The 144,179-nt window shown below is 43.8% G+C and overlaps 1 protein-coding gene across 1 annotated transcript; it reads right to left on the bottom strand.

Moving 5' to 3' along the window:
• Window positions 1–81,429: 81,429 nt before the first annotated feature.
• Window positions 81,430–129,934, bottom strand: CDH17 (cadherin 17). The gene is made up of 17 exons (XM_074985703.1): window positions 129,884–129,934; window positions 123,206–123,307; window positions 118,009–118,143; window positions 117,121–117,259; window positions 113,438–113,596; window positions 109,373–109,572; window positions 104,855–104,986; window positions 100,644–100,794; window positions 99,339–99,554; window positions 97,881–97,957; window positions 95,388–95,579; window positions 91,321–91,565; window positions 88,787–88,917; window positions 86,564–86,800; window positions 85,081–85,197; window positions 84,849–84,965; window positions 81,430–82,964 (listed from the first exon to the last, which is right to left on the bottom strand). The coding sequence occupies exons 1-17, from the start codon at window positions 129,932–129,934 to the stop codon at window positions 82,864–82,866; spliced, it is 2,502 nt and encodes an 833-aa protein (XP_074841804.1). The 3' UTR covers window positions 81,430–82,863.
• Window positions 129,935–144,179: the final 14,245 nt, after the last annotated feature.

Raw genomic sequence — 144,179 nt, 5'->3', positions numbered from 1 at the left:
TACAAACCCACCTGCACCCTGTGGGTACGTATTCAGCACCGCTGAGCTGTGCCTTTAACTGTCCCTGTTCAGCACAACTGCGGCTACACCGTTAGCACAAGTGTATGCGAGACCAGACCTGCACCCTTAGTTCATCATGCAGACGTAGCCTGTAATGCTTGGAAACATCCGGAGCACCATGGGGATCAGAAACAAGGGGGAAAAAGGCAGACCAAGGGTGCAACATGATCTGCAAGCTGGAGGCATCAGCTGGGCCCTTACCTGCCCAGGACAGGCTAAGTAGCAGCAAAATAAATATCAAAGGGGTAGCCATGTTAGTCTGTATCCACAAACACAGCAAGGAGTCCTGTGACACCTTATAGACTAACGAATCATTTGGAGCATAAGCTTTCGTGGGCAAAGACCTGCTTTGGAAGATGCCTCTAACAAAGCGTGTCTTTGCCTGCAAAAGCTTATGCTCCAAACGAGCCCTTAGTCTGCAATATACACGTCGGCCACCAGTAGAATTGAGAAATGGATATGTTCTTCAGAGTCTGTGTCCTAAGCATGGATAAGATACAGGTTTTACCAAAGGAAGGAAAAAGCAAGTTTCTTCCAGATGACGGAAGGCTCCAGAGACCAAACAGCAGGTCAGTCTGACTTGAGGATCAAAACAATGAGTCTTGGGAAATATGAGAAAAAGCAAGAAACCACTTCCCTGAGGAACACCCTGGGGCAGGGTGGGGTGGAGTGATTTGAAATGTTTTGGATCCTGGTTTGACTGAAAACTAGCTAGCTTTTCAGAAATGGCTTAGGTGAGAAAACGGCCAGGTCTACACTACAGATCTATGTTGGTATAACTACACTGCTCAGGGATGTGAAAAATCTGCCCCCCCAACCCCCCGAGCAATGCAGTTATACTGACCTACTCCTCACCTCCCTGGTGTAGACAGCACTATGTGGGTGGAAGAGCTTTTCCTGGCTGTGTCTACACTACAAGATAAACTCACCTTTAAGGCAGTTAGCTTGATATTACCACTTGACTGTCTTCTCTGAAAATACCATTAACTTGATTTAGGGAGCACTAATCTCGAGATTACAAACTCACAGTTACCTGATGGGTACAGCGCCAAGCTTGAATTGAGAAGTTTGATTAAAGACCAGTGTGGAAGCGCCGCATCCTAAAATCTAATTTATTAACCTCCACAGGTGTCCCCTGTCTATCCCACAAAGCTGTGCATGCTGCACCTGGTTCCCAGCTCCCCGCTACTAGTGGGGGCAGGAAACTGACCAGGTGGCTGCACTCTTCCTGGGGGAGCCAGGCACCCCATAGCTGGGCAGCTTGAGCTCTGCGTGGGGGCCAGGCACCCCACCATCGGGCTGCTGGAGCTGCGTATGAGACCAGACACCCATGGGCAGGCACCCGCCCTGCAGGTGCCCTTGGCCACCTGTGGCCAGGCACCCCCAGCCAGCGGGATCCAGCAACTTTTCCACCAGAGCCAGTGAGTTGCAGGGGTTTGGTTTTTTTAAGAGGGTTTTCTGGGGGGGTTGCTTTCGGATGGTTGTTTTTTTGGAGGAAGTTGGTGTGGGACTGGGGTTGGGGGAGCCTGTAGGGAGGGAGAGTAAACCCTCACATTTAGTGGACTATGGGGAAGAATAGACAGCCCTATTAGTCCAGTAAATGGGAGGGTTTACTGTACTAGTGGGAGCCAGGAAATTGACCAGGGCTGCTGTGCGGTCAGTTTCCCGTGTCTAGCAGCTTGGACCCAGGAAACTGACATCGCTGCTGCTCCTGGCTCAGAATGTGGGGCTGAGGGAACTGTGGGATAGGTTCCCACAATGCATTGCTGCAACAGTCCATGTTTGGTGATTTCAGTATGGAAGCAACGTGTCGAATTTTTTGGGAGCCTGTGGGAAGTGAGGATCCTCAAAATGGAATTTAGAAAAACCAGATCAATTCAGTCAGGTTTCTCCTCTCTTGGGCTCTGTCTACTTTTGGCCAAAATTTCCAAAGGGCCAGCCAAATCGAAGAATGCTAATGAGGTGCTGAAATGAATATTCAGCACCTCATTAGCATGCTTCCAAAGTGCCACTTTTCGATCACACACAGCTCATCTACATGGGACCCTTTTCGAAAGGACCCTGCAAATGTCGAAATCCCCTTATTCCTCTGCATCATATGTGGAAGTGGGCATTAGTCCAGATCTAGTGGACAAGTCCTCCCATGATAATTGCTACCAATTCATTCCTTTGTTAAGAGTCCATGCACAGAAGATCATAGTAAATGGGCCCGTAGACCAAACTGTCCTCTTACTGCTTCCCACTTACAATAGGTATCACAAAAACAGCGAGAGCTGAATAGAACCTCGAGTTAGTTGCGAGAGCATCCTTTGATTCTATGCTTGTGAGTTTTCTAAATTGAACTGTTGCCTTTTCTCCTCTTTTCCATTTTGACACTCTAAAGGGCTTCCAGGTCACTGTGAGATGCAACCCAACTTCCCCCAACCCATTCTGTCCTTCAGATTTATCTCTCGTCAGGGGCATCCCAACAGTCAAATTACTGGACTGTGTAGCTCAGGCTCTCCGGCACAACATCATATTAGCTGCACAGATGAATAGTTCCAACAACTAAACAAAGCAGAGCTCACTGACTATTCTTTTTTCAGAACGTTAATCTATATAGTTTCTCATACCGTCCTCATCACCATAGTGTCTAACTGCCTTTCAGGAGTGCAGTAAGTGATGCAACTAACATTGGTAATGGGCAGTTTGCTTTTTCTCTCATCGTCACCTCAGAAGGAGAATTGTGTGTGCAGTGGAATGTTCTGTGCTGGTAGAGTTGTTGGGTTTTTTTGGTGGTTTGATTGGCTGGCTTTTAATATTTGTTTGTGTGTTTGTTAGAGAAAGCAAGATCAAAGAACTGAGCCTACCATGTGGGATGAAGGGTGGTCAGGCGGGTAATGGTCCTTAGTTCCTGGTGGAAATCAGTCCACAATCTCAGCTCTGTCTCCTGCACAGATCTGTTTTTTTCTTGTGGCAGAGAGTTCCACTGGGCTGGAAGAACAGGTCTGTGGCCCACAGTCTTCTTCCTTGAACTTCCAATATTCATTTAGATAGCCTGAGCCCAGGCCCTGGGAAGCCAGTATAGGGAACAGAGGACAGAACTGATGTGCTTGAAGAAGTTCATGTTCCTGAGCTTTCACAGCCCAGGGTACAGCAGGCTCAAATACATCACTGGGGTAAGCCCGGCCAAAGTCAGTGGGCTCCCACCAGGTTTGAACAAGCCTAGTATCACCATCCAGCCTTTCCCCTCCAACATTTGTCTCTAGCTGTCAGCTTCTTTATGCTTGTTAGCTACTTTTCTCTGAATCTCACTAAATTAAATCATAAGAATTAACATGTAAAAAAATGCTGTCGCTCTCCAATTGTCAACGTACTTAAACTATATATTTTTGTAGGAAGCAAAAAAGGTGTATTATATCAGTAAGAGTACTCAAAGATTTGCAACCTCGTCCTTCAAACCTCCATTTTTATCAGCGTTGGAACACTCCTTCTATTCCCAACCCTCTACCAACCTGTCCCCATAAAAGCCAGTCCAACCAGGCGAAATTTTGACACCCTCTCCCAAAAGTGACATGTTCCCAACACTCGATGGATTTCTGTAGGGACTTCACTATTGCTATTGACATTTTATGGAAGGAACTCAAGAGACAGCAGACAGGCCCACTAGTGCGGGTGGAGTGGGGAGAAAAGGGGCAGTTGCCCCCAGGTCCAGTGTTTCAAAAGGGCCTGGAGCTCGGTCAACCGCTGTTGCTGCTTTGGCAGCAGCAGCAGCCAGAGCTCCAGCTCCCTTTGAATTGCCACAGCAACACTGCTGCACGTGGCTTGGAGGGGAGGGGAGAAGAGCCAAGGTCCTGGTGACGGTGAGGGTCAAATGCTCCAGGCCCCACCCCTTCTGCCCTTGGCCCAACCCCTTTATGGCACAGAGCTGGGCCTAGCTCCCAGGCCTGTGACAATTGTTAACATCCCTGTGGGCAGCAGCATAAAATCAATAGATAAATAAACAGTCTCGTAGATTACTCAGATGGTTAAGGATTTGCAGGACTGAGCCCCTGTATCAGAGTTCACTAATGCAATCAAATTCAAAGAACTCCATTCATTTTGGGTATGATCATTTCTTCAATTTCAGCAAACTCCATTTCTTCAATATCAAGTGGACCATATTAACAGAAAGCATCAGCTCAGAAACCCCACTGCTATTTTCATAGCATATTACAAGTATTTCTATTCTCTCATCCAATTTTAATTACAACTTGACAGCTTCAGGGGCACATTTTAACAAGCTCTCTTTATTTGTTTTTCCATGGAAACTTTCGTTGGTTATACTCATGGAAAAAAAAAACCATTATGCAGATGTCCTCCTCAAAAACAAAAGCTGCCTATGATACATCCTGCAGCAAAGAGAAAAACTGAATTCATTCAGAGAAATGCTGCATTTTCAAAATGTAATGTTGGAGTTACAGACAGAAACCTCCAAATTAGCGTGTGTGTAAATTAACAATTGGAGCGCAATTTCTTGTAGCACCTTTTTTTGCAGCGCAAGAAATACTGTCTCCCTCAAACTCATAGTCTGTGAGCACAGTGATTTTACTACAACCCTGGTGTACAATGGGGAAATACACAGCACTCTACCTAGGGAACCCTAGTCAGCTACTAGGGGCGCACTGTGTCTTGTAGTCACCACCCTGCCATGTACTCTCCCAGAGGTGTGCTGTATCTAGTGCTGCAGGTAGAACACCGTCAGCTGCTGCTCAACATAACACTCATTTGAAAAGCTAGAACTTCCATCCATCTGCATTTCTAATGTGCCCACCACTGACGTGTGTGGATGCTCACCAGGGAGTTTACAACAGCGGGAACAGTTCAAATGTGACTGAGGGCCTGTCTATACTTACCAGTCAATCTTCTGGGGTTTGCTTTAGCGGGTCTAGTAAGGATTGCTAAATCAAACACTGAAGGGCTACGTCTACACGTCCTCCAGGGCCGGCAACGTCGATGTTCAACTTCGACGTTGCTCAGCCCAACATCGAAATAGGCGCAGCGAGGGAACGTCTACACGTCAAAGTAGCACACATCGAAATAGGGATGCCAGGCACAGCTGCAGACAGGGTCACAGGGCGGACTCAACAGCCAGCCGCTCCCTTAAAGGGCCCCTCCCAGACACAGTTGCACTAAACAACACAAGATCCACAGAGCTGACAACTGGTTGCAGACCCTGTGCCTGCAGCATAGATCCCCAGCTGCCGCAGAAGCAGCCAGAAGCCCTGGGCTAAGGGCTGCTGCCCACGGTGACCATAGAGCCCCGCAGGGGCTGGAGAGAGAGCATCTCTCAACCCCCCAGCTGATGGCCGCCATGGAGGACCCAGCAATTTCGACGCTGCGGGACGCGGATCGTCTACACGGTCCCTACTTCGATGTTGAACGTCGAAGTAGGGCGCTATTCCTATCTCCTCATGAGGTTAGCGACTTCGACATCTCGCCGCCTAACATCGAAGTTAACTTCGAAATAGCGCCCGACGCGTGTAGACGCGACGGGCGCTATTTCGAAGTTGGTGCCGCTACTTCGAAGTAGCGTGCACGTGTAGACGCAGCTAAGGTGTCACCAAGGACCCCTGTACTGCTTACAGTCATGAGGAGTGAGCAAAGTTAACAGTCAAGTTCTGCGGGGACGGAGTAGAAAATCGATGTCATGTACAACAACGCCAGCTACACAATTCCCATAACTGGAATTGCGTGGCTGATGCTGATTTTATCCCCTAGTGTAGCCCTGGCCCTAGTGTAGCCATTGACACCCATTTCCAAGTGTGGTGCCAGACTGTCTTCTGCGTTCACCCTTTAGGGTAGGCTTTTTTGCAGAGAAAGCTTTTACAGTTAGAAAGTTGTTACCCCCATCTCCAGGCTTTACCTGCTTCAGCCCCCAAATCAGCCCCCTATCCCAAAGCTTTACCCCTCCACCCCATAAACCTGCCCCCCATACGCAGACAATCCTGCTGAGCCCCAGCGTCCTCCCATATCAAGGCCCCAACCTAACACCCATCCCCAGGCTTAACCCTTCTCAGCCCCAATCCCCTTCATTCAAGGCTTAATATCTCTGAGCTCCAAACCCACCCACCCCCATCCCCAGGATTAACTCACCTCAGAGTTCACAGCTCCTCCTCAGCTGCCGCCACCCCCCACTACTCCCCATCACCTCTCCTTCCTTCTCAGCGTGGCTGCATGGCTCTGGCAGGGGCAGGCTCAGCCACCCCTCCCCCCAGCTCTTCTGTTGGCTTAAACTTCCCCCACTTGGGGTGGTTCCCTGCCCTGCCGGCTTTCTCTTCCAGGGCTCCCTGCTGCAACCGATTGCTCAGCGGCTCCTGGCTCTCAGTGTTCTGTGCTATTATTTAGCTGTAATTTAACCCTAAATGTCTTCTACGAGCCCAGTAAGCAGTGGAAATATTGATAATGTTACTAGACAATATTGACCTCCTGTGGTTTGGCAAATTCTCTGGTTTGGCACCAGTCCGTTCCTGAGGTGAGGGACTAGAGAGGTTCAGCCTGTACATACACAAAGCTCTTCCTGTTGTGTTATGAAATTTTACGTCACCAAATTTATCCTGTGTTTACAACTGGTACACATCCAATATGGATTTTTTTCTTTACACTGAGTATCAACCTCCGAAACACCTTTGGGAATTCCTCTTCTGTGTCACAAGGTTTCCAAGTACCCAGGGCGATCATACACGTGTTACTTTTTGGTCACAACGAAACTTTGGAGAGGCAGATTATAAACCTGCACCAGAAGATTTGCATTCTTTTAATTTATTTAGATCAGACCCTTAGTGAAGTTATTTTATAGATCTCGCCTACCTCCAAATACTCTTACAATAGCCACAGATTGTCTGACTCATTAGGTCAGTGGCTCCCAAACTTTTTGACATGACACCCCCACTTTTGGTTTTCCTTAAATCCTCATGCCCTCCATTTTTTGATTGAAATACATTTAACCTTTTGCACTAGTACTTCATGATCAACTAACCTGTAATTATTTTACCCATTTATCTGGTACATATGGGGAAGATAGAAAAATATGCATAAACATTAAATATTATTTTATTTTACTGAAAATTGCCAAATGAACAAAAACAATGTCAGCATTCATATTTTAATCAACACTTACAATGTAGTATATCACAAAAACACTTCAAATTCAAACCACTTCAAAACTAAAGCTTGACTAAACTGCAGTGAACAGAAAGAGACAGTGACATACTGGTAGTTAACAGAATGACTTTTTTCCCAGTCATTTACTTTTGAAGATAAAACAGAAATTTAAGCAAATAAAAGCAATTTGAATCAAAATAATTTTATGAGACAAATTATATTATTTTTTCCACTCCAGCTCAAAAATTCTGGGTTTGGAGGATGAAAGAGCACAACGCAAGTCACTTTCCACTTCTTTGTGCTGCTTTTTCTTTTTAATACAAGAGAGTTAAAAAATCAGCTTCACAAAGGGCTTGTCTACACTACCAACTTCCTTTGAAGGAAGGATTGTAATTAGGGTGTTGGGAGTTTACTAATGAAGTGCTGCGGTGCATGAGCAGCACTTCATTAAGCAAATTCTTGCCTCCCCCCGCGGCAACTTCGAAGTACCAGCATGCGTCTAACCGCGGCTCACCCGCCGGTACTTTGAAGTGCCCAGGGTACTTCGAAGCCCCTTTGCTCTGCCGCAGCACTTCATTAGTAAACTCCCCAAAACCTAATTACCATCCTTCCTTCAAAGGAAGGTGGTAGTGTAGACAAGCCCAAAGATAAGTAGAAGAAAAGGAAATGATAATATGCAGTGTATCTTCTCCAACTTTGCGGTAAATGGGGAGGTATTTTACCCAAAACTCTTTCAGACTCGTGATTTCAAAATTATCTTTGCACTTGAATCACGTTTCAGTTCAATGGCTTGTTCTTGCAAAGGGTCTGGCAACAAATCACATCACTGTTGAATGGATGTTGCACCCTTTTCCAAACAGGATTATCCAAAGTAGCATCTGGAAAATAGTGCATGAACTCCTCAGCAAATCAATTGAGATTGCACATAATTTTGTTCTTTTGATCCAGGTAAAGCTGATCAAGATCTTCCTTTTCATCTAGGACTTTGCTGAGATGTGGGAACAACGAAAAGCTTCCAGTCTGAAGTCAGTGCTTCCAAAGCTGAATTTTCTCCATGAAAGCTTTGATTGCATTATATTGGGCAAGGTTGTATTTCTTCCTTACAGCTTGAAATTGAGGTAGTTGATAGCCTCGAAAACATCCACAAGATATGTTAGTGAAAATGGAAATGTTTCATCTATAACAGCCCCATACAGTTCTTCTTCTTCTTTCAGACCTTGGATTAAAATTTCCAGTTCATGCTTGAGTTTGTAGAGTCAACTCAGCATATTTCCTTTCAAGAGCCAGTGGACTTGCATGTGAAACATGTGAACTTCATGATTAGCTCTCAAATCGGTGCCAAGACCTGCAAAAAATGCTCCTCTTTCCAAATTTGACACCTTTGATTGCCAAATTTAGCTAATTGCACAGGTTACCTGGAAGAGTCTTAGCAGCCAAGGCTTGTCTGTGGATGATGCAGTGAGTCCCAGTTATGACTGGATTCTTTTCTTTGACTAATGTCATGAATCCAGAATGAGGTTCAAAAATCACTGGGGCACCATCAGTGGTAACGTTGGTTAGCTTTTGCCATGAAAGACCATTTTCTTGAAAAAAGTCAGAAACTGTTGCCAAAACATTGGAAGCTTTCGAGGTAGTCTCCAGTGCTTTAAGAAAAACATTTCTTCTTTCACAGCTCCATCATCCACATATCAAGAACAGACGAGAACGGACAGCATTGAGCTTCTTCGGTGGCATTGTCGCACTGATTTGCAATCCTTCTCCCCGATGCCTTTCTTTTTCCAAAACTTGCTTTTTTATGCCTTCTGCGACTTTATCAATGCAATGCTGCACTGCATTATCAAAGAGTGAATTTTTTGATAACTTTTTCTGGCTTTTGGCACAAAGCACAATATTTGCAGCACTCAAGCCTGGTTTCATAAGTGTCTCTCCAATCATGTGAGCTTTCTTTGTTTTGCTAATGAGCAGTGACAGCTTGTAAGATGCTTCCACCAGTTTGGCTGTCTCCTGATGAAAAGCTCCGGTAGTATCCAACTTCGTGTGTTTCAAGTACTGAAGTTTGGCAGCAAAACACTCTTGTGGCTTGCCTTTCAATGCATTGTGGTATGTCTTCAAATGTCGCTCCAGATGGCCAGATCTCAGAACTGCATGGCATACGATACACTGAGGGAAAAAAGTCCCATTTTTTTCACTGATGGTGAAGCCAAACTTGATATGCTATTCATCATACTTCCTTTCTTTGTCATGGACATTTCTACAAAAAATGAAAAAAAAAATATTTGTACCTTGAATATATCAGAAAAATTTCAGACTCACAGAATTTGAATAAAATACCATGAAAATTGCTTTAAAAATTCTTCAATTAACAAGGCACATTTATACAGAAAGAATTAATAGTAATTTTTGGTGAACTTAAGTGCTGAATTTAATGAATATCTGTGTTTAATTGAAAGGGTTATAAACTATTGAAAAGCATTACACACACAAAGACAGACACAGAGAACAATTACAGGCCTATAATTGGTATTTACAATTTTAAAAGAATAGAATTTACCTTCTGCTGGAGGAAATAGCAAATAACACAGACACTACCCTAACAGTGCACATCAGCAAATTGAGCAGAATACGTGGCTTGAAGAGGATGTGAATGATTTTCCAAGAAAGCAATTGAAAGGCGGAGAATGTTGGCATTCATAGAAATGTCTGTGATACAAAGAAGATAGCCTTACATGCCTGAGCCGCCCATTTGTTAAAAATAATACTCTTACTCTTTTTTTTGGGAAAAAGGGGCCTCTGGAAGGAGGGCTTCCTTCAGGAAGCCCACCCCCAGGGCCACACTTCTACACAGCGTTTTGGAGTCCAGAAGAATGGTCTTCCAGACTCCAAATCACATGACATTATGCTAATGAGGTGTGGGGAATTTGCATCTGTGCCTCATTAGCATCTTTCGCTCCCTGTATTAGCATGCCACTTCCAAAGGAAGTGGCCTGTGAAGAAACGTCCATAGAGTTTTGTAAACGTCCATAGAGTTTTGTAGCATATGAGGCTGTTGGAATTTGTATGACTTCTAGCTTGTCACAGATGGATTGTTTTGCACCTCCTAGGCTGTGTCTACACTACAAAAATAACTTCGAAGTTGCTTACTTTGATGTACAACTTAGAAGTAATCAAATTCGAAGTAGAGCATCTACACACACCCTACTTCATAGTTAAATTTTGAAGTAGGGCACTGCTCCATTCCTGGGAATGGAGTAAGGACTTCAAAGTTAGGTTCCCTACTTCGACGTTAACTTTGAAGGAAGGGAAAATATGTGAAAAAGTGCTGGCTACTTCAATGTAGTGCTTAACTTCAAAGTTAACTTGGAATTTAGTCCTAGTGTAGACACACCCTGAATGTCCCAGAGCTCGATACTGTGAGAAGCGGGAAGGTAATAGGTTCGCTCACCTCCCATTGAAGTCAGTAGGACTTGAGGGACTTCAGCAGCAGCAGAACTGGGTTCTTACTTTTGAAACATGAGAGTAATTAAGATTTCTGTTTCAGAATTATCAGTTTCTATATTGGATCAAACTGAAGTTTTATACTTTAAGTAAGGGATGAATTTAGCTGCCAGTTATGTAGGTAAATCCTGCATTGACTTCAACAGACTTACTCCAGATTTGCATTAATATGTTCAAGAGAAAAATTTGGCTCTTAATCTTGTACATTCTTTAGAAAAAATGTTGGGGGTATTTTCTCTTTATTTTTGGGGTTGGCTTGTCTGAAGCAGCACTGAGCTGCTTTAAGTTGTGTTTGTTGAACACCATTGTTTAATTTTTCTATAAATATTTTAACCAAAAATGCATGACATATATTTTATTTTTAGTAACCTCAAAATCCTCCCATCTCAATGCTCTTAAGGGTGGGTACAATGCTCCATTGTGTGCTGGGTTTCAGTTTCCACTACGCTTTGGGCCACAGCCCCTTAGTGTTGTTGTGGTGATTCCAGCATTAGGGTGTTCCCCAGCCTGTCCAGAGGTGGTGCCATGGTTCTGTGCAGTCCATTTTGTCCTCACCTAAGGCGTAGGTTCGGGGAGGGAAAGAACAGGCTAGTGCAGTGCCTCTGGCTATTTTGTTTCAGTGTGATGACTCAAGAGAAGCTATATAATTATGAGCTGGCCTGAGGTGCAAGAATTAAGAAGGAACATGAAGAATGTGAGATCTTAACAAGTGTTTACTACAAAGGTGCTGGAATGTTGTCCTTGTGCATGCTTTGAGTAGCCAAATATGCCTCTGTTTTGTTGGCAAGATTTTTTCCTATCAAAGCTCCACAAGGAAGGCAAAAAGAACTCTTTGGAAAGAAGTCCTCCTCCTCATCATCAATAACCGTGGGCTCAGCGCCCATTGGTGTCTGATGCCTCTCTCACTATTTCCTTCCATCTTTCCCTGTCCAGTGCAGAGTGGCTTAGTTTCTGTAGACTAGTTCCGCACCAATCTACTACATCATCTATCCATTCTGTGTGGGGTCTGCCTCTCCTATTCGAACCATCCATTATGCCCAATACTAGAGTCTTGATTTTTCATTCATTGTTCATTCTGCAAATACGTCCAAATATTTCTAACTTCTGTTTTATAACCTTCTGCAGCAGGTTCTCTTTCAGCTGTATTTTCCTATATAATTCCTCATTGGTGACCTTCTGCATCCATCCCATTCTCAGAATCTTTCTATAACAACTCCTTTTGAATGCCAATATTCTTCTTTTCGAATCTTTTGTTATCACCCATGTCTCACATCCATATAACGTGCTGCTGAATGCACACATTTTGAAGACACCCAGCTTCATTCTTAAGCTGATTGCTGTGCTTTTCCAGATCTTATCCATCGCCTTCAAACTCGCTCATGCTTTCGCTATTCTAGTCGCTATTTCCTTCTTACAGTCTAGATCATACATTATGTTGCTCCCCAGATATGTGAACTTCTCTACATTTTCTAGTTCAATACCATCCACACTGATCTTCCTTCCTATTTCCTTATCTCCAAATACCATTGTTTTTGTTTTATTAATGTTCATAATCAGTCCATACCGCTTCCCTTCTTTGTTTAACACCCACACCATTTTCGCTAGCTTCTCCTCATCTTCCTCAATGATAACTATATCATCCGCAAACCTCAAGTCGTTAATTCTTTTCCCATGCACAGATATCCCTTCTACCTCTTCCTTGATCTTGTCCATCACTCTCTCCAGATGTGCGATGAAGATACTTGGCAATATTGGACCTCCTTGTGTTGTACCTCTAGTTGTTTTAAATCAACTTCCCAACTCCCCACAAGCAAGCATATACATTTTTGTGCTTTCATCGAGCTTTCTCCACTATCAGTCTTAGTGCCCATATCTGCTGAACGGTACTTCTATCTTTTCTGAACCCTGCTTGCTTGTCTGATATACATTCTTCTATCTGTGATCTTAATCTCTCAGTCAGTATCATCATCAGCACCTTACCTAGATGACTCGTTAGGGCAACCATTCTGTAGTTCTTGCACTCCAATGTAGTTCCTCTTTTGGGTATTGTCACGAGCACAGATCTTGTCCATTCCTTAGGTGCCTTCCCTTCTTTCCATGCTATATTACATAGTCAGTGTATTTCCTGAATCATGCTTTCTCCGCCGTATTTGATCATCTCTCTGGTGATCTTATCACTTACAGGGCTCTTGTTGTTCTTTAGTCATTTCACTGCTTTTTCTACTTCCTCCTTTGAAATATCGGTCTCACTGTCAATGCTCGGGAGAGATATTTCTTTCAATTCTTCAATCAGTCTCTCTGAGACACTCGGGTCCAACTGTACTTTGTATAGATCAGTGCAATATCTCATCCATCGCTGCACAATCTTCTCCCTGTTCATGAGCACTTCTTCGTTCTCATCTTTGATCACCATCTGTTTCAGTTGCCATTTCCTATTAATATTCCTAATTGTCTTATACACCTCCCTGGTCTTACATTCACTGTAATACCTCTCGATATCTTCACATCGCTCCTCTCTCCATTTTTCCTTATCTTTTCTGGCTGCTTTCCTTACCTCATTGCATTTCATCCTATATTGCTGTTGTGCCATCTCAGAAACATCTTTTCTGATCTTAAACACTCTTTTCTGTTGAACCAACTTCAGTGTCTTCTGGGTAATTCACTTCTTATTGATCTTTTCTTCTTCTGGAACAGTCTGCTCAATTGCCTCTTCTGTAGTGATAGCTATCCTTGTGACTCTCTTATCTGGGTCTTTCTCTGTGGCGATATTCTTAATCTTCTCTTCGAGCGCTGTTCTGTATGCATTCCCTGTTCCTTCCTCACATAGCCTCGTCACATCTCTTCTTTTCTTAAACTGCATCTTACATTTTCTTTTGAGTTTTATCTTGATGTTTGCGATCACTAGACTGTGGTCCGAGTCTATATCTGCTCCTTGGAAAGTTCTGCACTGCTGTACTGATGTTATCCATCTTCTTATCAAAATCATAGCTATCATGTTCTTGGACTTCCTGTCATTCAATCTCCATGTCCACTTCCTACAGTCCTTTGTTGGAATCTCGTGTTGCAAATCACCATCTCATGCTCTGTAGCAAACTCTAACAGTTTCTCACCTCGTTTGTTTCTTTCTCCATACCCAAACCTTCCCACGACTCTCTCCCAACCTTCATTATCTGTTCCAGCCTTCGCATTCCAATCTCTTCCAATGATCAACACATCTTTCTTTGGTATCTCCTCCACCGTCTTTGCCAAGTCTTTATAAAATAGCTCAATCTCTTCCTCCGTACTGTCTGACGTGGGTGCATACACCTGAATGACTGAGATGTTGAAAGGTTTTGCTTCGAATCGTGCAGCCATCATTCTTGCTCTCACCGGTTTGTATCCTAAAAATGCTCGTCTAGCTGTTCTGCTGAGAAGGAATCCAACTCCTGCTTCATGCTTCCTTTCGTTTCCTGACCAAATGACTTCACAACCACATATCTCTCCTGATCCTGTCCAACGCATCTCTGCCAGTCCAAGTATATCACATTTTCTTTTGGTAGCCAACTTATCAACCCAACCCCGATCACTCGATTGGTATCATGGACCTTGTTTATCTGGGCAACATCCAAGATGGCATCTTTCAACATTTGTTTGTACTGGCATCAGATTTCATTCGTATTGTTGTTTGACGGTCTGTGCATCGACACACATCTGACCACCCTCTTCCTTCATCCAGGCTTGGGACTGGCATGGAGCTCTCAGTGGCTTCATGGTGGAGTTAAAGAAGTCCTCACCCTACAAGAACTACTTGGGATCAAAACAAAAAAGCAGTCATGTAGCACTTTAAAGACTAACAAAATAATTTATTAGGTGATGAGCTTTCGTGGGACAAACCCAATTCTTTGGATCTAATAAATTATTTTGTTAGTCTTTGAAGTGCTACATGACTGCTTTTTTATTTTGATAGAATACACACTAACACAGCTATCTCTCTGTCACTACTTGGTATCAACAAATGAATTAAAAGTGTGTTTACACCGAGCTGCCACTGGGTGAATTTTGATGTGTTACCATTGCTTATCCTGCTGAAGTATGGGTTTAATTTGTGAAGGCTCAGTGTTTACAGCAAGGAAAGTAATCTGGATAAAATGAAAGGAAGGAGTTAGTCTTTGTCAGCTAAGTACCTTTGAAAAGAAAGATAATATGCAAGTCTTAGTAAGGCAGCTTAGATAATAGCTTAATTTAGGGGATCTATTGTTTTCATTAAAATGACAAATTACATTTTTCTGCACAAGGAGATCATTTTACTTATAACATTTGGAATAGAAACTAAAGCCAAAGGAGCAACTGGCTTTTTTCATGAAGATATAAAGGCTGGTCTGGTATTTTACAGAATGAGATCTTAGAGGCACAGCAGAGTGGTCCATTGCGTGGATGCGCTGAGCTCGCCTCCTCAGTAGTGACTGTACCAGATCTTGGGTGAGACTGCAGTCCCACAAGCTATAGAAATAGCAGCAGAGCAAGGGCATAGTTGTTCTGCACTTAGTTGCTGAGCTGACTGAAAGGATGCCTTCCTTCAACTCCTCTGAGACTCCTTATGCGTACCCCATCTCCTCTGGCTTTGTGTGGAGTGGAAGCCAGGCATTACCAGGGAGTTGAGAAAATAGGCGTGAAATGCACTTTTTAACATATAAAACTTCTACTGCATCTCTCTCCATTTTGGACTGTTGATTTTTTTCCCCCTTCACATTCTGCAAACAGATACAGCATCCCAAGCAACCAGCAGAAATCTACCCATGCGTCTAGTCACAGCACATGGAGCCAGTGGTAGTGCAGTGGTTGATAGATGTTAAAATGGAAAAAACAGCTGTACTGTGCCCAGCATTAAATAAAAACATGCAGTGCTGGGAGTGTTTACATCATGTAAAAGAAAAACTGCGTTGAATATACCTGAAGTTCATGAAACAACCTAAACCAGCGTTTCCCATGGAACCCTTTGAAACTCAAAAGAATTTTAGGGAACTCCATTCCCAGGGTCTAACCCCCCAGCTTCCATACCCACCCCCAATCTACAGGCTCTATCCACCTCAGCCCACAAATCCACCCCCTTATACCCAAGCTTTACACCCACATCCCCAGGCTTAACCCCTCTCAGCTTCAAACCTGCCCCCCTCCCATTCCCCAGGATTAATCTCTCTCTGCCCCAAACCAGCCCCCAGGACTAACCCATCCATGGTGCTGGCCACATGCGCCCAGCAGAGAGAAGGCTGGAGTGGACGTGTTCAGCTGGTGGGGGGAGCCAAGCCACACCCACCGGAGGGTTGTGGCCACTTGGGTAGCGGGGTGAGTGAGGGGCTCTCTGCAGCTCCCTGCCCTGCCACTGCCGCTGCTACATAGAACTAAATTCAGTTGGTTTAATGACTGGATCCCTCCCCCTAACCTGACGGCTGTTAAATCAATTAAATTTCGTTCTGCTGTTTCAGCAGTGGCAGGGCAGGGAGCTGCAGAGGAGTCAGTTATTGTAATGGAATTTTCTTGCAGAACCCTTGTTTTCACTTCCGCCGAACACCATCTGGGAAACACTGACCTAAATAACTGTTGTAAAACACAGAGGCCATAGCCACACTAGCTCCACGATATGGCACTTTGGAATATGCTAATGAGGCACTTCTAGGAATATGCAGTGCCTCATTAGCATAATGGCTGCCATGTGTGCTTGAAACTGCCAGGTTCAAAATGCACACCGCCTGTATAGCCAGGGTTCCTTTTGAAATGGTCCCCTGATTTCGAAAGCCCCGTCTTCCCATCTGGTTTTAGGAAGGGGCTTTTGAAATCAGGGGTCCATTTCAAAAGGCCCCCAGCTACACAGGCGGCGTGCGTTTTGAAACCGGCAGTTTCGAAGCGCGCGCAGCCACCATTATGCTAATGAGGCACTGCATATTCATATCAGCGCCTCATTAGCATATTCTGAAGTGCCACATTACCATAGTATATAGCCAGAAATCTGCCATATCAAAACATCCAAATGGATGCGCTGCACAGTTCTTGCAGGTGGTTCTGTGCATGAGAAACACATAATAATAACCAATGGACTATTGCATAAGACAGCCAGCCCTGTTCTGGCTTTCAGTTTATAGCACTGAGTGAGTCATACACTATAAAGAAATTCCAGTCCAGTGCATGACATTTTAGCCAGGTCTCTCTGTTTTCCTTTTAGCATCTGGTTCTGTTCATTTCTTTGGTTTTAAAATTGTTGGTTCGGATAGGGAAAGATGAGAACAAAGACAACTAAAAGAACAAAAATAAAAAAGACACCTGGCTGAGAATTTATGGTCAATCTTAATTCCACCACGTTGGGGGCGGTTTCATGCTCTTTCACCCTCTCCTTGTCCAGGAACGATCTATGTGTTCCTGCATCTCTTTTCCAGTAACTTATTCCAGACGATCAGATTTGTGTAAAACAGTTCTCTTTTAGCTTTCCATTTACTCCTGGTTTCATTTTACATTATGTTTTTAACCCCTCTGCGCTATCATCTTTGGCAGTATCTAAACAGCACATGCACAATTTCAAAATAAATTCAGAGTAGTGGATGTGTTATTCCGATTCTGGTAAGCCTTGTTTCCTGAGGAACAGTGCCTATTTCAAAATAGGCCATAATGGGTTCCAATGGCACTAGTTTGAAATAGTGCTATGAACACAGAAATGCTATTTTGGAAAGGCTGGGTGATATCTCAAAGTGCATTTTGTGTGTGGTTGTGTTATTCGAAATAAGACATTTTGAAATATTTTATTTCGAAAGAGGGCTGTCGTGTAGATATAGCCACACAAAGCCAATGGGGCTCCCTAGTTTTTAAACGGAGACAGGGCTAGAGTGCTGAGTGGGGGTTCAGAGAGAGTTTTCTGGGTGGGTAAGCAGTTGGAAGTCAGCGTTATTGCCAATAGCAGTATTCAGGATGATGTTTTTCTTGTTAGTGATAAAAGGGAAAACAGAAGGTTTGAAGTAAAATGTTTCAGCTATTCTGCACATAGATTTGTTTATTACTGACCACATGGAATGCTGTGGATCTTGGTAAAATTTCACAGACCCACCCACACTTTCTGAGTTCTGACTTTTCCTTGAATCTCTTAGAATGCTGTCAGCCTTGCCTTTGCAGCCATGTGAGGGGCGGACCATCCCAGTACAGTGAGAGACATATGAGGATAAGGTGAAGTGAAGTGAGAGCCCAACTGCAATATTTTGAGCCTTGTTTTGATTAGGATTGCAATATACAAAAGAGCAAGAAGTCCTGTGGCACCTTATTGATGTTTGTGAAGATACAGACTAACTCGGCTACCCCTCTGATATATAAAAGAAGACACCCTGAGGGGAAGCAACAGACAGATAGCTGTGTTAGTCTATATACTATCAAAAAAATAAAGCAGTCCAGTAGCACTTTAAAGACGAACAAAATAATTTATTAGATGATGAGCTGTTGTGGGATAGACCCGCTTTCTCAGACCATAGCCATACCAGAACAGACTCAATATTTAAGGCACAGAGAACCAAAAATAGTAATTAAGGTTGACAAATCAGAAGAATTGTAATCAAGGTGGGCAAATCAGAAGAGCAGAGAGGTGGTGGAGGGGGGAGTAAAGAGTCAGATAAAACAAAGTATGTAAAAGAGTCCATATAATGACCCACGTAATCAGCATCCTGGTTCAAACCACATGTTAATGTGTCGAATTTGAATATAAAAGAGAGTTCGGCACTCTCTCTTTGCAGGCAATTCTTTTCAGTAAAACACAGACTTTCAGGTCATTAACTGTATCAGTATCTACCAAATCACATAATACTATAACACAATAATACAACGTGGCTGTGTCTACACTAACCCAAAACTTCAAAATGGCCGTGCAAATGGCCATTCTGAAGTTTACTAATGAAGCGCTGAAATACATATTCAGTGCCTCATTAGAATGCCAGCAGCCGCGGCACTTCAAAATTGACGCGGCTCGCCTCCCTCGTCCAAATGGGGCTCCTTTTTGAAAGGATCCCGGCTACTTCAAAATCCCCTTATTCCTATCTGCTGTTACGAATAAGGGGACTTCGAAGTTGCCGTGGTCCTTTTGAAACGGAGCCCCATGTGGACCAGCTGCGTGGCGGCGAGCCACGTCAATTTCGAAGTGCCGCGGCCGCCGAAATTCTAATGAGACGCTGAATATCTATTTCAGCACTTCATTAGTAAACTTCGAAATGGCCATTTGTACGGCCATTTCGAAGTTTTGGGCTAATGTAGACATAGCCCATGAGTGGGTAGAAACTGATACAGATATAGTGTCTCTCAGGGGTGCCCTCTTTTTTGAAACGTCAGATATGGTAACCTTAGTTGTGAATGACTTTATGGCAAGGAAGGTAATTGATATGTTGCTTGGGCTTGGCAAAGCAAAGTATTGTGCTGTGATAAGCAACTCCACTCCCAACATTAGTCACAGTGAAAAGATATCGTTTATAGGCTTGTGTATGATGAGGCTGGCTGTATCCAAGTAAAGGAACACTTATCTGTTTCCAGTTTGTGGATGACTCTTCTAACAACGGTCTAGAAGAGCTGTTTATGAACATTTTGAATTAGGATAAAATAAAGCTTCAGGACTAACCTGGCCACAGCTATGTCAATGGTGTGAAAATGTAGAGGAAGAAACAGTGGAATCCTGGCAAGGGATCTTTGCACCGAATCCAAGATCTGTCTATACACCTTTTGGCTGCCATTGCCTCAGCCTGGCTGTGTCAGAGGCAACAACATCTTTAGATTCAGTATCTCTCTTCAGAGTATTGCAAAAGATGTACATCCTGTTTTCACCATCAATGGCCAGATCCCTAGGGACAATGTTACAGCTCTGACTGAGAAGCCACTAAGTGATATTTGCAGGGAATGCTACACTGGCAGCACAAGGCCAATGAGGTACTCAGGGACTTAGGTTTCTGATACGCTTGTGGCACTGCTGCAGTTGCGTAAAGGTGAGGCTGGATTCTGACATGAGGCACGAAGCCTGGAAAACCAGAACACCTGACTTCAAATTACTGGTCTCAGCTGAGGTTTGGTAAAATATCCTGTTCCAAGCACATGTTGTAAGATAGGTGTTACAAAGGCAGTTGATGAACATCGCAATGACTACCACTTTGATGGGAAGCTGCCTTGCTTTCATTGTTGCCTGAAAAGATAATGGATTACTGATGCTGAAAAATGGCAGAAAACTTAGGAGTTGAGCCTGTCTTCAAGGAAATTCATGTTCATTGCAAAAAGAAACAGTTTGGTCATAAGGCCAGAAATGAGGTGGTGGAAAGCTTGGAATCAAAAAAATCAAGAGGAGATTTGTTTACTCACTCGATTACATCGTTCAAGTGTCCATCAGAAAAAGGTTCAAACAGACGGAGCACCATGAAAAGCTCTGGGGGTTTTGTATGACCTTGGTAAGCTGTGGCAGACTAGAAGAGACTTTTGCACAATTGTACAGACATTCCCTGATACACGGGGAACATTTAGACATCAGTGATAAAGACCTCAGTGTCAAATTGAACAATACAAGTCACATTTTTGCCCCACAGGTCCACTCTCAAGTTCTCCAGTTCTTTCATGAAGCAGAACTGAAGGACACTTTTCCTAGTGTGGGGATAGTGTTGCGAATTCTGCTTAGGCTACCAATCACAGTTGTGATTGGAGAGCGTAGCTTTTCAAAGGCTCGTGAAGCTCTATGTCAAGCAAAAGGGGCTGACAAGAGTTTAACTTTGCTTACTATGTTATCATTTGAAAATGCCACTGGCTAGTCTTTGGATCTCTCTCTGAGGGTGCTTGAATTTCTGGGGGCAAAGGTCAGAAAAGTGACCATTTGAACTAAAGGACTAGGATGAACATTCTAAAGCTGTCACCTACTGTAACACTGCTTAATACTGGTCCATCCAAGGTTGGTGTGCAGTTCAATTTCCTGATGTTAGTACACTTCAGTTAGTCTTAAAAATCGAAAAGTTTCTATAAGCAGAGAGGAAACAAACAATGTGCTTATATAAGGGCATGAATAAATATAGATTTACAGATCCTAGGCTATCTCTACATTAGAGGGGTTTGTTGATTGACAAAATTGGGGTTTTGTCGACAAAACCTGTGGAGCCTCCAGCTCTGAAGGCATTCTGTCACCAGTAACTCAACAGAATGCAGCACTTTTGTTGACAGCCTTATCCCAGAGATCTGTCAATAGCCATCTGGTCCGGACATTCTAGGGGGCATTCTGTCAAGAGAAAAGGCCTCCAGGGTGCCATGCAGGTGTCCTGGGGACACCTTGTTCACAGCGATCAGCACTCTATGGTTTCTGCCACTGGCCGCTCTTAAAGCTGCAGGGAACCCAGGAAATCCTGTGGCAGGAAGCTGAGAGTGTGGAAGCAGCAGGCCTGCAGGCTGCAGTCCCCCACGCCCTCACAGCCACACTGGAGCTGAGATCCCCACAGATGGCAGGCAGACAGCCACCCTGAGACCCCCTTGGGCCCTTGAGGGGGCAGACCAAGGGGTCCCAGGAGGCACCCCAAGGGAGCAAGCGGTGGGACCCACTCCTGGACTGGGCCAAAGCTGCAGGCCCTCCTGGACCTGTGGGGTGAGGAGGAGACCCTCCTTGACCCCAAGGCCAAGCACTGCAATGCCCCTGCCTGCACCCAGATGGACACCACCATTGCAAAATGGGGCCACCCACCCACAGCATGGAGCAGGTCTGGGTGAAGGTAAAAGAAATTTGCCAGGGCTATTCCTGGGCCTGGGATGCAGCCCAACACTCCAGAGCAGGACCCACACTTGCCCCTACTACAAGGAGCTTGGTAACATCCTGGCAGGGGGGCACATCATCTCCCACATGCCCCGTCAGCATGGCAATGGTGGTCCCCCACCACTGCAGCCAGAGCCCCCAGGGAAGGAGAAGGACTGGGTCTCCAAGTCCCAGCCGGTGCAGCTGGAGGCAGACACAGCCTCAGAGGAATGCAGAAGCCTGGTGATTGTTGTGGAGTTGGTCCCCGCCAGCTAGGCCAGGGTCTGAGCATTGTCGGTGCTGGGCAAGGGTCCCTCCAGTAACTACCCCGGGCGTCACACACTCCAAGAGGTGGGTGCAGATGGGGAATGCTGTAAGCATCACCTGTCCAGCTCGGGTGGGACCTCACACTGCGGTTCTGGCACGTGGAATCATGTGCAAGGTAGTGTATGCCACCCAACCTAGCAGGCAGCCCCCAGGCACAAGTACCAGCCTGCTGCCAGCCTCACAGGAGGCACCATGGAGCCTTTATATGGCAGAGCCCTTTGTGCAGGCCACACATGGCTCTGCTCCTGGGACATTCCCATCCCTCGGTCTGGGGGTGTGTTGGTTGCTGTTCACGGTGAGGGGTAGGGCCTCAGGGCTGTGTTGCATAACCCAATATCTCTCCTCCTTGCCTTTCTTACAACTGGACCTGCGCCAACCAAGGTTTGAACCAGCCTCACACCACCATCAGGGCAGGTCTGTAGCCAGAGGGGTCACTGCCAGGTGCAAGAGGACCTCTAGAGGGACCACAATGCCACCCTCTGGAGGATGACGGAGCTCACGGCGGGGCGGCTGCAGGACACCTGGGAGTGGCAGTCACAGGCCTGGGACTAATTAATGTCCTGCTTTGGTGCCACCACCGGCATCTGGTGGAACATGGTGGCCCAGCCACCCTCAGCTGCTGCCCCCACCTCTGCCACCCCCGTGGCCCCACGACCACCTGCCCCTGCCCCTCTGTCACCACCCCTGCTGCTGTGCGCTTGCCAGCCATCCCACAGGGCATCCTAGACCTTCTGCAATGGCTGAGGATCACACACCCCTCTTCCCCAGGTCCCCCTTGCTCCCCCTGCTGGCCCAGGCCCACTGCAGCCCTACCACCTTTGTACCTCCCCCGGTCCCAATCCCAAACCAACCTTGACAGGGGCCCCAGATCCATGGCAGGAGAGGATTCTGAGGCTGACACCACTTAGAGTCACACTCCCACTTGAGCTCATGGCCTCCCCACCCCCTTCATGGAATGAGGACCCCCATCCTATGTCCCAAGCCCCCCATCCAAGTTCAGATACCCCCACCCTATCCCAGGCCCCCCAACACACTGTACATAGTTCTCTGGTTTTGTTCTTTGCTTTATTGTACATCGTTCATTATTACACCATTTCTTTTCCATGTGTTTTTCCTTTGTTTAAGTAAACCAGTTCTTTGAGCCCCACCCCTGCATCTGTGTTTATTGGGCAGGGGTCAGGGAGAGAAGAGACAGTGAAGGGAGGGGTCGTGGTGAGGATGGGATAGGGCAGGAAAGCTCATGCTCTAAACTTTTCTGTTAGTCTATAAGGTGCCACAGGACCCTTCGTTGCTGCTACATTCTATATGATGGACCACCCTTTTCCCATAATATTTTCATGGATATTTTTACCATTTCTCATAAGTTCATGTCTCTCAGATTTAACTTATCCCCAAAACATAATTAAAGTGTCTTTTTGCTTATCATTCATGACATTTTGAACTTTAAATAACGACGCTAACTTTCAATCTAAAATGTCCTCTCTGTCAGTGGAAAATGAGCTGTTTGCTGGCCAAAAGATGGCTTCAGCATTTGAAATTAAACATTTCATATGTGCATGTATATAATGATGGTACCAAAGCTAAAAGCAATGGCATTTCACTCAATGGTATCTTTTATAGAGAACAGTTAGGAGCATTTTATAAACACTCTGGCAGAGGGATAGATTTTCTAGTGAAAAGTTTGCAACCTTGTCTTTCAGGTGCAGACCTTGGCAGGGTTATCCAGGTTTGCCATCTCATAGATAGATTACTGAGTGCACTTGGCATAGGACTGCATTAGAAATCCATTCAGAGGTCGCTGCTAAAGCAAAATGTAGGCTATGAAGCATTACCAGAGATCAGAAAACAGGGAGAGGGGCAGCATTTGCTGAAAATTTGGATTTTTCAACAAAAAGTCAAAAACTGAATATTTTTGACAAAACTGAGAAAATAAATATTTTTATTGTGGAATGCCTCTGCTGTGGTGGCTTATAGGCGTTCGAGTTTGGGATCCTCAGCTCCCATTCTTCTCCATAGACCAGACTTCCTGGTTAGACTACAATCTCCCTCTAGGCTGACTATGCATCCCCACCCAAAAAATCTCAGATACTACCCAGTACATCCTTCCAGCACCCTCCAAAAACCCTTCACAATATACACGCACACATCTTCCCAGTACCACCCCCACAAAAATCCCTCCTGATACACACAAACACACACACATTCCTTCCAAAATAAATACCCTCTAGCACTCCCAGACTCTACATTGCTACAAATTCCCACCCACACGCTGCCCTCTATTTGAGAGCTTGAAATATTGTACCTCTACCCACGATGCACAATGGTCTTCCCTTTTGCTGAGCCATAGTAGTGCATCATTGACATCTCTGGCCATGAAGCACCATGAGACATCATTCTGAGGGAGGAACCAAGGCCAAAGGAAAAAAAATGGAGGCATGACGCAACTGCGCCCAGGTTAAACCAACCAAAAGATTTTTATATTTTGGCCAAACATGAAGGTTTTGAGTTTTGGTTGGTTGGTTGCTGCTGCTTCTTGTTGTTTTTAACAAAAAGAGAAAATCTTCCACAGAAAGAAGTCTTTTTGGAGGAAAAGTTTGTTCAGTCAAAAAAAACCAAATTTCAATCAAAAACATTTTTGAGGGGAAAATTCCCAGCCTGCCCCCATAACAATTTATACTTGTCTGTAGTCCATACTAGCTGCCCACTTATTTGTGGGTGATGGTTAGGGCGCAGTGGCATAACAAGATCCCAGAGAGTCTTGGCCCAAGAACAGGATAGGGAGACCTTTCACAGTTCTAAAATCCTCTCCCCCTTCACTCCACTACAGCCCCAATCCAGCCTCCCCATCCCATAGTTTCTCTCCAGCTCCCCACAAAATACATCTAAGAAGTTGTCCATCTGGGAAAAATATCCTTCCTGGCCCTTGCAGGTAATCTGCTGCAGCCCTACAGCAAGGGATTTATTATAGCCATTGTCATAATACAAAACTACAGGTGCAGTGAGCCTTCTGAAGACAGTGCAGAGCTTTATTTTCTCTATGTGGCCCACAAAAGAAAGGAATTAAGAGGGAAATTAAAACATTTGCATATTCACAGACTGAAAGGATCACATACTATCTGCACTGAGCCCTCCCCCTCCCACAGGCCAAGGAATTTCTCCCAGAAGCTGGATTAAAGCGTATTCTTTTAAATGCTGTGATATCTTATCTTGGTGTACAAAACAAACCAGCAGTCATGTAGAACTTTAAAGACTAACAAAATAATTCATTAGGTGATGAGTTTTCTCATCACTGATGGGCGGATCAATATGTCACTGGACTGGAAACCCACTGATTGCTACATTTACCTACATACCTCCAGCTTCCATCCAGTACACACCATCTGATCCATCATTTATAGTCAAGCCCTTAGATACAATCGCATCTGCTCTGATCATACTGACAGAGACCAAAAACTTCAAGATCTCTATAAGTCATTTGTAAAACTTAATTATCCACCAGGAGAAGTGAAAAAACAGATTGACAGAGCCAAATAATACCCAGAAACCAACTACTTCAAGATAGGCCCAAGAAGGTCAATAACAGAACACCACTTGTCATTACCTATAGCCTCCAGCTCAAACCCCTGCAGCGCATCATTAAAATCCTACAACCTATACTAGAAAATGATGCTACTCTCAGGAAGGCCCTAGGTGACAGGCCTCTTGTCTCCCACAGATAACCTCCTAACCTAATAAAAACACTCACTAGCAACCACAGACCATACCACAGTAATACTAATACTGGAAGTTTTCCTTGCAACAAACCCTGTTGCCAACTTTGTCCATATATTTATTCTGGAAACACCATGACGGGACCTAAGCACATTAATTACAAGATCAGGGGCTCATTCTCCTGTACCTCAACCAACATTATATAGGCCACCATGTGCCAGTAATGCCCCTCTGCTATATACATCAGACAGATGGGCAAATATTTCACCAAAGAATAAAGGGGCACAGAGCAAACATTAGGAATCTGAATACATATAAACCCCTCAGTGAGCATTTCAATGGAATGGGCCATTCTATTAAAGACCCGAGAATATGTGTCCTATCGCAAAGTGACTTTAACAGCAGATTACAAAGGTAGATGTGTGAACTGGGGTTCATACTAAAATTCCATACATTAACACTTGGCCTCAATAGAGACAGCAATTATCTCACACATTACAAGGATTGTTTCCCTTCCTTTGGTATTTGTAATGACCTCAGGCAGGACACTTATTAGTATCTCATACCCGTCACCCACCCCACCCCCCGCCCTACATTTCTATGTATCTGATTTCTCAGTTTTTATTTCAATCTTTTTGGATCTCTGTGTTATATAACTGTCGGTCTATACTGGAAATGCTATATCTTCAGATTTGAAGAAGTGTGTCTATCCGAGGAAAGCTCATTACCTAATAAATTATTTTGTTATTCTTTAAAGTGCTACATGACTTCTGGTTTGTTTTGTTAGAATACAGACTAACACAGCTATCTCTCTGTTATGGGTGTAAAAAAGGCATTTTCTTTCATTGTAAAAACTGCCAGCAATGTTGAATCCATCACTTAGACTGGTAAGCTGTTCCAGTGTTTAATTACTCTTACTGTAAAGCTCATATTCTGGATGTTAATATGCTCTGGAGGATCTACGGAGTTCTGCCTGGGTCTGAAGAATGAATGTGTCATGAGTTCTGTCAATATACTTGTGGGTTTATGCAGCATTCCACTACAATACACCTGAGCTGCGTCTACACGTGCACACTACTTCGAAGTAGCGGCAGTAACTTCGAAATAGCGCCCGTCACGTCTACACGTGTTGGGCGCTATTTCGAAGTTGAAATCGACGTTAGGCGGCGAGACGTCGAAGTCGCTAACCCCATGAGGGGATGGGAATAGCGCCCTACTTCGACGTTCAACATCGAAGTAGGGACGTGTAGACGATCCGCGTCCCGCAACATCGAAATAGCGGGGTCCTCCATGGCGGCCATCAGCTGGGGGGTTGAGAGATACTCTCTCTCCAGCCCTTGCGGGGCTCTGTGGTCACCGTGGGCAGCAGCCCTTAGCCCAGGGCTTCTGGCTGCTGCTGCTGCAGCTGGGGGTCCGTGCTGCATATACAGGGTCTGCAACTAGTTGTTGGCTCTGTGTATCTTGCACTGTTTAATGAAAGTGTGTCTGGGAGGGGCCCTTTAAGGGAGCGACTTGCTGTTGAGTCCGCCCCGTGACCCTGTCTGCAGCTGTGCCTGGCTCCCTTATTTCGATGTGTGCTACTTTGGCGTGTAGACGTTCCCTCGCTGTGACTATTTCGATGTTGGGCTGAGCAACGTCGAAGTTGAACATCGATGTTGCCAGCCCTGGAGGACGTGTAGACGTTATTCATCGAAATAGCCTATTTCGATGTCGCAACATCGAAATAAGCTGTTTCGAAGTTGGGTGCACGTGTAGACGTAGCCCTGGTGAGCAGTGAGCATGGTGGCTGACAGAGAGGGATGATGAGTCAGTGCCCAAGCAGCAGACTGACTAAGTGCCTCTTGTTGGCTACGTCTACACATGAAGCCTACATCGAAGTAGCCTATTTCGATGTGGCGACATCGAAATAGGCTATTTCGATGAATAACGTCTACACGTCCTCCAGGGCTGGCAACGTCGATGTTCAACATCGACGTTGCGCAGCACCACATCGAAATAGGCGCAGCGAGGGAACGTCTACATGCCACAGTAGCACACATGGAAATAAGGGTGCCAGGCACAGCTGCAGACAGGGTCACAGGGCGGACTCAACAGCCAGCCGCTCCCTTAAAGGGCCCCTCCCAGACACACTTGCACTAAACAGCACAAGATACACAGAGCCGACAACGAGTTGCAGACCCTGTGCATGCAGCATGAATCCCCCGCTGCAGCAGCAGCAGCCAGAAGCCCTGGGCTAAGGGCTGCTGCCCATGGTGACCATAGATCCCCGCAGGGGCTGGAGAGAGAGCATCTCTCAACCCCCCAGCTGATGGCTGCCATGGAGGACCCCACAATTTCGACGTTGCGGGACGCGGATCGTCTACACGGTCCCTACTTCGACGTTGAACGTCGAATTAGGGCGCTATTCCGATCCCCTCATGAGGTTAGCGACTTCGACGTCTCGCCGCCTAACGTCGAAGTTAACTTCGAAATAGCGCCCGAAGCGTGTAGCCGCGACGGGCGCTGTTTCGATGTTAGTGCCGCTACTTCGAAGTAGCGTGCACGTGTAGACACAGCTGTTGGGTGGCAGATGAACTCTGCGGATGTACCTCTGAACTCTGGGTCTGCACTGACCAAGAACAGGGACTATGAGTGGGGGGTTGGGGCAGAGTTGGGCCAGGCACGTGAGAAGTGCTTTTGGGTTGTTGGATTTAAGAACCTGAGAGGAAAAGAACACTGTCCAACCTACTTGGGGCTGAGGCTTTTGTTCTTGTTTATGCTTATGAACCTTAGTTATGGTGTCATCCCAAATGAATGCCAAGTTACTTCCCTCCTTTTATTAAAAGTTTATTTTCTACATTGTGACTCTACGCTTGCAAGTAGCAGATGTGGCCAGGATGGTGTAAAATTTCCCCAGGTTCTATGTTAAATAAGTGGAAAGGAACCCTAAGATATTGAATCCAGACCTGATTGCTGTCGACTCCAACTGACAAAAGGGTTACATGTTTTTCTTGATCAACTCTAGGTTATAAAACTGGTATAGTACTTTGGTCAGATTTTATAATGTTCAGTCATGTCCTTTGCAATTGCAAGAGGAAAATCTATTGGCCTTTTCTTCTTAGAAAAGACTTTTACTTATAACTGAAAATAGATCTGTGGGTAATATGTCATTGAAGATGTAGCTTTTACCATCATAGGTAAAGCACAGCACCTGTGAGCTTGTCTTCGCAAATATACTTCCAGTAATCCAAAAATGGTCTGTTTGTTATGTCCTTATCTGAAACATATTGCTCTGAGGTCAGACAAGGAACTGAAACTGCATTCCATTGCCTTATATTTTCCCCTGTGAGATGCTTCTCTCTGTGCAGCACCCAAGAGCTTTTAAGCAGAGTGAATTTATGCTTTCCAGCTCTTACACGTGCATCTGTCAGAAGTTACCCAGTTCATGCTTTTAATCTAAATTTGCAGGGCCTAATGGAAAGTGCACATACATTTTATCATGAACCATTTTTATGGTGCAACTGTGGCCATGTATTTAAATGTGCCCTTGTTTGCAATTGGTTTTACAATGTCATCATGCACAGGGCCACGCTTAGAGCTTATGGGGTCCTATGCAGCACTATTGAACAGGTGCCCTTATCCCCACCAACAGCCTTGGGGGGTGACGATTTTTTAGCTATGTGTTTTTTATAATCGTTAGCAACAAACTTATGAAATAGTTTTAAAACAAATTTTAACCAAAGGTCCTGTGGACTAACACTGCAAATTCAGAAACTGAGAGTATATAGTGGGGGTTGGCAAATGTCTGTTAAATGGCTTCATTACCACTTGAATGGATTTTTCACATCTTTTTAATAATAAGGTTAATAATACACACACACTTCATAGACCTGAAAGGAACCTCAGGAGGGACCTGTGTTCTGTTTATAATTCTGGCCGTCTAACAGTTTTAAGCTAACTGCATTCTCTCTGGAGGAAACAGACCCATAGATCAGGGATAGGAAGAGGTGGGCGGGTGGGTGAACATTAAGACCCAGTGGCTCCCCAAATTTTTGGGTACCCAACGTGGCTGCATATTCTGTGTATAGTTAAGGACAGCCCTGCTCATGTGTATTAATGTCTGTGTGCAGCCTATAGAAAACATCTGTTTTCATGTTTGCATCCAGCAGTAAGATTTTGAAATTTAGCAGATAGGGAAATAAGAAGTTTGCTGATATAAATTTTTCTCTATTTGTTAAACAAATTAGAGCTGGGTGGAATTGATGATTTTTATAGTAATGAGCCCAGCATTTTCCATCAGTTTGTTTTGTATAATTACAAACCCAGAATAGTCCATATTTCCAAAATTCAAACACTCCAAAATGTTTCAAAGTGATGCATGTGGTAGGCTGGCAAAACACTGCCTGAAAATTTTGTAAAGTTCATTGATGTGTGTAACAGGGTTTTTCTGGGCTCTCCTATAAAGGCCAAATCAGGAAAAATTCCTTAAAATGGTGCTACTTGCAGCCCAAAACTGGGGTACCTCCAGTATAAGGCACACCAAACCAGTCACACAAAGCATTTCTGTTGCCACACTGGGCAGAAGGAAATCACACAAGCAATTCCCTTGCATACTCCAGCTTCCCTTGAGCCACAACCAGTACCCTCTTTATGCAGAAGAGGGGTTATGAACGTCAATCTCATCAAACATGAACAGTTTCTTCCTGTCCAATAGGACCACCTACATTCCCAGGTCAGTGTATACCTCAGATCTCATCCAAAAGGGCTATGCCAATCCTTTAGAATCTAAATTCTAAAGGTTTATTAATAAAAAGAAAGAAAAAAATAGGTTGAGAGTAAAATTGTTAAAGCGATCAAATTACATACACAAGTCACAAAGTTCTTGATGCAGGCTTGCAGCTGAAGTGGAGTAGGAGGCTATCTTAAATGTCTCTGGAATACATCGGCTACGTCTACACGTGCCCCAAACTTCGAAATGGCCATGCAAATGGCCATTTCGAAGTTTACTAATGAAGCGCTGAAATGCATATTCAGCGCTTCATTAGCATGCGGGCGGCAGCCGCGCTTCGAAATTGATGCGCCTTGCCGCCGCGCGGCGCGTCCAGACGGGGCTCCTTTTCGAAAGGGCCCCGCCTATTTCGAAGTCCCCTTATTCCCATGAGCTCATGGGAATAAGGGGACTTCGAAGTAGGTGGCTTCCTTTCGAAAAGGAGCCCCGTCTGGACGCGCCGCGCAGCGGCAAGGTGCGTCAATTTCAAAGCGCTGCTGCCGCCCGCATGCTAATGAAGCGCTGAATATGCATTTCAGCGCTTCATTAGTAAACTTCGAAATGGCCATTTGCATGGCCATTTCGAAGTTTGGGGCACATGTAGACACGGCCATCCTGTGTTAGGATGGGTCCTCAATCTTTCCAGGCTCAGGTCATAGCAAAGCTACTCCTGACGTGGTGAGCTGGACTAAAGGCAAATGGAGGAGCTCTCATGGTCCTCTTTATACCCTTGCCCATGTGGCGGGAATTCCAATGTTCTCCCTGGCTGCATCTACACTAGCAAGTTCTTTTGAAAGAGCCCATGCAGGTTCTACACACAAAAAACATTCTTTCAAAAGTAAATCAAAAGAATGTGGCGCTCTCTGTAGTACAGACATAGCCCCTGTGTGGAAGCACATCCAAGATGGAGCCTGTCATATAGGTGGGTCATCAGTCCAAATCCCTTTCAGGCAACCAGCCACTGCCTGTCTGCTGGATGGCATGGTGACAGCCAAATTCCTCAGATGCTGACTGGAAACTGGTAACAGTCTTTGTCTGCCAGGTACTGCTTCACTAGACTCGGAACCCTTTCACAACAGGCTGCCAAGCCTCCCCTTCAGGTCTCCCAGAAACTAAAATTTCAGCTACAAGTACAGAACCAATTCTTATAACTTCAAATCTAAAGATGATATATATATATGAGTAGCAAAAGCAGAATCAGTGAATCATAAGCTTTCATAGACACTCACACGGCCCACTTTGCACAAGGTTTGGTGCCAACATAGAACAGTGGTCTATAATGTTTTGCATATTCATTGCAAAATCCAATAATGTCACATCATGAATTTACATCCAACCTTTCATCCACCATAATCTCTAGGTCCCTTTCCACTGTACTGTTGCTTAGCCAGTCAGTCCTCAGCCTATAACAATGCTTGGGATTCTTCCCCCAGGTGCAGGACTCTACACTTCATGTTGAACTGCATCAGATTTCTTTTGGCCCAATACTCCAATTTATCCAGGTCACTCTAGATCCGATCTCTACTCTCCAATGTATCTACCTCTCTCCTTACCTAGATACAGTCCTATCCTCTACTTGGCTTTTCTCTTGCTTCTAACATATTTGTAGGGTTTTTGGGTTTTTTTGTTAACCTTTATGTCTTTAGCTATTTTGAGCTTTTTCTGTGCTTGCGCCTTTCTAATTTTGCCTCTACATACTTGTGAGGTTTGTTTATAATAATCTTTTATAATTTGACTTAGTTTCTACTTTTTGTAGGACTCCTTTTTGATTTCTAGATCATTAAACATCTCCTGGTTAACTTTGATTAGTGTAGCCTATTTGGCTTGGAAAATGCTCTTTCTATTCACCTGTTCATGGGAATTTCTTTTTGCAAGGTTTCAAATAAAATTGATGAAACTCTTTTTGAAGTATAGAAACTTAAAACATATTGACTAACATTTGAAACTGTGGCTCTAACTCATTATACCTTGTTACGTCCCCCTAAAGCTTTCTTTGGAGTTACATCTCTTTATATCATATAATGCTTAAGCATTACAGTGTTGAAGGAGTATCTCAGAATGATATGGACAGTTTCTATCAAGAGAAGAATTAGGTTTGTAACATTCAGGAGCCTGCTGGGATGAAACCTGTGGTTTTAAAAAATCTCTCTTTTTCAGCTTTCTTTATGATAACAGCATTCAAAATCAAAATTCATGGCTCCCAGAAAGCCTCACTGGGATACAACATGCATAAAATGGAAGATTTCTCAGCTTCTCAGGTGTCTCATTAAAATTTTGTCTGCAGAACTTTCTTTAGGCTATCCAATGTCAGAAGCTAAGTTATGCTGCTCATCAATAATCAAAACCAGCATTAAAAGAGTTGAAATAAGGGCTGCATTTGTCGGATGTGGGAATTAGGGAGAGAATTGTTCATATGACACAAAATCAGGAACTCGCTTTATCGGAAATCACAAGACACTTGGTCTGACTCTCATGTGCTCTAAGAAGCCTTTGTAGTTATTTCAATGGGAGTTATGTGTGATCTTAGATTGCAGATTTGACTGAACTAAATTAGCTTCAGTAAATTCTTGTGAAGGAAATAACCTAGTTAAGCCTAAGTTTCTTGTACACCAAAACGTAAATTCGGTTGATTGAATAAAGAAATACTGACATGGAAGGATCCTAACAAACAAAACAAATTCAATTTATGAAAAATCAGCACAGTTTGGCTATGTCTACACTTGCATTCCTCTTTAGAAAGAGGAATGCAAATGAAGGAAATAAAAAATGCAAATGAAGTGCTGATTTATATATCTTGTACTTCTTTTGCATAATCTTTTTTCAAAAGAGATTCTTTCAAAAGAAAAAAAGCAGTGTAGATGTGACTCTTTTGAAAATAAACCCCATTTTTGAATGAACCCTTCTTCCTATTACTTTATAATAAGAATTTAGGAATAAGAGTACTTTCAAAAACGGGTTTATTTTCAAAAGAGCCACGTCTACACTGTTTTTTTCTTTCAAAAGACTCTCTTCAAAAAGAGATTATGCAAATGAGGTGTGAGATATGTAAATCAGCACTTCCTTTGCATTTTCGATTTCCTTTATTTGCATTCCTCTTTCAAAAGAGGAATACGAGCGTAGACATGTAGCCTTTGAGTTCTAGGAGTAGCTTGGCCTTATCCTTAGAGGAAGGGGGACTCAGGGTTTTTGTACTTCTTACAGATGAACAGCACCAGCTGTGCACTTCCTGGACTAGACAGGCTGTCTGAGGATAACAGTGCTAACCACTTACATGGATGTGGAGGATGGTGGAGGGATAACTTAGGGCATGCCTATGCTGCCTGTCACATCAACAGGTAAAATCGATCCAGCACGGGCGTCAGTTTATTATGTCTAGGATAGACATGATAAATCAATTGCTAGGTGCTCTCCTGTTCACTCTGATACTCCACTGAAATGAGAAGCTTGGGTGGATTCAATAGGAGAGTGTCTGCTCTTGCCTCATCACAGTGAGGATACCACAGTAAGTAGATTTAAGTACATCGACTTCAGCTATGTTATTGATGTTGCTGGAGTTGTATAACTTAGAGCAACGGCTTGAGTAGACTAGACCTAAGGGCCAGATTTGTAAAGGTAACACAATCATACCGCACTGTGAGAATCTTCTGAGTCGGATCTGGGGCAAGATCTCCATCCGCACTGCAAAATGACAGGGCTTGGACCTGATTCACAGTAGGAGTTGTGTTCTGACCCTCTTGCCTAGTAGAGTCCAAGGACCTGACTGCTTTCTGACCCAAGTTAGACTGATTTGTGTGCAGACACAAGAGGGGCTTGGGCTCAAACCTGAGTCAAAGCCCAGGCTTAGTATGTAGTGTAAACATATGCTTTTTGATATGCTGACGTATTAGCTAGTATCACTGAAAGTAAAGAATGGTGCCTAAGTAGCAAGACAAGATGATTATTCTTTGACTTCTGTGGGACAGTGATTTTCTCCCTAACAAGGCTATTTCTTACTTCACAACACCAGATCCACAGAGGGAGTATGAGGATTATGGCAAGAAGCAGCAACAAAAAGCTTTGCAACAATCAACTCCCACACAACCAGGGACGTATTTAGCTTTATGGGAAAATCACCAGAAGCATTTTTGAACAGCACAGCTAATGTGTTTCACAGGTTTCCAAGTGTCAAGATAACAATATTTATTTGTAGTTTATATATAAGAAAAACAAGGGTGAGAAAGAGCTGCTGCTTTTATTCTATTTCTTTTTGCATGTCAAGTAAACTTCCTTGTCAGCAAATTTATGAAAGCGTTATTCATACGTATAAGTTCATGTCTGTAATTCAGTGTAACTAGACAAAAAGTACTCTGTATGTGTAGAGTGGAGTTTATTCCCTAGACGTGTTCATTTACATAATTACATAAATTAAATTAAATAAAAATTGGATGTTTGTAATATATATATAATATAAATGATTTCACATTGGCATAGTTCTGCTAGCCAGACAAGCTTCCTGTCACATTCTCTATCTGACAAGACCCCTCATAGTCATAGTTTATATACTGCACACATTCGTAAGATGATCTTTCAGATTAGTCAAGTAATGGGGACTGAACCTCTATCGGTATATAAAACACTTGCTTTTGTTATTGTGTTTTTCCAGCAGACAGTGCAAACTGGTGGTTAGCAAAAAATATGTCCAAGGACAAGATTTAATGGTGGTGTCTACCCATGTTGTGGTTTTCATCTGAAACATCTATCTCAACACAGGAGTACATCTGGTATTTTTTAGTTATAATGTCAAATTAATTTGCCTGAAGTTGAAGGCAGGCTCTTGTGGTAACTAAGCAACATTTCCAAAACAGTGGTTAACAAGTGATTCCAATGTGTGAAACAGGGTCTAAAAGGCTAAGGCTGGATACATCCTCCCTTTTTTACTCCCTCTCTATGTACACAAGGTCACATGCACCTGAGGGGTTGCGTGACCATCTTTGGACTGGCCTTGGTTTGCTGCTGACTGTTGGGGGTTTTTTTTGTAATTTCCTGCAAGACCCCTTTGTAAGAAAGCAGATGTTAAAGATTGCTCCTTAACATGGAACAGGCCACTGCCTCCAGGAGCCAAGAACGGGGAGTGAGTTCCTGGTAGGCCAACCCCTTTCTGCATACAGTAAACCCTCAGTTTAACGGACCTTGATATAATGGACTTTGGAAATAATAGACACTGTCTGCCAGCCCCCTTTTGCCTCCCCTGCAAAATAAATGCCAGAGACTCACCAAAGCTGCTGCCAGGGCTGGAGGATTGGCTGGAGTGGCTGGGGCCACCAAGGGCTGGAGGGGCCACCATAGCAGCTAAGTCCACCAGGGCTAGAGGAGCTGGGGTGGGGGAGGGGTGCAGAAGCTCTCCTTTCCCCACCCTATGTGTAGGGAACATGTTGGCGCCTGGCCGCTGCTGCCTGTGATGGCGCTGCGCAGCAGCCATGGTGTTAGAGGGTGCTGCCCACTGGCAGGCTGGGGGTGGCTGTGCTCTACCTTCGTGCCAGCAGCTTGGAGCTGGGGGCTGGAGGAACCGCAGAGCTGAGAGCTGCAGGATGGAAGGAACCAGGCTGGCATTCAGCTCCTCTCCTGGTAATTGGGAGAGGGAGAGGGAGTTGTGAGGGGAAGAATGGGGCAGGATGGGGGAAGGGAAGAGGGTGGGCAGAGGACAAGAGTGAGTGGTGGGCTGGGCAGGTCAGTGCATCATCATACTGTATAACCATCCAGATCGAATGGACTTTTCACATTAACAGACACCCCTTTCCACTATTAGTCTATTAAATCAACGGTTTACTGTACACTTTCCCCCGCAGATGTTGCAGCCATTCCAAGCCACTCCTAACTCCAAATAGCCCCAGCGTTACCTATCGGAAGGCTCTGATCCAAAAATTGAACTATTGTCTCAGTAGCCATAAGGGCCAGAAGTCAGAATTTCATCTTCACAGCACTAAAGTGCTGACCTCAGACACACCAAGCACCTTGGAGTCTCACAGCGGCTTCCTAACTTTTACTTCAGCAACACATGCTCTTTCCCACAGCCCCAACTGCTGCTGATCTAGTCAGCACTTGAATTCCACTCCGTCCCGCACATCATCCATCACTCTCTCTTCATCCCTGACTCCCTCCTATAAACGAACACCTCACTCCTAAAGAAACATAAACACATTTTTTATGGTTTTGCAACAGAGGCATTGAATTAGAAATGGGGCTTAAGCAGGCTGATGAATGAGGAGACAGCAGTGACCTGACCTTATCCAGGTATTAATACCAAAATGAAACTGTACGTGTGATTAGTTCAAGCAGGCCAGGTATATAAACAACTCAAAGTGTTATGATACTGGACGAAATAAATGTGAAACGTAGAGCACGACCTTTAAAATGGGGTCATAAGCTACTAGGGGATCAGTCTAAATGGGTGGAATAGACTACATCACTAAAGACTTTCAGATTCATCTACGAAAGGAGCAGCAATGGGAGTGGTTGGCGATAAATGAGGTTTGTTGCTAACGCCAGATACTCCAGAGCAGGGTGATTCTTGAGTGATTCATCCGCTATCATCTAGTCCCAATTTCTGAGAGGCAGAGATTTAGGGTGGCCCAAAGCATGGGGTTGTGTGCCTGGCCTTCTTTGCTAATAGCTACTGATGGCCCTATCCACCATGAGCTTTTCTCTTTCTTTTTTGAATCCAGTTGTACTTTTGGCCTTCCCAACAATCCCTGACAACAAATTCCACAGGGTGTGTGGTGTAAAGAGAAGCCCCTTAGATTTGTTTTAAATCTGCAACCTATTAATTGCATTGGGTGATCCTGGTTCTTGTGTGTTGTGAAGGAGTAAATGACACTTTCCTTCTCACTTTCCCCACAACACCATTCACAATTTTAGCCTATCACCTACTAGTCTTTTTCTTCCTCTCTTTTTTTTTGGAAGTTGAATAGTCCCTACCTTTTTAATTTCTCCTCACATGGAAGCTGTTCTATATGCCTGATCATTCTTGTTGCCCTTGTCCATTTACAGTTCTAATTTTTTATTTATTTATTTATTTATTGGACGGGAGATGACCTGAAATGCAGGCAGTATTTAAGGTGTGGGCATACCACCAATTACCTTCTTATCCCATGACAGCCGTCTTTGTTTAAGAGCTTTTGTTGAGGGAGTTGATCAATGGCTTTTCAAAGTCCAAATATACTATATCCAGTGAAATACACTTGTCCATATATTTGTTGAGCCAGTCAAAGTATCATATATCTTATTTTTGCTGTGTTCGTCCTTCTGTCTGCATGGGCAATGGTCTACCACGTTCTCCCCACCAGATTCTGGAAAAGTCTATGACATTCTTCAAAGTGCCACAGGATTCTCTTAAATCCTATAGTGTTGTAGAACATCCTACATCTCACACCAGGGATAATGAACATGCTGCATCAGAACTTAGCACCACTTGATGGTCTTTGCAATGGCACCTGTCTCTTGGTGAATCAGATGGCAAATGCTCCTGGAGGCAAATATTGCAGGAACAAACCATATCGCACTTGTTCCATGCCTCACATTTCAACCTACCAACCATATGTTTCCATTTGTTGTGGCAGAGACATCAGTTCCAAGTCCAGCTCATATTTGCCATGACCATCAACAAAGCTGAGGGGCAAACACGACAGAGAGTTGGTGTCTATCTACAGGCCCCTGTCTTCATACACTGGCAACCCTAAATTCCTGCTTCCCATGTTGGCAACCCAAACAACATCCACTTTGCTCTGCCTCACAGCAGAGACAATAAGACTCAGAACATAATCTGTTACGAATTTTTGTGAATGCTGCTTTCTAACTTCTGCAAGCATCAGTTTCTTTGCACAGCAATGACAAATAAACTTTGGATGTGTATTGCAACAAACTTCTGTCTGCAATTTTCTTCCAGCCCAGCTTCCACTTTCAAGCAGAGCTACCATGAGCCCTCTAGTTCTAACAGATTGATAAAGCATGATCACCCTTTACAGAAGCCGTGTTGACTCTCTCCAGTGTTCCCTGTAAGCTGAATGCTTAAGCAGCCACCCAAGAGAGATTCAGGTGCTGCTCAGCTGATTAGCAGGGTGCCCACAGCCACCCACAGTGGGCAGCATGTGCTTCTATTGGTACTGCACATCCACACATGCCTTGGTGCACATAACAAAATTTATTCCACCCATGGATAGAAAAAAATTAGAGGGAACGGCGCTCCTCTCCCACATCTTCTGTTTATCTGTGTGTCTGATTTCTTTGCTCTTCACTATCATAACTTATTGGTGTTTAATTTATCAATTTCCACCCAAAATCTCTTCTATTGATGCTTAATCTAGGACAGTTCCTCAGATTTGTCTTCTAAAAAGAATGGCTCAGGTGTGGAAATCTCCTTCACATCCTTTATAATGAAGATCTATGCAAAGAATTAATTTAGCATCTTTTGAAAGAGGAATGCAAATGTAGACATAGACTGTGTGTATAGGTATAATTGAAAACCCCTGCAATTTCTGCCTTACACTAGAGTTCGTACTTTGTTCATGAACTCATTCACCTGGGTTAGTTACACATGCTATAAATCCTAGACTTGTTTTTCTTGTGTATTCTAAATGCTGCTTAGTTTTTTCCCTTTTATAGAGCTGCCACTTGGTTCCCTCTTCCCTTACTGAACAACTTTTTGGGGAGGAGGTGAAGAGAAAGGTGATTTATAGTCACTCTCCAATTTAATTGCAAAAACATTGTCCTAACTGCTTTACTGGAGGTGCTTGAGGGCAAACATGACACCTGATTTAAATGCGCTTTTGAAATGTTTTTCTCCCACTTCTTATAGTTTATGACCTGCCTTATAATTCCCATTCTGAGTTGAAATAGTTATAGTTTCCTTGCAGTTCCCATTCTGTAAATGAAACTGCTGGTGATCCCCTTCATAACCTATCTGCAAAACTGAGTTTTTGAATCTTTTTTGCTTATGAAAATTACAACAAAATACTTGAGTACTTTAAAAAATGTCAGCCAGACTAGGAATCATATTCACATCTTTCTTGCTTTCTCAATATTTTATAATTAAATCCTGCAAACACGTATGCATCAGCTTAACTTTAAGCAAGAGCCATCTCACTGAAGTCATGTGCTTTTAAAACTGGCCCGCAAGACTCAGTAATGAGCAGTAGGTTATTTTTATCTGTCTAAACTTTGTGAAAAAAAAATATTTTCTGTGCTCTTTTCTCTAACCAGCCATTATGTTATCTATTATTTGTTGAACTTTGGCAATATGCTGATTTAACAATCTCTAGCATAGGTTATCAGCCCAGTTAGGATCCAGGACCCTAAGCATCACACTCTATAGACTTCAACTGCCCAACCTGGTAGGAGTAGCAGACTGTTATCCTCCAGTCAAATAGAAAATGACATGATATATGCTGTGCTAGAGTGAGTTAAGACTGATACTCTAAAAGCATGAAGGAAAACACCATGCCTACTCAAAAGATTCACGACTGTTTTATTAGTTTGTTTCCTCTGCTAATTTAAAAGTTGCATTATTTGTCATAAATGTTTTTGTATAAATAGCTATTGCCTTTCATTTTAGAAAACTAATGATTATACACGCATGAGTGATAGCGTTCTGGTTGAAAATGATGTGAATCTATATTTACAAGTGGATTTGTAGTGGTCAGTGAATGGCCAGCATCACCTGTGCTCATCGGACTTCTCTCTCTTATAGGTTCTAGGCTTTTTCTGTGATTTGGGTCAGTTATAATCAGATCACGGACACAGCACATAAAGCAGGAATTCCTCATTTATGCCTTTGACTGAGCCTCTAAGAAGGACTTCAGTTCAGAACCCCTTTTGTCCCTTTCCTCAGAAGCCAAAAAATGGGGCATATCACATTAAATCACACCAAGAACACTCTGAAGTCGAAATAGCTTTAAAACTCCTTTTAAAACTAAAAAGACAAGATAAAACCACACATAGGTCCAAAATTGTACCTGTCCTCACCTAAGTTTGGTCAGCAACTTTAATGTTACAGGAAAGAAATTCAGATGATAAAAAGCTCTCATTTCCAGAAGCCATAAGTTGTTTTTGTTCCTCTGGACTTTTCAAAGTCTGGCTATTATTCTGTCTGGCAAGCTGAGTTTCTTTCTCCGAGGTCAGCATGCCCCGTGTATGAGTGTTCTAGTCCTCATGTATTTTTCCTTAGCATATTGATGATGCAGTTTGGTGAAGTAACATAACTGTCAGGACCTCACACCCCTGGCACAGTATCCATTTTATGTTCCCATTTAATTTTCTAGCAACTGCAGCTGGGGTTTTGGGTTTTTTGTTTTTTGTTTTTTGTTTTCCTGAGTAGACAGGCTGTTCCCATCTCATGTACCTTAAAAGTATTTCAAAAAACTCTTCCGCTGTTGTAGATGTTCGTTTCTCTTTGCCACGGCTGGAATACAATTTAATTAGTTATTTAATGCCCTTCTCCCCTTAGAAAATTGGCTCTTTTTCCCACCATATACAAAACTTTCCTTTAATTCTTGTGATTTATTAGTTATTGGTGCAATGCAAAAATCAGCACTTCCCTTTATGATTTTTTGATCCCTAATAATTCTCTCTAGTATGAGGTTACATTGTATAGGAACATATTTCCCAGGTCTTGGCTCTTTAAATATAACAAAGTCAAACCACCACAGCTTTAAAGTGGCCATATTGAAGTTAATAACTACATGGTTTTTTGTTTTAGTTAGCAAACACCTGTTCTCCTCCCACCCGAGTTTTCCTGTTCTTATTGTTGAGGAGATGGCATGTGCTCAAATTCTAGCTATGTCTACACTAGAGTTTTGTCAACAAATCCAGGGTTTTGTTGGCAAAACTCATGAAGTATCCACACTAAAAATGTGTTCTCTCAACATACCTTTCACAGAACTTGGCACTTTTGTTGACAGCCTTCTGCCTCTCTTGCATGAGGCAGAATGTCTTTCTCAACAGAATCTATCAACAAAAAAACCGTGTGGACGTTCTAGGGGGCCCTCTGTTGACAGACAAGGCTTCTGAGTCACTGAGCAACCCTCTCTGCTGTGCTTCTGGTTGGTTGTTCGGTCAAGAGAGCAGCCAGGCAGTCTGGCCGCTCTCGGTTGACCGAGCAGCTCAACAGAATGATTGGATTTTGTGTGTGGCTGCAATCTGTCGACAGAAGTAACTTCTATCAACAGGTGGCTGTAGTGTAGATGTAGTTTATTAATCTCAAGGTAACACAAAAAGACTATTTGAATTATTCCTTATTTGCAAGTGTTGCTTTTGCAGCAACACATGCATGAGCAGAAATCAGTTCTAATCTCCTAACTTCTTAAATCTGCTTAAATCTGAAAAAAATAACTAAGATTTGTATGTACTTTTTCATTACAAGGAAGAAAAGACACCTTACTGCAAACAGAAGAGAGATAGCCTTCCACTTCTTTGCCCTTTGTGTGGTCATTTGCACCTGTGCAGAACTCGAGGTACACTGATACATTTCTAACCTGATAGCATTTAACACCCAGTTTGCACAGGTGTCAGTGACTGCACAAAGTGTAAAGCAATGGAGAATTAAGCCCAGAGCACAATTGTAGGACTTGTATGTTGCTAGCAGAGATTTGAGCAGAAAATCATTTAAGTTCCTATTAAAACTTTGCATTTTATTCATGAGAAAAACATACTGTAGAAGTGGATGAGTTGAGAATCTCTTCTGCAGAAGGCTTTAAGACCTCTGTTAACAGATTTTCAAGGGCTCCAGAAAAATATCATTGATTATTTTGACTATGAAATCGAAGTCCAGAAAAGTGGGCACAATAGTAAAACCTCTGGATAGATGTGAGAGGAAAATCTTAAGGCAAAGACATGATTGGGTTTTGCAACCAAACTCTGAAATCAAACTAATTTAGGAAATTTGCCTGCATGGAAAGAGCATGGATTTCTTCAGCAGAACTCCAAACAAGGAGATATGCCATGGTATCGCCATAATGAATGCTGAAATTTCAGAATGAGGACAAACATTTATGCTTTGGCTAAGAAGCCAAGGGAACAGCATTCCCTCTGTATAGTTTCAGACATGATATTTACACTTGGTAAAGGAATTCAGAGAGAAAATAAACTTCTGGAAAGAGGTACAAACTGCTGTCTCATTTTCAGCATAGCTCAGGATTCACCATAATGTGCAACAATGTGTTTTCAATGCTGTTTGCTTACTCTGGCTAAGGAATCTTGAGAGTAACAAAAGAGAATTTATGGGATGGCCGTATGTTGTCCACGATCATTTATGAACACCCAGGGAGAATGGCTGGCTGTTTGTCTTATGTTAACATTATAATATAATATAATATATGGAGATCCACATCTCATAGAACTGGAAGGCACTGGGGAGGTCATTGAGTCCAGTCCCCTGCCCTCTTGGTAGGGCCAAGCACTATCTTCCCCCCTCCCTTACTTCCCCCCACATCCCTAAACAGCCCACTCAAGGATTTAACTCATAACTCTGGGCTTAGCAGGCCAATATTCAAACTACGGAGCTATCCCACCCATCCTTCAGATGGGTTGCATACCTCTCTCAGCTCCTTTGCTGGGAGAAAGTAGAGAACACAGGATTCTAATTTAAACTTCCTGAGTTTAGAGTGTTGATCATTATACTACAATTTTCAATTTTTCAGTAAATCCCAGCCATGCTTCATTGACAGCCATGCATAAATAGCTATGTGATTATTTTTTTCATACACTGTTCTCTTCTGTAATTTCACTGGGATTTCCCCCATAGCATGTCTCAGTCTTTATTTAGATTATTACTTATTTTAATTTATATTGTTCAGTGCCTGTGAGCCAATGTCAGGGGCCAGGACCATGGTGATCTAGCTGCCCTACAAATACAAGAAAGAAAGACAATCCTGCCCTCAAAAATTTTGAGAAACAGATGAGGGAGTACAAGGAAACAATATCGATAAGCAGGGGTCTCAGCACACCAGCAGCCTAACTGTACGTTTGTATAGTGGTTTACCATATTTTGGGTGCTATTATAACCTAACAAAGGTTTTTCCTGTGTCTACTCTCCCATGTTCAGCGTTACCTAATGATATGTATTGAACCTCAATGTGTATTAAAAGCACAAAGCTCCAATAATGCAATAGCATTTAGGTGCTATAGTGATGAAGGCCTTATAAGTGCACAGTAATCTATTACGCTACATGCTTAGGGAAAAAAATAGAAACAAAAAAATTGTGACATGTGCACCCTGTTCAATATGCCATGTCTATTGGTACCCTAACATCTCCATTTCTTGATCTTATGTGATTTTAATTGTGCACTATTAACATTGTATTAATAAGGAGTCTACCTCTTGTAACTGTTCCTGCAGCTAGGGAAATTGCCTCAGTATCTCACTCTCTTTGCTTATTCATCCCGCTTTCCTTGAACTCCCAGAATTATCAGCTGAAGTCAATTGGAGTTGTACACATGGGACCCAATTCATCAGAACATGTAATTGTGTGCTTAACATTAAATACATCCTTCAGTGTGTTGCTTAGACAGGTATGTCAGTCCCTTATAGCAATGTATTTAGTGATTTGCTAAATCAGCGGCATAAGGAAAAGTGCATTGTTTGACTCTAAATGTGGCAAAATAATGTAGGAAATTTAGCCAAGCTAGGAACATATCAGTGGTAGGCGATAGAAAATGTTCTCTAAGTTCTGGGAATTTGGTCTGTGGTTGGGTCTCTTTTCAGAAATGTACACTTTTCAATGGCACCTAATGGAGTTGAGAAGGAAACAGTGAGAGCATGTGATTTCATCCCAAATGGGAGTGAAAAGTCAAAATCTCAAAAATATTCACATCAGATTTGGTCAATCAAAATGTTCTTCAATAATTTTAAAACGTTGCATGACCAACAATTTGAAAATATTACAAATTGAGTAAAAACTTTTAAAATAAGTAATTTCAAACTTGAAAATGATACTTTTAATTTTTAAAATATTTTGGCCAGTGTGTTGTTTTTCCCCTTGTTAGAAAAATTGGGAGAGGTGTCAACGGCCATTTTTTCCACAAGATGTTCTGGTTATGACAAACTGATTTTAAAAAAATCTTTAGCTTTTTCTGGTAATCACTACTAGATTGTCTATGCCCTGCTAAGAAGTACTCCTACTGCTGCTGACTTATGCACCTTTTTACTGCTTCAAACAAAATTAAAATTAAAGTAACATTCCGATGACATTAATTTAAGCATATATTCATATTTATTATCTGTTGAACTCTGAACTAATGGAAATGAATATTTTTCTCTTTCTTGTGATCTGTGGTTTTGAGCAGGAAAGGTGGGTTTGAATGCCTCATCATTTTAGGTTCTGATGATCTGAATAGCTTTCTCGCATTGTGAAGTGAGTATCCCAAACATGTTTCCCAATTTGGTGGTTGCTTTTCACTGGAACGAGTTGGGTCTGTGACACCAGAGGAATTGTAAGATCATTTTTGTTATGGCTTGTTGTGCTGTATCTGGGAATCAGGGGAGCCAACAGACTTGCTGGTCCCCTGGGTAACATGGGCGGTGGGAGGCAGCTTAGTGCTCCCAGAAAGGGCAGGGCCTTGGGTGGAAGGGGCGGGGCTGGAGGGCAGCCGGCCCTCAGTGCTGCTTGGAGCATGCTGCCCTGGGCTCCAGAGGTGATTTAAAGACCCCAGGGTGACCACAATAGCCGCAGTGGCAGATGGGAACCCCAGGCAGTATTGAGTCGTCAAGCCTCAGGGCGGTTGCTTCCTTTGTCTCACTTTCTCCCACCTGCTGGGAAGTAGGCAGCTAGCACTGCCTCTCTCTGCACCATGGCTGGTTCTATCTTGTGGTATTTAGGGCCCAATGCAGCAGAATAATGAAGCACATGTAACTTTATGCACCTAGTATTTCCATTGACTTCAGTGGAAATCCTGTTTCCTTGAAGATGCATATGTGTGTCTCTGCTTTGCAGAATCGGAGCCTTAAAGACTCTCCATCTTGCACTCACACAGTCATGGGAATAAATATGTGTTTTAAAAAAATATCCAAGTGTAGGGCTGAGGCACCCAAGGTGTCAGCAGGAGGGAACAAACCTGTGAGCTTAGGGGGCTAAAGCCCTGTGCTCTACCACATGAGCTAAAAACCAGCTGGCTCTCAGCTAAGGCTGTGGAGCAGAGACTTCACTTTCCCTTGTCAGGGATCTCGGTGCCTCTGGGGTTACACAAACAGAAGCAAAAGACATTTTACAAATATTTTGTGTGATTTTTTTTCCTGTGGGTTTATACCACAGCTCACAACCTTGATATTCATTGGGAGCATCAACCATGAGGATCTGGCAATAACTTTGATATCAGCTCATGTGGGTTTTATATCAGCAGGACCTTGCTGACTTCCACAGCGTTGCTATAAGTTTACAGAGGTATGTTAGAGACTGTCTTATCCTCTTCTGTGTACAGAAAATAATGCAAGTCATGGGGGGAAAAGGATGTTTTTAAAGTAAAATGCACAACCAAAGCAGAGTTTGCATGGTTGCTGGCTTGAAATTTAACTGAAATTAATCAAAGACCAACAATGGCATTTCAGTAGTTTCCACTGCAGTTTTGTTGTGGCCTAATGAATGTGCTCAGAAAACACCATTTCTCCTTATTTAATCCAATGGAAATGGATAAATCCATTTCAGCATTTACACAACTGCTGTCGCAGTTTGATTAAATAGGTTAATTACAAACCAACATTTAAAAAATATTCCTTTCAAATGATATCCTCTCTGTTCTACAATCTTGCAGCTGCTCAGAAGTGTTTTCCCCACTAGGTTTTGACTGTTGGATAGGGCTCAGATCCCTTTTGTTTTAAAGCTTTTGATACTCTGCTGTATTTCCAGGGCAGCAATGCTGTAGTTACAAGTCCAGCATAGAGACAAAGTGCAAAGAGAAGTGGACCAGTCCTACTGTCATTGAAATCTGTGGAAAAACTTTCACTGACTTCAGCTGATCACTCCTGCAACTTTTTATTTTTACTAAACAGTCTGTACGTACTAGAGTTCACATCAGCCCAAGCACATACACTGAGTATAACTGTTGCAGGCAGTATTATAGAGTGAAACCAGATGTTGTAGGGCTGAATCAGTCTGAGCTTCATTTGCAACATTATTTTCTGTTTGTATTATGGTGGTGCCTTGAAACTCCATATGTAGACCAGAAACCCACTAGGCTAAACTCTGCACAGACACATAACAGGGATGGTACCTGCCTGAGGAACTTAGATGAAAATGTTATTTATTCATATTTACTTTTGTGTTGCGGTAATATCTACAGGCTCCAACTGAGTCTGCCCACTCCCCGGCCCTAGACGGCATGTGCTTAGGATTGTGTACACACACGATAAGCGAGAAAGATTTTTTGAGCGGAGACCTAAAAGAAACAAGACAAACAAATGTGAGATGAAACTGAAGCACAGAGAGATGAAGTGATTTGCCCAAGGTCACACAGCTAATTAGTGGCAGGACCAAAAGAGCGTCCCAGTGGTCTGAGTCATAAGCCAGGGCTCTGTTTGCTCAACTTTGGCAGCTCTCAACATCTTTTTTTTTTTTTAAATCACAAACTATTTCTCAATTAATCTTTAATCTTACACGTTCTAATACTAGAATTAGATCCAGACCCCAGAGTCAAATCTGGGTATTTTTGGGTCTCAAAAACACTCAGCTGTGGGTGCAGCATGAGGCTTTAATGCAGAGTCCCCCAAATAAAAGAAGCCAAAAGAAAGAACACAACTTCATTCCAGTGAGGTATTTGTACACAGAGAAAGTTCAAGCATTCAGGTCTAAGTCAGTGCTGGAGGATTTATATATGAATCTCTGCCCATAACACCTTCCCTCATAATTGTTTGTGCAGCCTGAATCCCTTACCCTTACCGTAACTGTCTGGCAACAAGTAGATGTAAATGCCAGATGCAGCAAAATGCTGAGGGCCTTCCAGCATTGGTGAAGGTCAAGGAGAGACGGAGAGACATAGACAGCACTAAAGCAGGTTAAACAATTTGCTGTAAGTAATTATCTGTGGAATTCAGCCCATTCTTTGCAGCTACAAATAGGCTGATTTTTATGGCAGGTTTTTTTCAGTGTTCACAGCTGTTGGATATGTGTCTTCAACCTGTGAATGGTTTGCATGCTATTCATTATCTGAGCTGTGTGATTGGTTGCCTACGTACAAGCTATTGAGTTCTGTTCTCTGGTTGGATGACCATATTTTTGTACAGTTTCTGGAGCAGTTGCTGTACTCATTCCTACAGAACTACTGGTATTTGCTCAAGCAGGAACATAGTCATGGTAGTAAGAGTTTCCCCTCCGCGAACCATGTGAAGGTCATGGAGTTGTTCAAGTCTCTGCAAACAATGGCTAAAAGGATGTTGTGAATATCGCCACGCTGCATTCACTGATTTTATTTACACTGATGTTTGGGGGTGGATGTTTTACACTATCTGTCCAGGTCACCACTTCATAGCAGACACAGAAAACCCTGGATGATCTGATCCTAAGTCATTACAATAATGCTACTGCCATTAAAATCAAAGACAAAACTCTCAGACTTTAATAGGGTCAGAGGCAAGTCTGCCCAATTGTCCTTTTTAAGTAGATTTACACTGAACAAAATCTAAAAGGAGAACAATTAGTGTGCTCCTGACTCACTTTTTCAGTAATTTGAAAAAAACTCAGCAATTTCTGTGTTCCAAACTATACCTTAGTTTTGGTCTTGCAACCCTGTTACATAGTCTGCAAAGTGCACCCTGGTTTCCTTATCCCCTTTGTGACTGCCTCAGATAAGCCTAGTCATTACTGCTCACTGCCAGGTAAGCACAGATAGTATGTGCTGCTTCTTGTGAATAAAACTGACCAGTTCTCTTTGCTGGCATAAGATGATGCTCTACAACTATTTGGGTGGGAGGGCTTTTATTTCCAAGGAAGCTCACACAAAGAAAAAGAACTGGATGGCATGACACAGACCCTTTCAGGAATATTCTGCTAGACAGAAGTTTTGCACCTTTTGTTTGATATTTTCTGGCTGAGGGTTTTAAGTTCCTTGATTCTTCCATGGTCTACAGAAGATGCTTTATGAGTATTGTTATGAGATTAAATTTGGGGTTTTTTAAACCTGGGGAACAACCTTGCTGGTACCTTTATTCCATGTGGGCTGTCACCGGTGCTCATGGGCATATGTTCACACAGCTGCATTTTCACAAACTAATGAATGAAAAGTCAGGGACAGCCCTCAGGTCATACACATAAAAGCAAAAATAGGAAAATAAAAAACCTAGAGACATGAGATGTAAGTCAGTTGCTGCAATCAAGGATGGTGTTCCCAGCAGAGTGCTTCACGCTAGGAGGCTTTGTCAGGTACAGGAAGACTGTCGAAGGTTGGGGTAGCCCATTCATTAGTGTGTGATTTCCTGCTATGGGGTGATCAGTCTCTGGCTGCTGGAGTGTGAGTGTGCCCCCCTCCGGCATGGCTTATTGATCTGAAAGGCCCTTGGCCTTACCCCAAATTCTTCTGGCTTGTGCTCCTGACTTACTCTGCCCTACAGTACCTCCCTCCAAGGCCTACAGGTAAATTCACTGTAAAATGTGTCTGGAATAATGTATTTGCTCTAACAACAGCCAGGCTGAGCCCAACGACTTTCCTGTTGGCCGATAGTGACTCATTCTTTCCTTTTACTCCTGCATCAGTCTATCTAGATCCAGAGGTGAAAGTTGGCTGGTGCAGTGAATTGGTCAGACCCAGCTGCCAGTACTGGTGTGCATAGGGCCGTCTTCTTGCTCCCACTCATCAGCCACCCTGCCAGCAGGGTCCAGCAGCAGTGCCACAGCAGGGTCCTATCCTGCTGGTAGGGAGTGGCAGTGCTTTAATGTAGCTGCCTTTTTGCCCCAGATAGTGATGTTAAAGAGCAGCTGCAGTTCTGCTGGACTCTACCAGCTGGATAAGACCCTACCACGGCCAGCCGGACCCTACGGGAAGGGTCACCAACTTGAGGAGAGCAAAAGAGGCATATATCCCAAGGGTCCCATGGCCTGGCAATTTAAAAGGTCCCAGGCAGCGGCTGGGAGTACTGGGCCCTTCAAATCACTGCCAAAGCCCCTGGGTTCCTACCTTCCACCACTGTAGTCTGGGGCTCCCAACCACCAGCTATGTGTGCGTCTGCCTTTACCCCACCCTTTCTGCTCCAGGCCCTGCCCCTCCAGGGTCTAGAGCCGCCCCTGCTAAGGATGTTGGGCCCAGTGCAGGGCACACTGGTAAGTCCTGGTATATACTTTCAACTTCTCTATATCCATTTGCTTGTCTCTTGTCTTATACTGAGCCAGTTCTTGCTCCACCACACTTACAATCTATTTGCACAGCACCTTTCAGAGGCCATGTGAATACACACAAATCATCACGATAATTCTGACAGCAAGGCGCAGGTGGAGTTAGGTAAGGGCTAGGCTAGCAGCACTTCAAAAAAGTCCCATTTATGCCACCCTTGCTCCCGCCATTCAGCACTGAATGCTACGTGCACTGGAAATTCGTGACACCCCAACAGCATAAAAAGTGAAGGATGTGAAATCAGATTGGAGGAGGCTGACAGGGCCTCATGCGGTTGAAAGGGTTTGAACTGACATCTGTTGCTAACTTACAGAGGTCTGGTTTACGCTTGAGATCGATCTAAGTTATGCAACTTCAGCTAATAAATAACATAGCTGCAAGTCAATGTACTTAAGCCTACTCACCACAGTGGCTTTATACTAGTTTATTAGCTCCTCCTGTACTTCTCATGGAAGTGCAGTACTAGACCCCCCCATAGCCTCAATCACAGCCCCATTGAGCTGGCTGGGGAGAAGACATGCACTGAAAGCATAAACACCCAGCAGCAGACTCAAACCTGCAACCTCTAGAGCTTTGTACAGGTCTTTCTACAGCATGAGCTAAGCACTAGCTGGGCCCTAGCTTAGGCAGTAGAAGAGACTCATTCTTTCTCTGTGACATGGGCTATGCAACTACATGGGACAGTAAGCCACCCCTAGGTCTGTGGGCCTCAAATTCTCTGAAAATAGCTAGTCACAAAGACCCTAGCAAAAAACACAAGCCACTCAGCATTCATCTATCAGCAGCATTACAAATTTTATAATAGTATCATAGGAGCCTGAAACTGAGAGAACATGTCAATGTTCTTAAGGCTGATCAAGGGATGATGATACCTGCTGAAATCTCTGACACCAACATTTAAGTCTGCTAAAAGCTACTTGGGTAATTCTCAGTGTAACAGATCCCTCCCACCCATGCTTTTATAGAAAATGGCTTGTGCATATCCATATGCATAACTCCAACTCTGTGCCTGGTGAGGGGAGATGAGAGAATCTGGCCCAGCAGGACAAGGCAGTGGGGAACCCCAGAAAGAAAGAAGGAAGATGTCAGTAGCATGATCAGCACACTAGGAAAAACACCAGGGGTCTTCTGTGGCCACACCCTGCCACACGCAGTGCATACAAATTGTGCCAGCAAGGTTCTAGGGATTTCAGGGGTGAAATGGCCTTTGACCTCCGGGACTGTAAGGCAAACCTTAGCATCAGAAAAGCTCATCAGACGTAAACATGTTTGGCTGTATGGCCATGTTTCATGAAATTAAATCTAGCCAGTTAAATCTGGGATTGTTCCCAGTGTCATCTGAGGTTGGAACAATGTTAAGGAGCAATGAGAGTGATCTTAAGATGATGCAGGGGAGAGCTAATGGGAACTCTTAAGCAAATCCACCTGCTGAGTAAACTCTCCATTTGACTTACAAATAAAATATCAGACTATCAGCCACTTCCCCAGCAACAATAAAACAATCTACACATGTGGTCAAGGCTGATGAAAGTGTGATAGTGTGTTCGCATTTCTCTCTGCTAAGAGTGGGGTTTCTTACACACACAGCCTCCCTGCTTCATTTTGTTTAACACTTACACGGCAGAAGTGACTATAAACGCCTGTCAGGATCTTGGCCCTACTAGCTTAAGACACATAAATGCATAATAAGAGACAGTCCCTGCCCAGAGGGTTTAAAGTCTAAGTCTTTGTCAAGACTAGAAAGTTGTACCAGTATCGCTATAGTGAAACATGTCAAACCACTCATTGTAAGATGGATGCAATTATGTACAGGAAGGAAAATACCTATACCAGTATAAGGCTGGGTCTACACTCAGGGACAAAGCTGGACTAAGATACGCCATCCAGCTACATGAATAGGTAGGTGGAGTCAACATACCTTGGTTTGAATTTCTGCAGCAGCCCCACTGGGGGGCATTGACAGGAGAAACTCTCCTGTCATCTCACTCTCCCGTCGTCTCCTCGTGCTCTTCTAGCTTTGCTGGAGTACTGGAGTCACTGGCAGTACAAACAGCAGTCAATTTATCGGGTCCTTGCTAGACCCAGTAAATGAACCCCTGCAAAATCAATCTCTGCAAAATCGATCTCCCAGTAAGTGGAGACAAGGCAAGGCACATGGATACAGGAATAATTGCATCCATGTTAGGATTTGCATTGGTATAATTAGATGGGTAAAAAAATCCTCACTCCTAATGCACATACTAATAATTGTACAGCTTTCAAGTGCAGACCAGGTCTAAGAATCATGAGTCTCTGAAATCTCAAACTGAGCAGAGATAGACTACCTAAGTCCATGTATGGGAAACCTTCAACATGTATTTGAGTGCTGCAAGAAGTGATGTTGGTGAGTCAGAAGGTGGCACTCTTTCCTCTGAAGCAAGACTGGCCCATGTTTTAAGGGTCATTGTCCTGCAGTTCTTCTTTAGCCAAGATATAAAAGGCAAAGCTTTAGCCACTTCTGATAATAATATTTCTCTTGGCACTTATAATGTCTGTTCTGACCCAATTTTATCTTTGATAATTCCATTCTGCTTCCCTGAATTTCCACTATAATTTCAATCAAACTATTTTCCACTTTGCATACTAAATTATTGTTTCAAAACAAAAAAGCAGTCATGTAGCACTTTAAAGACTACCAAAATAATTTATCAGGTGATGAGCTTTCATGAGACAGACCCACTTCCTCAAATAATAGCCTTACCAGAACAGACTCAATACATACGGCACAGAGGTCCAAAAATGGTTACCAAGGTTGACAAATCAGAAAAATTGTTATCAAGTTTGGCAAATCAGAAGAGCAGAGGGATGGTGGGGCGGAGGGGCAGAGTTAAGAGTTAGATAAAACAAAATATGTAAATGAGTCCTTATAATGGGCCAGGTAATTGCTGTTCTGGTTCAAACCACATATTAATGTGTTGAATTTGTGTTGATTTGTCAACTTTTATATATTGAGTCTGTTCTGGTAAGGCTATGATCTGAAGAAGTGGGTCTGTCCCATGAAAGCTCATCACCTAATAAACTATTCTGTTAGTTTTTAAAGTGCTACATGACTGCTAGTTTGTTTTGATAGAATACAGACTAAAATGGCTATCTTTCTGCAAATTATTGTATACTGTTGCTGTATTCTGTTAAACAACTACTGCACTCCAAGTCATGGTGTTTCCAATTTCAGTGTCCAGGGAAGGGATCTCTTCCTGTCTATCACTTCTGTACCTCCCAGGTGTGTTGGAAAACTAAGTTAGCAACATTTTGTAAAGTACTTTGAACTCATTGGATGGCAGGTGATTGACAAGCACAAAATATTATCAGGATATCATGTTGTAGAAATAGCGTAGTGCACTCTCTAGTGTAAACTACATAGTTTGCTCCTAAGCTTGCAATCAGAATCAGTGAGTTAGAAGAGCATTCTGGCTACTGACCTGCAGATGAACACAAGGATCTTACTTGTTCATTGGGTACAAACACTGGACCAAATCCTTATGCCTTCATGTCTAATTTGTTGTGTGTGATTGGTTGCCTAAGTCACGTGGTCTTGTTTCTGCCAGCCTGACTGTACATCTCTGAAACCACAGAGACTGATTCTGTCATCTATATTCACACTGAGTTCATTCTTCACTGACCGCTGACTGGACTACTTGTGGATTAAAGCACTACTCTACATGAATAACATTTTGTCCATATTTGAGACTGGTGACCCAGAACCTGATTTGCTCTTCTTTGAATTTCTGATGTTTTAAGAAACTTTTTGTGATGTACCTGGAAGAGCTTCAGCAGTCATTTACTCTAGACTGAGTTGAACTCCTTATCAATGTCCATTGTAGATTTCCATGATTTTGGTGAGCTTTGCAGTTGGTGAAAGAGAGGTCATGACTTGGGACACACCAGTACATCACACATTTGTCCACACATGTGTCAGTCAATCACTATGGCTTCATGTTCTTGTGAATTTCACCCCTGGAGACCCAGGCTATTAGATAGCAGTCATGTAGCTTACTGGAGTAAAAGCCCAGCTCACCATTGTCCTGTGCCCCCTTGCACCCGCTGCAAAGCAGCTGGGTAGGCTTTCAAGAAATGCTTTCAGCACAGGAGGCCCTCTGAGCAAACTGAAAATCTGTTTCTTTCTACCTGCATCTCCTTTGTCCTAGCAGGATGCCCTGGCTTAGGGAGCATTAGGGCACAGACTGAAGACATGTGGGGGATAAGAAGGGAATGTTCTGGGCAGGCTTATGTATTGGGAACTTTGTGTTGCTACAAAGACCAGTAAGAACTATTGAAGCAGGAGCAAAAGCAACCCACATGGCCAGCCTCACCAGGGCTCAAGCCAGCTCCCAGCAATCTAGAACAAGGGGGTGACAAACTCCTTGGTTCTAGCATCCGACTCAGAGCCATGCATTCCCACCCCCACTCAGGATGCTATTGCCCATGCCAGTTGCACTAAGTTCGAATGCTGTTTGTATTTTCTGCAGCCTTGTTATTGGCTGTCCCCAGATCAGTGCGTGGGAAGGTCTAATCCCACTTAACTAAAGGAAAAAATGTGCTGTTTAAGCCAACATATTTCATGTGTTTAAAGAAAATTAGAAAAAGAACAGATGTGCCATATTCCAGTGTGATATCTACTCACATTCAAGACAAGGCTTAGCCATTAGACAGCATCAAATTAATTAATTAACTTGTTCCCTCCTGTCTTTTGTTTGGAGTTTCTTGTGAGGCTATTTACTGTTTATATTGGCATGTCATTATGTATTCAAAGTGAAATCCTAGCTCCACTGAATTCAGCTGCAAAATGCCCACTGACTTCAGTGGGGCTAAGATTTCCCACTCAGTGTTGTTGCACTTGCGGCTTTGGCTAGATGATGCAGTGGATAATATTTATGTTTACCGAGTCCTTTTCATTCTGAGGGATCCCATGTTTCTTCATAAACTGTGTAACTACATCTAGGCTAGGCAATTCTTTTGAAAGACCGGGCCCCTTTTAGAAGGAGCGCATGATGCATCTACACATGCTGTGTGCTCTTTCGAAAATGAAATCAACTGTAGGAATCAAAATCACTGTTCCAAACAGGAAGAGCCCCCCCGCCCCACCTTTGGGCATTGTTCTTTGAAAAGAGATGTGTGTAGATGCACCTCTCCTAGAACTGGCAGGGACCTCAGAAGGTCATCTAGTCCCACCCCCTGCCTAGCACATATTTGCCCCAATCCCTAAATGGCCTCTACCAGGATTGAACTCACAACCCTGGGTTCAGGGAAGCGCATGCTCAAGCAACTGAGCTATGCCCTCCTCTAGCTTAGTACCCTCCTCTTCCAAAAGAGCAGGGTCCCCCATGGCGGTGAGCCACTCTTACACAGAGACATGCTGCTAAGCCCCTGCAGGGCTCTATGTTCCATGAATGCAGCAGGTCTTAAGGCCGAATGGACACAGAAACCCTATTGCAGGAAGCTGAGAGTGTGCAGGCAGCAACCCTCACATGTACTGCCCCTGCACGCCTCAGTGATGCCCTGAGCAGCTGCCAGATAGCGATGGCCAGCACCCAGGCAGGTCAGCAGTCCCAAGGCCCCCCTCCAAGCATGTCCAGGGCTCGCGGGGGTCCAGCCAGGTCAGGGAGTGTGCCCCCTCCAGGACAGAGCATGAGCTACAGGACCTGCTAGGGCTCTGGCAGGAGGAGTAGGTGCTCCCGGTCATGGGCACAAAGTGGCGGAATGCAGCCACTTTCACCTGGCTGGCTGAGGGCCTGACTACCCAGGGTCACCCTGCCCACACACCTGACCAAGTCAGGAGTAAGATCAAGGAGCAGCAGCAGGGTTATGCCACGGCTCAGGACTCGGCCAGCCAGTTGGGGGCCTCCCCAGCTTCCTGCCCCTACTACTGGGAGCTCTGGAACTTCCTGGGCCCCCCAGACACCTCCTTCCCACATGCCATAGTTAGCCGCCTCGTGAATAGTTGGACATTATGTTATTCATAGCAAGCATTAATCACACATTTTTCTAGTGCACAATACAACTGTTTATTTTTCCAACAACCCTGCCTGCTGTGTGCCCAATGGATGGGGGTGGGGTGCAGGAAGTGGGGGGTTGTATGCATGGGGTGCAGACGTGGGGTGCGCAGGGTTGGGGGGGAGTGTGGAGGAGACCCACTGGGGGTGGCCGTGGTGGTGCTCACTGTGGTCCCTGTGCGAATTATACGCACAGGGCCTCCCGGACATGGACCCCTTTGAGGTGGGCCTAGTGGCTTGGGGCAGTGGCTGGCTGCTGGTAGCCTGTGCTGGACTCAGCTGCCCACCCCTGCACGAAGGCCTCCCCGTTGCTCTCTACAATATTATGCAGAGTGCAGCAGGCATCCACAACCTGGGGGACATTGAGGACGACCACCTCCAGGCGGGCCAGAAGGCAGTGCCACAGCCCCTTCAAGTGGCCAAAGGTTCGCTTAACCACGTTGTGGCGTGGTTGAGCTGGGTGTTAAAATGCACCTGGATGGGGGTGGGGTGGCCCATATAGGGCTGCATGAGCCAGAGCTGGAGTGGATATATGGGCACAGTGGTGCCCCCCCATCAGGATCTCCCTCTGGGGGAGGTAGGTCCCTGCCTCCAGTCAGCAGCACAGGCCTGAGTTCTGGAACACCTGCAGGTCGTGGGTGCAGCCAGGTCAGCCCACATCTATGTCCTGGAACCAGCCCTAGCTGTCCACCATGGCCTGCAGGATGACAGAGTGGTACCCTTTAGGTTTATATATTGTCCTCCGCTGTGCTCCGAGGTGTGGATAAGTATATGGGTCCCATCAAGGGCCCTGAAGCAATTTGGGACCCTGAGTGCAGCGAAGGCAGTGATGGCCTTGTCCAGGTTCCCAGTACGGACGACTCTCTGGAGGAGCATGGTGTTGAGGGTGTGCACCACCTCTGGGGGGTGGGGGGGACATAGGCACCTGTGAGGGTGTGAGGGGTGTGCCAGACCCAACCCCACACCACCACAGGCCCCTTGTCCTCTGGTGTGTGCATGGCCCAGGTTTCCTTACCTCCATCACAATGGCCCCAACTGTGGCTTTGCCCACACCGAATTGGAGTCCTACAGAGCGGTAGCTGTCTGGAGCGGCCAGCTTCCAGACAGCTATCACGACCCTCTTCTCCATGAGGAGGGCGCACCGCATCCAGGTGTCCTGCTGTCTCAGGGTGGGGGACAGCCACTGGCAGAGCTCCAGGAAGGTCTTCTGCTGCATCCGGAGCCACCGGTCGTCATCCCGCTCCCCCATGACGAGTCGCTTCCACCGCTCGGTGCAGGTGGGGTAGCTCCAGAGCTGAGGGAGTGCCTCGGGGGCAGGGTCCAGAGGACCCCATTGTCTGGGGTGTCCCCGTCTGCCCCCATGGGGAGGTCTCCCCTGGCAGGAGCTGCAGGGCGGCCCCCACAGCTGCGGCCAGCAAAGCAACCACTCAGCTGGCAGCAGCCAGCAGGGTGTTGAGCTGCTGGAGTTCCGTGGCTCTTCCTGCGGGCACTGTGTCTGCGGGGCTTTTGGCAGGTCCACAGGCCACATGCTGTGTTGGGGAGGGGCCCTTTAAAAGAGCGGTTTGCTGCAGCCCCGGAAGGGCTTGGCCACCCTGCAGCTCTGTCCGCTGCACTTCAAGGCCCTTTCTTTCTTTCGAAAGAGGCCATTGGTGTGTGTAGACGCTCTCTTTCGACAGCCTGGATGGCCCCTTTCAACAGGGCGGGTGGACCTTTCGACAGCGCTCATCCACGGTGCCAGCCCCAGCCCGTGTGTGAACACTTGCCTTTGAAAGGGCATCTTTCGATTACTCTGTTTCACAAGGCGCCCTTTTGAAAGAGCGCTCGAGTGTAGACGTCGCTCGGATGCACAGTTCAGCACTACTGAAATGGAGCTCTTCTCAGATGCTGGGCAGCTGCAAGACAGACAAATGAGGCACAGCACAACCCTGTGGGTGGAAAATTCCTGGACTAATTCAGTGTCGTGGGGTTGTGAAGTCCACATAAAGCAGACGGGACTTTGGCTTATAAACACCTCTATAAAATACTCACACAGTAAGCTTCCAGACACTATTTATCCCCTGCAGAAAGATGAAGGACTGAGTACGTGCTGCTGAGATCTGAACTGAACGATTAAAGGCAGTCTTCCGAAAAATCTGGCCATGAAGTCTTACCTTGCACCTGGGAATGCAACGGGCATGCCTGTAGTGGAACAACACTGCTTGCCTCACAGTATTCACTAGCCGTTTGCACTGAGTTTAATATTTCTTTCCTTGTGTCTGTTTTTCCTTTGGATGGCATATTTTGAATATCAAAGGGAAATTGAAGAGTCCCAGTGAAAGGCAGTAAAATAAGGGTTTAATATAGTCCACTCCTGACTGGATTTACGTAAGAAGAAGCGCAGAGTTATAAACCAGAAAAAATCTGACAGTGCAAAAACTACAACTCCCACACTCAAACTGTGTTAAAGAAGAGCCTTCTGGCTCTGTTCCTATTGCTGGGCATTGCTGGTATAAATGACAATCAATGTTTTTATTGACATGAAGAAGGAAATGTTTACAAACCCTCCAAGGAAGAGAATTTGTGAGGAGCAGATACATGACAAAGCTCTTCCAAATTCTCATCTGAATACTCAGACTCCTGCCAGCAGCTGTGAATATGAAGCAACATTCCAGAATCTACCACTATGCTTTTTCTATGAAATCCCTGCATGTGACACAGGTGCATACGTCTAGTTCAACCTCCAGGCAGCTCAGGATCCTCTACTGAGGGCTCGCTGTGTCTGCTCCATGACTGTACCCAGGTTTTACTTGCCTGGAAGCAGTGAATTAGAAAAATGTAACTTTAAACTAGCTATGCTCAAACAGTCTGCATTGGAGACCCTCAAACCCCATTCAGCATGAGCTCTGAGTTGTAGAGGCTTGTCTAGTAAGTTAGTTTATTCCCCTTCACGTGGGGCAAATGCCCAGCACTTCCTGCAGAGGGAAGCTCTGCATTAAAATGATCGCCCACTCAGTAAAGGAATAACTCGCTGCTCACTTGAACCATTTCTCTAACAACATAGTTCCGGCCACCAAAATTTAGAGGAGTGGGACACTTACCGCTGCATTCTTCTCAAGGCCGTGAAGAAACTGGCCTCCCTGTTAGGCCTGAGGTAACAATTGCCTTGTGGGTAACACTGGGAAGGTATAAGTGAGACGGCCTGAGAAGTCTCAGCATATGAAGAAATGGCCTGTGTTGGCTGTAAACTGGAACACGTTAGTCCGAGAGTTGGGCCGGTATTGTGCAGGCTGCCTCTGCTTGTCCTGACTCTAGACATTTGTGTTTTCATTCAGAAGCATTCGTTTCAGTTTCCTTCCTTCAAAACACAGAGTAATCAATGACTGCCTCCGCACTAAAGGTCAAAATTGTGAGGAAAAATATTTTGAAGCTTCAAAGATATATGTGAACAGGAAATAACATCAACATTTAAAACATCTGAAGGACAAGAGTCTTTTGCCCACATGTAGATGAGCCCATAATTGAATATCTAAACAGAAGCTTTTTCAAAACCTGACAGTTAATCTATATGTATTTTTCAGCAAGTATTTGGCTGCTCCCCAACCATGAAAACAAGTATTTTTTCATATAAATATCCTAGTTCCACTAAGGTCTATAAATCCAATATTATTTAATCTATGTCAGGCCAAGCTTCAGTAAGAAATAACATCATTGTGTTTGTGCAGCCCTCTTAGTAAGATTTACTGACTGTTACTACCTTAAGCCACTTCAAAGCAGTTCTCGAAGTTAACAGTCATATGTTTAGCGCTCTCCTTTGTAGATGGAAAACTGCTTTCTGAATGTGGGGCAATACTCAGCAGTGGTAACCTGGTGGTTAAAGCAGCAGTACCACATCAAATCATTTTACCTCAAAGCTGAAGTACCATAAAACTGAAAACTTGATGGCAAATGGCCACTGAAATCTACATGAATATAATTTCACATATCCCCCTTTGTAACTGAAATGTTTCGAGACAGGCGCTTGTTCGTGGAGAGGCAGAGGTGATCTAAGGACCATGCAGGAGGCACCAATGCCTTGGCTGTCTTTTCCCTGTGGTTCCTCCACTTCCTAGGGGTGTGTCTACACTTGCATTCCTCTTTTGAAAGAGGTATGCAAATGAGGTATAAATTTGAATATTTGCTAACTCATTTGCATGTTCTAATTTTGAAAGAGCTTCTTTTGAAAGAAGAAAGCCAGTTTAGACTCTGATCTTTTGAAAGTAAATCCCATCTTTGAAAGAATCCTTCTTCCCATTATCTCATTAGAATATACAAATGAGGTGCCAAATATGCAAATTTATGCCTCATTTGCATTTTCGGTTTGCCTCATTTGCATACCCCTTTCAAAAGAGGAATGCAAGTGTAGACCCACCCCCAGGCTGGGTCTACACGTGTCCCTTCCTTTGAAAGGGGCATATTAATGAGTGGGTTAGAAAGATGCTAATGAGGCACTGCAATGAATATGCAGTGCCTCATTAGCGTAACGGTGGCTGCGGTGATTCGAAAGTGATGCTTTTCGAATCGTGCGCTGCCCGTGAAGACAGGACCTTCCGAAAGGCCCCCCCCCCCAGTTTTTGAAAGCCCTTCTTCCAATCACCAGATAGAACTGCTACTTTTCAATCTGCTACTGAGTGTCCGGGGAGATTGAAGTGCTCTCCCATACGTGCCTGTACGTTACTGTTCTGATGTCTGATTTATGTCCATTTATTCTTTTACATAGAGACTGTCCAGTTTGGCCAATGTAAATTTCAGTGGGTCATTGCTGGCATATGATGGCATATATTATATTAGTGGATGTGCAAGCAAAGGAGACCCTGATGGTACAGTTGATGTTAGGTCCTGTGATGATATCACTGGTGTAGCTATCTGAGCAGAGTTGGCAGCGGGGTTTGTTGCAGGGATTGGTTCCAGGCTTAGAGTTACTGTTTTGTGACCTATTGAAGATCTGTTTAAGTTTGGCAGGCTGTCTGTAGGCGAGGACAGGCCTGCCTCCCCAGGTCTGTGAGACTGAAGGATCATTGTCCAGGATGGGTTACAGATCACTGATGATACATTGGAGAGGCCTTAGGTAGGGGCTGTATGTGATGGTCAGTGGTTTTCTCTTGTTTTCCTTGCGCAGCATGTCTTATAGCAGGTGGCTTCTGGGTACCCATTTGGCTCTGCCAATCTGTTTCCTCACTTCCTTAGGTGGGTGTTGTAGTTTGAGGAAAGCTTCATAAAGGTCTTGTAGATGTTTGTCTCTGTCGGACAGATCAGAGCAAATACGGTTGTACCTTAGTGCCTGGCTGTAAACAATGGATTGTGTAGTGTGCCCTGGATGGAAGCTGGAGGCGTGTAGATAAGCATAGCGGTCTGTGGGTTTTCGGTATAGGGTGGTATTTATGTGACTGTTGCTTATCTGCACAGTAGTGTCCAGGAAGTGGATCTCCTGTGTGGACTGGTCCAAGCTAAGGTTGATGATGGGGTGGAAGCTGTTGAAATCACATTGGAACTCTTCAAAAGCCTCCTTCCCATTGGCCCCACTGCAAAATTCCAGTCTCCCTGGACACTCAGTAACAGATTTAAAAGTACCAGTCCTAAAATAAAGAAATTTCAAAAATCAAATGGAGAGAGAAATCTCTGAGTTGCAATTTATTTGCGAATTTGACTCCATCAACCAAGGATTAAACAGAGACTGGGAGTGGCTGGCCCCTTAACAAAAGCAGCTTATCTACTGTTGGTGTTAACATCTCCACATTAGACTCTGATAATGGGCCACATCCCCCTGCCTGATCTGGCTTGTTTTTTCCTCTTTTGATACATACTAATGATAATAGGCAATTTCCACTTTGACTGAATAGCCCTTGTCAGCTCTGGCCTTCCCTTTCACTGGGATTCCACTCTTTAAATACCCTTCTGAAACGCCCCCACTCATGCGTCTGATGAAGTGGGTCTTTGCCCATGAAAGCTTATGCTCCAAAATACCTGTTATTCTATAAGGTACCACAAGACTTCTTGTTGTTCTTGAAGATACAGACGAACACGGCTACCTCTCTGATACTTGTATCTGTACCAGTACCTATGAACTCACTTTGTATTAACGTGTTATAGTATTTATAACACATTAATACGTGAGATGGTAGATACTGTTACAGATACACTCCCTCTCAGGGGTGTCCTTTTTTTTGAAAGTTCAAATATGATAATCCTAATTAAGCTGATACTGTGGCGTCCATAGCAAAACCAGACTGTTTCTGATGCTCATGGCTGTGGAAGATGCTGCTGCCTCTGCTTTCTATGTACTGGATGCATAATTCAAGGTCTAAGTGATGTGGAGAGAAGTGCTGGAGATTCACCATGCAAGGACAATTTGCCATGGTACATCAGATATGCCCCGCCTTTGCATCAGAATCGCAAGCATGTCTTCCTTTCCTCCCCTCGGTTTATGTCTACTCTACAGAGGTCTCTCAGAAGAAGGCACTCTTCCTGAAACGGGAGCAGAAGAGTGCTTTTGAAAGGAACGCTGCGTTCTTTCGATTTACGTTCAGAAGAACACTCTGCAGGATCTTTCGCAAGAGCCCCCTTCTTTTTAATACTGTTTGGAAAGAACTTACTAGAGTAGACACAGCTCTCCTGAGCACACTTCCCCTCTTACTGGTGTAGGAATAACTGCTTTGAATGAAAAACAGGAAAGCCTTATATGGCCTGTTCTGCACTGGCTCCCTTGCTTGCCTGAAGCCAATGTACCCTAGTGAATTGTTGTAAGGGCCATGGCTGCTCTAGTCTTTCTGGGCGTCCTCCAGTAGCTATAAGGTGCACTGTAGCCATTTGGAACATCCAAGGACTGGAAGAATTCCAGCCTCAGGGCTGGATTAGTACTTCTGGGGGCCCAGGGCTATTAGGCTGCATGGATCCCCAGTGCTCCAGGGTGGGGCAAAAATGAAGGATCAATGTATTGGAGAGGGTCGTGGACTGGAGCAGAAGGATGGGTGCAGGGGAAGATGAGGGCTCCCTCTGTGGGTGCAGGTTCTGCGGTGGGGCTGAGAATGAAGCATTTGGGGTGCTCCAAGGCTGAGGCCAAGGAGTTCTGAGAGCAGGCTCAGGACAGGAGGTGGAGGTGGATGAGTGGGGTCTGGGATGGAGTTAAGGACTTAGGGGGTGGGAGTGAGCTCAGAGCTGGGGCGGACGGGTTGGGGGGGGTCTGCATGGCACACCTGTTTGTTGGAGAACTGTTGGTTACACACTGCCCTATGCTTGCCTGCAGGCATTGCCCCCATCAGCTCCCAGTGGCTGTGATTTCCAGCCAATGAGAGCTATGGCGGCAAAGCTCCCAGGAGAGGGCAGTCCTGGGACAGAGCTTCCTGCTGCTTGTGGCAACACACCTCAAACCCAGGGTGGACTGGGGGAGGAACAGAAGCATGTGCAGTCACCTCCCAGCTGGTCTGACACTCAGGGCTGGCCCAGACCACCAGGACTCTAATGGCAGCACCCAGCACCCCAGGCTAAGGGGGCTCTTCTTTGGCCAGCATCCTCAGCCCACTACAGCCCCTTTCTTAATCCAGCTCTGTCAAGTCCTACCAGGTTTCCCCCGGTGGTAATTATATCCCACAGTCCAGTTATCACACTCTCGTCTGGGTACCGTGGATCTGAGCCGAGGCTGCCACTGGGGCTGCTGTAAGTTGCACAATGAACCTGGCAGATCCCAAGATTCAGCAAACTAGCAAAGCCCAAGGGCGGATCATGACTGTGGATGTTGTGTGCTATCTGTAGGCCAGCTCATGTACCCTTGGGTGCCAAGTGCATGACCTTTTTCTGCCCCCAGCCCTTCTCCAGGCAGGTACATGCTATTTTTAGTTACTGGGTCTTTTGCGTAGTGATGGAACTAAGGTGCTGCTGCACACCATGACTTGGAGGAGGGATAGCTCTGTGGTTGGAGCATTAGCCTGCTACACCTAGGAGCTGAAGCCCAATCATTGAGGGGGCCATTGAGGGATCTGGATCAAATAGATTTAAAAAAGGGATGGTGCTTGGTCCTGCCAAGAGAGCAGGGGACTGAAGTCCATGACCTCCTGAGGTCCTTTCCAGTTCTAGGTGATCTGTCTCTCCCTATAAGAATCTCATATATAAAAAGGAGAGCTTTCCATCAAATATGGGGTTTACAGTCTAGTTCAATGGCTCTCAGCAACCCCATTATACAAACTATTCCAGAACACCTTGTCCTTTGCTGCTGTGGAAATAAGCAGGGAAAGAGGATGCTGGTGCATTCATTAGCTACATATATCAGTATGGTAACTAGTCTGCGTGGATATTTTGTACCTGTATTATGGGCTATGAGCATCAGGCTTGGTTCAGCGCAGTGCATAGTTTACACTTGTCATTCCAGAAACTATCTTTTAGAACATTGAGTTACAGCAGCTAGTACAGTCAGACTCTTGCCTTTACGCTCATGTGGGCCTTCAGAGTACCTCTGGGAAGTCCTTCTGTGTCATTTGCTCCTGCTGCATTGCAAGTTGAATTCCATTCTTTCAGTGTCTTCTTCGGAGGGTGAGATAGCATTTCTTTGATAATGTGCCACAAATGACTCCAAAGGGTTTGTCTGCAAAAATTCCCTTTTCAGACAAATATCCTGAGCAGGTGCTGTGGTGGTAGTGGTGATTGCAGGGGAAACAATACTGTGTGAACAAAATCCCTGACCAGAGGATAAGTTGTATCTGGTACACCATACAGGACAAAACCGATATATTTTAAGGCTCTGGCCATGACCATGGGAATTGCTGACAATGCCTGCCCAAAAGAGGCATTCTAGCTAAGCAAGAAGACACTGCAAAAGGAAATGAATGTACTCCCTGCATGTGCAGGTACAAACATCAAAGACAGTCTGGGTGACACACCGCTGCAAATTAAACAAGAACACCAGAATTTGCTGTTAATCCTAATGGTATGGCGCAGAGTTCTATATTGTCTTTTATCTCACAGAAGTGCGAAGTCGTCTAAGGCATATAGATATCAGTGCCAGCTGATTGTACCTCTCCCTCACACTAACCCCTTTGGGGATGCACTCTAAGGAATGGCAGGCATTGGCACAGCCATGTTCCTTTCAGTTTTCTAGTGGAATAAGAACCAGATTCACGTCCTTCCAAAGGCTCCAAAAAGACCTTTGTCAGCGGTGATTATTTGTGAGAGGCACCAACTCAGCGCACCCAATAGCTGCTCTGGTCAATCAGCTTTCTTGGTTAGCAGGGGCCATACTGTAGAAAGCTACTCTTTCCCAGTACTAAGTGGGTGGTTGGACTTTCCATTTACAACCACACCATACAATCCTAGATGTGTAGGACTGGAAAGCACCTCAGTAGAGCATCTAGTCCTGTCCCTTGCACTCAAGGCAGGAATACATAATAGCTAAGCCATTCCTGGCATGCATTTATCTCATGTATTCCTATAAACCTCCAGTGATGGAGATCACACAATCTCCATAGGCAATTTGTTCCAGTGCTCAGTGACCTTGACAGACAATTTTTCCTAATATCCAACCTAACCACCCCTGCCCCACTGCAATTTAAGTCCATTCTTTTTTGTCCTATCCTCTTCCTTACAAAGACCTTGTATGTTCTTGAAAACTGTTTTCATGTCCTCCAAAGGAGAACGTAGGCCTGTGCACCCTGGTAGGCTGAACCAGTCAGAAAGTGGCCATCTGGGGGCAGGGCTCTGGATGTTAGGTAAGAGTTCCCCAAACAGTGCCAGTGCTGGGGCCAGGAAGTTCCCACTGTTGCAGGGGATTTGGAAGCAGACTGAACTTCTTCTTCTCTAGGCCAGTGACACAGTGGGGACAGGGGTTGGGAGCCAGGGTAACACTAGAACTAGGGGTCACCAAATGAAATTAAAACAAATAAAATCTAAAACAAACACAAGGAAGTATTTCTACACACAGTCAACTGGTGGTGGAACTCCTCGCCAGAGGGTGCTGTGAAGTCCAGGACATTAATGGGGTTCGGAAAAGAACTAGATAAATTCATGGAGGACAGGTCCATCAATGGCTGTTAGCTGGGACGGGTAGAGAGGATGTCCTAAGACTCTCTTTGTCTGAAGCTTGGAATGGTTGGCAAGGGAGGGTCACTTGATAATTAACCATTCTGGTTTTTCCCTCTGAGACAACTGGCATTGGCCACAGTCAGCAGACAGGATACTGGGCTAGTAGGGCCTTTGGGCTGACCCAGTATGGCCCTTCTTATGCTCTTCTGTCTTCCCATGCTAGACTGGTGCTAATGCTGCAGGTGAAGGTGCATCCAGCCATGCGCCCGTTGGCTCCTGCTGGTTCCCTCTGGCAGTGCAGAGCTCCCAGCCTGTCCTGATGGCCCTGTGCTGCATCTGGAAGCAATGCTGGAATGTCCCTGTGCTGTGCAGCCCCTTGGGGGAAGTGAGTCGCAACTGATCTTTGCATGTTGCCTTATCTGCAGGCACCACCCCCACACCTCCCATTGGCCAGGATCCGGAGCAGCAGGGAGCAGAGTCACGACTGTGACTGTCCCAGTCCCACATCCTCCTCATATTCCTCCCTACACACACCCAAATCCTGAGCCCTGACCTCCCCAAACACACACAAACACACACACACACATATCCCCCCAAACCAGTGTTCCCGGTAAGCTGTGTGCTTGTGCGAGGGCTCAGGGAGCTTCGAATACCACCCAGCTGATTCACAGAGCACCCACAGCTCATTTTTTTGTTTCTACTGGTGATGCGTGTTCTCACAGGCCTTGGTGCACATAGAAAAAGGGATTCTGCACGTGGACGGAAAAGATCCTCACATGGGTGAAAAACATTAGAGGGAACTCTGCCACCCAACTCCTGCTCCCCCAAAACCTGATCCCACTGCCCTGAGCCCCCTTCCCTCACTCCCCAAACCACTTGCCTAATCCTCTGGTGTTCCCCTCACATTCCCAGTCCCTGATCAGCATTTGTACATTGCAGAGCTTCTTTTGCTACTCCACAAAGTCACTTTTAAATGAAAGCCTAAAGGGAATGGACCCATATTAATAGCAGAAAAATCAGATGTAACATTTTAATTATATGTATTTTACAGTCAATGGAAACAAACACTCTCTCCAGTTTTCAGTTCTTGTAGGGGGGCTGTGACACAACAGTACCTATAAGAAATGTAAGTTACTTTCACCTCTGAATTGGCCTCTCGCTGTCTACTCTTCCCCAGACTGAAGAAAACTCAGGTTTGTTCAACCTTCCCCCATAGGCCATGTGTTCTAGAGCTTTAACCACTTTTGTTTCTCTGCTCTGAACTTTCACCAGTTTTCACCAGTTTCTTTCCTGAACTGTAGCACCCAGAGCCGGACGTACCACTCCATCTGAGGCTGAATCAGAGCCAAGTGGAAGAATTAGTCATTGTAAACCAGGGTTTATCTGGAGCATCTTTGTTGCATTCTTGTTTGAGGAAAGCTTCATAAGGGTCTTGTTTATTCCTTTCTATTTTAGAAGTTTATTGGTACAGAGTGATCATTGCCATGGTAGCTGGGTACCACAACACTAATTAATGCAATCAACATAAAAATAGTCCCAGTTAAAGACACAGGCAACACATGGGGGTGCGCAGTGGGCCACATGCACTCCCCAGAATCGGAGGTCCCCCTGGCACTCACCATCGGCACCGTACGACTTCAGGTGCCGGGGGGGGGACATTCCCTCCTCTTCCTCTGAGCAGCACGGCCCAAGAGCAGTGCAAGATTCCTAGCTTGGGTTACTCTCAGGCTGGGCGGGGGGTTGGGGAGACTTTCCCTGAACCCGCTGGAAGTGGTACAGCTCTTCCGCAGGAAGAGGTGGGGCATGGGCATGGCATGAGCAGGAGAGGGCTGGTCATGGGCAGGAAAGAGTGAGGCATGGCCAGAGCAGGAGGGAGGGGTAGGGGCACATAGTCAGGGCTTCCCCTTGGAATCCCTGCATTGGTCACACTAAGGGCTTAATTAGTATAAAAGAGGAGGCTCTGCCATAATAGTTAAGTCATGGCCTGATTAAGCAGATTTGCAATGCAATGTGCCAGACTGGCCCTGGCAGACTGCCAAAGAGAGCAAACTCTGCAGGTTAAGGCCACTCTCATTGCTCACTGGCAAGGAAATTCCAGGAATTTTCATCCAAAGCTGGTGACAAAATTTTTAGTGTCTCAATGGGGACGTATAGGAAGAAAAAATCTCCAAAGCAACTGCATCCTAGGCCATTTGCTGTTTTAAAAATCATGGGCTTGTACTTAAAAGTAAGTAAGGAATGAAGCAGAACACGGATGGTTGGTGATATGAGTTAGCAGTGAGCCAGTGATCTACCCAGTTTAGGCAATAAACTCCTATATTCTGCACTTTCTGAATCTTTAAGGGTAGACCCAGGCACGTATATAGCCAGGAGGTCACACTAGTGAGAATTCCTGTAGTAAATTCTGACTTGTAGAGGAGATGACAGTCTCCTTGGCAAACTTGGATGAAAGACCACACTAAGGCGACGTCTACACTACCAGCTAAAATCGATTCATTAACGCTGGGTTGTATCGATTCGCTTTAGAGCATCCTCGCATTCCCACATGCTCCCCACAAAATTGACTTATTGCTGCCACACACAAGTAGCTTAAATTGACTGCTGCAACAGTGTATTGTGGGAACCTATCCCACAGTTCCTTGAGCCTCATAGCATTCTGTCTATTTTCACTGTTGCAGCATGAGGGGAAAAAGATGCCCCACAAGTGGCTGTGGCTATCTGACGACATCTTCCCACATTTTGTTTCCCACATTTCCCTCATTCCCCTGCTGTGTTAAACAAACGGCCCGTTTTCCAGGCGGGGTCTGGCTTGCCTGTACAGGAGATGTGCTTCTTATAATTGAGGGGGGAGGAGGGGTAGTAAAGCGCTTAGGAAAGGTTAGAAAAAAGATTTTGTGTTTCCCAACTGACAGGTTTTCAAAACAGGATGCAAAAGTGCTGGATCTGTGCAGGCTTGGGGCTGGATTTAGCAAAGAAGCTCCTCAGATCAATAATTTTGTCTCAAAGGCCCAAGAGCCAGCCCAGGGCACCAAGAGGCAGGTCCCTTTCCTCATGGATTGGGTGAAAGGCGCAGACCCTCCTGGACCTGTGGGGTGAGGAGGATCTACTCCAAAACCCCCAAGGTGAAGCGCTGTAATGCCCAAGCCTATGCTAGATGGCCACCACCCTGGCAGAATGAGGCCACCCCCTGCTGCAACATGGAGGAAGTCCAGGCAAAGGTGAGGGAGGTCCAGCAGTGTAACATCGATACCCAGGATGCTGGCTGACACTCTGGGGCAAGGACCCACCAACTGCATCCAGATTTAGAGCTCCTGGCAATGACGACTCATTTGTTTAAGTGGACATGGGTACTACATCAAATCTGCAATGAATTATTGAAACGGTTACAGCTCGGAGCAAACAAAAGACCCTGACTATAGCCAGCCTCTGGGCCTTTGGATAAAGCCCATATAAAAATCTCTGAGGACAGCTACACTAGTGACAAAGTATTTGCTTCTGTTGCCCAAAAATTATGACCACCCAGGGAGACCCAATACCTGCCCCTAAAAACAGTGTGCCTAGGCCTGGATCTAGATTTGGACCTGCAAAGATGTAGACCTCCTGGAAAAGAAGATCCTTAGAACAAGAATTTGTTTGAGCAGACATGGGTACTACACTGAAACTGCAATGACACAATGAAACAGTTGCGGCTCGGAGTGGCTAAAAGACCCCTCGCTACAGCCAGCCCCAAAAATCGATAAGGGAACTGTGGGATGGGTTCCCACAATACACTGCGGCAGCAGTCGATTTAAGCTACTTGTGTGTGACAGCAACAGGTCAATTTTGTGGGAAGCATGTGGGAAGGTGAGGATGCTCAAAATCGAATTGATAAAACCCAGCATTAATAAATCGATTGTAATAAACCCCCCTGAGTGTCTGAAAGACCCCTGGCTACAGCCAGCACCCAAAAATTGTGACCACTGAGGGAGACTTCCCTCAGGTGGCTGAAAGACAACTGGCTACAGCCAACACCTGAAAATCATGACCACCAAGGGAGACTTCCCCCATGCAGCTAAGAGATTCCTGCCTATAGCCAGTCCCATGGCCTTTGGATAAAGCCCGTACAAAAATTTCCTCTGAGAGACCAGCCACGCTAGTGGCAAAGTATTTTCTTCTGTGCCCAAAAATCATGACTGACCAGAGAGACGTCCCCTGGCCAGCTACAGGACTCACTGCATGCAAGCTGCCTGGCGCCTTGCTCAGTACATCCTTTTATTGGTTCAGGGTCAAGCCATATGATGTGACTGGGCGCGGGAAGGTTCCAGACTGCGTGGCGACTTCGGGGGGAGGGAAGGGAGGGGAAGTGGGGTCAGGACAAAATGTAAGAGGCTGAAAAGAAGGTTCTCATCCACAACCCCCCACCCACAGCCTAGCTGCCACATGATGCAGGAGAGGGAAAGTTCCAGAATGTGTGGTGTCTCTCGGGGAGGGAAGCGGGGGGCTGTTGGGGGCAGGAGAACATGTAAATGGCTGAAAGGAAGTTTCTCGTCCTATCATACAAGCATGACCCCGACCCACGGTGTAGCTGCCACCTGGTGAAAGCCAGCAGCGGTGGCACCAGGCACCACAGAAAAAAAAAGGAAGCTGGCAGGGGCATACAGAGAACCACAGACCTCAAAGCCATGCTACTAGCAAACAAAAAGGAGATTTTTCAGCCTCTCCTGACCCTACAGCAACAGTCTTCCTGTTGCCTTATTCCTCCGCACATGAGAGCAGTGGAGGTGGAAGAGGCCAGAGTGGAGAACTGTGGGGCACATGCGGAACATGTCTGGAGACTAGCGAATTCGATTTAAAGACGTGGCGCTTCCTCACACCCTTCATTCAGAATTTTAAATTTGAATTGAACGCTGCTCCAGTCAGGTTACTACAATATTAGGACATCGATATTATGTCAATTTTAATGCTCCGTGAATCGCGCTAACTGAATTTACTATGAAGACAGGCACTTGATAAAATCAGGCTAAATGACTTAAAATCAATATTCGCTCACAGTGCAGATGTAGCCTAAGAGCCAGTGCCAACCTCTGGGTTTCCAGGACCATAACTGGTTTTCTGCAAACCGTGCCACTAAAGAGTGCCCACACGAACCCGACAGAGAGGGCAAGCGCAGTCCCTACCAATTACTTCTAACATTTGTGCTCCTGACTTCCATCTTGCCTGGACTGACATTCAGCCAGTTTGCTGTCAGCCTCCCCCTCCCTGATGTCAGTCTCTGGGACATCGAAAAGATATTCATGTTCAGGTCCTGAAGCAAGGGTAGAACTGTGTGCTACAGGTCTCATTTCTGTAGCAGAAGAACGGTGTCCAATCCTATTCAGGGGCTGCACCACTAACAGTATTTTGCATTGATACATAGTGCTTTTCATCTGCAGACCTCAAACTACTTAACAGTGTTTGGTATTTTCATATTAAAAGGAGGAAACTGAGGCACAAATGGGATAACTGATTTGCCCCACCAATAACAAAGCCTGACTCAGAACCCAGGTCTACTGCTTCCCACTCCTGCACCTTGTCTGCTGGGCTGCCCTGGCTGCCTTTTTCTACAACTATAACAAAATACTATTAACTATACTTTCTTGAAAGAAATGCATTGTGCATCATGGAAAAAGGAGCCCAGTGAAACATTTATGAACAGAACCTAAGATAATAAATGTGAGGCTCAAAAAAGTAGATTTGGCATTATGGATACAATCATTTTTAAAAATAAAGACAAGAATAGTATTAACATAAAATATTTCCTCAGGAAATGGAAAATGTTTCATGAGTCAGTTTTAACAGGACGAGGTCATCTGAAGGGCAAGGAAATATCAGAAACCTCTCACTTTGTCCAAAAAGGGAAAGGAGAAAAAAAGTAACTGCTAAATTGGATCTGGAAGTAGCAACAGCCAGAAAGAATTTGCGGGGGAGCTCTGTGAAAATCCCCAGGCCCCAGGACACCTGTTCCAAAGCAATCTGCATCAGCTGCTTCCCAGCCCTACTTCCAGACCAAGATTCAGAAGAACATACCTAGGTTCCTAGGTCCTTAGGCCACCTCCCAGGTGGGGAGGGACAGCAGCAATTGTGCAGAGCCTTCACATCCTCCAAGCATCATCATTCACTGAGTATCTAAAACTGGGCTTTGTGGGCATTTGCTGTATTGTCACTGATATTGGTTCCACTCTCCTTCTGGTGCCTTCCTACCACTTGAAAAGTCACAGAGAGGTAGCCACGTTAGTCTGTATTCTAACAAAACAAACCAGCTGAGTCATACAGCAGTTTAAAGACTAACAAAAGACCTTACTAGGTGATGAGCTTTCGTGGGACAGACCCACTTCTTCAGAGCTATAGAATTTCCAGTCCAGACTCAGGTATATAGCACAGAGGTCCAAAAAAATTACAATAACAACTGACAAATCAAGTACATAGAACTGAGGGAGGGGGGTGTTAAGTGTCTTGCCTCAGATCATTAAGAAGATCAAAGGAAGGGAAGCAGTGGTCTGTCCCACAAAAGCTCATCACCTAATAAATTATTTTGTCCATCTTTAAAGTGCTACTGGACCGCTTTTTTGTTTGATAGTATATAGACTAGCACAGCTATCTCTCTGTTACACTCCTTGTAATGCATGAGATAGTTGTTGTCTTTGTTCATACCAAATGTCGAATTTGAATATGAAGCTCAGTTCACAAATCTCCCTATGTAATCTACTTTTAAAGCCTCTTCATTATAGGACGCATATTCTCAGGTCTTTAACAGAATGGCCCACTCCATTGAAATGCTCATGGACAAGCTTATGTGTATTGAGAGAGATTCCTAATGTCTGCTCTGTGGCCATTCATTCTTTGGCAAAGTGTTTGCTCAGTTTGTCTGGTGTACACTATAGAGGGGCATTGCTGGCACATGATTGCCTATATAATGCTCACATTTAACACATTAATACTTGGTATAAACAGGGACAGCAATTATCTCACGCATTACAAGGACTGCTTCCCTTCCTTTGATGTTTGTAGTTAATATCCCCCACCCCTCACTCCACTGCTTCAGTTCTATGTATTTGATTTATCAGTTTTTATTACAATTTTTTTGGACTTCAGTAACTATATAGAACTTGGTCTGGACTGGAAATTCTATAGATCTGAAGAAGTGGGTCTGCCCCATGAAAGCTCATCACTTAAATAATTTTATTAGTCTTTAAAGTACTACATGACTGCTGTTTGTTTTCCTCCCACTTGTAATCCTTCAGCTGCCCCCATTATGCTTGTCATCATCTCTCTCTTCATCTGTCCCTTCTCCCTCTTCCATCTGATTCTCAGTTTCTTCTTCCTTTCCCCACTCCCTGTTTTTCCTCTGATTATCTCTTCCTTTTTCCTGTTTCTGGCCCTACTGCCCTTCCCCAAAGCCCTAAAAATAAAAATTTTGTAACATGCAAAATTATATATAATCAACAAATAATGATTAAAATGGTCTAGTGCTATTAAGACCTCTGTTCACCATCACATTGATTAGCTGGACAAGCTACACCCATTGTCTGTGCTGCATCTTTTTAGGCCTTGTCTTTCCAAACAAGAGTTACAACTCAAATGTTGCCTCGAACTTGAGTTTAGTCTATACACACAGCCCCTAGCTCGAATGTGGTGTTGCTTTCAATGTGGATACACTAGCCCAGCAGTAGGGATAAGCAAAAGATCAAGTGACCTCAACCTGTCAGCTGCTAAAACTATCACGTTGTAGTGTGGAGGTGGGAGAGCTCCATTCCAGTGCCACAAGTTTTCAAAGGTATTCGCATAATTCCCCTTGTGTGCCCAGAAAGAACAGACAGGTTCTCTCACAATTCACTGGGGAAAAATTCATAGGTTTGGCTTACTGCAGTGCAAAGACCCATAGGATATGTCCTCAGAAATCTTAATGCCACACATAAGCGAATTCAGGGCCAATGCGGATACAGCAGATTAAGTGTTGTTTTATAGTATAGGTGCTCTCACTTGAACAATGTTAACACAAGAGACATAACTCAGGTGTAGATAACAAGCTAATTCTGCGATTAGAGACACCCTAATGGTGTGAGCACTTCCGGGAAGATACTCTGTTTTCCTCTGTGTTGGGAATAGTGGGAGACATGTAATTTAAATAAATACGTCAAGGTACAGTGTCAGCATTCTCTCTTTCACTTGTTCCCTTCCGCAGAAGAGAATTTTAATAATGATTCCAATGTATTTTCACTGGTTTTCCTGTAAAATGATATTTCACACACTTCCATACATGTTTAAGATGAAAGATACAGGGCTTGAGCTCACCTTGGTAGACTGCATCCAAATTCAGCTTCCAGGTTAATCCAGTGTAATGCCATTAAGGTCTATGGATTTGGTCTGGATTTATAGCTGTGTAACTAGGCCCCGTTCATTATTTAACTTCCATTCATGCAATTGCTTCCCATTAGCTGTCTCCAAAGACTCTCATTGTGCTAAGGTGTCTCAGGAAATTGTACGACATTACTCAAGCATATGTCCTACTATAAACTTCTCTTACTTGTATTTTCTGCATAATTTAGTGTGTTGCACTATGGATTTATCTTATTTTAATAATATCTAGAGGTTCTCTAGACACTTCAGAATAACTTTTCCAAACTGACCCCCTATAACTGGTCCCACTTGCTTTGCATATGTAAACTGGGTAGTTACTGTTGGTATATAGAAATTTGATTGGTGCCTGCACAACTTACAAGCACAATTTTCAATGGCATCTGAAAGTTAGTCCTTGTCTTATATCCCACTTTTGGTAGAGATGTCCTAAGACAAAACCATCTAGGCACATTCATTCCAGATTCATGTGTTCCTCAAATCTCCATTTCCAAGCCTTCCTGATCTATATAGACTCTAGAACAACAAGAAGTCTTGTGGCACCTTATAGACTAACAGATATTTTGGAGCATAAGCTTTTGTGGGCAAAGACCCACTTCATCAGCTGCAGGACTCTGTTCACTTTGCATTTATTTATTAACAATTTTCTGGTGAAGATGAACAATTTACCTCTTGGTGGGATTGTTACTTCAGAAGTATTTTTCTTCTTTTCTAACATATAAATTATATAGACTCTGGGTTTTATTATTAATTTGTTTAATATACTTGCAAACACCGATTATTCTCATTAGTCAATAAAAACTGAAAGAGATGCAATGGGCTTACCCATAAATGATCTAGAAATGAAGGCAGACAGAGAAGTGGCAAAATTTGCAGATGATACAAAATTGTTCAAGATAATTAAGTCCAAAAATGATTGTGTAGAGTTACACAAGAATCTCACCAATCTGGGAGACTAGATAAGAAATGGCAGCTAAAAAACAATATTAGCACATGCAAATTAATCAGAAGTGGAAAAAGTGCCCAAAAAGTTACTTGAGTAAAAGTATGGCTACTTTGGGGAGGGGCATGTAATTATGTAAAAGTAACTGTCTCCTTCTGGAAAACTGCTTGAATAAAAGTATGAACTCATCACAGCTTAATTTTACTCAACTATCCAGAAGTGAAAAAGCAGCCACCCTATGGAAATTCTGTACTTTTACTAGAGTAGTTTTCCAGAAGGACACTTGACTTAAACGTAATTACATTTATCCCAAAGCAGCTGTACTTTTACTCAAGTAACTTTTGGGTACTTTTTCCGCCTCTGAAATTAATGCACACCAAAAAACCTAATCCCAACTATATATACAAAATGATAGAATTTAAATTAGCTGTTACCACTCAAGAAAGAGGTCTTGGAGTCATCACAGATAATTCTCTGAAAACATCTCCTTAATGTGAATCAGCAACCCAAAATGCTAAAAATAGGAGGAACCATGAAGAAAGGGATAGATAACACAGAAAATACAGTATCATAATGCCACTATATAACTCCACAGCACTCCCACATGACTAGGAGTGTTCATCTTGGAAGAGATGACGTAGGAAATGAGGGAGGTATGAAGCAGATCTGTACAATCCTGAATTGTGTGAATGAGGAAGTGTTATTTACCCCTTAATATAGATGAAGAACCGTGGATCACCCAATGAAATGAATAGGCAGTGGAAGTTTCCTAGCTGGCACTGCATTCTGGCTCTGCCACTCCAGTGGGAAAGGGACAGGACTGCTATCGCACTCACCAGAAGTGGCAGGTGGGGGCGGGGAGGGGAGGGGAGGGCATGGGTAGAGCAAAGGTGGAGAGGAGGTTGGGCAGGGACAAAGCAAGGACGGTGGGTGGGGGGCAGGACAGGGGCACATGGCCATTGCCCCCCTGGAAGCCCCATCACTAGACACCACTGAGGGAAGATGTGGAATCTCATTCACTGAACATATTCGGCGTTAACACAAAGTGGTCACAGCTGGTTTAGGAATAATTTAATCAATCTGATTATGACACGGGAGGAAGTAGCAGATAAGTCAGTTAAGGTTCTATCCAGTCCAAATGATCACCTGAATAACAATTACAGTAGTCATTACAAGTTATGTAACACTACATTAGTCATCCTTCTGAGTTAATTTGCGATGACGCCCTTCAGAGCTGATCTTATTCTGTATCCTTTCCTCTGTGTACAGCTCTAGGGTTCTGCTCACCTCATTGTATGTGTAATAATCCTACTTATTTTAGCCATTCTGCATCATTTGGCCAACAAATATCTACCAACATTCAGCTGCAAGTTCAGAGATCTGCTCTTACGTATTTGCTATCTTCTGTTTTGCTTCTGGAACACGTAATATAATGAACAACTTAGAAATGTTTTTTCCTGGCTCGAGTCATGTGAAATGTTGTTTACCAAATCACATTCTTTGTTCTGACTATGTTCAGCCATTTTCAGCTGCACTGTGGGCACTCAGCTGTATAACTGTAAATAACTGGACAGTGAAAGGAAGCAGCAGAAATGTAGCACTTTAAAGACTAACAAAATGATTCATTCGGTGATGAGATTTTGTGGGACAGACTCACTGCTTCACCGAATAAATCATTTTGTTAGTCTTTAAAGTGCTACATTTCTGCTGCTTTGTTTTGTTAGAGTACAGACTAACAGGGCTACCTCTCTGTGACTATTTAACTGGTCACTGGTTATTCATATTCCCCTTTCTATAGCCATTCAGTCAAGTATGTGATTCTGTTACTGTGTCCAGCTAGAGAATCTGGCTTTATAATTCAAGCAAGGGGCTCAGGAGGTCTCCACTTCATCCCCTAGCATCAGCCAAATCACAACCATCACCGTAGTGGGGGCTCTTCTGGATTTGAACTGTTATGGGCTGCAGATGCTGGAGAGGAACTTCTTCCATTGATGAGGAAATATATAATCTCTGGTCAGTGTGTGGTGCCCATCTGCTCTCCAACCAATGCACACAGGATCTTAGTTACAACAACTGCTTGGTGTTACAGTGTACTAGCTTTAACTAAAGGTGCTGCCCTGTTTAGAGGAAATACAGAGGAAACTGATTTTTTTTTTAAATCTTCCCAAACTACTTACGAAGTGTACTTAGGAAGACCTGCTAGAAAACATAGGACAATGCCTGTGCCACACAAAGCAGTAACATCAATGTGACACATAAGATTTTTATGAACCACGTCCCTAGCGCTTCCTAATTTCCCTTTTTCCCTCCTCCACCTACACGTGGCTAGTATCACCCACACGATACGGAATGTCCTAGTCCAGATGAGCCATAGAAGCTACAAAACAGAATTAGCTATACATTTCCACCAGTATCAACAAGCAAAGGAGGAGGTAACACAGCAGGGACAGGCAAAATATGGCCCACGGGTTGCAGCCAGTCTGGCAAGGTGCCAGATCCAGCCTGCAGCCCAGCAGGCCGCTCAGGCAGGCTGTCGGCCTTCCTTGCCTAGCACACCACTCTGAGCAGCCAGCCCCAGGGGCCGTGTGTTTTCTGCATGCTGCACCCAGAGGGAGAACTCGGCATGTTGCCCCCACCAACCCCAGCACAATCTTGCAGCTCTGCGCTCAGGAAACCAGACAATGGGAGCTGCCTGGGCCATACCTGCAGTACAGGCAGCAGATAAAGTAGCTCCCCAGCCCACCGCAAGGCACACACTGCAGAGAACACATGATCCCTGCAGCTGGCCGCTCTGAGATGCATGGGGGAATGGAAGGCAGAGAGCCCGCCTGAGGGTCCCATTCCGCTGCTGGTGGGAGCTGCTCAGGAAAGCACTGACTGGTGACAGCCTGCCTCTGGCACCCAAACCCCTCCTCCCCCCAAGCCTCTTCTCCCGCTCCTGCACCAGGTCACAACCCAAATCCTCCCACACCCATGCCTACTCTCAGACCCTACAATTCAGCCCGCTGCCACATGTCTAAACATAAACCCCGGCACCCTCTCCTGCACCTCTGCCCCAGGTCACAATCCCCCACACCCTACACCTCAATCCCCTGCCCCAGGTCACAACTTCCCCCATGCCCTGCACCCCTCCTACACCCCAACCCCTGCCCCAGGTCATAACCTCCCACACACACCCTGCACCCCTCCTACACTCCAATCCCCTGCCCCAGATCATAACCCCCTACACACACCCTGCACCCCTTACCAAATTCTCTGAGTGCCCCCCCTAAAAATTTATTGCCCACCCCTGAATGTACTGTAGGGAACAATCCTGCATTTGCCTGAAGATTGGGTGAGTATGGGCTAATTCTCCATGTAGAACGTCAACAATTATATGACCAGTACTGAGGTAATGCATTTTAAAAGCAGAAATTGGGACACTTTTCCCTAGTAACTGCAGTTCTACAGCAGCTGTGTCACAAACGCAGATTAAAATCTTTTAATCTGTGTAAGAAACATGTTTACAAGAGGGCTGGGAAAATACACTTCCCGCCATTTTAACAGACGCAGGTCATGCAGTTTGGAAGTAACCTTTAAAGTCTGCTGAATGTTTAATATTGTAACGAGAAGTAGAAAGTGCTCAGCCTTGCTTTGCCATGTTCTGTAAGTATTTAAAGGAGAAGACATCAAGCGGCACAGAGCCAGGAGATACATTCTCAGCTGATTTCAGCATTGGTTGGCTGTGTAGTGTTGTTCTTGGCAGAAAAGAAGTGACTAAACTCCAACGTGATCAAAAAATGTATTACAAGTATGTTTTTTTCCACCCAAGCCCACTGACAGGCAGCGGGGAAAGGGGACAAATACCCCAGCCACTCCTATTATGGCGGCAGTGACAGTTGAAACCCTGGCCTTTTAAATTGCTGCTGGAACACCATGCTGAGTGCTTGGGGCAGCTCTGCCTATGATGGTGGAGAGCTGTAGCATGCTCTGGATGGTGCTGAGGACTGGCTGTCCCCAGTACCGCCCCTTCCACCTGAGGCTCCACCCCTTCCAGGAGTGCACAGCCCTCTCCACATAGCTTGCTCAGGGGTCCAGCAAGTTTTTCACCCCCACACCCCCACCAATGTCTTAGACTAAATCCTCCTGTGCTTTTTATTACATAAAACAAAAAATCAGTCCCGTCCCACATGTTACTCAAGTTGCCCCATTTATTTTTGTATGTGAGGTGAGCTGGTAGCTAAGTCTTTTCCTAGTTTCTGCTAATTATCTTCTATTTATAGCACTAGTTCTACTTTTTCCTGCTTACAAAACTTGATTAGCTGATACTACTTGGTGGGTGTATAATAAAGTTACAGTGCTTTTTTGTGATGGTATGTGCCGGTATGGCGTACAGCCTCCTCTTTCAGAGTGGGGTTGGAGCCTCCCGCCAGCCCTGCAGAAGCACAAGGCCAGGAGCCAGAACCCCTGCCAGGCCCACAGCAACATGGGGCCGGGAACTGGAACCCCCGAGCCCCATGGCAGAATGGGGCCAGGAGCCATAAAGGCTCCCCACCCAGCCCCGCAGCAGTGCAGGGCCAGGAGCCAGAGCCCCCACTGGGCCCGAAGCAGCGCAGGGCCAGGAGGCTGCCAAGGGGCTGACAGGCAGAGCCCCCAAGACAGAGTGGGGCTGGGAGCCAGAGTCCCGACTGCCCCTCTAGCAGCCCCAGCCTCAGGGACCCATACTTGTTGCCCAAGCATGAAAAGTGAATTTAGGACACAATTATTAAAATGTAAGTGCCATGAATGATCAGCATCCCAATGGCTCATGTTTGTGGGGTCAGCAACCTTCCCAAGGCAAAGTGCTGGAATTTGACCTTTTGACCTCTATGTACCATTGGAGTGCTGATGATACTTTTTAAAGTCACTAATAGTCCTACTTACAGCAACTTCATTAATAACTAACTTAAGATGCAGAGCATTACTGTTTAGCTGGTGGCTGGTAGCAGTAGCTGGTCCTTTGTTAATTCACAGGCTTTGAGCAAACACTCAGCTGCATGGGGAGGAGGGGCAGGGCTGAGCTCCAACCTTGCGTTCCAATGAAAATTGTCTCACCTGCCACTCTTGGCACCTGTGCCAGGGATTGCTGACCCCTGGTTTTAGCAGTTTTGCCTATGTTGTCTTTCAATATTAAGGAGCAGGCCTGGCTCAGTCTTTTCCATACTTTTCATAAATGATTTTAGCTTGACACTGAATAGTCAGTGAAATGTTCCTGTGGGTGCATCACCAATCCAGTGCATCACCATGTAAGCAAGCAAGGTTGATAAACAAATCTGTCCTATGTAAATTAAGTGCTGTAAAAGCCTAAACACAAAGGGAACTGTGTTTGCATGCAAGTCACCAGGGAAAGCTGACCAAGGGAAAGGTGACCAGGGTGACCAGGAAAACCATGTTTTGGGTTTCAGGGTTGGAGCCCCTGGGAGGGGGGAAGCAGAGGCTATTCTGTGCCTTTGGGGTACCTCCTAGAAGTGGTTCTGCTGAGAACCCTGCAGCCATGTGCAAAGGATTGTTTGTAGACCACTAACTGCAAGAAGGGAGAACCCTCCTTGAGAGGCAGAGGTTGAGGTCTCACAGACCATTAAGAGAGGGCTGTGGCCTAGGATGGTGAGTGGCTTTGTGAGGTACCTGCACTGAAGCAGTAAGATTTGGAATGGTGGTTTCTCTCTTGGGCTTTTCATTAGCTTGGAATAAGCAGACTTCATAGTTTGTCATAAAGGCCAAACTATCCACTGCTGGGAGGGAAAAGAGGGAGCAAGTAAATTACTGAAAGAAGGAGAGGTTAAAGGTCCAGGACAGAGTATAAGAGAAGTAGAATTAGGTACATGGTGTAAAAGTCAATAATACAGTGTGATATCTTCTAGATGAAGTGACTATAGGTGAACCAGTTAGAGTACTTACCTTCCTACAAAAAAGTGAGTCAAACTGGGAGGCAGTCTGACTAAGTGAAACTAAAATAGAAGTTAAAACTTAATGGAATTTTTGCACATTCTCTCTTAAGATAGAAACATAGCAGTATATACAAATACAGTGGTGGTCTTTGGTTCCTGAATATTTATTTTATTTATATTTATAAATATATAAATGCTTTCCATGTAGTCATCCCTAACACTGTACCCTGTGATGTAATTTAGTGTGCCAGATGTCAAACATAATGGATTGATCTTCTCATGATTAAATACACTTCAGCAGATGAAGTAACATCCACAACAAACAACAAAATCTCTCCAACCTTCAGGAGAGGCAGTGTGAGCTGGTGAGACATGGCAGAAGGCCAAAAGCAAAGTTTCTATTGGCGGTATTCTAGGAAAACATATTTTAATGCAATGCTACCAGAGAAGTGTTCCTTTCCTTCCAAATCTGTACTTTTCACAAAAGTGACCAAAAATTTCTCCGTAAAGCCCCACCCGCCCTCAGCATTTCCCTCCTTTTTCAGAGGAGTTTTTTCTTTCCATTTCAAAAGAACATAGCCTTTCAAGTTTGGGACATAAGTAAGTTTTTATTCCCTGTGTAAAAAACCAGCAACAACAAAAAACAGCCCTTTTTCAGTGTGCTGCCAAATAATGCATCATTATTACCTGTTTTTCAAACCAATAGTATTTTCTTCCCAAAATGTGATATATGTGGGCCAAATGGAATTTACTGAAATTTAAAAAATTTAGTTTGCAGGCATAGACATCTTCAGCACAGAAGTGCAGTATTCAGTGATGATAAATTCCGAGCAGACAATTGCCTCACCTTGCTACAAACAGACATGAATTAGGTGCAGCTCAATGGCTCATGTCAGGTTGCCATTTTAGGTCACCATTTTGGAAATTTTTATATTAAACCTTGCCAAGCAGCTTCGGTTTGCTATCCTTCTGCCATGGTCAGAAACAAATTCCTTGAGAGAACATATAACTGCTATCTAATATGTACAGGGCCAGAAGTTATTTGCAACATTATAATAAGGTAGCACATCAACTAATCAGTACAGTCTTTAAAAAACCTTTGTTTTTGTTCTTCTTGTGTACCAAAGGAGGACAATGATTCTTGCACAAACTATATAGAATATCCCAGCAAATACATGTCATAAAAGGAAAATTAAAATTCCTACTATTTCAGTAATGCAGATTGCTTAACGTATCAGTGATCTACAGTAAATCTTAGGGTACATCTATACTTACTGGAAGATCAATTTGTTCAGGGTCAATCTTCCCGGGTTTGATTTAGTGTGCCTAGTGGGGGACGCACTATGTCAAACCATCAGGGCTCGACAATCAGCCCTGGTTCTCCTCATTCTTGTGAGGCATAAGAGAGGTCAACGGGAGAGTTTATCCTTTTGACCTGTTGTGTGGATGGCCAGAAAGATCGATCTAGGATACATCAATTCCAGCTATGCAACTGTCATATCAATCTAGTGTAGATCTGGCCTTATTGTCCAAATTCACAAGAATGTCAATAAATAAGAAGGTAAGAATATGCCACATCAGAATATCTCATGGTGTAGATAGCTTTGGGGAGCAGTTATTTTAGTCAAGGGATCTTTCTAACTTTGTGTGAGAGCCCTAAAGTTAGTGTCAGACTTTAAACTCTCAGTGCACATTGATCAACATTCTGTTAATGTGTTGGTATAAAGAAAGTTGTGGGAAAATTAACAGTCTCTATCACTCAGCATTTATTAATAGTTTCCATACTAAGAGGGACTGTAAATCTTTGTGGGATCACAGCTTTTTGGTATTGGCACACGTTAACTCCTGGCAAGGACAGATATTTTTATTAATGGCTGCCATTGTGCTTTGTATGTAGTTTGATTTTGTAACTGAATCTTAATAGCTAATAAAAGTGGGCAGCAGGGGCAACCCACATGCATGTGCTTGCCTCAATGAGTTTCTGAAAATATATTTATGAGAGTTACAAAAGTAATTTGTTCCCCGAATAAAATAAGCAATAGTTATCTTAATGGTTGTAGTTCAGGTACATCAGCCGGTGCCTTATTTTTTTCTTTCTTTTTATCAATTTTCATTTTGAGAAATGTTCCTCCTACAACCAAACCTGAAAAAGAAAAAAAAAGGTGGCTTAATAAAGGTAATTTTAAAACATTTTAAAGTAGTTCATCAAGGAATTAATATACAAACTATTCAACATACTTTCTCATTCTTAACTGGAACAAAATGGATTTTAGGGATAGAGGAATTACCAAACTGGACCTATTCTTTTGGTTCAGTTGCTTCTCGCTGACAGTGGTCAGGACCAGATACCTCAGATAAAGGCATAAAAAATCTAATATTGGACAAATTATGGGATGACCTGCCTTCAAGGGAGGTTTCTTCCTTAATCCCCTTCAGTTACAGAGTATTCAATGCCCTGAGGCATGAGGGGTTTCATCCCTTATCATTTTTCTTATCCCGTCTAATGTAACTGCAGACGTTTTCATTATCAATATAAAAATTCAGTCTCTTTCTAAAATTGTACTAAGCCCTGGCCTCAGTAACATTTTGTGGCAATCACTGCACTGTGTATTTTTTCCTTGTTATCAATTTTGAATTTGCTGTCTTTCATTTTCAGTGAATATCCCCTTGTTCTTCTCTTCTGAGAAAGTGTGAAAGAATGTCTGACTTGTTCTTTCTATACCATTTAATGTTCTGTATATCTTTACTATGTCACTTCTTATTAGTCTCCACTCTGAACTGAACAGTCCAAATCTTTTCAGTCTTGCCATACATGAAAGTCCTTCCAGATTTCTCAACCTTCTCATTGCCCAGCTCTGAACACCCTAGTAAATCTGTGGGAGCAGCCATGGTTCCTTGTTCATGATTCTAAGGGTAAAAAATCCTTTGTGTATGTGAAAGTGAAGTTGTATATTTGGGACCATAGTTTACTTTAAAAATCAGGAGTTGAATACAGTTTTTTTTTAATTTGTTTTCATTGGCCGCTTGAAAGGAGGACAGTACAGAGCTGGACAAAATGTCTCCATTGAGTTTCCTGGCAAATCAAGAGTGAATAGCAATTTCAAATACAGTAGTGGTGTGGAATTAAGTACAAGGCATCAGGTTCTGCTATTTCTGTTAATCTAGTTTTCCTATAGTACATTTTGTCTCTAGTTCATATTAAATGAGGGGATGGTTGAAGGTATTACAGGGAAATAGTGATTTCAGAGGTTTGAAACCTAATATAAGGGCTTTTTCTGTCTCAGAGTCTGAGCCTGGCCTTTTCCATTCTCTTTGTTTCCTTTGAATCACACTATATCTGCCTTCTCTCTTTCATCTTCTAAGGGCTAAATTAAAATCACAGGTAGGTTCTCTCGTTCCAGAGGCTTGTGAATTACACAGCAAGTTTCATAATAAAATCTTAGTTTCCTTTTCCTACTTGCAATGCAGAAAAGTTGCTCTCTGGTGCCAATTTATTTTCCCTGTGTAACTGAACTAATGGAAAGCTTACATAAACTTCTTTTTAGATCATCTTCTAAGTTTGTCCAACCCCTTTGGATAGGATGTCTGCCTTTTATTTTGTTTCAGCTTTTTGATACTTCCCCCCTCTGTAAATCCAAGTCCCAGCCACCCAGTCTGCTGACTGTGGTTATGTTGTCCAAAAATCACAGACTGTGCTCTGAATTCTTTTATTTACTTAGAGGGCAAGACTGGGGGAGGGGGAGACAGGATCTCATCAGTCAGCAATCCCAACTCTTTTTGTGCTTAAGTTTATTAAAAGAATGCCCAAAAGGATGCTGTCTTGTTCTGGGGGAAAGGTATTAATCTGTTTCCACACATACCATCACCTCATACCTATCTCAATAAGGTACAGTGCAATACAACCTGACTTTACAACCATGGTTTGTTTGTACAAATGTTGGTATCCCAAAGCTCACAGCAGTTAAAACAATGGGTAATGTTAAACTGAGAAGTTAAGGCGATTGTGCCTTTAAGAAATATCACCTACCGATGAATAGCAACACTCCAAGAAGAATACCGACTGCCATGCCTGCGCTTGGCATCCCTGGATGCTTGTCTGCTTCTACAAAACATCTCTGCTCATCTGAACACCTGCAAACGTTTACTGCAGTCAAAGAGAAATGTCGTACGTTTAGTGGAATCATTAAGCCACCTTACAGAATAGCCCATGAATATTGCCTCTCTCTAATATAGTAGTGCCAATGCAGCCTATGACGTACCTTGAATTTTCAGGTTTCCTTCCAAAGGTGGTTTTCCATTGTCGTTGATTGCTAATGGAACACTGTAAGTGTTCTGCTCCAGATTGGTGAGCTTTGGGGAAAGGTAAGCATGGGTGCCTGTCAGCAGGAAATAGGACATTCATATTAGGACAATAACGAATGGTAAAATGCACCCAGTTATGCTAAATACCTGCAGCTACAACTGCTCTAATGCCCAGGTCATTTTCTTAAAGACTGTACAATCTAGCAGTTCCCCAGTCCATACATTGGAGATCTGACTGCCCCTGAATAATTTAATGAGTGAGAGCTGTATATACATGCACAAAGACTGATACTATTTATTTTTGCTCTGCAGCCCCTTCACTCTGGAAAGCTGCTGTAAAGGGTCTCCAGGACAGATGCAGGCTCCCCTCCCTTCCCCCCTGGGAATAATACTAGGGGCAGACAGCCTTGGTGCCTGGCACTTAGCTACCTCCATCAGCACTATGCCACCTACACAGGGAGCCCAGGCATGGGAGATATTCTAGGGCATGCCATAGTTTCAGCAGAGGCAGGACACCAACAGGTCGGAGCCAGGACAGGTGGAGGTCTGAGGAGGAACCAGATGCTCAGGGAGTTCTTACATGTGATTTACTTTGCCTCCAGCAAAACCACATAAGGATCTTTATGATCATCTCTTCTGACCCCCTACAGTACACAGGCAAGAGAATCTCACCCAGTGCTTCCTGCATAGTCACGTCTACCCTACACCCCTTTCTTATTTTCAGAGGGAAAGCCAAACTCGTGCAACCAGTTCTGAATATCTAAACCAACTGGGTAGGCCATCCTCACAACGCACCCCCCATAACCTAACATGGCAGGCTTTCCCATAAAGTGCTCCCAAAGTCACCTAGCAGAACAGGCCACGATTTGCTGTATTCAAATTAAGCCACTGTAGACGGGGTGCCTTCACAGAACAGGCTAGCGAGCCCAGCTATGATACATACCGTAAACCTGTGGACAGATTTTGCACGTTGCCACAGCCAACATCAGGAAACGTTCCTTAAAAATGCAGCCTCCTGGGGAAAAGTCTCTAATGCACTGCTTACACTAGCTGCTCTTTTTTTTATCAAAAATGATTTTACACAGTTTATACTGAAGTACTTACTCACATAGCACTTTGAGGCGTGTTTCTTCTCTCTTAAGTATCAGCAAAAGCCCAGTTTGTTAGCACACAAAATAAAAGCATCATCTCTTGCAGAAACTTGATTTTATCAGTGTAAAATCAAGTCAAATATAATTGCCTACAACTGCCTAAAGTGATGCAATAATCCTGTACTCCGATAGATATTAATTTCTCAACACACCTAAGTATTTTCAGTGTGTGGTATATAATACACAAAGGTAAGAATGAAAGAGAAATCTGACCATTTCTTAAACATACACCATTGAAATCTGAACACACATGCGTATGCTACTTTCTCCATATGATTGAAAAACTTACCATTTATTCTAGTAATTTCCCAGACACTCTTTATGTTTTCACCACCACCAAGAGAAAAAGTGAATTCTGGAGAATATAGTTGTTCATCGTCATCGGTGGCATGGATCTCTGCTCTCACTCCTTCCTGGAGCGGATGGCAGAAGAATAGGGAATCACCTTTTTCTAACCGAGGAGGATTATCATTCACATCTTTTATGTATAGAGTGAAGTCTGCTGTGGAGCTCTGAGATCCGTCACCTGTAGAATTTAAAACAGTACAAAATTACGTGTCAAGGCTTGGTCTTCAAATTCACAGTCACTTCGAGCTGAGCTGTCCCTTTTGCATCCACAGTGACTTTGAAGAGAGTGGGTGTGGTGGTGCGACATGAGAGAGGCAAGTCCCGGAGCTGCTCTGCCTGTAAAATACAGAGGCAGTCTCTGGAGGTACTGAGGGGATGTAGTGGCAGTTAATATCACTTTTTAACAAGTGACAGCGGTGGGGTAAGCTGTTCACACCCCTTAGTAGTGCTGACTCCCGAGTGCTGACTGGAGATGCAATAAGCCCAGAGGCGTCAACAGCTGCTGCAGGCCCCAAGGCAAGGTTGCCGGGGGGGAGCTGGCTCTATGCCATGGAAAGGGTGGGGTCAAGGGCAGAAGGAGCAGGACCTAGGACATTTGGCCCTCAGTGTCACCTGGACCACAGCACTGGCCCCCTCTTCCCCCGACTCCTTCACAGCTGTATGCAGCAGCACAGTAGCACTGCAGCGGCAATTTAAAAGTGCCTAGAGCTCCAGCTGTTACCGCTGCCAAAGTAGCAGCAGTGGTGGCACGAGCTCCAGGCCCTTTTGAAATGCCAGGCTCCAGGGCAATTGCCCCCTTTCCTCCACCTCATTGGTGGGCCAGAATAAGCCACAAGATCCAGCAAGCTCTCTTTGTGTTAAGCAAACACAAGCCCCAGCTTCCTGACTATTGCCCGCTCATGCTGGAAAAAGACATGATATGGTTGCCTGAGCCAAATCCCTTCCTTTACACATTCCTGCATCAGCAGCCCAGATCTAGCTCTTCACCCAAGAAGACTTTCTTTTTCACTGGTAATGTCAACTGCTCTTTTACTAAGTCAAAAACAATGGTCCCTTAGACAGTAATACATGTTAAGTAATAACTGTTTTTTTCTAGTTTGTTAGGGAAGTCTGGAGTGTGTGCCTCAAAAGGCAAGTTTCAATTCAAATACATGACACTTGTCTTAGCCATCCATGCAGTGAAAATGGCAAAATGAAATCCCTTGCCAGGATAAATAAAAGAAATAGTAGTTTTCGGTTCACGTCATGCAAGCACTGTAGCACAGTCTCTATATCAGGAAAGTGCAACTTACAAATGTAGAATTATTTTTTCTACTTCACTGCATTCAAAACCAAAACTATGTAAAACTTTAGAGCCCCTCAGTCCTACTTCTTCTTCAGCCAATTGCTAAAACAGGCAAATTCATTTACATCAATGGGAGATAAAGCTGCCTGCTTCTTGTTTACAAAGTCATCTGAAGGTCAGACCAGGCATTCACATGGCACTGTTGTAACCAGTGATGCAAGGTATTTATGTGCCAGATATGCTAAACATTTGTATGCCCTTTCGTGCTTCAACTTGTGGCTTGCAGTCTTCTTTAATCTTTTTACAGCACAAATACATGTAATCAAAAAGAAAAATAATAATATAATGATAATAAAAAGCAGCACTTTACACATCATAATTGAAGTTGTAATTGAAATTACTGTATTTGAAAATGTAGAAAACCAAGATATTTATGATAAATGTAAATGTAGGCGAAGTGGAAGAGCCAATATCTTTTATTGGGCCAACTTCTGCTGGTGAAAGAGACAAGCTTTTAAGCTCACAAAGAACTCTCCTTCAGAGCAGAGAGACCTTATAAGCACTCTGCAGAAACTTGAAAGTTGGTCTCTCTCACCAGCTGTTGTAGTTTAACAGTATGATTGAAACCGCAATCAATTGCAACTTTAACTTTGTGATTTAGATTATTTTTTAAAAATCATCTGAGAGCTCTAATCCATATCATTACTAGTTTGAAATTTTACTTAAAAGAAAGTAATCCCTGAAGTAATATGTCCTCCCAAGTGTAAACATCAAGAGGCAAACAAAAATAATATGCAGCTGCTCTCAGACACAGTCAAGGTCTTGCTGTTAGCTGTGAAGGTGGCCTTGGAAAACAAACATAGTGCTTTCATTGCTTACTTTCTTCTGTTGCAATGACCTGAACTTTGTATTCATGTTCTACTTCTCGATCCAAAGGAGCATCAGTATATATCTCTCCAGAAGATGTATCAATCCGCAGCCAGTTTCTCCTGTTCCTTTTCAATGTGTATCTTCACAAAGCATAAACATATATGTCATATATATTCTGTATCAGGTCATAAAAAATTATAAAGCAAATGTCTCATTGTTGATTAAACATTAAATTATCTGTATTGATCGGAAAACTATCAGTAAATAGCTCAACTGGTAGAGCAGCTACAGGACAAGGATAAAATTTCCTTTAGGAAAGTTGATAGTGCTTCCAACAAAAAAGAGAGACACAATTCAAGAGGTACCCTGGGACTGCCCATCATTTAAGGTTAAATGCAAATGAAAAACATATGAGAGTTGATGCCCTGGGAGATCCTATTATCAAGATCTGTGCCCTATGTAAAATGCAATTATATTGACTAGTAAATGACTTGTAAATTGTATAATTGTGACTTTTTTAAAGTTCCCAAATAATCGGCTTTTAATTTTTAATTTCAAATTCTCTAGATCCTTAATTTGTGAAGAAATCTTTAAAATGTGACCTGATTATAAACTCAGTTTAAACGGAGTGTGAACAGTGTTGTTTGATAATTGCCTGTGTGTACAGATAGCTAACTCAGAGATATGACTGAACTGCTCATGTTAATTTCAGTGGGCTTTTACCTCTGAAGGTAAATTATTTAAATAATGGATATATAATTTTTTCACTACTGAGTTAACAAAAAACACCTAGTTAATGTACTTATCCATCACTTTTGGGCATAGTGGCTGATAAAAAGTAGGGTAGCTGGTCGTTCTGTGGGTTGCAAAGGAAGGAAATAAGGAAATCTCATAACATGCTGAGAGGGTCAATAAAGTTATGTATTTCACTTGAATATCACTGCCTTATTTTAAGGATCTACCATTTACTGAGAACACTCACAACACTGGCACCAGGCAACCCTGTTGCTGACAATGATGCCATGGCAAGCAGGCACAGTGGAAGCCCTCTGAACCCATTCCATGAGCTTTACACTCGTTCCATTTTGAAAACAAGCAAGTAAAGGGGCCTTAGCCTTAGAGTCAGCAAACAGGCATATAATGCCCTTAATTACAGGATAGAGACGAAAAGAATGTTTGTACCTTGGACGGAGGATTATTTGAGGCACTGGGATAGAAGATGCATATAGGTAAACTAGGCGAAGTGGAAGAGCCAGTATCTTTTATTGGGCCAGCTTCTGCTAGTGAAAGAGACAAGCTTTTAAGCTCACAAAGAACTCTCCTTCAGAGCAGAGAGACCTTCTAAGCACTCTGTGGAAACTTGAAAATTGGTCTCTCTCACCAACAAAACTTGGGCCAGTAGAAGATATAACCTCATTCAGCTTACCTCTCCAATATCCTGGACTGGCATGGCTACCACACTACAGTCTGTGAAGAGACAGTCACAAGTTGTCATCACCATGCTTCAGTGTTTATAAATGATTATTAGTTCAGGGCAGAGAGACATCGGTTGTTACCCTGAGTGTTTCCCATTAATGCTAATCTATCAGGAGTAGAGAGCTGGTCAGACCCATTTTAAATCCACTCCTCTAGGGTGTCACATCAGCATTCTCACTGACACAAGCCATGTTAGTAGAATCAGTGTAAAATATAGATCATTCAAGTATGTTTCTGGGGAGCCCTGATGTAAGATTCATCCTTCATGTAACTCCAATAGCTTGCTTAGTGTTTTGCTCAAAACTAGTTAAAGTTGGTTTTTATTCTCCCTCAAAATCCTCAGTACAAATTATGTAGGGGTGGTGGCAAAGCGTATTTTGCATCCTATACAGAGGCTTAAGCTCTGAGAATTGGACTGAAGAAGGCTGATTTAAAAAAAAAATCTAATGTATTACTGAAGACCTGCCTTAAATATGTTGAACCCTTTAATTAGTTTGCAGGTGTGCTCTGCTGGATAAAAAGCACCAACAAGCACTTTAATGAAATGAAAAGAAATCACAGCTTGTTGCTTATTCTTAATCTCCATCAAGGAATATTTTGTACCTAACTCATTCGTTATTAAACCCATTTGAAACCACAAATACTGGCCAAAAGAATTGTTTTCAAGTCAACAGTGCCTTTCTCTGGAGATTTACTTTGACCTATTTTTCATTGTTAATCTCTTCAACCAGGAGCTCCATTGGAATTATTCTTGCTATTATACAGATACATAAAAAGGGTTTGCTGCAAAGACCATCTATTGTAAGGACAATACGCCCAGTTGTTTCCTTTGTATTTTCTTCCACAGTCAAATGTAAAATCATAAATACGTTGAAAAAACGTTGCATTTCTTTGTGTTCCATGTCTGAATGTGTCCTCTTCCTGGCATGCATGTTCTATTACTCTCAACCACAGCTTTTCAATCTACATGTTCATCGGCTCAGGACTAGGCTAACAAGTAAGCTGAGAACTGCAGTAATGACTAGAAGGCAGGGTTTTTTTGTTTGGTTGTGGGATTTTTTTTTTACCTTATCTTGTCACCCTCAGGATCACTGGCTGTCACTGTTGTTACCAATGTGCCTACAGGAACATCTTCAAAAACATCTCCTAGATATCTGTTTGTGGAAAAAACTGGCACCTCATCCACATCTGTCACCACTATGCTGAAATAAGTAGTGGAGTTTAAATTATACTGTACTCCAGGCACCAAAGGTTCTGGATTTGTGGCCTTGACTGTCAGGTTGTAGACTGAAGACTTTTCAAAATCAAGAACCTAAAGAAATGGGGAAAGATTGCCATAAACAATTGTATCACAGTTATCTTCAGTAAGATAAACAGTTGAAGAATCTCTTGTGTATGCCTATAATCTCCAGATCATTTGAAGATTTCCATCCCTGCCAGAATTGGCAGCATAAAGGTGGGTATTCTCAAAGCTGAAGATAAACCAAGAAGTTCAGAGTAAGTTTTCCACGCAGTCTATCGCTTCTCCCCAGTGCGAAGCCAATGGGTACAATGGTAACATCTCTCCTGCTTTGGGGACAGACTGATTTTTGGTTAATGAAGAAATATGGCAGACCCATCATGTCGGAGGACAACAGGACAGCACTAGAAAGAATTATTTCCAAATGAACAGATCTTGGGAGTGTGCCTCCACAAGTAACATTTCCAATTAATTTCCAGTTCCAGTTATAGCAAATAATATTGTTGCAGGCAAGAAGACCTGCCTCATGATTAGAGCCCTACTTAATACGTGGTCCATTTTGGTCAATTTCATGGTCATAAGTTTTTAAAAATCATACGTTTCAATTATTTCAGCTGTTTAAATTTGAAATTTCACAGTGTTGTAGTTTTAGGGATTCTGACTCAAAAAACTGCTGGAGAGGGTGGTTGTAAAATTATTGTAGGGGGATTGCCATTCTTCTAGCCTTAGTTCTGCATTGCTGTTAGTGGTGATGCCGCTGCTGCCTCTGAGCTGGGCAATTGGAGAGGATTGGCTGCTGGCTGAGATCCCAGTTCTGGGGACAGAGCCAGAAGCAGAAGGAGCACAGAACTCAGTATGGTCATTACACCCTTCTGTGCTGCTGCCTGATGAGCTAGGCCCCCAGTCAGTCACTCTCCAGATGCCCAGCTCCAAAGACAATGCTGAAATAAAGGTGGTAACTCTGACACCCCACAACACACACACAGGCTGCGTCTACACGTGCACGCTACTTCGAAGTAGCGGCAGTAACTTCGAAATAGCGCCCGTCACGTCTACACGTGTTGGGCGCTATTTCGAAGTTGAAATCGACGTTAGGCGGCGAGACGTCGAAGTCGCTAACCCCATGAGCGGATGGGAATAGCGCCCTACTTCGACGTTCAACATCGAAGTAGGGACGTGTAGACGATCCGCGTCCCGCAACATCGAAATAGCGGGGTCCTCCATGGCGGCCATCAGCTGGGGGGTTTCGAGATACTCTCTCTCCAGCCCTTGCGGGGCTCTGTGGTCACCGTGGGCAGCAGCCCTTAGCCCAGGGCTTTTGGCTGCTGCTGCTGCAGCTGGGGGTCCGTGCTGCATATACAGGGTCTGCAACTAGTTGTTGGCTCTGTGTATCTTGCACTGTTTAATGAAAGTGTGTCTGGGAGGGGCCCTTTAAGGGAGCGGCTTGCTGTTGAGTCCGCCCCGTGACCCTGTCTGCAGCTGTGCCTGGCTCCCTTATTTCGATGTGTGCTACTTTGCCGTGTAGACGTTCCCTCGTTGTGCCTATTTCGATGTTGGGCTGAGCAACGTCGAAGTTGAACATCGACGTTGCCAGCCCTGGAGGACGTGTAGACGTTATTCATCGAAATAGCCTATTTCGATGTCGCAACATCGAAATAAGCTATTTCGAAGTTGGGTGCACGTGTAGACGTAGCCACACACACACACACACACACACACACAACTTTGTGATCTCTTCTATCTCCCTTTTCAGTCAGAAACCCTGATTTGAGAAATAGAGGTGGTGTCACCTGTGAAATCGCTATAGTATGGGGCGGAAGGTAAAAGCACACAAAAGAGCAAATTTCATGTGGAGAGACCAGTTTCACACTCTGTGACACATTTTTCATGGCTGTGAAGTTGCTAGGGCCCTCTGTGATTAGTCAATACAGCTCTAGTGGTTACATTCTTGGAAAGTGATAATACAGGTTGAAGCTCTCACATCTGGCACCTTTGGGATCTGACTGGTGCTGGACAAAATAATGTACTGGAATATGGGAGGTCAATATATTCTAACAGCTTTACCAACACTTTCCTATCTATCTCATAGAGCTGGAAGGGACCTTCAGAGGTCATTGAGTCCAGTCCCCTGCACTCACAGCAAGACCTATTGCCACCTCTGGCAGTTGTTTTTTGTTTAAATTTATTTGCCCCACATCCCTAAATGACAGCCTCAAGGGCTGAGCTCACAAGCCTGGGCTTAGCAGGCCAATGCTCAAACCGCTGAGCTATCCCCGCCCGCACTCCTGTTTGCTGGGCTCTAAGAAAACACTTGGGTGAATCACAGCTAAATAACAGTACAGAACACTGACAGCCAGGACTGGTGGCTGGAAACAAACTTTACAGGAACACGGGAAACTTGGCCATACCCATGATAAATGGTCGTCCAGCTAACTAAAATCATGCTGGATTTTGGAGTTTGCCAGACAAGAGAGTTCCGGATTAGAGAGAGGTTAATCAAGAAATCTGAACATGTGAATGACTGCACTCACAATGGCTGCAGGTGAGGTTTACTGTTAAGAATAAAAAACTGCTTGTTTGGTTTTGGGTCTCCTTAACTTCAGCTGGCTTTGAGAGGGTTGGTTTCAAAGGAAAAGCACCTCTGGTTTTAAAACTCATGGTCATAACACAGAGTCTTCCTGGTATTTCTTCTTCTTATATATTTACTGACTCCTTGCTCCAGCGAGCATCCTGATTTGTTATCTATCAAGGTAAATATTGATGTTGGCTTTGATACAGACAGTGCTCACTTGAACAGAAACAAACTCTGCCTTTGTCCTGATCTTGAGACATCCTGAGCATCTGCAACCCCCTCTGAAAATGTCAGTATGGATTGGAAATGTTCACCAGTTCTAAGAGTCCATCCCATAACACACGTCTTTTACTTAGTGTCATATTACAAACAAATATCTTTGAGACACTGTAATGTTTACTTGGCTTAGTTTTCCAGTGACATTTTCTCGATATTGCACAACATGTACGACAGTGTCTGCATGAGGAATAAAGATCTACAGTACAGCATGCCATTATGATATCTTGTGATATACTCCAAGGAAACATAAGAATTGTAGTTAGGGACATGGTATGTTCAATGTGTGTCAGTCTAACTCCACTGACATCAATGCAAGTTCCACATTAGGAACTAGTGACCCCTGTGTGAACATCTTAATTTATTGACGAGAATGAGTAATTTATTTAGTGCTGATGTTCTAGCATAAATTAAAACATAAATTTGAGGCTGTATGGAGTTTGCCTCAAAAGAAGAGACAGCAATGAAACAGTTATAGCATTTGGTGTAACAGTGATAGAAGACATTCTGATTTTGAAAGGCAAGGAAAACATCTCTTTGTGGGTAAGTTGCCTGGAAATCAAGACCCTTTGCTGTGTAGTTCTCTACAAACTATTACCATATTCGTTATGTTGTATGTGACAGAGGGCCAGGATATACTTAACAGTTAAAACACACTTTCTGCTATGCTACAGTCATTTTGTAAAGAGCTAGAGATAATTTTGTGGTTTCAGTTACAATTCTTTGTTATATGTTGAGCTTCCTCCTCATTTTCTTTTTTGTTTGTTTGTTTTTCATTTTTCTTAGGATACCGGTAGCTTAATTATCACTTCTGAAGCTACTTTAATGGCAAATCCATTCCGCTTCAATATTCAACACTTTAGGTCATCACCTTACAATGGGGACACCAATGAGGCACATTTTAAATTGTGTTTTCTGGAGATGCCTAATCCATCAGAAGTCAGTTAAAAGAAAAATTACTGGATGTTGTTTGTGCACTGAAGTAAAGCTCAAATTAAAAATGTACTAGTACTGCTGTAATTTAGGAATTAAAAAGATCCACTTACCTTGCTAATTTTGACATATCCCCTATTTGTTTGGGGGTCTGCCTCTATAATAAAGATTTTATCTGGGTCTCCTTCTTCAATTGTGTAAATTATTGTAGAGCTGCCAGTGAATGGTTCATCAGCATCTGTAGCTTGAATTTCTAGTATTACTTCTCCTTCTGGAGTATCTTCAGCAATAGCCCAAACACCGTACTAAGAAGAAAAGATAATTGAAGCATACAACATCAGGAGCCATTCAAGAAAATTAGCTTTAGTGCTGGAACTTAGTGATCGACAATCATTAATGAGTTCAGGCACCTAGGGATGTAGCAAAATATTTTTTCTATTTACAGGTGAGGCACAAAGGCTATGCCTACACTGCTGTTGCTATTTTGGGATACATATATATCCATAGCTTTTCCCTGCACTTGAAATAGCAGCTCTATGTTAAGCACGGTGTTCCAGTTCCGCTACCCCTCATTGTAAGAGGGGTACCGGAACCTGCGAAATAGACCCTTATTTCAAACTTCAGTGCCATTTGGATGACACCAAGTTTGAAATAAGGTGTCTCAAAATTGCATCAATTATTTCAGGATAGAAATGCAATCTAGACGTAGCCAAAGAGATTGAGGCTAAGGTCTTCAAAGGTATTTCAATGACTAACTCCCATTAAAAACAAGAAAGGTAATACCTAAAAATGGGAGTTAGCATCTACATGTCTTTGAGGCTCTGGGCCTAAATAACTTGCCCAAGGTCAGACACAAAGGCCATTTCTACACAGGTTACTTTCTCCAGAACTGGCATGCTAATACACGTAGCAAAAGATGCTAATGAGGTGCAGATTCAAATTCCCTGTGCCTCATTAGCATAATGTCACGTGATTTGGAGTCCAGAAGACCATTTTCGGAAAGAAGGGGCCAAGCTTCTAGATGGCATTTTGGCGTCTGGAAGAACAGTCTTCCGGACTCCAAATCACGTGACATTATGCTAATGAGGCACAGGGAATTTGCATCCGCACCTCATTAGCATCTTTCACTACGTGTATTAGCATGCCACTTCCGAAGGAAGTGGCCTGTGTAGAAACGGCCAAAAACTGTTGGCAGAACCAGGAATTCCACCCACTCTCCTGAGTCCTAGTTCAGTTCCAAAAAAGACCATCCATCCTCCTAATTTAGGTAAACCTCTGAGAGCTTAGTGAGGGCAATCAAATGGCTAGAGTGCCCCATACTAATCAGCAAGGATGGGTAGCAGCCCTGCATCCTGGCCATGGGTTGGGTGGCAGATTTTCATCTCCCTGACTACTTCACTTACATAGACACAAATATTTGGGCACTATGAAAAAATTATTGATTTTGCCTTTAAATGCTTTATTAAATGTGATTGTAAAATACTTTTGGATTGCACCTTAAATTACTCTTTAATTAAAGTGCTTATTTGAAATTTCTAGGCCCTTGTAAAAATCTCATGCAAAAGATACATTCAACATATGTTTAAAAAAAACCCTTAACTGCCAACATGCTCCTTTACGATTTTTTTCATTAACACTTAATGTACGAATATAATTATTAGTCCTTATGCAAGCAATGTTAGATACTGATTTTTTAATCTATAAAAATTCTTATCTTTTAAATAGATCACAATTATAATTGTGTATTTGTATTGTTTATATGGCTGTTACTATTTCAGGAAAGAAACTAGAGAATATTATTTAATTGAAATCACACATCCATAAAATTAAGTGATGGAGTTTCAATGGTGTAATTTATGGCATAATCTGGCATTTGGAGTGTTTCCACCAGCTAGTTAATCTCCCCCAAATATCTTGTTACAATTTTTTTCAATAATTCTTTTATTAAAAACCTTGTAATTTAGAAACTGAAGGGATGCTTCCAGGTTAAAATATATATGTACATAAAATTATTTCTGTATTACAACCAGCAGTTCAGGTGATTAGAACTGAGCACATGTTCAAAATCTAATCCATCCTTCACCATTCATGCTCTTTGTCTTTTGCACTTTCCCTTTGCAGAAAGAAACTGGACTGGTCCATTTCACTTATACTTGATTAAAGTTAATTTGATTTTCTGGTGCATAGGAACTAGCATTCTTTTTGCAGTATTATTAGCAGAAAATCTTCACTACAGTACATTTTGTACATTAAGATATTTTAATACATTTTGTTTCTACTTTCTCCCCTCCCCTTCTTCATAAAACGAAACTTCAGGCCTGAATTCCCAGTACCATCCCTGTAAATGAGCAGTTTGTATTCCAATATACATTAGAATGAACCATCATATAGATTTGTGAATAAATCAGTTTGCTTCCTGCATCTATTTAGCTCTCCTAGAAAGGCCTTCCTTCAGTGGCATAATGTTAGCGCTGCTGCCCACTAGCAGCCTTAATCCATGGCCACTGTAGTTACTCCAACTGACTTCAGTGGGTATTGGACCTGGCCATAGCTTTAGATAAAGTTTGTCTTGTAATATCAAAAACAATATTGTGAGGGTTACTCACGTCTGATTTTTCAAAGATGGGAATCTGATCATTGATGTCAATGACGTTTATTTTCACTTCACACAATGTTGTGAACACTGTATACAACAGAATAAAGCAATGTCACAAGCAGCCTTTGTACAGAAAGTTTTTCTCCCAGGTGTCTGTAACTTGATAAGCATTGTCCAAGCATACAACATGGCAATCCTACATAGCAATCAAAATCAAAGCAAAATCCTACAGGTGTCAGACTGCCCACAAGACATTAGGCGTCACAATTAGTTCCTACTTTGAGGAGGATTCCCTCAGTCTCTCCTTGCTTCTTCCTAGTTGTGTCCCAATATTTCCTCCACCCTTACTCTTACTCCTTTTCCTAAATTTCACCCTACTCCTGGTCAGGAGCAGAAAAATAATGCATTTTCTATGTTCTTCAGCACACAGAGAGGTCCTTCCCCTACCTGGATATCTCTGTCTCCTTTTCTTTATGTAGGTCATTGGAAAGTATACTCATCTTTGCGTATAGTTGGGCCTAAAACTAAGTATAATTAGCAGAATGCTATTCAGCAAACTCGGAAAGCAGCAGGCCTCACAGTCTTGTGTTAAATCCAGGAATATGCCACAGATGGGGGAAGCCCTTGTAGTTGGCTTTATGGGTCCTACAAGTCTGCACTGATTGATAGTAAATTGTTCAAACATAAATCGCAGCATCTTTACTGTGTCACTCATAAACCAAGGCCCAGGGAATCTCCTAAACAAAATAGTTTAGATATAGTTCAAAATGAGCTTCCAAAACTGAACACCTGAGCCTTTTGAGATTCTCCTATCATTTGTTTAAACCATGCTGTTTCCACTAACACAAGGAAAATGTAATTCTGCTTTCTCTGTTTGCTTCCACCTCCCATGGAGGTCAATGGAAATTTTGTAAGTTTTACTTGGCTAAGAACTTAAGGATGAAGCCCTTAATCTTTATTTGGAAAATGTATGTACTTTCCATTCAGTTAGTCATCAGGGGTTTCTGAGCTCTTGGATAATGGGTCTTGCAAAACCTTTTTGATAGGGAATTTTTGTTCTGAAAATTTGTTTAAACCACCTGGACTCTCTAGCTGGTTGCACTGAACTCACTGACATTTCTTCAGTGAGACATGAAGCCAGGCTCTAAAACCAGTGGAAACCTCACAAAGCATTCAATCCCTTCAGAGCTTCCCTCACAGTAGAAAACCACTTACGTTGGAATTCTAGCACACCCTGTGCCCTAGTGCTTGCTGACTTCAGTTCTCACATTATGAGTCACATTTCTCTGGGTGTCCTGAAAACAATTAAGTACAATTCAGGAAGAAGAGCAGCCCTCGATACTGCTGCTTCCTGCATTGCCCCTTCTGGGAATCCCTTAACCCGTGAACATCTTGGATATCGAATGCTGAAACAGGCAGTCTGATGCAAAGAAATTATTTCAGCATGTGATGGGCTGTGTGTACTGACCTTTGTCTGTCACCTCGACTGTTAGAGAATAATTTGAAACCACCCTCTTGTTTAATGGAAGGGTAGATAACTGCAAAGACCCAGCTTCTGGCTGAATAATAAAGAGGTTATCCAGAGGGATTTTGGGGTTCTGATTCACAATACGGAACTGCAGGCGAGAATTAAGAGTGCCTTCTTTATCCATGTCTGTTGCTTGCAGCATTCCAATATAACTCCCTAAGATCAAGGAAAGAATGAAGTCAGTTAGATACCTCATCTATCAATATATACTGCTTTTCCCACTGAATTAAATATTATGGACCACGCTGCTAGGATATGAATATTACAGCTACCCTAAAAAAGCCAATTGCCTAGAAAATGTCTTTTGTGGTGCTGTTGCAGTCATGTCTGTCCCAGGATATTACAGAGCCATGGTGGATGAGTGTGATGGGCTACACCTGCTACAAAGGGCCTCTGCCTGTAGCACTGCCTTGTGGATTGGCTCTATGCAGGTCTGATGTCCTCTTCCTTGCACCATAGCCCCTCTGCCTCCAGGATTCTGGGTGCTACTTCTTTGTGACTCAGCCCTCAGGCCAGGTCATTATGCCCCTCCCCTTCTAGGGTAACAGAGTCCCTCCAGATTAGCTTGTCCAGTTGACATTTGTGCCACTCCTGTGCTTGGTAGGAGAGCCCAGGCCTGGCCTTTACACTGGATTGCAGCCCAGGGACCCGACAACAAGCTGCCCATGTCTTCATAGTCCAACCCCTTGCTACTGCGTTCCTGGGCTTCCTTCCAGCTGACCCTCTCAGATTTCCTTTCTGCCTAACTTCTCTGGGGGTTACCCTTATTCTAGGTCTAGAATCCCAGGGCCTATTCTCCCTACTAATTTTCACCTTTCTTCCTCTCCACTCCAAGAAAGAGACTGCAGGCTCCTTTTGCTACAAATTCCTTGGCTTTATTACCTGGCCTACTCTAGCCCCACTGCTGTCCCATGCATAGGATGAATCAATGTGACCACCCAGGAAATCAAATTCAATGGTATAGGTCAGCAGTGTGGGTTTAAGAGAGCACAATGTTGTCTTGTAAATGACATTTCTGTTTTATGAGTTGAGGATCTGATTCAGCAACTCTCACTAGCTGTAACTAGCTTAGTTGCCTAGCCAAGCCAACTGTAATGAGTGGGACAATTTGCCATGAGTAAGCACAATTCAATTTGAATAAATTTGACTGAATTGGGCCTGAAATTGTTCATTCTAATTTCATCTAAATGGAAACAATGTTCAGACAGTAAGGATAATTTACATAATACTTTTGTGATGTCTTACCTAATCCTTCATTCTCCTGAACTTCAAGTATCGTCAACACCTTCTGACAGACAGGAGGATTATCATTAATGTCTTCAACCTCAACATAGATTGGCAAAGGTCGGTCCAGGTCCTCTCCTCCTTCATCTTTTGCAGTTGCAAAGAATGAATACTACAATAATATTGCAATTAGGAATAATAAGTGCAAGAACTAATACTAATGGCTTATAGGCTCTAATATGGTACCTAATACCAAGTTATCTGAATGCCTCACAATTCATCAATGAACTAATTCTCCCAGCCTTGATAACAGGCAGAAAAACATAAATCTCTCCATTTCACAATGGACTAACTCACATACAGGTAAGTGAAGTGCACAAGATATCTATGCAAGAGCTGAAACAGAATCTTTGAATGAAATCTGGCATCAATGAAGTCAATAGCATAATTCTGTTGATTTAATTAGTTGCAGATTTTACTCTATTTTGCCTTCTAGTCCCAGCCCAGAGTCTGTTATAACCAGAAGACCACCCTTCCTCTCTGTGGCCACAGTTTAGTAAGACATTTAAGAAAGTGCCTAACTTTAAGCCTATGAAGTCACACTGAAGTGTTTAAAGTTAGGCCCCCGCTTATGTTCCTTGCAGGATTTGGGCTTATGACTGTATTACCTCCTGGATCTACCTATTCTGTCTTCAGTGAGAAGTAGGCAGATGATCACGGTTATTCATTAAAGCTCTTTTCCATGCCCCTCCTGAGGATGCAATGCTATGAGGTCAGTGAATTCCCAGGCAAATGCCGACTGTACAGTTACAGAAAACTCAGCAGCCCCATGAAAAGCACCATTTTTAAAATTAAACACAAAGCACAAAATGGTGAAGGAGGTCAAATCCCTTTAAGTACACTCACTGTTCACTACCTAGTATTTTAGCAATTCTTTCAACACCATGAGAAGGGGGATTTATAGCTTGTAGACTTATAAAAGACACAGTGAATTTATTGGCGCAATGGAAAACATGGTACTATTTCCCAGCAATTTTTTTCACAAAGAGAATGTGTTTAATACCAAAACAGACTCACTTTAATTACACGATGACCTAATGTCAGCATCACAGAATATTCCTGGGGTAAGCTAAAATTCAGCTGTTTAGTTCCGTGTTTATTCAAGATGAAAGGTCAGATCCTGTCATCTTCAGTCTGTCTACACTGCTACTAAAAACACAGGGCGGGCCTGTGGCAAATATAGGTCTACACTGACATTAAAAACCCAGGGCTGTGCCAGCTGACTCAGGCTTGCCAGGCTCAGGTAAGGGGATGTTTAACTACAGTATAGATGCTCAGGCTGGAGCCAGGGTCTAAGCTGCTGTGAGGTGGTTCCACAAATGGGTCGTAAGGCTGGTGGCTATAGCTGTATCATGATCCTCCCCAGCATCAGGGAAACCCCAGGTAGTGTCAGGCCAACATAGCAGCTCCTTTCTCTGACCCCCTTGTCCACTCGCCCCTCTAGTGTAGGACATAAGGGCTGAGAAAAGGGAGCTTGGCCAAAGGGCTGCTTTACTCTAGTGAGCTGCTGAAGCTAGACTGACCTCTTAAAACCATGGGCAGCTGGGACAACTTGTAGCAGCCTTGGTATTGCAGTTGCTGTTCACATTTAAATTCACACATGTGAATGTGTGCTGTCAAATCTTAGCCTTTGCCAATGAACGCCACACAGAATGTGTGCAGTAGGAACATATCTGGCGAGAGAGAGAGAGTCTAATAGCTTCTGCTGTTGGGTCAGCTCTTCATTATCGTCACTGTAGCTTCATTTCGTTGGTGTTGCCTATTTTGAAAAGATGCTTCCCCATCCCATCTCTTGGAGAAGAAAGGCAGAAAGCTTTGTGAGCACTAAGCTTTCTGCCTACCAGCAGAGCAACAAGCCACCGCTCAGCTGGGTATTGTAATAATGTCTCTGTTCATAGCACATATTCTGTGTGTTTCGGGATAGGCTGTGGACACTGCACTAACTACGGCACTGGTGTTGCTTTAGAAAGAAATATTGTAAAGAGCTGAATTAAAGGCTGTTGGATGATTGATTGTGATGTGCTGTGATGGGCATGCCAGCTATTTAGCTGTGTGAAATTCTACGTTCAGGGCCATCCTCACCTACTGTGGCAGATCAGTCTGCAGCCAACAGGTGCCTGGGGGAAGGGGAACATTTTGGGGATTGGAGGAGCCCCTTTCTGTTCCCCTTGTAAGCTCCCAGAGCGCGCAGTCCTGCAGGCTGCATAGTCAGCTGGGACTCATGGGGGCAGCCAGCACCAGGCTGGAGTGGAAGCACCTGGGACTAATCAAGTCTCTCAAGCTCTTCTATAAAAGGCTCTCCCCAGGGCGCAGGAATGTGGTACCCAGAAAGAGCAAGGCTGGAGGTGTGGAGAGACCAGACCAGACCACACCAGACCAGACCAGAACAGCACAGCAGTATGGTACTGGGGAAAGGTCTCAGAAGGTGATGGTGGGATGAAAAGGCCCAGGGAAAGAAAGCTGTCGTGAAGGAGAGGCAAAAAAGCTCCACTGGCTCCCTCCCTACCTAGGGTCCCTGGGCTGGAGTCCACGGCAGTGAGTGGGACTGGACTCCTCCCCCGCACTTCCTCCCAGAAGGGCTGACTGACTGGGGTAGGGCCAGGACAGCTTGAGGCAGGGGAGAAGGGAACCTCCAGCACCCCAAATTTGGACTGGCCTATGATGAACATGGCTTGGTAAAGGAAGACCCTTGCCTTTGGGAAGCCCCAGGGCAATGAAGGGGGCCTCCCTGAGTCTCTGAGGCCCACAAGGAGCCACCTGGAAGCGCAGGACCTTTCAGGGATGGTCAGGCAGGTTGTCACACCACAGACACAATGCACTGTGCACCCACAACTTTGGGGCACCACTGGAGCTAGACGAATTCCTGGAGGTTACGTCCATAAGAGGCTATTAGCCAAGGCTAGGAACAGTGTCCCTGGCTTCTGATTGTCAGAGGATGGAGATGGATGGCAGGAGGCAAATGCTTGGTCATTGTCTTTGGTCCACCCCCTCTGGGGCACCTGGCACTGGCCACTGTCAGCAGACAGGCTACTGGGCTGGATGGACCTTGGTCTGACCCAGTATGGGCAATCTTATGTTCCTATCCTTGTTTTGTGGCTACTGCAGCTGGATGAGTATTCATCCAGAGAGGAGCTAGTTAAGCAGGTCTGTTAGTGGAACACTAACACTGAACTTGTAAAATATTAATTCATGTGGTAATGAAGCCATTTAATAGGCACATACGGTCAGTTTCTGAATTTACTGTGTAGGTACAGGACCTTAGTTTAAAAATTGCTTTAAAAATATTTCAGTGTTTTCCTGAAGATTACAAAATCACATCTCTAAAAAAATCCTCATTGCCCTATCAAAACAAAAAAGCAGTCCAGTAGCACTTTAAAGCCTAACAAAATAATTTATTAGGTGATGAGCTTTCATGGGACAGACCCACTTCTTCAGACCATAGCCTTATCTGAACAGACTCAATATTTTTCTGCTCTGGTAAGGCTGTGGTCTGAAGAAGTGGGTCTGTGCCACAAAAGCTCACCACCTGATAAATTATTTTGTTAGTCTTTAAAGTGCTACTGGACTGCTTTTTTGTTATGATACACTATCGATTAACACAGCTATCTCTGTTACTATTCTTACTGTACTATAAATCCTTAGACCTGTCCTGTCCATGTCTATCAAGCCACTCGGATTTATCCAGAAACCACATCCAACTGAACCTGCCTTTCCTCTTTCACTTCCCTCCCGCACCACTAACTCTCCTGCATTTACACACACAACCATTATTCAGTCTCAGACTGTGGGCTAGGTTATGGGTGTGCAAACTTTTTATGTTGGGCCCCACTTTTCATCCCTATAATAAGCAGGGTCCCCCCGCCAACCTGTCTAATGTAATCCAAACAGATGGAAATTTTGGTTACAGTATGTTCATACAAAAAACCCTTTCGGCATGTGCAAGAAAATAAGTCTCTGGAATGTAAAAATGTTAATTGTTTTGTAAATGTGAATACACATATATAAAAATAGTAACATATTTCAACATTTTTAGTGCAAATGGTGAGCCCGAGACCCAGCAGCTGATCGCGCTGTGCCCCCCTTATGGCATTTCACCCCCCCCAAAGGGGCCTGCCCTCAGCTTTGCACACGCCTGGGGTAGAACATTGGTGAGCTGTCTCATATTTACTTACCAGTTCCTTTTCTTCCCTGTCCAAGGGTTCAGTCACATAAATAGTCCCATTCTGGTAAATTGTAAATGGGAATTTGGGCAGCTTCTCCTTTTGCATCAGTTCATATTTTGCACCTGGATCATTCCAATGTACCTACAATTCCCAAAATGAGTTAAGACAAAGGAGTGAAAGTGTGGACTGGGATGTAATGGAATGAAAGAGCAAAGACAGAGTTCCTTTTTTGCAAATTACTTTATTTTAGATAGTAAAACCTAATGTCATGGCAGACCTTGGAACTGGGACTTGGGAAACCCAGATGACAGTCCCAGGTCCTCCACTGGTCTGCTGAATAACCTTGGGTAAGTCATTCATTTTGCCTCTACTCCTTATAGGTAAAATGTGGTTAATATAATAGCTCCTTTTGAAAGTACTTTGAGATCAATAAACAAAACGTCCTGTGTATGAACGAGGTATATTATTACAGTATTAGAATAGCAGCACACTAAGGTACAGCATCTTTGTACCAAACAACTTCTATGCTTTCCCTCTTCACTTTTACCCACCTAAGCAATTTGAGTTCACAACTGGAAATATAAAGGGGCAAGTCAAATGTTAGGGGCACCCGTGTGTGTGTGTATGTGTGAGAGAGAGAGAGAGAGAGAGAGAGAGAGAGACACACACACATAAAATTAGTTGGCTGCTCTGGCACATATGGTATTTTGTGTGATCTTTCTATTTGAAATGAAACACAGTGAGTTTTTTTTTCCCCATACACCTAAAGTTTTTTTAATACATAATAAAGAAGTACGAGGTGCTGATTAAAGAGTGGGCTGTCATGTAAAACTTATATTCCCTGCTCCACAGAGACCATATTCATTTCTATGGGAAATTCATATAAATTATCCCAGAAAGTAAGCATTACTTTTTTTGTATATGGTTCACTGTTTTCCTTCCTTCTGCAGTCTTTCTGGCCTTGATCCTTCCACCATGGAAATCCATGCCTCACTCCTATTCCATTCAATAGGAACAGAATTAGGTCCCTTATTTGTCATTTTTCCACACCAACCATTCTCAGGAGCAGAGTATGAATAATCTTGTAATACTCTAAGCCTCAGTACATTGTGTGATTCAATGACAAGTCAGCTTCTAAGCACGAATATTTCTGGATGCTTGCCTATTAGTTAATACAGTATTTACTGGTGTCAGTTTGTCACACCATTATAATCCACCCAGTCTCCATTTGTGCTGCAGAATACCAGAGGAGGGGAGTGTTATTATGGGAAATACAGGAACCTGAAGGAGGGCAGAAAGCTAATTTTTAAGCCCTTTGTAACGGTTGTGAAAGTAGTTGTTGACTTGTATCTCACTAGAGCTGGTTTAAGGCAAATTAACATACAGACCCTTGATTTCAGGACAGCAGACTTCGACCCCCTGAGAGAACTGATAAGCAGGATCCCTTGGGAAATGAAGATGAAGGAGAAAAGAGTTCAAGAGAACTGGCAGTATTTTAAAGAAGTCCTACTGAAGGCACAGGAACAAACCATCCTGCTGCATAGTAAGAAATGCAAACATGGTAGGCAACCAGCTTGGCTTGATAGGGAAATCCTTAGTCAGCTTAAATTCAAAAAGGATGCATACAAGAAATGGAAACGTGGACAGTTGACTAAGGAGGAGTATAAACATACGGCTGGAGAATGCCAGGCAGTAATCAGGAAAGCAAAAGCACATTTGGAACTGCAGCTGGCAAGGGATGTGAACACTGACAAGAAGGGTTTCTACAGGCGTGTTAACAATAAACGAGTTATCTGAGAAGATGTGGGGCCATTACTGGATGAGGGAGGTAACCTAGTGACAGATGATGTAGGAAAAGCTGAAGTACTCAATGATTTTTTTGCCTCAGTCTTCACAGACAAAGTCAACTTCCACATGATGGTCCTAGACGATGTAGTATGGGAAGGTGGAGGGCAGCCATCTGTGGGGAAGGAACAAGTTCTCAGCTATCTAGAAAAACTAGATGTGCACAAGTCCATGAGTCTGGATTTAATGCACCCGAGGGTCCTGAGGGAATTGGCAGATGTCATTGCTGAACCTTTGGCCATTATCCTTGAAGACTCTTGGAGATTGGGGGTGATACCAGATGACTGGAAGAAGGCAAACATAATGTCCATCTTTAAAAAAGGAAAGAAGGACAATTCAGGGAACTATAGACTGGTCACCCTTACCTCAATCCCTGGGAAAATAATGGAGCGAATCATCAAGGAATCAATTTTGGAACACTTGAAAGAGGGAAAAGCGATCAAAAGTAGTCAACATGAATTCACCACGGCAAGTCCTGCCTGACCAATCTGATTAGCTTCTATGATGAGGTAACAGGCTCTGTGGACATGGGGAAGTCAGTGGATGTGATATACCTTGACTTGAGCAAGGCTTTTTATACTGTCTCCCACAACATTCTTGTCCATAAGTTAAGGAAATATGGATTGGATCCTTGGACTATAAGATGGATAGAAAGCTGGCTTGATGGTCGGGCCCAACGGGTAGTGGTCAATGGGTCAATATCTGGATGGCGGTCGGTTTCAAGCGGCGTGCCACAAGGCTTGGTTCTGGGGCCAGTGTTATTCAACATCTTTATTAATGACCTGGATGAGGGACTGGACTGAATCCTCAGCAAGTTTGCGGATGACACAAAACTAAGGGGAGAGGTAGATATGTTGGAGGGTAGAGAGAGAATCCAGAGTGACCTGGATAAATTGGAGGACTGGGTCAAAAGAAATCTGATGCAGTTCAACAAGGAGAAGTGTAGAGTCCTGCACCTGGGGCGGAAGAATCCCAAGCATTGTTGTTACAGGCTGGGAACTGACTGGCTCAGTAGCAGTACGATGGAAAGGGACCTAGGGGTTATGGTGGATGAAAGGCTGGATATAAGTAAACAGTGTGCCCTTGTAGCCAAGAAGGCTAACGGCATACTAGGGTGCATTAGGAGGAGCATTTCGAGCAGATCTAGAGAAGTAGTTGTTCCCCTCTATTCGGCACTGGTGAGGCCACATCTGGAATATTGTGTCCAGTTTTGGGCCCCCCCAGTATAAAAAGGATGTGGATTTGCTGGAACAGATTCAGCGGAGGGCAACAAAAATGATTAAGGGGCTGAAGCACAAGACCCACAAGGATAGGCTGAGAGATTTGGGTTTGTTTAGTTTACAGAAGGGTGATTTAATAGCAGCCTTCAACTTACTGAAGGGGAGCTCTAAAGAGGAGGGTGAGAAACTGTTCTCAGTGGTGTCAGATGACAGAACAAGGAGTAATGGTCTGAAGTTGAAGAGGGAGAGGTGTAGGTTAGGTATTAGGAAAAACTGCTTCATCAGAAGGGTGGTGAAGCATTGGAATGCGTTGCCTAGAGAGGTGGTGGATTCTCCATCCCTCGAGGTTTTTAAGTCCCAGCTGGACAAGGTTCTGGCTGGGATGACTTGGTGGGGGTTGATCCTGCTTGAAGCAGGGGGCTGAACTAGATGACCTCATGAGGTCCCTTCCAGCCCTATGATTCTGTGAAAAGCCTCTAAAATTTTGTGGACACACTGGTATCCAAGCAAGGGGAGTCTACTTCCCTGCTCCCAAGTGGAAGGATGGGGAAGCAGTGTCAGAAATATCTGAAGTGAGAGCTGCAGGGGAGCCATAGACTGGGAAGTGGCAGGCAGTAGGGATGTACTGGAACTGTCAGAGAGCATAAGGAAGTGGGGACACCAGATCCAGTTTTGAGGCACAACACCTCTGCAAAGCTTTTCCTGTGCCTTCAGCTGACCTCCCAGGGCTGAACCACTGCCTCGTAAAAAGGGTGAGGGTGGATGGGCATAACCGACCCTGCAACAGAAGCTGGTGAAGCAAGTGGAACTCGAAAAGCACCTGTCAGGAAGTTCTGTGGAAGAGGCACCCAAGCCCTTCATGCGCTACTCTCTGTGGTGTTAACTAGCACTGTCCACGTTTTCCTCAACTATTATATTCCTCATCTGCAAAAATCCTCCCTACATTCTTCAGAAGACCACTTCTCTATTCCAGCAAATGGGCTCTGACTGTCAGAATTCATATTGTGCCAAACAGCGCTGGAATGAATATCCTTTCTGCTCCTTCATGTTTTCTACACATCCACAGTGTTCCCTATACAGTGCCTGCAGTTCATAGAATATACCAAGACTAGCACTTTGTGTAAACTTCAGTGGCAAAAATCCTTGTCAGTTTAACACTGACAGTGCTCTGGCCTATACCTTAAGCATCTCTCCAGCATCCCTTTCATTGTAAGGTACTACAGGGAAATCCACACACTGCCCACTTTCCATTTATGTAAAATTGTCCCAAAGGGCCAAATCTTGAAATCCACATTCCATTTTTCTTCAGTGCTCCCTCAGCCCAAACTCCCATGGATTGAGCTATCCAACACAGAGGATGTACCAAAGCCTTGATAGCAGGAAGACGATTCTGCAGTTAACAGGGAAAACAGAGCTTGTAGATCCCCTATCATTAGTCATTTCTATGATTTCTAGATCCTACCTGTGTGACAGCAATGGGATGAGGCTCAGTAGAGTTTTCTTTTATATGTACTTTTGGAGGTGCCTTCCAAAGATTCTCCTTCACAGTTATATCCACGTCAGTGTTACTGGATAAAGCATTTTCTGACATTCCTGCCAAATCCTTCACTATGACAACAAGGATGAACTTATCCTGCTTTTCAGGATTTAGGAGCTGAGATCCTAGAGACAAAACAAAGAGACAGGAGAGAAATTAAACAAAGTCTTTGGCTACATCTACACTATGACAAATTCAAATTTATTTAAAATGATTTTGTAATGCTGGGTTTTATAAAGTCGAGTTTGGCTATCCTCACCTCTCCACAAATTCCCCACAAAGTCAGCTTATTGCTGCCACACTCAATTGCCAAACATCGACTGTTGCAGCAGTGCATTGTGGGAACCTGTCCCACAGTTCTCTCAGCCCTGTAGCAATCTGGGTATTTTTGCTGGTGCAGCATGGGAAAAATGCCCCACGAGTGCTTGTGCGTCTATGATATCATTGTCCCACATTGCATGGCCCTCATTCCCTCACCCCTCCCCTGGAAAGAAAATGGCCATTTTTCCAGAAGGAAAGGAGGAAAAGAGTAGGGCATCAACAAAGATCACCAAATTAAGTGAAATCTCTTGCTTCTATAAAGCCGTGTCTACACGTGCACGCTACTTCGAAGTAGCGGCACCAACTTCGAAATAGTGCCCATCACGGCTACACGTGTTGGGCGCTATTTCGATGTTAACATCGACGTTAGGCAGCGAGACGCCGAAGCCGCTAACCCCATGAGGGGATGGGAATAGCGCCCTACTTCAACGTTCAGCGTCGAAGTAGGGACCGTGTAGTCACTGCGCGTCCTGCAACTTCGAAATAGCGGGGTCCGCCATGGCGGCCATCAGCTGAGGGGTTGAGAGACACTCTCTCTCCAGCCCCTGCGGGGCTCTATGGTCACTGTGTGCAGCAGCCCTTAGCCCAGGGCTTCTGGCTGCTGCTGCTGCAGCTGGGGATCCATGCTGCATGCACAGGGTCTGCAACCAGTTGTCGGCTCTGTGTATCTTGTGTTGTTTAGTGCAACTGTGTCTGGGAGGGGCCCTTTAAGGGAGCGGCTTGCTGTTGAGTCCGCCCTGTGACCCTGTCTGCAGCTGTGCCTGGCACCCTTATTTCGATGTGTGCTACTTTGGCGTGTAGACGTTCCCTCGCAGCGCCTATTTCGATGTGGTGCTGCGCAACATCGATGTTCAACATCGACGTTGCCAGCCCTGGAGGACGTGTAGACGTTATTCATCGAAATAGCCTATTTCGATGTCGCCACATCGAAATAGGCTACTTCGATGTAGGCTTCACGTGTAGACGTAGCCTAACTGAATTGTTTTTTATAACTGAATTATCATTTTACAAAAAGCAGCAGGTGTCTGAGTCTTCTTAACTGTCCCTCCAGCCACTGACCCACCTCCCTTGATTATAGAAACATGATCCCTGAAAATAATGCAGGAACAATGCAAAGCTTGAAGAAAGAAGGGGATAGTAAAGGTTTGGAAAAAAAAAGATTTTGTGAGGCAGGGTTTTTGGCTTCCCAATTCTTTACACAGTGGAGCCCAACATGGGGTATGGGGCTCACCAAATTTACACACACATGAATGTTTCTGTGCCCTGGGATCACCCAGGAGTCTGTGTCTTCTCAACTGGCCCTCCAACCACTTTTGTCTGTGTTAAGGGGGCCGAAGCTTGAAGAAAGAGAAGGCTAGAAAAGGTTTGGAAAAACATTTTTGGCTTCTGACTTCACTACACAGAGTTGCCCAGCACGGGGGATGGGGCTGGCCAAACTTCAACAAGAAGTGTTGCTCAGGCCATGGGGCCAGCCCCATTTCACTGTTAGGTGGCCGCCCCCCACCATCCCATTTGGGGAAGATTCAGGGGGTTAGAGGATGAAGGGCCACTTGAAATGGTCCCTTCAGTGTTGCTCAGTCAATGAGGGGCAAGACCCCAAAAATCTTTCCCATCTTTGGAGCCCTCACCACGTGGAAGCCAGGTCATGGTGCTGCCTGGCAGTATGGTCTGCACTGAACAGCAGGTACGTCCTTTCATTGGGTCAGGGGTTAGCCACATGATGTGGTTGGGCGCGGGAAAGATCCCAACTGTGTGGTGCCTGTGGCCGACCAGGGGCGGGGGGGGCTGCAAAAATGTAAACCACAGAAAAGAAGTTTCCTGGCCTCTCATAAAAGCACACCCCCCGCCCCGCCACATCCTAGCTGCCACGTGATGCGGTGGGGCCAGGGCTGGTGCCAGCACTGAAAAAAAAACCCAAGTGCTCAGCTTGCAGAGGTAGAGACAGAACCATGAACTCCATGTTGTGGGTATTTGTAATGGGTAGATGTGCTCAGCACACTGATAGCAAAGAAAGAAGTTTCTCAGCCTCTTATACGAACATGACCCTACAGCCACGGGCTTCCTGGTGCCAGATTCTAATCTGAGGGCTTCCTGTTACCTAACTCCTGTGCTCCTGGAGAGTAGGGGAGATGGAAGCAGCCAGAGCAGAGCACTGTGGGGCATTCTCGGATACACCTGGGACACCTCTGGAGGCTAAAAAAGTCTATTAAAAGTTATGGCATTTCCACACTAGTCTTAATTCGAACTCGACACTACGTCAAGTAGTTTTCCACAGTGTTATGACACCGACCTTAGCGCTGCCTAAAATCAACCTAATGGTATTTACAGTGAAGACAGTGACATTGTAAAATCAAGCTAACTGCCTTAGATTTGACCCTATCACGTTGTGTAGATGTTGCTGTTCCTGATACATTGTTTAGCTGCAGAGGGATCCCAACTTCTGCTTTGTATGCCTGTGTTGGGGTGACCTGCTTTTACAGCTGTTATTCTGGGCTTCTCTTTCTGAACTGAAAGCTGAGCCTCTGTGTTAGAACTTGTCAAACAGGTGAAATCAAAACTCCAAAAGAGGCAATGAGTTCTGGTCAGAACAGGTAGGCTACATCTACACTAGAAGCATCTGTCAACAGACGTTACTGTTGGGAGAGATGGTCCGGCAAAACTTCTGTCAACAGATCGCGTCTACACATAAAAGCAGATCAATCTTTCGATTCGCTCGGTCAACAAAAAGATCCCTTGGAGCATCTGCACAGCTTTTTTGTCAACAAAATGCATTTCGTGTGTGTAGACATGCTGCAACTTTTATTGACGAAAGCCCAGTTTTGCCTACAAAATTGTTTAGTACGGCCATAGCTGTAATGTTTTAAGATCTGATCAAACTCTCAATCTAAGTCTACACTAGAAGCATCTGTCGACAGACATTACTTTCACAAGAGCTCTTCCAACAACACTTCTGTCGGCAGATCACATCTACCCATAAAAGCAGATCGATCTTTTGATCCACTCTGACAAAAGGGCCCCCAGAGCATCTACACTGCTTTTCTGTTGACAAAACACATTTTGCGTGTAGCTGCTACATGAGTTTTGCTGACAAAACCCCAGTTTTGTCTACAAAACTCCCCAGTGTAAGTCAACATAGCCCCACTGAAATCGGTAGAAGTCTTTCCACTGATGTCACTGGGAGGTGCATAAGGCTCTTACTCTGCTGAATTGCTTCAATTTCCTGAGAATGTTGAGAATTACAGTTTCAAGAGACCTCGTGTCAGGGAAAAAAAATCAAACAAAAAGGAGACAGAGAAAACATTTTGACTACAGTTTAGATTCTGGGCTTATCTAAACTACTATCAGACAACATTGTTACAAAAATGCATTGTGGGGGAAGCAGCTATTCATGATAAATTCCTAAATCAGTGCTGATTCCAGCATATTTAGATTGTAATCTCATTAAGCCACAGATCGTCTTTCTTCTGCTTTTGTGAAGCACCAAGCACCATGGGGCCTCAGGCTCTACCAAAATAAAAAAAATATTAATCATAGTAAAAACAGAGTTCTCTGTTTTTTAAGTCTATAGACACTTCAGGTCAGGAAGTAACTTGTTATTTACACAGAATGGAACTCATGATCAGAGCCTGACATAAAAACCACAACAATACTAATGATAATTTTACATACCTAACTCATTTGTGGAGATTGCACCAGTCGCATTATCAATCTGAAAAAGCATCTTAGAATAAGGGTTAGGGAAATGGTGGAGAATGCCATAACTCAGCTGGCCATTGGGAGTGGTAGGATCATCACGGTCAGTAGCACTGACATACATGAAGGGTTTGCCTGTTTGGATGTAGAAGAAAAACACATGAGAGAACAGCGAAAGACCCTTACTTCTCTAATCCATGCATTTGCAGCTTCCTAATTAAGGACTCACCTGCCCTGCACAAGTTAGGCTTGCGTAGACTCCAACCTTAACATTAGTGGCCTATGTCAAGTCCCTCAGGGAATCTTGTCCCCCGACATGCTCTCTCTTTCCCCTTACACGGAGGCGGGGGCTGGCTGATGCTGGATGCAAAAGATGCATCTCCTCCGGCTTTCCCCCTGCACAGAGTTTCTTGGGAAAGGGGCATGCTCCAACAATTTGCCTTATTAATTTACAGCCAGGTTGTGCTGCTTCTGCAAATAAATCCCTCCCAGAGTGTACAGAAAACATGCAACACTGTTACTGCAGCTAGAATTGTTACCATTAAAGAGAGAGCTCTTCACTAGAGCTGGTTGTAACTTAGAATGGTGGTTGCCTGGGAAATTTTGACATAGCAAAGTTCGGTTTTGTTCCAGAACAAAAAGAAATGTTTTTGAAATTTCCTGTAAAATGTCAATTTAAAAAAAATCATTTGGGAGAATTTGGGATGGGTGAGGAGGGGGGATGGAAGAGTCACATCAAAAATGAAATGTCTTTAGAAATGCATTTTTCCCCTTTTTATTATTTTTATTTTATTTAATGACAGTGGTAGTGGTATATAGTATGACATACCATAACATGCCAAATCATGGCTTAATATAATGTAACATCTTCTTAATTAAATGCAGGTAGTACTTAGCACACATTGAAACATTTTAGCTTATTTTTGATCCAAGTGTCTCCTGTTTGTAACAAAAAATAGGAAAAGCTACACTGAGTCAGACCAATTTTCTTTTTAAGTTCCCTTCATATCAAAGCTGTTCTATACCCTTTACCATTTTTGTTGCCCTTCTTTGCTCCTTTCCCAATTCTAAGATATCTTCTTTGAGATGTGGCAAACAGAACTGCGTGTAGCATTCAAGCTCTGCATGCACCATGATTTTATAGAGGGGCATTTTGATTAGCTTCTGTTTTATACTCATCCCTTTCCTATGGGTCCTAACAGTCAGTTAGCTTTTTTGATTACCATTGCGTGTTGAACAGATGTTTTCAACGAATGATCCGCAATGATTCCCAGATCTTTTTCTTGAAGACAGCCAATATAGCCCTCTAAATTTGTATGTGTAATTGGGATTGTTTTTTCTGAGTGCATTACTTTGCATTTGCAAACACTGAATTTCACCTGCCAATTTGTTGCTCTGTCGCCCAGTTTTGAAAAATGCCTTTCTAATTTTTTCTCAGTCAGCTTTGGACTTAACTATCTTGAGTAATTTCATATCATCATCAAACTTTGTCACCTCACTGTTCACAGAACAATTTGACCCTTTTCATTACAATACAAACTACTGACGCTTTAGCAGTCCAGTGGCACTCCAAAGACTAACAAAATAATTAGGTGATGAGCTTTCCTGGGACAGACCCACTTCTTCAGATCATAGCCATGTCAGAACAGACTCAATATTTAAAGCACAGAGAACCAAAAATAGTAACCAAGGTTGACAAATCAGAAAAATTATTATCAAGGTGAGCAAATCAGAGAGCAGAGGGGGAGAAGGAGTGGGGGAAGTCAAGAATTAGATAAAGCAAAGTATGTAAAAGAGCCCCTATAATGAGCTAGAAAATTCCCATCCCGGTTCAAACCATGTGTTAATGTGTCGAATTTGAATATAAAAGAGAGTTCAGCAGCCTAAACATGAGCATAAAACAGACATAAAAACACTCCTGATTCACAAAACTGTCAGCCAGCACTTCAATGGAGTGGGCCATTCTGTTAATGACCTGAAAGTCTGTGTTTTACTGAAGAGGAACTTTCACAGCCATTTGGAAAGAGAGGCTGCTCACCTTGATAATAATTTTTCTGATCTGTCAACCTTGATTACTATTTTTGGTTCTCTGTGCCTTAAATGTTGAGTCTGTTCTGGTATGGCTATGATTTGAAGAAGAGGGTCTGTCCCATGAAAGCTCATCACCTGATAAATTATTTTGTTAGTCTTTAAAGTGCTACTGGACTGCTTTTTTGTTCTGATAGTATATAGACTAGCATGGCTCCCTCCCTGTTACTACTGACACTTTAGAATTTTTCAGCCTGCGCTGTGTAGCAGTAGCCCTATTTTTTTTAAAATAAAAGATTTGACTATTATGTTGTCAAAATATGACATGAAAATATATGGTATCTCATATGCACCATTCCAACTTAAATGCATTAAATAATGTTAAATATTAAAATTAAAAACAAGCTAACTTTCAAAATATAAATTTAATTTTGAAACATTCTTCCAAAACAACAATATTTTTTCAATTAAAAACATTTTGCTTTGGGAAACATTTCTCTTGCAGGAAATTTCATTGAATTTGCTAAAAACAACAAGAAGTCCTGTGGCACCCTATAGACTAACAGATATTTTGCAGCATAAACTAGGTCTTTGCCCACGAAAGCTTATGCTGCAAAATATCTGTTAGTCTATAAGGTGCCACAGGACTTCTTGTTGTCTTTGAAGATGCAGACTAACTCAGTTACCTCTCTGATAGATGAATTTGATATAATTTCATGAATATTTCCAGTTCAATTAAAATGGTATTTTCCCATGGGAAAATTATTGAACAAAAATTTTGAGACATGCTGTACAATAGGTCTTCTTGGTGAAAAGCAGGTCGTGGAGCATTAAGACAAATGGAGACTACAGAAGCGTGGAACTGCGAGCAAATGTTTGCATTTTAAATGTTGATCCATTTGACTTGTAAGAACCCCTCACACCAGGAAGAACTGCAAATGTACTCAAAAACTATTGCATTCCTTTCTTGCATGGCAAGCTGTAGAATCATGAGTGTTACTGAAAGCTCCTTTTTGCCTCCATAATCACAGGGCTAATAGCTGGTTATGCCTCTTTCTCTCATTCTCATGGCTCTCATCACTTGTTTCCCTATCTTTATGACTTCTAAATTGGCTTGCTGCAATCTATGATACAAAATTGCTTGGAAACTGCTGAAAGTGCAGCCCTCTTTCTGGAGAGTGTTTTGCCACAGGAAATACAAAGCACCCATTGTCTAACAGCTCTAGTGGCATAATTTTTTTTCACTCTAGGCACGGTTGATATAGCTCTATGACGACCTACATAATTTAGCTCTCTAGCAACACCAGTTTTGTGTGTGATCTTGGGCACACTGTAACTTCTTTTAGCTTCAGCCTTGCCTGCACAGTGGAGATAATGATATTTACTAACTAATAATTGTAATATGGTAAGTTCCGTGAAATATTTCAGCTGTGATAGGCACACACCACTGTATACCTATGTAGTGTTTGTATTAAATTGTACCCAAATTAAATGCCTTTAATTTGTAACATCCTTTGTGACAGGGTGCTGTTCTTTGACTAGCATTTTCAATTTACTATCTTCCACAATGCTCATTAAATGGCATGCTATACATTTTAAACAATAATAATAATAATAATCATGGCTTTTACCTGGATGGGAATTCTGCCTTACAACTCCAGAGTATTTTGACTTGTCAAACTTTGGTGCATTGTCATTAATATCCTGAACATTAATAGTAATAGAGAAGGGACCTTTCACTTTCTCCCCTTCTTCATTCAGAGCCTCCACCTAATATTGAAAAGAGAAGGGAATGGCCAGGATAGATTTTCACTTAATTGAGTTGGAAAATTATATAACCAGCAGATTGATAATGAAGACAGTTGGAACCTGATCGTTTTCATGTGAAGATGAGACTACATAACAGTTATGATAGCTGCTGCTGAGGCATACTGAATAAATCTTAGTACCACCAGATTTCAAAGTGAATTTCACTGGAATGGAGTATCCCTAGCCAAACACCCCTACTGTAGTTTTGGGCGGGTGGTGGGGTTGTTTGCTTTTTGTTTTTGTTTTTGTTTTTTCAGGCATCTTTAGTCGTGACACTGTTCATTGGGTGGTTTTCACTGTGCAGTACACCAACAGCATAAAGTATCCCTCAGTGGTCGTGACCTTGTTCAGTAGCAGTCTGATCTCCATTGTGGAGACCACTCAGATCATAGTCCTGGAAGGTGCTGGACAGGAAAGAATGCTCAGTACCTTTCAGGAGCAATCCCTTAGTTCTCTTCTTCTTCATATAGAAATGTATGCTATCCAGATCACAATGACAAAAGCATCGGTATGTGTCTACTTGAGTGTGCTATTCTACACGTGGCCAGAAAAAGTAAACTGAGCCACAGGGTCAGCCTAAGGAATTAGCCACAAAACAGAGTGGTGGTAGAGGTGTCCAGGATGCGTTAACTTCAAATTTTGGCAAACAAAAAAAGTTATCACACACCCCGCCTCCCTTTTTAATCTGCCCTATTTCTCATTTATTTCACCTGTAGCCTGTGGATTGCTTTGTTTTCCCTGTCCAGGGACCCGTTGAGATACAGATAGCCATCTGATGAAATCTCAATGATGCCATCTTTTTCACCAGACAGCCTCAAACTGACAGTAGGCGGATCGACTGTAAACTAGAGAGGAAAAGAAAAAAAAAATCAGGGAGAAAAGGGTCAGGAAAATGTGGAGAATTTAACTTACTTAATTCACAGTTTTTCAAATTCATTGACTGCACTGCTCCCTGTCCGAGTTAGGCAAACGATATTCAAATACTCTGGTGTGTTTCCTGTCTTGAATCAGTTAATGAGTCAGCGTTCACATTACTTGCCCAGTTCCCAGGAAGGTGAGGTGACCAGATGTCTCATTTTTTTAAGAATTTAAACCCCGCCTGTGTTCAGACTTTTGCTTAAAATTAGGCATATTGTCACACATTTTCCACCTCCCCCTGTCAGCACTGGTGGGTCCTGCTGCTGACCAGATCCCTGCTTGCCAGCCACTCGGTGGTTAGTGGTAGGGTCTGGTGGCTTATGGGGGGGTCATGCAGGGCAAGGCTGGTGATGGGCCAAAGCCACAGCATATGGGCCATGCCCTCTCCCTGCTGACCCATCAGCACAGCCCCTGTTGCCTGCCAGTCCTGGCCAGCAGGCCTGCCCCGGCCCTGTCTCCAAGCTCTGTTGGCGGCATTCTGAGGCAGCGGCCGGTTACGCGTCACCTCTCCTGCCCATGCATTTGCTCTTCTCGCTGCCCTCTCCCTCCTTTGCCGCTTCACCAGCCCCTCCCCTCCACCCTCCACTGCTCCTCCATAGGTCTCCCGTGCACTGGCAAAGTGCACCCCATTCCTGGCACTGTGCAGAGAACCAATTTCAGTTCACCAATAGCCTGGCCAGCAGGCTCCTTTCTTCTCTGCTGCTACCGGGTGGGCTGGTGTCCCTAAGACCCTCCAGCCATGCATGTGTCAAAGCCCAACAAAGCGCTGACACAAGGAAGCCTCTCCACCCTCATCCAAGTTATGCAGTGGTTGGAAGGGAAATTATTTTTCGTCTGTGTGGGCCCTGACCTTGTAGGCTCCACAGCAGCCTCCTGAGCTTCCTTTCTGGCCAGGCTGGCTGAAGCCCCTACAGTCAGGTTCCCTAGGCCTGGTGCACAACCACAATGCGTCCTTTGGGTTTAACCCATTCCTACTTGCACTTGAGCCAAGAACTGAAAGTGGCTGGATTATGTCAGTGGCCAGCAGCAGCCTGGTAGCGTTAGCTGCCTTTTGACACTGTATGGACAGCAAGGGATGGACTTTTTCCAGCCATGAGAGCTGGGGAACAGAAGAGATGAGTTCCGCAAAGACATGGGCCAGGCCATCCCTCCTTCTCCCTGTTCTCCCCTTGAGGCTGGAAGCAGCTCCCATCCCTTTGCATAGTGCTTTGCTCCAATCCCTCAGACAGAGACAAACACCTGCAAGACCTTTACCAAGCTTTCCTGAAACTATAATACTCACCCGAGAAAGTGAGGAAACTGATCAACAGAACCAGATGTAGCAGGTGGCTTCTGGGTACACAAGACAGGACCAAAAAGGAAAACAGCAGAACACCACTAGCCATCACCTAGAGTCCGCAGCTAAAACCTCTCCAGTACATCATCACTGATCTCCTACCCATTCTGGACAAAGATCCTCCACTCTCACAGACCTTGGGAGGCAGTCCCGTCCTCATTTACAGACAGCCCACCAGCCTGAAACAAATTCTCACCAGCAACTATAGACCACAACACAGTAACTCTAAACCTGGAACCAATCTCTGCGATAAACCTTGGTGCCAGCTCTGCCCACATATATATATATATATATATATATATATATATACACACACACACCAGCGACACCATCACAGGACCTAACCACATCGACCACACCATCAGAGGCTCATTCTCCTGTACATCCACTAATGTAATATATGCCATTGTGTGCCAGCAATGCTCCTCTGCCATGCACATTGGCCAAACTGGAGTCTCTACGTAAAAGAATAAATGGACACAAATCAGATATAAGGAATGGTAATACACAAAAACCTGTAAGAGAACTCTTCAGTCTTCCTGGACACTCAGTAGCAGATTGAAACATAGCCATCCTGCAACAAACGAACTTCAAAAACAGACTCCAAAGAGAAACTGCAGAGTTACAATTCACTTGAAAATTTGACACCATCAATCAAGGATTGAACAGAGACTGGGAATTGCTGGCCAACTACAAAAGCAGTTTCTCCTCTCTTGGTGTTCACACCTCCACATCAGCTGCTGGAAGAGGTCCACATCCTCCCTGACTGAAATGACCTTGTCAGTTCTGGCCTTCCTCTTGGTTGCACTCCCTTCTTTTCATGAGCCTGTATATTTAGACCTGCCTCAGGAATCTCCCCTACACTGCATCTGATGAAGTGGGTCTTTGCTCATGAAAGTTTATGCTCCAAAAAATTGGTTAATCTATCAGGTGCCACAGGGCTTCCTGTTTTTGCAGCTACACACTAACATGGCTACCCCGCTGATACTTAAGTTCAGAAGCTCAAGTATGTCCAGAAAAGGGGCTGTCCTCCTATGTGTGATGGGGACTGTGCGTTTGAGTCTGACTTCAGAAGTGATCAGAGAAATAGTTGCTTATGGTTCAGAGACGAAAAAAAAATACCCTTTAGGTCTTACCGTGGCATCTCCTGCAAGCTGCTGGTTTGGTGGGGAGTGACTAAGACAGACTAGGACTTAAGAGCTGCGTCTACATGTGCACGCTACTTCGAAGTAGCGGCACCAACTTCGAAATAGCGCCCGTCGCATCTACACGCGTCAGGCGCTATTTCGAAGTTAACTTCGACGTTAGGCGGCGAGACGTCGAAGTCGCTAACCTCATGAGGAGATAGGAATAGCGCCCTACTTCGACGTTCAACGTCGAAGTAGGGACCGTGTAGACGATCCGCGTCCCGCAACGTCGAAATTGCTGGGTCCTCCATGGCGGCCATCAGCTGGGGGGTTGAGAGATGCTCTCTCTCCAGCCCCTGCGGGGCTCTATGGTCACCGTGGGCAGCAGCCCTTAGCCCAGGGCTTCTGGCTGCTTCTGCGGCAGCTGGGGATCTATGCTGCAGGCACAGGGTCTGCAACCAGTTGTCAGCTCTGTGGATCTTGTGTTGTTTAGTGCAACTGTGTCTGGGAGGGGCCCTTTAAGGGAGCGGCTGGCTGTTGAGTCCGCCCTGTGACCCTGTCTGCAGCTGTGCCTGGCATCCCTATTTCGATGTGTGCTACTTTGATGTGTAGACGTTCCCTCGCTGCGCCTATTTCGATGTTGGGCTGAGCAACGTCGAAGTTGAACATCGACGTTGCCGGCCCTGGAGGACGTGTAGACGTTATTCATCGAAATAGACTATTTCGATGTTGGCTGCACGTGTAGACGTAGCCAAGAACAGTTGCAGTGGAGTCAGACTGGGTCCAAAGCATCTGTCCTGTTCTCCAAGCACAGCAGTGGTGTGTGTCCATTAGCCTGGCTGGAGACAACTACCTGTCCCCCAGCCTGGATTAGCCAGCCCCAGTCCTGCACCAAAATCAGATAGAGAGATCCAGCAGACTGTAACACTAGAACTGGTGGGTCACATGACAGGTTATTTTGTCTAAAGCATTTCTGAGTTATGGATATTGATACCCATAACACAATTTTCATAAAGCATGGGGGTGGAGTCTGTGACAGGATTGCTCAGACTGGGAGTGTTGGAGGAGATTCTGCTTTGCTTCCAGACCCAAAGGTTTTAGTCCTTTGAAGTCCTTTAAAGTCTACTAATTAATGACAAACTCAGTGTGGCCTAGTGAGTAGCCTCTGGGGCTTTACTGTGCATCCAGCTGGATCCCCAGACTCAGGATGATCCAGGAGAAGACACTCAGAGGATTACCATATAAAGAAGAGGCCACCCCTGAGTCCTGGCTGCCAGCTCTTCTGCTCGGACCTCAGGGCTGGGGGCAAGGCCCATTGCCATGGTGTATTTGGATAAGAGCTGAAATATTCATTAACCCGAGGTGTAATGTGTCTGATTCTTTGGAACAGGTAGAAATTTCTTATGTGATTAATAAATCTTCAGTGATCCTCATCACTTTTCATATTGGTATCATGGTGGTGGTCTAATACCAGATTGCCTTAAGGCAACTGTATTTAGGCTTCTGATATGGCTTCCATTTATGATGGAAACTGTTTTGTTATGGCTTGATGAATATTACTATTGGAATAGTCACCAGTCTTAGGGAATGGCTCCCCATAACTTGCAGTTCAGCCTTATTGGAGTAACCCCAGCTGGCTCCCTTGGGAGGTCAATCACAGGAGTATTTCTTTTTAACAGGGGTTTGGTCAATATGATGTTACTTTGAACATTTGCGCAGCATAGTTGTGATTAATTGTAGTTAAACTTGCTTGAATATGAGTAATTGTTCCAGCTGTCCCATATTCAGGGTAAGGAAATATAGTCACCTTAAGAGAAAGTAAATATCTGAGTACAGGAATGCAAAAAATATAACACACTCATCCACCATCCTGTTGAGCATTGTCTCCACCATTCATCTTTCACAAGAAATAAAGCTTATGATATTTGAGTGACTATCATTGCGGTAAACAAAAGGAAATCAGGTAAAATGCATTTCCAAGGCCAGAAAATACCCTTGTGACAATCTAATCTGGCCTGTTGTACATCATAAGCCATTGAAATTCCCCAAAATATTTCCCTTGGAACTAGAGCATATCTTTTCCAAAGCCAAACAATCTTGAATTCCAGTGATGGAGAATCAGTCACAGTCCCTAGCTCCATGGTTAATTATCCTCATTGTCAAAAGTGTGGGTGTTATGTCCAGTGTGACTTTTTTTCTAAATTCCATTTCCCATTGAAACTTGCTATGCACTAGTCCAATGGAGTGGACACAAACTGCATATAATGCCTTAAATTCTCACTCTAGGGACGCTGATTATAGCAATAGCCATTTTAGATGTATAATTTAGAGTTTACTTGATAAATGACGATGCTTTACATTTTATCCGCAAGCACTAAATTATCAGATAATGAGAGGCAAAGTGTCTATCACAGCACATCTTGGGGCTTCTACTCCTATCAAAATCGACAGCAAAACTCTTATTGAGATCAATGACACAGGATGAGTTTTTTGAACGAAGAGCTAACACTCCGAGTTAATGACTACCTGGTATATCAGCTGAACTCCAGTTGTACCTTCTTGAACAGGGAAAGTCATGTCTTGCAGAGGTCCTCTGAGACGCAATTCCCTCGGATCATTGCATGCAGCCTGTGGGCGGGAGGGGAGGAAGATGATCAATACCTTTTCTGTGGCTAGCTGCAATTTGACAGTGGCCCTAGCATCTCAGCAGAATAAAAAAGAAGCTTTAAAAAAAATCACCCTAAAATAATGGTAAGAGAACAGTGCTGAGAATGGCTGGCTTAGTTTTTAATGTAGATCCATTTTTGAAGTTAATATCTTTTTTATTTTATTTCAAAACATTTATTTAAATGTCTTTTTCTGCAGTAAACCCTGACTTAATTAGAAGTCGCATGATTAGTTTGCAGAAGGAACCAATCTGTGTGCACAAAAGGACAGAGGGCTAGATTGAGACCACACATCAAGCCAGAGCGGTCGCTAAGCATTTTAGCGCCTGGGGTGAGCAAGCGTACTTATGCTCCCTAGGGGCAATGAGTGAGGGGACATGCAGAGTCAGTGCCCACCCCTGAGATCTCTGCTTCCATTTAGCACAGGGCTTTTCAAACTGTGGGTCACACACACCTGAGGTCACAGATTGAATACCCTCACCCCTTGCCAGGAGCCACTGGATCAGCCTCTGGGTGCCACCCAGGCCACTCAGGCCCCTGGCTCTCCGGGCAGTGAAAACCCAGATGCTGGCCGGCTGCCCAGCAGCTTTCCCTGTCCTGCTCCCTGAAAAGGGCCAACCGTGCACAGCCAGGTGCTCCATGGGCAGAGCGGGTGGCACTGCTCAGAGCCATGCCATGATGCACTATTACCTCTCTCCCAAAGAAGCCCCGTGCTGCCCAGTGTTGCCCCTAGAGTCAACCCCAACTTGCATAGCCGTGTTGCCAGGAGATGTTCCCTGAGGCGCTTGCTCACAGCCAATACGCCCTATACATTTTCCATCCATTAATGGAATAAATTTTGTGATGTGCACCTAGGTCTGTGTGGCTCTGCACCAGCAGTAGAAACACACGCTGCTGGCTGCAGCTGCTGGGCACTCTCTGCTAATCAGCTGGGCAGCATTGACTCTCTCCTGGGCGTCTGCCCCTGCACTCAGCTTACAGGGAGCACTGCTCGCAGCTGCAGCGCATATGTAGAGCCGGCAGGGCCGAAGTGACAGCTGGCTGTAAGCAGCATTGTGGGGCCAGCGCTGGGCTCCTGAGCGGGAGAGGCACGAGCACATCAGGCAGAAGCGACACATGGGGGAGGCTGCACAGGGGTCATGTGCGTCCACCCCCAAGTGTCAGCCCCCCTGCACTCACCATCAGCACCGCACCCCTTCTGGTGAGTGTGGGGACAGTCCCACCTCTCCTCTGGAGCGGCTGTCAGGCTGAGGGGAAGGGCCTGCCCCTGCACTCACCAGAAAGGGTGCGGTGCTTCTGCAGGCAGAGGCGAGAGGGGGCAGAGCAGGGGGAAGGTGCAGTGCAAGAGTGGACAGAGGGTGGGGCATGGGTGGAAAAGGGGCAGAGGGGAGGAGCACAAGCCAGGCATGGGTGGGGAGGGGGCAGGGCAGGGAGGTGGCCAGTGCCAGTGCCCCACCTGGAATCCCTGTTACTAGTTGCCTCTGACGTCAGGGTGCAGCTCAATGCTGTGCTGACTGGCCAGCCAAAATAAGCCAGTGGGTTGAGCTGCGAGCAGAGAGGGCCGATGCCTAGCGAGTTTCTGGAGGCTGGTGCTTAGCTTCAGAGAGCGAGGAAAAATTACTTTCAAAATGATGGCCAATCCCCTTCAAAGTGTAGACTTGTGGCTTCTGTCACCGGACTTCAGAGAGCCATATTCTTTTTTTCTAGCTGTTTAAAACTGACTTGTGTTCATGTTACTGGCTGAAAAACCTAAACTACACACAGTACAGCGCTGGTCTTCCTGCGTACTTCACTTCTGAGAACATAATGTAAACACACTGCGGTAGTTATCCACTTTTTAACAGGCTTGACGTGAGATGTAAATACCAATGTTCCAGCACAACATATGTAGTTCTGACCACACCTCCCTAGCTGCAGACATGCTGTTCAAAGTTTGTTTCCTGTTCTAATACATGGCTGTGTTATTAAAAACCAAATGAAATCAGTTTCCTGAAGCAGCTTTTAGCATATACACATTGCTGTTCCAATTTTTACAGAACATTTTTAAAAGTGCTTCTAGTGGATTAATAACGTGAAAATATTCAGAGTAACCATAATGCAAATCATTTCCTTCCCATTACCTTTTTCAGTTTCGCTGAGGAAAACACAAAATGACAACTGATCACCATAATGGTAGCTGATTAAAATAAGGGCGTGGTATGTGATGCCAATGCAACATCCTTAATAAAAACATAACACCAAGTGGTTTCTATAAGAATTATACACAAAAAACTATATTAAAAGATACTCAAAATTTGGAATGGCCAGAGTAAAGATTGCCTGGCAGCCATGGTTCAACCCCTTTGTGTACATGTATTATGAGAGTGTCTAATTTCATAATTACACATTGGTATTTCCACAAGATCGGTGCACAGGCTGGATCTGCTTTGGAGATGAACCAGGGCTGTATAGAGAAGGTGGGTGTTGTCTGTAGGACCCTCTGACTCATTTGTTGCAGAAGCTGGAAAGTGAGTGATGAACAAGGCAAGCGATTACAGAAAGAGGAAGGTTTCGTGATTAAGGCAGTTGAATGCCACCCTTGGAAACAGGATTCTAGCCTTGTCCTTGCCACAGAATTCCTGTGTGAATGCTAAACAAGGTGCTTAAACCAAACTTTTCAAAGGTGGTTATTAATTGCATGTTCCTCCTTTTCTTGGTGCCCAATTTGAGACCCTGTGGCTTGTCTTTCAGAGGTACTGAGCACTCATAGCTGCCACTGAACTCAATAGGAGCTGTGTTTTGATCATGTTAGGTACTATCTAATGCTAAGAGCACTGAAAAAAATAGGTTCTAAATATCTCAAATTGGACACCCAATTAGTGGCAACTTTGACCTTAATCTCCCTGTGCCTCATTCTTCATCTATAAAACCAGCACATTTCACAGGGGTTTTGTGATATATCGGCACCATCAAAAACCTGTGAGAAAATTAATTTCTGTCTTTAGATGAGAGTTTGAAGACTGACGATAAATCAAAAAGTTTAATAGCTCGTCATTAAGTGGGCACTGGTCATCCTACGCACTGAATGAGCAGGAAACCTGTATGTGATCACGTAGTTAAGGACTGCCTCATAAGGCATTAGCAGAACTAATTACACTGGACTAAAATCTCTTTTATTCCCAAATAGTGTTCTCATGAGGAGTTATACCAGCATTGCTACAGTAATATAAGAATAGTGCTGTGTTCCACAGGTCAATTTCCCTTTGGAGAAAAGCCCTGTGAGTGAGTATTGTCCATAGGATGCCTTCTACCATAGATAAGATCAAGTCCCCTGTGAAGAAATTCACAGCGGAAATCCAGAGTCACGGGGATAGTGCCACAAAGGCATTTTGGCCCACAACTGTGTCAGATGCCCATGTCCAAAACTTAGCCCCTTAAAACCCTCACTCAGCTGCCATCTCACACTGTAGGTACCTACATTTCTGCCATAATGCTCCTCCACACACACCTAGAATCTTCAGTGAGCAGACACACGGCCTCCTGAGTAAATCCTGCCTCAGTCTCAAACCTCATTTCCAGTGGGATCCTCAGGCCATGTCTTCCCATTGATCAGTCTGCAGGGCCCAGTGCTACTATGGGCATTTGGAGAGGCAGGTTCTCAGTTTCATATGCTCCATCTGCATGATTTACTCCCAAATCTCCCAGGACAGCCCCCAGGCTACTATGGGATATTCTGGGGGTGGGGCTGTTTTTCTCTATCTACCCCCTTGAAATTCTTCTACTTTGTATAAATAAGTACAGTCGTTGGAACAGGGACTTGTGTCTCCCGTATCCTACATGGATGCCCTAACTCCTGGTCTCGCTCACACTGGCCCACTGAATAGTTCATTATTTTAACAGAGTGGACGATGCTAGCCCCTGGGGATTGTGCAAAAAAGTGCAGCTGCACTAGAGACAAATGTATTCGAAGTGCATGCTTCCATTGTTACCTTCCAGGGAAAGACTGTGTACAGGCTATGACAGAGCACTTGCTAGGCTCAGTACCATCTCCCAAGATGTGCTACTGTGCTGTGTTTTAGGTCAGGTGACAGAATGATGTCCATAGAGCTGTGCCCTTGACGTACACAGTGTTTGTGCTCTGTTATGCAGGTCGGCTCAGGGAGTTCAGAAGGGCTACTCAGGACGCAAGGTTCCTCTCACCAAGAGAAAAGGAAACCGAATCCAGCCTTATAGGTTGTAAACTGTTTTGCTGCTGTTTTGTTGGTGACCATTGCTTTTGGCAGGATTTTACTTTATCACGTTTTATGGGGTGATGTGCTTATTCTGAAGACACAAAAGCTAATACTGTGTAGTCTAACTGAAGGGTTCAAAGTTAGCTCTTGTATCAAGCAACAGCTATCTCTTCCTGTCCATTCCAATATCTTTATGTGAGCCATTAACATTTCCTAATGCAGCCTATCTTGTGAATCATTATTCATGGACCAGCAAGGGAGAGCTGTTTGTCTTTTTGCTCCTGCATCCGTTGGGCAGTTGCTACGATCCTATACAAACTGACAAGAGCCACTGCAGTAAAATTTGACAAGATCTGTAAGTGCGTACGTAAACGATATAGTTCTAAAGTTTAAGAGGAACAAAGGGGTGGGTTTCACCATTCTATGTTCACACAAGTAATCTACTGAAGACAGTAAGATTTCTTGGGAGTAATTAAACTGAGTGATTGGGCAGCAAAATGGCAAATGAAATTTAATGTGGGTAAGTGTAAGGTAATGCATGTTGGAAAAAATAACCCAAATTACACGTACAACATGATGGGGTCAAATTTAGCTACGACAGATCAGGAAAGGGATCTTGGAGTTATAGTGGATAGTTCTCTGAAGACATCCACGCAGTGTGCAGCGGCAGTTAGTAAGGCAAATAGGATGTTAGGAATTATTAAAAAAGGGATCGATAATAAGACAAAAGATATCATACTTCCCCTATATAAAACTATGGTACGCCCACATCTCGAGTACTGCGTGCAGATGTGGTCTCCTCACCTCAAAAAAGATATATTGGCATTAGAAAAGGTTCAGAAAAGGGCGACTAAGATGATTAGGGGCTTGGAAAGGGTCCCATATGGGGAGAGGCTAGAGAGACTGGGACTTTTCAGTTTGGAAAAGAGGCGATTGAGGGGCGATATGATAGAGGTATATAAAATCATGAATGGTGTGGAGAAAGTGAATATAGAAAAATTATTTACCTTTTCCCATAATACAAGAACTAGGGGACACCAAATGAAATTGATGGGTAGTAGGTTCAAAACTAATAAAAGGAAATTTTTCTTCACACAGCGCACAGTCAACCTGTGGAACTCCTTGCCCGAGGAGGCTGTGAAGGCCAGGACTCTATTATCGTTTAAAAAAGAGCTTGATAAATTTTTGCAGGTCAGGTCCATAAATGGCTATTAGCCAGGGATAAAGTATGGTGCCCTAGCCTTCATAACAAGGGCAGGAGATGGATGGCAGGAGATAAATCACTTGTCTTCTGTTCTCCTTCTCTGGGGCACCTGGCATTGGCCACCGTCGGCAGATGGGATGCTGGGCTTGATGGACCTTTGGTCTGACCCAGTATGGCCATTCTTATGTTCTTCTTATGTTCTTAATGATTATGCTAGACTCCATATTTGAGGCACATTGTTTTATTATAATACTGGGCCATTTCCACCTTGCTGAATAGACCTTGTCAGCTCTGGCCTTCCCTTTTACTGGAACCCCACTCTTTAAATACCCCTCTGAAACCACCCACCCCACCACCACTCATGCATTTGATGAAACGAGTCTTTGCCCACAAAAGCTTATGCTCCAAAATATCTGTTATTCTATAAGGTGCCACAAGACCTCTTGTTGTTTTATTGTAAGTTTGACTCTGGATTTAGGGTCTGAGTCCATCAGCCTGTACACACAGCAGGAATTTCTTTCAGGTCCAAAGGCTTGCCCTCATAAAAGAGGGTTACCAAAATACATAAAGGTTTAGGACCTAGATAATCCACTGAAAAATTATTTAAAATGAATAAATGAAGTTAAGTAAAATAAAAAATAGGTATGCTTTAAATGCTACAGCACAGTATGTCCTAGGAAAATGCATTTATATAGCAGCAGAAGTGTAAATTCTGACAGAAAGCACTATGATAGTGTAAAAAGTCACTATGTTGGATTACATAGGATGATAATCATTTTGAAATCTTTAACTAATGATGTTCAACAACGACAGAGAGAAATGTTATGATGTCTTAAACTTTCTCCCTTAGCAGATTCAGTTACTATAGAAGTATAATTTCAAAGCTTGTCACAAACTTTTTAAAAAAATGACTGACATTAACTCTAAACTTTTGAAGAAGGGCAAGACTGTCCAGTATTTATGTCCATTGGCAGCATTATACACATCCTATACAGAATATGCCACCCATCCTACTTTTATATTGAAATTCTATTTATGAAAAGATAGTTTAAAGGCCTGGACAGATCCGCTGCTATTCATAGGTTTTTACCAACTAAACAAAAGGAAAAAAGCAATCACTCACCAGGTGAAATACCAGGAGATAGAATAGATGAAATCCACAGAGCTTAATCATCTTGATGATTTCTTTTATTTTGGCTGCTGGGAATGATTAGATAATAGTTTACAATCCGTTCATCTTAGTCCATCAGAATTATCATTTCTTATATTTATAACCAGAGACTTAACCCAAACTTTGAATGCCCCAGTGCTAAAAGGTAAGCTCCCAAGCCTGTATATCGGCACCTAAATTAAAGCTGCATGATTTTCAAAAGGACTGAGCACTCCTCACTCTCAATGACAGATGTAGTTCTGTGCTCTTATAGATAAGGTCACGATTCAGAAGCGCACTGTAAGGAACCCAGCTCTGAAAACTGTAGGCTCAGCTGTGTGCATCATTTTTTATCATTAGTCTAATGGCTTGATGGCAATGGAACTGGCTTCTCCTCAGGTTAGAACACTTTCACACAGAGGACAAGACCCCTTCACTGAAGCAGTGCTGCTGTAACCACCCATAGGTGGGCTTGAACTTGGGATGGCTGGAGCTTAATGCAGGAGTTTCTACAATTTGAGCTAAAAAGCCAACGGGCTCTCAGCTAAGGCTGTAGCCAAGACTCATTCTTTCTCTCTGTAAGTGGTCTAGGTGCTGCTACATGGGACTGTGAACCACACCCCTATGTGCATGGGTTACATGGACACGTAGTGAGAGTTAGTGTTACAAAAAATAATGGCAGCCTCTGTTCTGACAATCCAGGTTGCAGTCAGGAGTGTTCAGTCCCTCTGCATCTTAGTTCTCCCCCATCCCCAGCACATGCGTAAGCTACCAAGCCCCAACCACCAAGAGGGAAGAACACATTGCGCAGGTGGAGATTCCCTCTTTTCAGGGCTTTCATCCCATTTCACAACCTTTTTCTTCTCTACAGCTCACAGGCAGCGGGAGTTCCAGACTTACGCATAGGACCTACAGGGCCCTGCGCTGGTGCCCAGCACTCTGACACAGAAGGCTGCATTTGTTTCACTGCACACAACCAGGCTATGCATGAGGAGCTTGACTTTGCACCCCCACCAGCGTTCCCTGTAAGCTGAGCACTTGGGTGGCCACTCAGGAGAGACTGATGTGCCTCCTAGCTCATTATCAGAGTGCCCACAGCCCCAACAGCAGATATTTCTATTGGCGGGGCACATCCACACATGCCACGGTGCACATAACAGAAATTGTATGAGAGGGAACACTGATCCCCACCCTCCCCTACAAGTTGGCTTTAGTGATACAAGTAATTCAGCTGAACTCAGCGGGGCTATTTGCATGAACAAGGCCTACGAGCAAAGGTATCGACAGAAGAAAACCGAGCTCCCTGAAAGCATGGGAAATGGTGAGTTAGAAAACCAGAGAATTAGCAGTTGCCAGGAAATGGGTCCCTATCCCACTCAGTTGTCAGGTGTCCATTCTCCTGACAAAGGGAGAAGTGAAGAAGCCGACTCACTGCTGCATATGGGGCAAAAGCCTCTGGGGTGTGGGTGGAGGAGTAATGAAGGAGAAATCCGAGCAGCAGCCAGACTTGGGGAGATGGTTTGAGCTGATCTTTATGTCACCTTACTGATGGAATTCTCCCCCCACCACCTTTCTTTAGTAGAGCCAAATTCCAGGAGGGGGGCTGAGTTTGACTACACAAATCATGAGGACTGCGGGAGTAGAAAACGTTGGCAGAGGCACTGCTTATTCAGCTCATTACATACAACCTCGTCCACTCCAGCGGTGTAGCCACAGGTGAGCCAGAATGGGCTGAAGCCCAGCCACTTTGCAACCAGCCCCTCCCCCACACCAGAGCAAATCCAACGCTCTAGCTGGGCAGCAGGATGGAGCGTGTGGGGCTTGCCCTGTTCTGCCCAGTGAACCAGCTGAGGAAAGGGGACAGTGCTCTGGGGCTTACCCTGCTCTGCCCCAACAAGCCAGTCAGGGAGCAGGGCTGGGGTGCCGGGGCTTACCCCATTCCACTCCAGTGCTCCAGCCAGGGAGCGAGATCAGGGCTTCCCCCATCCCTCCCGTCCCACTTCCCCTCACCCCCTATTCTTGTCCATCCACTGAGAGTCAGGGCCCACCCGAGTGCACCCTTCTGGCTATGCCACTAGTCCACTTAAACCTACCCCTTTTTGACTGAGAAATAGTCATAGGAGAGATACAGCGGCTTGGTAAGTTACAGTTTGGAGAAGGCTTACTTTTACCAACTTGAACATAATTCCTTAGCAAGCATATTTACAAAACAAGCCACTGTACCAGCTGGTAAAACCTCGACCAGAGCTTTGATTAGTGCTGATTTCATCATCATAACTTGCACACCGTGAGGTGGGACCAGTACTTCTCGGACGGCTAGAGGCTCTTAAGAGATTTCTCCAACTCCAGCTTTCCCAGGAGTCAGAAGCCCCTGAAATGTACAACCCGCTATCATCCAGAAAACCTCAGAAATCTTGAGTCCAACTGATTCAGCTCCAGCTGGTGGGAATGCAAAACCCACTCAGACTCAGAGACAGGGTTTAGCTAGCTAACCCAACCCCGCAGGGGTAAGCAGAAGGAGCTAGATCTATCCAAGCTCCTTCCAACACATGCACACACACACAGAGAGAGGGAGAGAAATGATAGCTGAGATCCAGGCGGAAGGTAGACTCCATTTATTTTCCCCCACTTTTTTCCCCTCAACCAATTTATATATTCCTAATGATCTTTTTTGTGATTTCTCCACTTAAAATGAACTATATGTGATTTTAGGATGGCCAATAATATGCCAATATACAAGTAACTTTTGGAAGTAAACGTTCTGTGAGCATAGCACATACTTGCAGATGAAGAATTAAAAAGTAACAGTGTACACGTACAGTTAAAAACATTTAAATGCCTATTTTAAATATATAAAGCAGACATTTAAATCTGTTTTAGAGAGTCAAGTTTTAAAGTATAAGCCACATTGCCTTCAAGGAGAAAATACATCTGCATCAGATACAAACCACTCCTAACACCAGAAACACAACTTTGAACAGAGATTTGATTAGTGCTGATTTCTTCATCATCCGCTTGCACGCTGTCTGGTGGGACCAGTATTTCTCAGGTGACTAAAGGCTCTGACCAGATCTCTTACATTTTGGCATGAACAGCAGTCACAAGTTCCTGAAAGGTACAACCCCCTATTGTCCAGGAAAAGGAAAAGTGTAGCCAATCAAGTTGCTAACTTCACCAAAAACCCAGCTCCCTGGCTTCAGCACTTAAATTTTTTTCCCCAGAGAAATGTTAGCTAGATCACCTCTTACCTTTAGTATGAAAATTTTGTTTCTCAGAAATATATTTCCCTCTTTAAGACTTTGGAATCACCTGCTGTGGTGAAGGATGTCTGTCTGTGTATCTCTGTGCAGTTTATGTTTCGCAGATTCTCCCTACAGGTAGAGTCAAACATTAACTACATTGACTGATTATTGATCCATTATGACTAGGTGTGGAATGAAATGGCAGCTCTGAAAGGAAGTAGAATAGCCATGAAATAACGTACTCCAAGCATTTTTATTTACCTTTGGATTTTCAAACCAAACTCCACTTTTGAGTAAGAGTTCAAGGAGCTACAGCTAACTAGTGACTTCTCTCCACCACTGTTTGTAAGAGAGGAATCAAGAAGGGCTGTACAAAGGGCACTATTCTTCCGGGCAGATAACCTCTTTCACTTTGTGAGTAGCACCAATGACTCAAGATGAGAAGACAATTGGACATGAAAGTGACTTGTCTTGGATCAACACCGATTGAAATAGAGTCTGTTCACTGGGAATAGTGCACCGGACTGGGATTTGGATATCTGGGTTCAGTTTCCAGCTCTGGCACAGATTTCTAGGGGCTTAAGTTTGGGCAAGTCGTTTACATCCATCTGGAACTGGGGATAATATTTCCTTCATGCTGTCTTTTATCTTTCATGTCTGTGTAGATTTTATACTCTTCAAATCAAGGAATACCTTTTACTTCTCATATGTACAATGGCTAGTACAATAATATGCTGAGTTTACTAGGGCCTGTGTTGTTGCTGCAATACAAATACTACATACAAATAGCCTTGAAACTACACTCAGTAAGAACGGTATTTTTTTAAAATTCTACCATGTAGTGTTCTAGGCTTCTTTTTATTCTACAGTAACTCTTTCATAGTCGGCATTCTATTAACCAGAACTCTCAAATAACCAGCATTTTAACCATCAGTAAATTTTAGTTACATTTTCCATAAGTACCGTATAGTGAAAGTAAATACAAATAAATACAGTATAAGTTTACAATGTACAATACTACTGTGGTTGGTAAATAAAGTAAAGTACTCTGCATACATTTTTGTTTAGATATTAAGAAACAATCTTGTTTTTCTTACTACTATGTATTACTAGGTATACCTATCTATTATCCAGAATATTTGAATAGCCAGCAGCCTCCCACTCCCGCGGCTGCCCGACATGAAAGAGTTTACTGTAATTTATCACTTTGCTTTTCATTTCATATAATTTAAATCCGTACTTTCCTTGTCCAATATTTTGAAACAAATATGCAGCTGTTTACACCTTATTTCAGATTTAACTTCTATCTTAGCTTTCCTAAATATCCTATCCCACTCTTGCTGCTTTATTATTTCTGTAATGTCTGAAACATTTCCTGAATTCCTATTCTATATTTTCAAAAAACAAATTTTAAATCTATTCAATTATTTGGTTTACAGTCCTATAAAATATTTGTTTTCTGTTTGGACTCCAAATCACAATCTCAACCTGAAATCAATATTTTAATATTTATTCCTAGAGGAAGAGTTTTGATTCATGCTTGCCAACAGCAACTGTATGTTTTGGCTTATCCCCATAGATTCACAAAGGATGCTGGCCCGCTCAAAACTGTACCTAAAAAGCAAGGTAGCTTGAGAACATGATACAAAACTGATTTCTTCCTTTATCTAGTAGATCGCTCCTTAAACTAATTGGAAGTAAGGTATAACAATAGTTATAATTATAGACGGAGATCTAGATACAGATGGTGAGTGAGACAAATCCATTCTTGGGGTAAATAGTTCGAAGTCAAGTGTCCTGCACTAAGTTTGAGACTTTTAATTTCAGTCACAAGTGAATAAAACCATAAAACTATTTTCATTGTAATGTATTATAATTCAAAACAGTAAAGTCTCATTGGCTATGACAATCAAGTGCACATAAACAAAAGACAGAGTAAAAATCAATACTCTTTTGCAACTATATGCATTCAGAGTAACCGATGAATTAGAATTCTAAGATGCCATTATTAAGTGATATAAAATGACTCTATTCCAGAGATGTATGTTGAGAATTCAGTTTAATCGAATGCATACACAGTAAGAGGTTAGAAAAATGTTTGTTGGTGGCGATGATTTACTTTTTAGACATCATGGCATCTTGTCAGGAAGATCTGCTTGCCTCCCTTCGTCTTTCCTTGACCAAAGTAACTTCTTGGGTGCAAAGCTACTGCCTCCTGGTTGTACCCACACAAGAAAAACAATGTCATGATGTCAACAACATTACAAAGTCCAGAAGCACTTAAGGCTTTTCAGCAATCATAGCATGGTACTACAGATTAAACTGCAATAAGAAACTCAATATAGAGGGGGTTTCTTGTGCTGAAAAAAGCCAAGCGTTCAGGTATTTATGTGATTCATTGTTAAGTGAGTCAGTTTTTCCAGAGACAGTACTTCTTGCCTCTTTGCTCATATCCTATTCACTCTATCAATTTGTCACCACTGACCTTCCTCCCACGCCTCTAGTTCTCTTTTGCTAGTCCATTTTCTGTTTTAGTTTTACTCGTCCCCTTAATTAAGCTGCTATTGTTGTCCATCCTTCTCTTGCACAATTGGATGAACGTTTACACCCCTAGCATCGTTTCTTGTCTATAATGAGATTATTGTCACTTTTCTGAAACCTTTTCAAAATGTATTGGTTGTGCACATTTCTTTTGTAGTCACATCATTATGATCTGCAGTGAACCAGCACCAAAGAAGGAGGTGCTAGACTTTAGCTGCTCTTATTATCCATGTAGGTTGTCATGTAATGGAGCCAAATAACTCTTTTGGAATAAATAGTGCATGTTCCAGTGACTGCTGTTATTTACACTATTTATTGTAAGAGAGCCAAAAGAGATTAAAAGCTTGTGTTTCAGATTGAAGTTGCACAGAACAGCACCGCTGTGCATTAGAGAGATTCGTGTTCTTGAAACATTCTTGTGACCCCTGTCTAAATCTAGCCCAGACTTGGGAGTGACATATACATCAGTTTTAAATTGTATATTTTGACGTTTATTAACATCTGGTAGTTAAAAATCGGGGGAGGGGGGCATTTTTCATTTATGAAAACATGCCTCCTAATGTGAAATTCAAGGCATATCATGAAACACAAGAGCTTGTGAGAGTTCCCTTGTTTTGGTGACTGGAGTGCCTAGGGGTCCTTCTCATCCTTTTTCCTTGTGAAACTATCCCTCAAAATGCAAACTGATCTTTAGGGTTACAATTTTGCAACTGCAAATTTTTATAAAGATCATGGAATACTTGTAGGCCCAATAGTTGCCCAGCTCTGGACTTTAGAACCTACGAGACCTACAGCCATAGGGCACGCCAAATATCCCATCTTTTGGGCAGGAGTGACTTGAGGCCTAGTTAGATATTAGAAGCATCCCAAACTCCTTTCCCACCTTGCTGCTTGTAGTCGAGATGTTATTTGGTCAAGTAATCACTGTGGCCTCTAGCCACAAGATATGCAACTGACTGGTAGAAGAGGCAGTCCAGACAAGTGGACTAACCATGAGATGTAAAGCGAGAGACTCCTGTTCTCTAATCCCAGTTTGTGAAGATTAGGGTTGCTCCCTAAGAATCATTTATCATATTGATCCCCAAAATCTTAGGCTTGTTGCCATGCACAGAAGCATATTCACAGTAGACAGGGGTTAATTAATTTGGGTGGAGCCTGTAACATTGCTACCCACTATAAATCTCCAAGCCCAACTCTGACAGTGACAGCAAGCGATCAATCCAAAGCTCTTCTGGGCTCATCTCAAATGCATTCTGGTTACTGTCTACTGAAATGACATGATTTGTTTTCATCATATAGATATAAATGAATTAAACTATACTAAGAATTAAACATGGAAATGCAGCGTTTGTTCGCTGTATGACAAACCAGCTTGAGCCACTGGGTTAACTAAAAAAAAAATCATAATATTTTCCCCATGAAATTTGGTTGTCAAGGAACCCCCCTGAGATGGGGTCCCTCTGCAGGTACATCGAGTGCACACTGAGGGGCATATATCTACATGAATTCTGAATTGCAGCAAAGGTATGGAAAGCATAAATGGCCTGCTCATCTCTCATTTCAATGGGTGTTCCATTAGGAATAATGTCTGGTGAATATCAATTCATTTTCATTGGGAAAATACCTGCTTATCCGTTATGTGGCCCCTAATCTGAGTGGAAATATGTGCCCTGGGTGTGGCAATGCATAGCATTTGCAATATGATACACTTGAGAAGGGTTACTATATATGGACCTGAGCCCTATGGGGAACTGGCAGTATGCTTTAAAGAGCCTAATAGTGCATGGTACTCAAACCACAAATCACTAATTGGCTCAATTCTGAGTCTGAATGTATCTGTTGTAAGAGAATTTCTATATAGTATAGGCTTGGCCTAACTCAAATAGTCTATGTTTTATGCACATGAGTATGCATTTACAATATCAGGCCCTCATTCTACACAATTTTCTTTTCTGTTTATGCACACATTCATAGCTGAAGTTATTTACAATAGACATAATTTAATGTGCCATTTGCAACATGTCCTATACTTACAGGAAAATACCACAATAATTTTAACTATCACATGTAGTAAATATCCAGTTGTTCTTGGCTGACTGTATACATGGTATTGAGTGAGAGCCTGTGGGACTACTTGTGTGAGCAAGGGTTAACTCACATGAGTAAAGATCTGTGTTATTGTACAGTAAATCTATAAAAACAAAGAACAGCAGCTCCTTATAGGCCAGATCCTATTAACATCTACGTGTTCCCTGCAAGATGCTGAGTGCACTCACTTCAGCTAATACTGAGAGCACTCAGCAGTTCTCAGGTTGAGGCCCTAAAGAAGTGGAATATGAAATCTTCCTGCAGTGAAGTGTTTCCTCCTTATGGTTAGACACACTTCCAATAGTTCTAAGTTACCTTCAGTTGTGAACAAACACATTGCCTTCGAACTTTGCCTTCCTACATGCGTTTTAAGAGCCTGATGAGATGTCAACATTTTGCCCTAATTGTTTTACAAGGAAGCAAACTTTATTCAGGTTGTCTCCCTCTTTGCAAACATGGGGTTTTCAGCCTGTGAATACTGACTAGGTGGATTAGCGCTATTATTTGGATCACAGGTAGTTGCTGGATTGGGCCCCTGTGCTTTATATTGCAACCACATGTGACAGCTTTCTGCTAAGCCACAAAATAGCCAGTTTACAAAGCTTGTGATTTTCATAACATGCCTACACATTGCTGAATATTAAATTTTAGCAGAAGAGTGTAATGGTTCAAATGCTTCCAGATAAGAACTTAACTGTCCGACAAAGCAAAGGGGCCTCAGCTGGGGAGCACGGTTCCCAACATTGAAGTGATCTGGAAATAAAAGGCCTGTTCCATCTTTTGATTTGTTTCAACTGGAGACAGGTAATTAAGCTGTGCATGGTACACAAATTTGCAAATCACCTTTATGCTGTTTAACAGAATGGTTCCTACTTTGCCTTAAAATAATATCTACTAATGGATACATTAGCTGACAGATTATAGGAACTTTCAGTACATCAGACCATGGCATTGAATATATACCGCATTAATTGTCAGGCCCCCAAACCCATGACTGGCTGTAAAATGAAATTTTTAAAAAAAAATAAACTTGTGGGAGGCACCAGAAATGCATATGGAACACCAGGCACAGATGCTTTTATATGTGTTTCGTGAGCACAACAACAGGCTGACTGTCTTAAGAAGCAGGGAAAACCATAAATGAATGTGTTGCAAGCTCCATCCAGTCGCAAATCTTAGGCATAATACAGAAAACTGGTCGGGGGGAGTGGAAATCAGAGATTTGAATAGTATTTAGGGATAGAAGAGAAAAACAATGAAGTGGAATCATCAATCTTTTTGCATGTTGTTGGGGAGGAAGCATTGGATACTGATGACAACTTTAATTTTGAAGCAGGTGTAAAATCTGACAAGACGAGGATTTCAGCCATTGAAATGGTGCCACATCCCAGTCAAAGAAATGTGAATCACTGGGAATTCTTGAAGACAAGATAATGAAAGGCCCAAAGAAATAAGCAGTTGCTGTCCAAGTTAAGAGACTATTGGAACTGCAAATATGAACTTTTTGTGACAAACAGGCTGATATTTAAGGGCAATAAGGTTGTAATTCCAATGAGCTGCTGAAAATAAATTCTGCATCGATCCATGAGGGTCAGTTAGAAATCAAGAAGTACAAACAAGCGTATGATGTGCTGTATTGGCTGCAAATCAATTGCAACACCACTAATGTCACAGAAAACTGGTTTTTATGATTGAAATACAAGCCATACCAAAACGTAGACCCACTGAGCCCTTACCCGGTTCCACAAAGGCCTTCCAGGAAGGTCAGCGTTGACCTGTTTGCCTGGCAATTAAAGTATTTGTCACAGATTATTCTCTGCATCCAAATATTTGCACCCTGCACAGTACTAATAGTCAGTCAGTGATAGAAGTTGTGAAAGGAATCTTCTCCCAACATGAATTTCAGATAAAGCCTTTGGCAATAACGGAGCACAATTTTCCAGTGCAAATTTAAGACAATTTGCCAGAGATTGGGACTGTCATCACAAAAAATTAGGTCCCAATTACCCTCAACTAAATGGATTTGAGGAAAATCCAAACACAGTAAGGCTCTTGATCCTGGGGCGGATTTGTTTAAAGTGTTACTATTTTACTGAAGTACACTCCTGGAGAATGGCTTCTCTCCAACTCAGCTGTTAACTGGAAGAATGATCGGAGCTAAATTTGACAATTATGGACAACTTGCTAAGATCACGTAACAATGCAGCTATGCAGAAGATGAAAGAAAATGCAAAGTGGAAGCAAAAATATTTATTATGACAAAAGGGCCTGTGGTTGCTCATCTCTCAATCCAGGTGATGATAGAGTGCCTGAGAAATCACTCCTTTCATACTGGGGCCAAAGGGGTACCATTAAAGTATACCAGCAGCCCAGATTTTATAGAGTCCAGACAGACCAGAAGGGCACAATAGCTGTAACCACAAAGCTCTGTGGCTCTGGTAACAATGATCCAAACTGCCGGCAGCAGTATGCAAATGGATGCTCTGAAAATGTAAATGGATGCTCATTTGCATATTTGCTTTCCAGCAGAGGCTGCTTCCGACACAAAAAAACAGAGTGCATATGGTTCTGCCAGCAAAATCCCACTCACCCCCGCCTTTGTCAGCTGCCTCTTATGCCTGGCCAAATTAAAGCATAAGAGGCTGCAGACGAAGGTGGGGCATCACTGGCAGAACCACATTTACGCTGCTTTTTTTCTGCCAGCATCAGCCTGTGCCGGGGAGTGAATATGCAAATGAGCTGCTACTTACATTTTCGAACCCTCCTATTTGCATACTGCTGCCAGCAGTTCAGGTCAGTGCAACCGTAGCCTATGCGTAACATCAGAACGTTACCACACAGTGGCAGTATCTGAGGAATCTGGCATTTCCCATCTGACTGACTCCGAGTGACCCTTTATCATCAACACACAGAAGAGAAACTATCAAGAACAAGAGAACAACTTAGATGCCAATACTGGGAAGGTCAACTGTGAGATTAAGCATCCTGCAAGACTCTCAGAGATTGGCTGACCTGCATGGGGAAGGGGAGTGATGAAGACTCACTCCAGAGTGATGTGCTGGTCACCTCTCCTCTCGCTAGGTAGTTGACATATTAACTTTATGGAAGTGACCTATATGGGTTGAGACTTCAATGCATACATTATTACATAGTGATTAATTTGGGGAGGAGGGTTTAAAAGGGAAGATGTGGAGATATCTTTCATTAAGATTATAATTTAGAGACACTCCCTCATAAAGGACAATATAATGAACATAGACGTTCAGAGATGTGCCCTGCAGGTCGGATTGGGAACACCGTATGTCTGTGTGCAGTAGTTCACCAGACATACTCTCAAGTTTGTTTTATTAAGGTTTTATTCCTTTATCATTAAGTGGTTTGCTGTTGAATGAACCCCCAAATCAACACACACACAACTTTCCTTTACAAATTACACTTGAACAACAACCTCCCTAGCTCTAGCCACTCCCCAACTACCTTAGAGCAAGAAAAAGCCAGACAGACTAGTTCCTGTATTCTCACTTGGATCGAGCATGCCTCATGCTAGTCTGCTTCATGCATATCCACTTTCTAGTTTCAATATGTAGCAAAGGGGTGATATGTCTTTTAAATTCCACCCCCCAGTGGCAAGGGCGTACTTGTGAGGTAAATAATAGCTGTATCACGAGGCAACCAGGGATGTTTTTCTTCTTCAGAAGGAAAGCAATGGAGCTTTTCACCTGCTTGTTATATAACACATCACTTCAGGTATTTAGTCAGATGATGAGTCAACAAAAGGTTATGACCTAACCCTACAGAGAATGACTCAAGGGATTAATCCTTCCTTCAGATGAACTTTCTTGAGTAGACACTTGCAGAATCTGGCTCAGTGTCTTTCTTGTGTAATCCCGCATGCACTGAGACCACTGACAAGGGAGAGTGAAGTCTGTGTTGCGCAGCCTTACCTGAGGGGCAGCTAGTTTTTAGCTCATGTGGTAGAGCGCAGGGCTTTAGCCCCTAAGGTTGCAGGTTGATTCCCTCCTGCCTGATGACCTGGGCCTGTTGGCCTTACAAGTGGGGGTTCATCCACAATGAAGTGCTGGAACAGCTCAGAAGCCTGGGACCTGCTTCCTCATCCAAGGGAGTTATGTAACCCCAGCATTACAGTTAGATTGGAGGCTTATAGCTTTTATGTGTCAAGTATCAGAGGGGTAGCCGTGTTAGTCTGGATCTGTAACAGCAACGAAGGGTCCTGTGGCACCTTACAGACTAACAGAAAAGTTTTGAGCATGAGCTTTCATGTTGCTCAAAACTTTTCTGTTAGTCTATAAGGTGCCACAGGACCCTTTGTAGCTTTTATGTGGTTTCTTCAAATATTCTGTTTTCAAAATGGATTCCATGAATGGTTTCCATTTTGAAAGACAGACATTGATGTGAGTTTGTCGTCTTCCCCCAAGTAAGGTGGGAACATTAACACACAAAAACAAGGACGAGAAATTGACTTTAGTCTGCCCAGAGACAAGAGGATATATAAAGGGGCGGAGACCGCACTTCAGGGCCTCATTTTCTTGCTTCCTCTCTTGCACTTTCTAGCGTCCTCTGTCAGGAAGATCATAGCCTTACTCGATGGTTCCTATCTCCAGCCCAGAACATCTCTGAAGGCTAATCCCTGTGTTCTCCTTTCACCTGGGAAATGGTACTGTCCGATTCATCTCTTTGAAATTTCCTTTGAGGGTTTAAACTAAGCTCACATCTGAGCCGTTGTTTAGTGTATTGTTTTATGTTATAGGGAGTCCTATTTCAGTTATTGTGTTGTATTATATTGTTCATATCGTAAAAATAAAACCTTGTTATCTTTACTCCACTACCTTGTCATAACTACACAACCCATGACAGAGGCGAAAGGGGTAGAGCCTTGCAGACTAGCCCATCTTCTGATAAATCCGTAATTCTGTCTTGGATTAACACCAGAGGCACTGAAAAGAGAGAGTGAAATCTCCGCCCTACAGTCTTAGCTGAGAGCCAGCTACCTTTCACCTCATGCAGGAGAGCATTTGGCTACAGCCCCTTCAGTCACAGGTTCATTTCCTTCTGCTAACAGCCTGGGTCTGTTGGCCTTACACTTGCAAGGCTGATGCATGAAAGGAAGGCAAGCAATAGCTGAATAAACAAGATGCTGCAGGCTGCACATTCCTGTTCCGGCACCTTCAGGACCTGAGAGATCTCGATTCAGAGATTTTGCTGGACCGGGGAGGTTTATGCTTCCCTGCGGGCCCCACTCCTGGGCTCCTTTCTGGGCTGTTGGCCTGCTCCCAGCTGTCAGCCCCAGCCACCTGACTGCCACCAGTTTTCTGCTCCCCAGCCATGACTCCTGCTTCCTGGTCTCTGCCAGCTCCCCAGCCCTGGCTGCTGCTGGCTTCTCAGCCCCACCCCCAGTTTCCTGGCCCCAGCCAGGGCTCCAGCGGCAGGACTATGGATGTTGCTGAACCAGAGAATCAGATTTCAGAGGTTCAACCTGTATTTTAACAACTGTTCCCGTCTTTTCAGATTTCCCTTTTGAATTTTAATTTGCAACAAGAACCTGAGTCCGTAGTCCTTAAAAAGGAAAGTTTTGCTGGTAGAAGAAATCATAGAATACTAGGACTGGAAGGGACCTCGAGAAGTCATTGAGTCCAGCCCCCTGCCCTCATGGCAGGACCAGGTACTGTCTAAACCATCCCTGATAAGACATGTATCTAACCTGTTCTTAAATATCTCCAGAGATTGAGATTCCACAACCTCCTTAGGCCATTTATTCCAGTGTTTGACCACCCTGACAGTCGGAACTTTTTCCTAATGTCCACCCTAAACCTCCCTTGCTGCAGTTTAAGCCCATTGCTTTTTGTCCTACCCTCAGAAGCCATGAAGAACAAGTTTTCTCTCTCTTCCTTATGACACCCTTTTAGATACCTGAAAAAACGCTATCATGCCCCCCGCTTAAACTTCTCTTTTCCAAACTAAACAAGCCCAATTCTTTCAGCCTTCCTTCATAGGTCATGTTCTCTAGACCTTTGATCATTCTTGTTGCTCTTTTCTGGACCCTCTCCAATTTCTCCACATCTTTCTTGAAATGTGGTGCCCCGAACCGGACACAATACTCTGAGGCCTAACCAGCACAGAGTGGAGCTGAAGAATGACTTCTCGTGTCTTGCTCTCAACACACTGGTTAACGCATCCCAGAATCAAGTTTGCTTTTTTTGCAACAGCATCACACTGTTGACTCATATTTAACTTGTGGTCCACTATAACCCCTAGATCCCTTGTAGCCATACTCCTTCCTAGACAGTCACTTCCCATTCTGTATGTGTGAAACTGATTGCTCTTTCCTAAGTGGAGCAGTTTTTGCATTTGCCTTTGTTAAACTTCATTCTGCTTACCTG

Source organism: Carettochelys insculpta, chromosome 2, assembly GCF_033958435.1.
Source record: "Carettochelys insculpta isolate YL-2023 chromosome 2, ASM3395843v1, whole genome shotgun sequence".
Classification (NCBI taxonomy): domain Eukaryota; kingdom Metazoa; phylum Chordata; order Testudines; family Carettochelyidae; genus Carettochelys; species Carettochelys insculpta.
This window is presented reverse-complemented; position numbering and strand designations above follow the sequence as displayed.

Coding starts and splice junctions, on each gene's coding strand:
- CDH17 (XM_074985703.1), bottom strand. CDS start 129,934: ATGATTAAGCTCTGTGGATTTCATCTATTCTATCTCCTGGTATTTCAC. Junction 118,144..123,205: donor GAGTTCAGCTGATATACCAG/GTAGTCATTAAC, acceptor TTTCCTCTCTAG/TTTACAGTCGATCCGCCTAC. Junction 99,555..100,643: donor TCAGGAGAATGAAGGATTAG/GTAAGACATCAC, acceptor CCTTGATCTTAG/GGAGTTATATTGGAATGCTG.